The 142,403-nt window shown below is 45.7% G+C and overlaps 8 protein-coding genes across 8 annotated transcripts; 5 read left to right on the forward strand and 3 right to left on the reverse strand.

Annotated features, from left to right (window-relative positions):
• The first annotated feature begins 18,514 nt into the window (after nucleotides 1-18,514).
• Nucleotides 18,515-19,116, forward strand: LOC131288519 (uncharacterized). Its single transcript, XM_058317659.1, has 4 exons — nucleotides 18,515-18,620; nucleotides 18,680-18,741; nucleotides 18,815-18,929; nucleotides 18,998-19,116. Exons 1-4 carry the CDS (start codon nucleotides 18,586-18,588, stop codon nucleotides 19,065-19,067), a joined length of 282 nt encoding a protein of 93 aa, XP_058173642.1. The 5' UTR covers nucleotides 18,515-18,585; the 3' UTR covers nucleotides 19,068-19,116.
• Nucleotides 19,117-19,514: 398 nt separating this feature from the next.
• Nucleotides 19,515-22,626, forward strand: LOC131286606 (zinc finger protein 37-like). Its single transcript, XM_058315584.1, has 6 exons — nucleotides 19,515-19,673; nucleotides 19,825-19,978; nucleotides 20,046-20,934; nucleotides 21,019-21,438; nucleotides 21,519-21,719; nucleotides 21,781-22,626. The coding sequence occupies exons 1-6, from the start codon at nucleotides 19,548-19,550 to the stop codon at nucleotides 22,334-22,336; spliced, it is 2,346 nt and encodes a 781-aa protein (XP_058171567.1). The 5' UTR covers nucleotides 19,515-19,547; the 3' UTR covers nucleotides 22,337-22,626.
• A 1,950-nt stretch (nucleotides 22,627-24,576) lies between these two features.
• On the forward strand, nucleotides 24,577-26,477 carry LOC131286955 (zinc finger protein 616-like). The gene is made up of 4 exons (XM_058315966.1): nucleotides 24,577-25,053; nucleotides 25,120-25,539; nucleotides 25,621-25,821; nucleotides 25,881-26,477. Exons 1-4 carry the CDS (start codon nucleotides 24,755-24,757, stop codon nucleotides 26,473-26,475), a joined length of 1,515 nt encoding a protein of 504 aa, XP_058171949.1. The 5' UTR covers nucleotides 24,577-24,754; the 3' UTR covers nucleotides 26,476-26,477.
• A 2,469-nt stretch (nucleotides 26,478-28,946) lies between these two features.
• Nucleotides 28,947-34,418, reverse strand: LOC131284880 (UDP-glucose:glycoprotein glucosyltransferase). The gene is made up of 6 exons (XM_058313739.1): nucleotides 34,187-34,418; nucleotides 32,036-34,116; nucleotides 30,961-31,718; nucleotides 30,605-30,725; nucleotides 29,062-30,532; nucleotides 28,947-28,987 (listed from the first exon to the last, which is right to left on the reverse strand). The coding sequence occupies exons 1-6, from the start codon at nucleotides 34,416-34,418 to the stop codon at nucleotides 28,947-28,949; spliced, it is 4,704 nt and encodes a 1,567-aa protein (XP_058169722.1).
• Nucleotides 34,419-39,013: 4,595 nt separating this feature from the next.
• On the forward strand, nucleotides 39,014-99,474 carry LOC131284881 (glypican-4). The gene is made up of 8 exons (XM_058313740.1): nucleotides 39,014-39,317; nucleotides 85,816-85,983; nucleotides 97,012-97,246; nucleotides 97,332-97,488; nucleotides 97,592-97,858; nucleotides 98,012-98,709; nucleotides 98,778-98,950; nucleotides 99,041-99,474. Exons 1-8 carry the CDS (start codon nucleotides 39,014-39,016, stop codon nucleotides 99,472-99,474), a joined length of 2,436 nt encoding a protein of 811 aa, XP_058169723.1.
• Nucleotides 99,475-108,882: 9,408 nt separating this feature from the next.
• LOC131288019 (V-type proton ATPase subunit B) lies at nucleotides 108,883-111,874 on the reverse strand. Its single transcript, XM_058317116.1, has 4 exons — nucleotides 111,746-111,874; nucleotides 111,498-111,645; nucleotides 110,248-110,573; nucleotides 108,883-110,168 (listed from the first exon to the last, which is right to left on the reverse strand). Exons 2-4 carry the CDS (start codon nucleotides 111,592-111,594, stop codon nucleotides 109,095-109,097), a joined length of 1,497 nt encoding a protein of 498 aa, XP_058173099.1. The 5' UTR covers nucleotides 111,595-111,645; nucleotides 111,746-111,874; the 3' UTR covers nucleotides 108,883-109,094.
• Nucleotides 111,875-112,338: 464 nt separating this feature from the next.
• Nucleotides 112,339-116,086, reverse strand: LOC131286092 (centrosome-associated protein Alms1a-like). The gene is made up of 2 exons (XM_058314957.1): nucleotides 112,479-116,086; nucleotides 112,339-112,407 (listed from the first exon to the last, which is right to left on the reverse strand). Exons 1-2 carry the CDS (start codon nucleotides 115,989-115,991, stop codon nucleotides 112,339-112,341), a joined length of 3,582 nt encoding a protein of 1,193 aa, XP_058170940.1. The 5' UTR covers nucleotides 115,992-116,086.
• A 6,677-nt stretch (nucleotides 116,087-122,763) lies between these two features.
• LOC131286699 (uncharacterized) lies at nucleotides 122,764-136,140 on the forward strand. Its single transcript, XM_058315688.1, has 5 exons — nucleotides 122,764-123,785; nucleotides 130,259-130,374; nucleotides 134,542-135,349; nucleotides 135,435-135,552; nucleotides 135,649-136,140. The coding sequence occupies exons 1-5, from the start codon at nucleotides 123,701-123,703 to the stop codon at nucleotides 135,704-135,706; spliced, it is 1,185 nt and encodes a 394-aa protein (XP_058171671.1). The 5' UTR covers nucleotides 122,764-123,700; the 3' UTR covers nucleotides 135,707-136,140.
• Nucleotides 136,141-142,403: the final 6,263 nt, after the last annotated feature.

Raw genomic sequence — 142,403 nt, forward strand, 5'->3', positions numbered from 1 at the left:
ATTGCCATTGACGCGCCCCGTCGGGGACGCCCATCCATCATGCATTTTCCAAATGTTGGCTCTGAAGTGCGTGCGTGCGCCGTTGACGCGTGGAAGTGTTGGGCGGAAGTTGTGAAGCATTCAACCCACAGTCAACACCGGGGGCTCCAAGCCATCGTCAGCGCACCACGTTGTGTGAGACGTTCGGGAAATTGGCAAACTCACTTCGACTCACGAACCGTCGAGTCGAAACGGAAGTGTCAAGTCACGGGTGCGAAACGAAACCGGCGCCTTTCCGTTCCACGTCGCGCTGGGCTCTCCCATTCGTTCTACGCGTTTCCCCTCGATTTTTCCCATCGCTTTTGTTCGTCTACCAGCTCCGGGACGTCCAATTCAGGACACGATATGGTCGATGTATCGTCGACGCCGATGCAGCCCTCGTAAATGAGTATGTATTTTGTTTGCCCTGGCACCAAATCCGGTCCACGCACGGGTAGGAAAGGACGCGTGGAAAGGATAAGACACACGAGTAAATACCGAAATCCTTCAGCCAGCTCCAAGCACCCGCCCCACGCCGGTCGTCCACCGATCGAGTACTCGCCGGGGCCAAAGTACGGAGAAGATTTATTGATCAATCAAACAAATGATTAATTGTTGGTGGAAACTGTCAGTTACGGGTAAATGCGTTTTCGCTGTCACGCTTGTCCTCGTCAGCTACGACGACGAGCAAAGTTGCACCAACTGGATAAATCCTTGGACCCCCGCCATGGCATGGAAATTTAATTTATGTTAGCTAATAAGATGAGACGTCACATTCTGACCTTTCGTCCTGGGCGTCCCTTCGAAAAGAATCTGGCTCATTGGGGCACGCTGGGCGTCGGCGAAACGGAGACTTGAAGCATCGAAGAATCTCCGAACCACTACGCCGGAAGGAATATATGTATGTATGCTCGCCGGATTGCTCGCCTAGCACTCGAAAGGTTCGGGGCTCATAAAACCCGAAGTTAACTACGGCGGCATGATGTGTATAATTAATGACAAGTTTTATGGGTGTTATGATACGGACGCACGTAACGAGACGCGGCCGTCGTGTAGCATAGTTGGAATCCGGAAAAGAAAGGACCGCCATTACGTACGTTGCGTTGTACATGATCGTATTATTTATTCCTTCTCAACGGATTGCCTCCCGAACGCGACGGTGCACGTATTATTGAAATTGATTAGGAAACCTAGGATGACCTTGCTTTTGTTCACTGGTGCTTGAATGTAATAATCCTACTTTATTATAGTCCTTTGTAAGTCCGATTAAGATGGAATCTTAGGACTTCGTGTATGCTATTCAATTCGTAACGTTGTAATATAATTTCATTGTATGATCTATTTTCGACTGTAAATATTCTCGAGTGCAGTAGTTTGATGAACAACGTGAAATGTTTGTCACAATTTTACCAAATAATATTTTTCTACACTTGATTAACTTTTGTCGAAGGTTTGTGTATTTTTTATTTAAAAGCAGATTAGTTTTAGCTTTAAGGCATAAAATCCTGAGTGCCAATCTGATTTACTGCCTCATTTGGAGAAAAAGATCAACACATCTGCAATAATTTAAATTAATTTGGATGTTTCTGATTCAATCTACCATGGTGTTTTGTTCCACATAAATGAGCAACGGGATTGAAGGTACCCGAATCTGTGAAAAGATGGCCCTACTCGAGCCATAAACAAACGTGGATGGGAAAAAGGTCAAGCCAAGGATAGAAATTGATTTATCCATACGTTTAAATATGTTTAGTTTCAATACTTCATCGTTGAAAAACACACAATCAGGCTTCCAAGACCGTAACGTAGGACCGAAAATAAAGCAACTCGAACGGAACCTACTTTAATTTTCTCACCATTTACCGGTAGGTTAGGTCGAGATCAAAGAACCGCCGGAAAACCTCCGCTCTATCACATCTCCTTCGTTCGCTCTTCATCGCAAAATCAAGGGTACGAAAATACAACACCGGTGTATCAGGAAGGATTTTTTCTCAATTGACCCCTCCCTCATCTAGCCCTTCTTCCGATATTCCTTCACCCGGATCTTTGGTCCGGTAGAGCTCCGAACTCTAGCCGAGCGAAGAAGTCCAGTGGCGCACCTTCTCGGTGTGCTGGGGGTTGGAATTCGTGAGTTGATTAAGAATCAGCCGGTATTTTAATGGCGACTAAAGAATGTGACCGACAAAGACAGACTACCTTTGGTCGTTTGGCCGGCCCGGTCTAGAGTGCCATCGGTAGAGTGTTTGTCAGTGGCATGAAATATTGTGCCCTGCTATTCCCAGTCCATCCAGGCCGTTTTCCATCTCACTCCGATTGAAACCGGATTATGATTTCATCGAACGCGACGAAGGATGAGAATCCATTAAAAAAGGTACACGACACAAACATGAACCTGTGGGCCGCATGGTTCCTGGTTTGGCCATCGTGCCACCACGTTGCTATCAAAAGGGATTTTATTTTATTCGTGCGTAGCTTTGTAAAGGGCTTTCATGATAAATTTTTTCCTCCATCTTTACTTCATCCTTCTGTTGATTTTTCCTAATGGACACTGTGTCCCTAGGTCCGTGGAGTGTGAAAGCGATCAAATCATCGACCCTCCCACTCCAACCAGCAACTCCAAGCGTGAAAAAAAGAAAAAAATTGCCCGGAAACGACGCTCCTTACACCTCCGCTAATCCTTCATATACAAAATCCATCCAACGACCGTGCGACGAGCGAAGGGTTTTCCAACAAATAAAAAAAAAATCCCATTTTAACAGAATCCTTCACATCCTCCCTGCAGGGTTCGCTCTTTTGGGCTTTATTTAACCACGAAGGTTTTTTGTTCTCCCGATGTTGATAGGGAAAGCCTCAACTCCAACGTAGCGGAAAAAGTAGAACGACCCGGCTATGTCCAAGGCTCTGGCATGTCCGTTTTTTTTTTTGCCAGTCGGAAAGGCAGAGAGGAAAAAAGGGTCCCAGCTTTTTATTTCATTTTGATGTCACAAAATCGATTCTTAGCAGTGCTGTTGTATGTGTTGAGGAGATATTAAAAAATATAATCTCACATTCTTCGCTCACCATTTTGACGCCTGGCACGAGGCTCGGAGGGTTAGGATTTTTTCAAGGAAAGCAATATTTTACGTTCCCCCCCACACTGCTCGTCCCTTCATCGAGAAGTTCCAAAGCGGTGCTCATGGCATAATCCACCTACCCTGAGGTGGACCCTCGAACGAGGCATGTTTGGTGACCCCAGCTTCCAGGCGCAGAGGATATTCTAAATCTCATGAAATCTCTCGCTTTTCCCGCATGGCGGGTTGTTTTTTGTCGTCTAATATATTTCCTCCCCATTTCTGCACTTTTGGATGTCGCGTGTTTTTTTTTCTTTGTTCCCTCCGGTAGGATATTGTTTGCATGCATATTTTTACTTCCCATGATCATCCAAAATGACACTAACAGTGGCTGCCAGGGGTGAGCCTTTGTTTCTGTTTGTTTTCCCTTTCAGCTTGCAGGGGGTGAGATGTGTGTACTTTTACTTTAGCGCCTCGGATAAAAACGTCTTACTTTTATGAGGGCGTTTGATTGTTTTGTTTCCGCTACCCATTCAAGCGTTTTACAGCGCGACGAAAGAGGTCTGTCGCTATTTTGAAGGGCTTGATTTCGGTATTTTTTTATGCAAAGCGTGAACCCAGGTACTTAGATTTGAAAATAGAGACAGTCCTCCGATTGGTTGCGATCGCAGGCCAAGAGTCGCTGAAAGTACTCCAGCCGGTGTCGAGGCTTCTATTCCAGTTCCAGTTGAAGTAAGATGGGGTTGGATCAGTGAAAACATTTGTTGGGAATGACGAGGGGTTTGCACCAGGAAATTCCTGGGAAAACCATAAATCTCCTGGCAAAATATCACTTAGTCCTTTAAAATTATCATCTAGTTTTTACTATAGGTAATGCTAACCTTTTCGCTTTTTTCACACCCGACCAAAGGGCTTCGATCACCGGAGACACGAAGCGCAGGTTGCTAGTGAGCGGAGACACGTACTAAATGCCACGAAATGCTCCGATCGAATTCAGGTGGCAACCATCCAGATGCTCGACCGACATGGTGACTTTCTTGAGCATTTCTTTCTCATGATTGTTGTTGTTAATGCCTTTTCAAGATGGTGAAAATGTGGCACGGTCTCGTTATAATCAGCTGTTTTTTAGGCGCTGACTAGGTGAAACGGCATGAATTTCATCTAACGTGTGTATTTCATTGCGAGCTTGCATAGTATCACCAGACGATGCAGATTTCACGAAATTGTTCCGAACTCAATATGAAATTGGATAATCATTTTATGTCACCGTATTTCAATTATTTTTAATTGATTTTTGAACAATACGATTTCCTATTGCAATACGTTACATAATCACGACGACACACTGTTTACTGGTTTTCGACTCAATGTTATAACCTCACTTCGAACAGCTGGGAATAAATCATTTTCATTTCATTAACGGGCTAATGCACCCACCATCACATTGCACCACTAGCATGAGATGAAAGTGCATACGAAACTATGTGACGCAGCGAGAAGCCTAACGTTATATTTGCTCACGAAAAGGCAAAACACATCCATCACCATGCACTCAACCAGAAGAAAGCCCTTAATCCCGCTTTATCGTAAGTTTGATGATCAGTGCCGACAGTGATCGATTGCTATCTATTGCCTCTGGCCTGTATCCAGCAAATGCTTCCCGGTGCTATATTCAAACGATATAATCACTATTTTTCACTTTTACGACACTCGGCTAGAGATGCGAGAATTTCACCATCCACATTGAAATCGAAGCGCGCACACGAATAACAAAATTAGCCTCGGATGGAGGCGCCTAGTCTTTCACGACCGAGTACGGAAAAGCGGACGCATTTAGCGCTAGGGACCACCGCGCCATCAAACGGCCGATTAACTCCATTGAAACCCCGCCGAAAGCACACGACGAACACCGTGTTTGCTGATGATTAGTGCGTTCTGTTGTCCAGCGGGCTGCAGTTGATACCGTTTGCGTTCGATGACCAGCGATTGGCGCCGGATGATGGATGGGACGCACGAAACGACGAAACGAGCAACGACGGGAACCTTACGTCGAACGGCAAACACGGCATGGCATGGAACCGTGTTTCACTCAGCGTTGTCCGTTGTTTCAGTCTTGACTCCGACTGACCGTGGTGTGCGTGTTCCAGGCTTCCCATCGTGTGCTTCGTGCTGCGAAGGGCTTGGCCCGTCGGGTGAACGGTTAGCGCCCTCTGGTGGCCAGGGACGGAGGTAGGGTGGACGCAATGCGCATGCCAAACAGAGCACCATTCGGCTGGGACGGTGGCTTCATGAAGTCCAAGGCAGTGGTGGTGGGAACGGGGACCCTGAGTGGTTTTCAGCTGTTTGATGAGTTCAACTGTGACACAACATGCTTTTGCCATAATCGTCATGGTTGAATCCAATCCCTGAGTTTGGTTGTGTTACATAAATTCAAACTTATGTTTGACGACAATCGTGCATTCGTGTGGGTATAATAATATAAATACTAATTAGAATTAGTAATGCCGTGTATTCTACGATGTAGTATATCTGTTATTTTTTGTATTAAATAAGCTTTATGTCCCAAAATAAAGTAAAACTTCGTTAAAAATAATTCTTTTTTCAGTTTATACATCCTGTAACGTGAGCAAAACATAGTCCAATAAGTATATCTTTTCTAACCCCATTTTACTTAGTTCAACTGATTTCAGTTAACATAATATAACCTACATAATATTCCTCTTTGTATTTAAACTTTGCTACAAACTACTGGAAAGACGATGTTGCCAAATTCCATCTCCAGTTAGTAGAAGGTTTTTTTACAACATTTCGATATCGTATGAGTGCCAGACTCGATATTTTAGCGCATAAGGAAACCCTCCCTTCCCTTCTATCACATCCCTCTCCCTCCACCTCGCCACCCAGCCAATCGATAAAAAGATCACACTTTAATTTGTGTCGAATATAATTAAGCGTAGTCAAACATGCATCCATAAGCATTTCAGGGTAATCTTCTACCATTTAAATAGAATAGGTAGATTTAGGAAGATTGAAAACAGATTTTTCTTAACTAACTATTGACCAAACTTATCCTCTTGTCGTATATCGCGCTAAAAGCTTTGTTAAATTTTATGCATTTTACCACACACCAATAATGGCACAATTACGAAGCAAATTTAAAAGAATTTGGTTTATTCGTCGTCTTGGCAAAGCCACTGAGAATGATATGGGCGAACAAAGTCCATAATCCTTGCATTTTTCACCGCCTCCTTAGCACGTTTCCACCGATACGCCTGGAGCTTCCAGTCGGTGGAGGCATAATTCCAGAAATGAATTCCTACTCTCTGGTGGAACATTTTAATTTCAAAAAGTGACCCTCTCGTTTGGCAAAAAGGGAAGAGCCGCGGAGTGTGGCGGTCTCGTGGAGGTCGTAATAAAAAAAAATTGGGCAGGAAGTCAATGTTGTAAAAGTGAGAATGGATGTGAAGATTATTACAAAAAGAAGAATTTTAAACTATTTCCCCTCATTTCGTTTTACTAGCTTCCTTCCTTTTTCCACGATTATTCGTTTGGGTGAACGTCGGGTTCCCACGTCCGGGTTTTCTTCGTTCTTCCATAGAGACGGTGCTGGTCCCTCAAGTCCTCCAGGATCCATTAGAATGCTATCAAGCTTCGCATAATGGCTCCGAAGTTGGAATGGAAATCCTCTCTTTTATGTTCCCCCACCCTTTCCTCAGCAGGTCCGACAACGGGAAGGCTCGAATTACGTCCACGCTGGTGTCGGCCACGATTTCCGGTGTAGTTTGTCTTGAACGGTCGCGCCTTTGCTTAAGTCCGTAGCAGGAGCCTTGTTAGTAATCTATTTAAATAGGTTCGGTACAAAGACATTTATAAACACAATACATTATCACCATCAACATGTTTGTACCGCCTCGGGTTCGGCGGTTTCCGGCCATACACCGGCAAAGTGATACTAAACCCACCAGCAAACGTGCCCGAAACGGGCCGAAAAATTCATTTCCACAAGGTGCGAAAGACATTGTTTTTGATCGAGCCGGCCGACCGATATGATGAAATGATATCCTTGTGGTGGAACCGGTAGCGTTGACGTTGATGTAATGAAAAGGGCTCTGCCTATCACACTCTGCCCTTGGTCCGCCATTCACCGTCGTTTGTCGGTAAATTTGAGACTTTTATTCCAACCACGTCCTCGGGCGTCACACGGTGCACCTTCTCCAAGGGCTCTTACGAAATGGGATGGGTTCACCTTGCGTCCCACACAGTTTGCAGCAAACCTCTGGCGATAGCGAACGCAGTGTGCGATAATCTTTAGTGGACCGAAAACGAGGGCATCCGGAAGGAAGGCTGAGCGGTAGGAGCGGATCCCACCGGGGAACAATGAACGTCTGAAGGGTGGCACCGAGGTACAAGCACCGAAAAGCGCATGATAAGAGCAAGTACCCATTGATGGCTCAAGGAGGTCTTGTATCGGTTTCAAGAAATAACGCGACATGGAGATATTGCGAAGGCGGGGGCTCCATGATACCCGGACGGTCGGGGGAAAGCTCTACGTGGTAGGTGGAAAGTCTTTTGTTTTCGAAGCTCCAAGACTCTGGCCCACGCTCGCTACCATTGTCAATGGCGACGGTGGCTGGCGTTTGCGTATTGCCAACATGCACAATACGTGTCTGGGTTGATAACTTCATAACTCTTCGCCGGGTGCCGCTTTCAGCGAGGGTGGTTCCCTCCCGGCGACAGGTGACAGGTGTCCTCCACTCTTCCCCTTTCCATGACATCTTTGCGACAAGCAAATCTAAGAAGGTTCTTTTTTTTTCGAGTGGCAGGGTAAAAAGTAAGATACGTCGTGAATAAAGAAAGGTTGACAAAGCACTTTTGCGTGAGTTTGCATAATAAGCCGCCAAGCTTCGTGCGGAGAGAGTGGCCTGACCAGGTAGGTGGTACCATCCGCGCACCTTTCCTTTTCTCTATCGCATCAGTGCAGTAAAACTTGAACCATATTTTTAACTCTACAAGAGCTGTGTTGTTCCCTAGCTGTGAACGCACCACAAAACAACTGTTCGCAAAAGGATCAAGCTTTCACCCTTGTTTACAATGTGGTCTACGAATAATGTAGAACTTCACCAACCCGTCCAACCGTTCACCCGAGCGCGCCAAAAAACAAGCACGAGGGCGCACGGATGGGTTAAAATTTAATTTAAATGCACCAAAACTTATGGACAACTGCATCACAGTGAACCGAAGCGAACGAAAAACCTCGTAAAAAATAAAACCCACCACACAGTAACACTGTTCCAATGCAGGAGCCGGCACGGTCGGGTTCTAGGGCCCAGTCGGGTTTGGGAAAATCGGTCGCAGCGAAGTGCAAGCGGTAAGCCCCAAAATGGGGTGCACAAAACTCTGGTGACCCCGCTCGGAAAATGGACGGTTCGCGTGAGAGCTTTCCAGGGCCCGCCTGTTGGAGCTACTGCGATTGTATAATGTGAAGTCCATTTCGCGCACTCTAATGACTGCAGCGGCACTGGAGTGATTATGCTTTCGCTGTTTCTAATTGTATATTGAGTCTGCTTTAGTCGGCCACCCTGTTCAAGCTTGACTGACTCTGCTGGGAGAAATATATGGCTACCGGGAACACTCTGTTTGTAAACAGCTTACGTTATATAGCATTTTGCTCGACTATTTTTCTTCTTTAGTTAAGAGTTTTGGTTGTGTTATTTTATTGAAAAAAAGAAATAGTTTTGTAGGGAAAATTAAGCCTTCATAAAACGATGAAATATTACTATGGAAACACCATGGATTCGTCTAATCAGAACCCATTGTAGGATCTAAAACGACTAGACTTTCGCTGGTGCATTTCACACATAGACCTAAAACAACAACGCTGTTCATGAGTCAGTTAAGGGTGGAACAGTTAAGGGAACATTAACTGCAGAGCCACGGATTATGAAGCTGCGATAATAAGCGCTGCCGAATACACTACCAACTATAAACAACACTGATTATTAGCCGTTGAACTCTTTGGGATCAGAATCTGCACCTCAAAACAACGGATGCAATTCAACTATAGACTATAATGCAGCTAAATGGTTTAGCAAACCAACGGTTATCGTTCGCTCAGTTGGCCCTTTTCATTTGTTCATGCTTGGTGAGGTTAATAAGTACCTATTTTGACACAATAAACGCGTGGATGATCGAAGATTTTCTAGGTTAACTTAATTAAAAACAATGAAAAAATAAAACAAACGAGAAAGCGAGAGATTTTTTAAAATACTAATCAATTAATTTTCATAAAGATGATATCGAAAGAAATAATGTATTGAAGACTAGTCAATCAGTTCTCTGAAAAATGATATATCTAGATCAACAAAGTAATGGCATATTATTTACTTTCTAATGAACCATGGACCAACTTTCCTGGCCAGGGTGGATAGAAAAAATATGATTCAAACAAACAAACAAACAAACAAAAACAGGTGATTTGTTTCGACTGCGCCACCGACTACTCTACACCAGAATACAAATTCACAAGCAACGATATTTGCATTTACATCATGATAAATTGATTAGTTTACCATTGATGTAGTTATTATTGAAATGAATTTGTCTGAATTCGCAGTTGGCGGTTACCGTGAACTTATCTATGTACGATCGCACTGGCTCACATTACTCACTGCTGGCAACAATTACTTTCCATCCCTTGCCACCCATTAACCGCCGGCACCCGTTCCGGCTGCTTCAGGATAATCAGCACCAACCATCAATCACCTCTGCTAGCGTTTTAGCTTAAAGACTTTCTCCGGTGGTTCATTTCCTCTCCCACTCAACCACCCGAGACTAAGTCATTACCCTGACGCCGTGGTCCATCGAACTTTTACACCGTTCAAACAAAAGTTATCTAACCGATGGGATTGAAATGCTGTTGTATTTTCTTTCCGTTGTTTTTTTAATACATTGGTTCCCATTATTTTAGTCCACTTCATTTGAGGAAGGAATGTTAGTAAGCGGGTGTGTGTGCGATTTACAAAACAAAAGTAAATAAGACTCCCTTTTGCCGCACGGCAAATCATATCCAAGAGTCACCGCCATTTATCGTAACGTTCCGGTGGCACGCGATTGTAATGCGAATGTAATTTAGTGCGCTCACCCGGATGAAGATGGGCCACAAAAACAATACAAAGAAAACCTCGGCGCCGGAATGTGGTTTGGGATTGTGTTTTTCTTTTCCCTGCCACGAAGGACGGGTATTTTTGTAGTCCCATTTCGTCCTTCCGTGGCCGCAAACGGTTCCCCCGATACGCTTTGAGACAGTGGCCACCTGTAAATCTTGTCCCGTTGGGAGACGATGGTTTTTGTTTGGTATTTGTAGCCTCAATGCCAACGATAAACGCTTCGGCCACCCTCTCGACCCCGTGTGTATTTCTTCGGTGAATTGCACGTTTGTGCCGTCACAATTCAATACCTGACTAACGATGTCGATATCGTTGCGTCTTGGCAATACTGGCATGTACTCGGTTGGGCTCTAGAGCTCAAACGAAGGTTTTCTTTCCTGCCGACCACGCTCGCCCATGAATTGCCCGATTTTACTCGTATAGCAATAAACACGCCATAAGCTCGACGGAGCGCACGAAGGACAATCGTTGGCATTTTATTTAACTGCAGATCGGGCTGCCTGTCGTCACGGTTTTTTTTTCAACCCAGTGAACCCGTAATACCTGCGCTCAGGCAGGTCGAATGATTTTCTATTTTCTTTGCATATTTCCTGTATTCTTTTCCACTCGCTCGGGGTGCCAAATCTTCGCGGTGCTCCTTTGCACCGGGCACCTTCCAATGCGACAGTTTGTTTTAGCACATATTTTAGCGTACATTATTAGCCCACGGCTGGAAGGAGCTCGGCATTCCTGGAAGGACCAAACCGGGGTTTTGGCTGGTTGGCATGATAACGGGACTTTATTCACCTATCATGCGGAGGCACCATTTTCCGAACGTTACTTAGTTATCGTGGCAGTGGGAAGGATTTTTCCGACCGGGCCAAGGTAAACACGGTATATCTTGGGACCATTTCTTACTGCGGTACCTTCGGTGCGTGCTGAAACCGTGAATGAAAAACAAATCTTCCTCCGAAAGCAAACGGATAAGTTTATGGTTGAGTGAGATCGAAGCTGCTCAGGTTGCAAGAATCGACTGCTGTAATTAAGCATGCCGAAGATCAATCGCTTCAACTTTTAAATGGTAATCAACCCTTTTGAAAGGTGTTTCCATCTGGTTGCGTTCATCGAAAGCAATAGCTGGAACTAAAATCAAATAACATACATTATTGGCATTCATTGCAAACGCTGTTTTCAAATTTTGTATTTGGTCTATCATCATTCGAATTCTTTTCAAAATTTATAAAACGCGGTATTTTCTAACTAAAGATTTTAATATGATGACCCCGTGAACTCCATACTGAGGGTTTCTCATGATTCTCATGTTGTTGCTTGAGCAGAACTTATCAACTTGAAATCGATTGAAATTGTATCTCCCGTTAGGTAATGTGGGGTTTTCTGTTTTCATAAAGAGTTTGTGAGTTTTAATACGAAAGGAGGTGGAGGTTGGATTTAAAGAGTTTCATTTTACTTTACGAAGTCGTATTAAATGTCATGTGGTGAAAACTTAAACGATAAAAAATCCCTCCAACAGCTCGTTTTACACAACCTTTAAAAAGCTGTCACAACTCCGAAGAATTTTTCAACCATTAACATAATGTTTAAATTAGCCTGTGAGCATATTCGATTCCGTTACGTAAAGGTAGAACGAAAAATCTGAAAAATTATAATATGCCATACATCTTTCCTTTATTCTCACAATGCATCGAATTTATACACATTTTATGAAGTGTTAATACATTGAATGAGTCAATGTATTTCAGATTTCAGATTTGTTTTCGTAACTTCCATTTTCATATTTCCGATTGGAAAAACTATTACATTTATCATCATTCCACTTAATGGAGCTAAAGAATGATAAATCACTTCTCTACTCAGCATTGTCCTTCGATAAATTACTCAAACTACTTAACTGATTTACTATGAACTGTAAATGAAACATTATTATGTTTTCCATCATCTCGCCAATAATGGGAATGTTTTGGGCGATGAATGTTTCATGTTTATGGTCATTACTTCTTGCAGCTGCACAAATTAAACTCTTTGTTTCCATCCAGCCCATCCAATGTACTTGAGAAATACATCCGGACGAAACAAAAGTGAAAAACGATTAAATTGCTCCTTTAGTACCACTCGACACTCCTTGACATTGGATTATTGGGAAACGACAGCAGATTGCGAGCACGAAGATGGGACGAAATCAGGAACGAAACTGACGGAAAGTAATTAAGAAAGTACAAATTATCAAAGTGACGCCCGAATCGCTCGGACAACCGTGATACAAATTTATAATAAAAGAAATCCCCCTTGGCTGGATGTACGAGAGCCTCGAGGATTGGATTGAAGGCAAAAGAGCGAAAATGTATTTTTTTTTTTTTTCAAGAGAAATATTGTTGTCCGGAGGGTGCTAAAGCATTTGCGAAGAAGTTTTCGAAACGAAAATTTTTATAAATTTCCTTCGCCTCCAACAACAGCATCCACAGTGGCAATGCGCAAGGACAAAGTTGCGATTATTGCACCATTACGCCACCGGTAAGAACCTGCAACCGGAAGAAAACCACGCTCTCCTTCGACCCAACATCTTGAAGGGGTTGGAAGAACGGCGCTGCATTAAACTTCCCAACCATTTAACTCCTATCCACCCTGTCCTTTCTGCATCGGTACAGTTCGCACCGTCGGCGGTCTTCCGGAGGGGCACGTTTTCTTCCACCGCTCAGGACCACGTTAAAAAGTGCATCGACGGGAAAAAGCGGAAAATCCACGTGATGAACGCTTCAAGCGGCAATAGAAAGAAAGAAAAGCAGAGGAAATGAGACGAAAAAACAGCCACCGGTATGATTTATGGATGGCAAGTTTTCCGATCCCGTTCCTTCGAATTGTCCAGTTTTCTTCTTGAGGTTGGCGGGTTCAGAGCGACTTGCATCCACGGGCCGCGTCCGCCGAACCTGTTTTCCCTTTCCCTATCACTATTTTTCATTCTCACTCAATTGCCTCCGAACCAAAACCTGCACTCCAAGTGAGGCGAAAGCAATAAGACGAATTGTGCCGGCATAAAGTAAGAAAGTTTTGCGCTTCTGTTTTTTTTTTTTTGTGAATGTGGCCGAAAGATTTTGTACGCCATCCTGGTACACTGGTACTAATGCCACTCTTCAGTACTATCGTGGTACTTCACGGTACCAAGGATGAGGTAAGGAAGAAAATGTGCATCATAGCTGCAGGACGTCGCCACCAGTCTACGATATTTGCAAAGATTCGGTTCCTCCGTGGCAGATTCCATTTCCTTACGTTCCCAATGTGCAGTATCAGCTCTCTCGCTCTCTAGCATATTTTTTTCTTTCCTTATGTAGTCTACTAAGTGTAGTGGTGGAACAAAAACAGAACCCTCAAGAACGGAACAGCCGTTCCAGCCCGAAGTGAAATGGCTTCAACGCGCTGCACCTTGCCGAGCGAAGTGAACTCGGCAGGAAGCTCTAACCGTGCTCGAGACCGCAAATAAAACGGTCCAAACGGCGTGGAAAATCCTCACAGAAGCACGTGTGCGTACAGCGAAATTTGAGCGTCTGGAGCCAACAAAAAGACCCAGGACTCAGGCAACCAGGATCCGTGCAGGCCCTAACAAACTTAGCGGAAAACAAGTGCATCCTGGTTTTCTACACTCACACATTGAACGCGCCAGGGAAAATCCCGCAACGGGATCAGGTTGTCCCTTACACGGATGAAAAAATTTGCCAGTAGATCGATGGACGGCGAGGACGAGAGTCATCCAATCTGAGCTCCGGGAAACCGTAGAAACACAAGTCCTCGAAGCTCATTATGGGCGTTCGATCGCGATCGAAGGGAAGATGGGCTGCCCTCGAGTTGTTTTTCAACAACTCCTACCAGTCCTAGCATAACTGGCTCCTCTGGCTTGCCTAGCGAAAAGAACAGAAAACAAAAACACAACGGAAACCAGCGCTATCGCCTCCGACCTTGGGCAAAAGCACCCGTAAAAACGCAGCTCGATTGTTTGCGGGGTAGATTTTCGTGGAAAACCAGCACAGTGCAGAGGATTCAGCGCCAAAAGGTGTAACCAAATTCCATGGTCACGGCACGAAGGCTGAAGTTTAGCCTGGAGATGGACATTTAGGTAGCATTTTGCTGTGCACTTCGTGTTAACTTTAAATGAGCCGGTTATACAAACACTGCCGCTCAGTAGCAAGGATGCTGTTCGCAACTGTGATTTGTACTCAATCAACGGACGACATTACAATCATTAAAAGTTGCCCCAAGGCTTGAAGCGGTTGGGGCAATAATGTTAATATAAATAACATTATGTCCACGGTGATGAGCAACAGATTAAACTGGCTTGGATTATTACAATCTCGAAAGTTTAAAATCTGTTTTCCGTTTCATCAACGCCAACGTATTATAAAAGTCTATAAAACATATTTGTCTGTGATATTTCCATTAAATTCTTTTGAAAAACTTTTAATATGAGTAACCTACAATACAAAACTGAATATAAAAATGTTTGATTGTTCAAATTTCCTCTGAACGGATATTCATATTAAAATCAGCTAGTATCCAACGCTCTAAGGCTTTTCTATTTTCCCAAGGGTTTCTTCCACGGCTCATCTCCCCCAGGACTCACACTTAATCAAACGGTGCTTAAAACCGTTAAGCCTTACAATGTTGTAGCCGAATACATTGTTGTCCGCACTACATTGGTAGTCCGCAACGAAGCGACTGGCAGAAACCCTGGATGCATTTGGCCAACGCTCGGCGCCGGCGGTTTTTGAACCGTTTTACTCGCCGCTGGAAATTCTAATAGTACTAGGGCCATTTTCCTCAGCCGACCATCCGCCTAGCTGCATGTGTTCCTTTTCCCTAGCGCATTCCCACCAGGGAACAGGGGGCCCCTTTACAGCCCACTTTCTAACCCCCTTCTTACCCACCCCTGGCGCTTGTCCAGTTAAACCCAAGACGGTAATCCTCAGGACGTATCCTACCCGCTAACAGACGACTGTCGGGCTGACAAAGGGCCTGTCAAAACCGACAGTCTTTCCCTGGTGAATCCGGTGGATTTGGTTTGGTGCGATTCTGGCAGGCTTTCTGTGAAACGCGAGCGCGTTTTACCACCATTCGGCATGCAAATTGGGAGGGAGTAAAAAAACACTAAGGTGGAATAGAACTCCTCCCAAGGCGACTCACAGGCTCACGAAGGATAATATATTTCCCTTATTTTTTGCTTTAACTACCATGTCATAACGGAAGATCTTGTACACTACCTTCATTCTGATATATTCGTTTTCTTGCGCCATTTCGAAAAGGTCTTGCGGTTCTCGCTGCTTTACATTGTAGTGTAATGGTATAAACCGGAGCAGTCAGTCTATAGAAAAGTTAGATATATTTCATGAGAGCTCGAGGTGCATATAAAACCATATGTTCAGTTGTTAAAACCAAAATAATAAATGATAATAATTCTAAAATGCCCTAAATCTATCTCTCTCAAACCACAACTTAAATCTAAATCTCGTAAATCTCAAACTACAACTTAAAGCCACAACGGTATGGAAAGAGAAAACAACATTCTGTTAAGTAATTTCTTCCTTATCATACAATTTCAAAATCTTACAAGAAACCCTTAGATATTTAGTACAAGTTACGTTCAGGGAAATGGGTGGTAAAAATATGGTGATAAAATTTAAAAAAGTTTGTGAACGAATAGCGTAAGAATTTTCTAAGGAAACAGTGATTTACAGGCGAACAATTCCGTTTGCCAAAGCGTATAACTGTTTTGAAACATTCCTTTAAGATTATAGTCTTAAACTACTACTGTGTCCAAAAAGTAAGGTGACTTTGGTGCTCAAACTGAGCGCGTCAAAGGTATTGGTGGATTGTTATTTTTTTATTGTTGCTATATGTGTTTTTGATTTTTACAGCAAATTTCATGTAAAAATATTCATCAGGATAGGAGATATGATTTTTTTTGTGGCCTACTACACGTATGACCCTCGTTTGGCTAGTTTTTTGGTCCTGGCTTATTCCTGGCACGGTATTTATTCGATTGATTGATTGTTTTACAGTCTGGAGCATAGTTACAAGTCTCGTCTACAGTAATAATGCACTTCGTCTTGTCAATTTAGTCGGATAGCGCTGTTTCACCCACTTCAACGCAACACCTTTTTTCAAAAAAATTCAACGATTTTGGTACCAGTCGAGTTCCAGGCCCAAAACCTCCTCTAAAATGGTATTTTCTGATACTTTCGATATTTCAATATCATCGGTGAAGTCTCTAATCATCAATCGACGATTATTTAACATTGATTCCTTAAAATTTTGAACGTGAGCTTTGTCGAATGACGAATCGTTGAGGATGATGTGTCCCATGACGCCATTTTGGCCATTGTGGCCATGGCGGCCATTTTGGAATTCACTAAACCCCTCGTAAACATTTTTTTTCGACATTACTGCATCGCCAAATGCTATTTCAACGAATCCGCAGCTAAAAATTAGTTACGCATACAAAATTTTAAGCAAATTCTTTGCTCCCCAAATGTGCCCAGGGTCGGGTCAACGAGGGTCATACGTGTAGTAGGCCACAAAAAAAATCATATCTCCTATCCTGATGAATATTTTTACATGAAATTTGCTGAAGAAGTCAAAAACACATATTTCAACAATTAAAAAATAACAATCCGCCAATACCTTGGACGCGCACAGTTTGCGTACCAAAGTCACCTTACTTTTTGGACACAGTAGTATACTGTATGCTTGACAACGTTACATTCGCTCCTTTACATCCGAACATCTTGTTCCCCAAACCCATTCAAATATACTTCTAGCTAGATTCCATCTACAGACTTAAAAAAAGTGTTTCTCCGTTCAAGACAAACTACAAGGGAAATCGTGACCAACACCAACGTGAAAGTAATTCGAGGATTCGCGTAGTCCGAGAAATTGGTAAGAAGGGGAAATGTAAAAACGAGGAGTCCAACTTCGGAGCCATTATGTGAAGCTTGATAGCATTCTAATGGATCCTGGTGGACTAGAGGGACGAGCGGTCGCGGCGTCTCAATGGAATAACGAGGAAAACTCCAGACCCCCGTGCGACCGACATTCACCCAAACGAATAATCGGGGCAAAATGAAGAAAGCCAGAAAAGGGAAATGAGGGGAAATAGTTTAAAATACTTCGGTTTGTATTATTCTTTACATTCTTTCTCACTTTTATAAATACGACTTCCTGCTCTTTTTTGTTTTCTTTTACAACCCCCACGACACTGTCATACTTCGTGGCTCTTCCGTTTCCGCCAAATGTGGGGGTCGCTTTTCGAAATTAAAATGTTCCACCAGAGAGTAGGAATTCAGTTTTGAATTGTGCCTGGCACATCGGAGAAATCGTGCTAAGCAGGTGGTGAAATATGCAAGGATTATTTAGTTTGTTCGCCCATATCATTTTGCCCTTATTCCTGCATGCCAGCACGAATAATCTACCAAATTCTTTAAATTCACTCTGCCATTGTGCCAAAATTGGTCGGTAGGTAATATGCATAAAATTTAATAGAGTCTTTAACGTGACAAACAGGTTTGAATATCATTGTGACCATTTATTGTTAAGAACATTCGTTTACGAAAGGTCCTCCGGAAATCGCGTGTCGATTGTTGCTCGAACGATGACGGGGTAGTACCTTGCCCACTATTCCTCTAGCCAAAAGACATAGTTAGCTAAACTAGCCTATTTGATTAAAATGGATTCAAATAGTAAATCTGGACAGACAAGCGGAGGCGGTGGTTATAAAATCTGCACTTGAGCGCTGGAACATCCACTCGGCGGCATGAGTTCGAAAGAGCCCGGACCCTCCCCCTGAATGAAAGGATTTACATTCCATGGGTGGGGTGACCGAGAAGATTCAAACAGTAGTCGTTAAAAAGCTAATGCAAAAAGAGTTGCAAAATAAATTTACTACGAACACGTTTTTGATTCCGTTAAATTGTCTTCGGTATCAAATCTAGAGTTATTTCGAAATTCATCTACCGTTGAATATTTTATTTTCCGGAAAAATGAAATTTAATATTCTTATCGCCAGCCATAACGATTTTTTTTTGTCCAAATAGCGCACTGTAGTTATAACCAGAAAATTATTATTATTATTTTGAAAATTTAAGTTAAAAACGAGTGACATTTCAAAATCAAAATGGCAATGTAGCATAACCTGCAACTGCCTCCGGCCTTGGATAATGCAAATGTCAAAACATCTGTTTCGAAACAGATCTGTTTTTGTTGATAACATCACAAGCTTGCAGTATCAGGCATAAAATCGGTGAAGATTTTGCCCGACCTCAAAAGTTGCGTTTTAGTTTCGTACAACAGGCCAATTGTGCACACGAAGTAGAATGGAGCAACAAGTAGACGCCATTCTCGACAAAGTGTAAGAATATAATTGATGTGTGGTAATGAGATCATTACATTATGTTCAAACATTTACAGAATGGAAGTGCCTGGTAACGTTGGGTGTATCCTGGCCAACAGTCAAGGACTCTGTCTAGGCGGTATATTCTTTGTGGCTTTTATTTGTATTTAAGCTGTATCTGATAACGACAAACTTTATTTTTCTTCTACTAGCCAAAGGTAATGCATCAGAGCATTCTGCCGGAATCATCGTTGCCATTTCAGATCTAGCGTCGAAGCTAGACCCCAACAGCCCGTCACCTGTGATTTCACTGGAATCTAACGATAAGTAAGTACCGCAGAACGAACGAATACTACGCATAGTTTAATACTCCTATATATTGCTAACAATTGTAGGATTTGTATGATCCATAAAGACGGAATCACCGGAGCGATTTACAAGCAGAAAGGATCATCTGTGCACTAAAAGTTGTAAACACATCGTTTGTTCCTAAGTGTTGGTATTTAATCAAGAATAAAGATTTTGTCCAATTTTCCATACAAGTGTTTTAAAAACTGTCGTTATTTACATTTTTCTTGTTTATTTTGATTCTTCTTCACACCCTCCAGTCCTGTCAAAACATAACAGGGTTTCCTGCAGAAATCATGTTGCAATTCTTAACTTGCACAATATCGCGTACACTATTGATCAAATATAATCAAAACATCTAAGCTTATCTACATAAAATAATAATGAGGCGAAGTTCTTACCATACACACCAATAAAAATATGAAATGTTAAGAATTCATTGAAACAACACGTAGAAAATTCTAACTTTCGGAACTGGGTTCACAATTCCAATGCCTGGAACGGCCTGAACTCACAGCCAAGCTGACATTCGACATAGTGTTGATAATTTAAGAAACACAGGAATGCACTGAAAACAGGATCTTTTTGCGGACAAAAATGGTGGAATCCGAAAGTTGTGCACTCTGCCTGACCACGCAATCGAAATGGTTTCTCGAGGTGTTCTGTGAAGATAGTCAATCGAAGGATATAGCGGTGATAATATCGAAACACCTTTGGTTCGATGTACGTACTCCTTCCGATGGTCCTTCTCCCGTACCCCGTGCCATCCCATTGTGCATTGCGCGATTCTTTCGCAATCATATAATGAAGTTTTGACCAGCGAAATTCATCATATTTACCTTTTGTGCTTATTTTTTTGTTATTGTTGATACAGTTAAAACCGACTAAGCAAACGTACGTTTGTGCGGATTGTTGGAAAAGTGTGCACGATTTTCATCTTTTCTACACCAAGCTTGAACGAATACACCATCTGGAAGAAGAAATCACAGAGCCTCCTACGAATAATGCTAAAACCAACTCCGAGCCTCGTAAGTTTCACCCGGAAACCCTGGAAAGAGTTTCTACTTCGATCGCTACTAACTCGATTCCTTTCAGATGAAGACTTCGAGTTTCATCCCGTGGAAACGATTAAGCTGGAACCGCTTGAGCACGACTATGGGGACGAAACGGCGCAACCTAAGCAGGAAGAACACACAAATGAAACAGTTCAAAATGAAAGTGAAACAGATCGCAAGAAAGAGCGCCCCAGAAGATCTAATGTTGCCACGGTGAAGTACAAATCGGAGTCCTCCGATAACGAGTGGGACGTTGGGGGTAAAGATTTGCTCTCGCTGGATCTCGAGGATGACGATGTGGACGATGACGATTTTATGGATGATGAAGACGATGAGGATGACGACGATTTCATCAACTACGATGCGATAAACGATAATAAGGAACAGGTCGTTGTGAAGGAGGAGCAAAAAACTAACGATGACACGAAGGTACCACACGCGGCTGGTGACACGGGAACGCCGGATGTTCCGGTAAAACGTGGTAGAGGACGGCCACCTAAACGAAAGCTTGATGAACATGGGGCTCGCCAGCCTAGTGCGTCTTATGGGGCCTCGCTAAAGGTTCGCAAGCGGCGGGCTCGGAAAAGAATGGATTCGATCTCCTCCAGCGACTCGGAGTTGGACGATGGGTCGGACTTTGAACGTAAAGAATGGAAAAAATTGCGCGCAAAGTCGAAGAAGGACAGGGGCAAGCCGCTCGGCAGTCGGCAGATGCGGGATAAGCGAATATTTTCCTACGTCGATGAATTCTTCTGCTACTACTGCCCGGAAAAGGTTCTTTTTGAACGGTTCCACCATGCGAACCAACACTACAAGCGGGTGCATGATGAGCCGGCCTTTCTGCGGTGTCCCAAGTGTGGCAAGAAGTGTTTCACCCCCGGTGGCTTTGTGAGCCACATGGAGACACACGATGATCCGGAGAAAAATAAGTAAGTTCAACACACGGAGGCGATTTACATCGATAATTTTAAGTAAATTAAAATATCTTTCCCGTTCCTCTTGTTTATTTAAAGGTGTAAAATTTGCGGAAAAGTAACCGACCAGAAGATTACCCTAAAAAAGCACATGCGTGCGCACCAGGTGAAACTGGAAGAGAATCTCCCATACGCCTGCAGTCAGTGTCCGCGACGGTTCGAGCAGGAAAAGAAACGGGACAAACACGAGCGTCTGCACGGGCGTAAGATAGTGATCAAAAAGGAAAAAGGACGCGACCTGGAGCTGCTCGCGTTTTACAAGCGCATCTACTGTGAGGTGTGCGAGGAAGCCAAACCGGAGTCAACCTCTTTCGACAATTTTTGGGATCTGAAGGTGCACATGGGCAACGAGCATAACAAAACGCCGTACCTAAAGTGTCCGATATGCTTCAAGAAGAATGCCTGCCGCCAGCAGCTGATGGTGCATGTGGATGTGCACAATAATCCGGAGCACTATCGGTAAGAATCGTCCGATGTTCAACTAACAGCTTATTTTGTGCCAATTCTGATAGCAACCTCTTCACTATCCTTTATTGAAGATGCGAAGTTTGCAAGGAGATACATCAGAATCTTGAAAAACACATGATTAAGGCTCACTCACCGGAAACGACAATACCGGATGAAAAGAACTATAGCTGTGAGCACTGTGGAAAAATGTTTAAATTCAAAACAAATCTTCGGAGCCATATCGATCGAGTGCACGGAGTTAAGGATGTTTGCTGTAATATCTGCAATAAATAGTGAGTATTCTTAGTCTTCGTTTGGAAAGAAGAAAATTAATTCAATATTCCATCCTCTAAGCTTCAACCACAAGGCACTCAGTGCACACAAGCGATCGGCGCACACCGATGAGATGTTCATGTGCGAGCACTGCCCGAAAATGTTCAAAACACGCAGCGGACTCGAATCGCACAAAGGGGACCACGACGAGAATCAGCGCAAGTCAGTCAAGTGCACTCTGTGTGGCAAAGAAATGCGGCGCGGTGCCAGTATGGCGAAGCACATGAAAACCATCCACTCGCAGGAAGATCCGGTCAACTGCAACCTATGCGGTAAGGTGTTCCGTACGTCATTCCACATGATGCGCCACCGGGCGAACACGTGTGCGGCTACGATCAGCTCGCGGCCGTACAAGTGCGAAGTGTGCGGGAAGGGTTTTGCCATGAAGCTAACAATGACCGAGCACATGACGACGCACACGCGCACCAGTCTGTACCAGTGTGCGTTTTGCTTCAAAACGTTCGGCTACATTTCTAATCTTTATAAGCACCGCAAGAAGGCGCATCCGCTTGAGTGGCAGGAAGTGCAGGCACGACCAGACCAAGGTATCGCCACGGTGATCGAGATGCGCAACTAGGCAGTATGTGTCGTTATGCATTCGGCACTCTTTTTCATAGTAAATCAGCCATAGCCATCACTTCAGTATCCGAGGAAGCGTGGCACGTTGAACGTGCTTGATATGGAAAGGCGCCATAAAAGCTAGAAGACTGATATTATTTTCCCTTGTGCAAAAGCGATAGGATTATTTTATTCGATTTAGATTATTTCACACCTTTTAATGGAGCTTTATTTTGACTTCTTTTGCAAAGCATGTATAATTTATTTCCTTCTGCTAAGCATCTATTATTTGGTTACGTATAACAAATGGCACCTATTCACTTTCAATTTGCAACTTATTCATATATTGTATTAATATATTTTTTATCATAAGTGGTCGCTGGAGATCAACATTTTTTTTAACATATCTTACTTTCGTGAAAAGTATATCATTCATTGAGGCGTTAAGGGATAGTGTAATAACTCCTAGTGATAATACTCAGCAAATGCAACAATGTCCCGATTGTATGATTGGTCAAAATTTAATTAGTAACAATAACCCGCCAGAGAGCACACAGCGAATAAGTGGTTTTAATTTTGAGACCGCCAATTTAAATAAGAGATATGCTTTCACAATAAGCTTGTAGGTTGATATAGAATAGTGAGATTTAAGAAACAAATACAGGTGAACGTCGATTATCCGGGTGTGTCGGGACCGGGAGGTCCCCGGATAATCGAATTCCACGGATAATCGAACATATACTAAAATACGTTTATAATACCTGGTTTGAGTCTTGGCTAGTTCACTTTTGAACAGTTCCAGTTAGTTGGTTAATCATAAAACTTGTTTGAATTATTTTTTTATGGTAATTTTGAATGCTAATTTCGATCAGACAAATTTTATTTGACACTATTCCTAAAAAAATGTTGTGAACCAACCTGATATTCATGGAAACAGTTCAACCCGGTTGTGCAGTTGTCAGTTGCAAGACACCCGGATAATCCGCCCCCCGGTTAATCCGGCCCCGGATAATCGACGTCCGACTGTATTTGCATTTAGTAATAAGCATTCTAATATCAATAAATATAGAATCGAAAAATCTTTGACTTTATTTGATCTTTCCTCGCATATTTTCTTTTCTTTTTCATAGCATTTCAGTCTTCATGTAAGTCTTTTTTAAATGTTAATAATCTGTTATGAAGCTACATATTTAACAACAATTATTTGAATTCAGTATACTAACGGTTAACCGGTTAGAATTATAACCGATTCAGGAACCGTTTCAATGCAATCGTACCGGTATTTTTGCTGCCAAAACGTCAAACTAGTTTTCGCTGAATTTCGGGATGTTCAATTGAAAACAAACATCGAGCTGGTGGCGAAAAGAATGGCTCAGACTAAAAATTGTGTACTTTGTTTGTGCTACGAACAAAAATGTTTGCTAGACGTGTGCTGTGAAAATAATGAAACGCCGAACAAAACTCGCATCATAACAAAACACCTGGGGTTTGATGTATGTGCAAATCGCGTCGATGCGATGAAGGAAATTTACTTTTGTTTGAAACTGTTTTCAGCTCAAAATAACGCCACAAGCGCAGGTATGCGTGGAATGCTGGAAAAGTGTGTACGACTTTCATCTGTTCTACTGCAAGGTACAAACCATACACAATGAGGAATACACCGAATTGGATCCAGCTGGAAAGATAGCAGATGCTAATGCCAAGGACGAACTGGGTAAATATCGCGGACTGAATGTGGTCGAACGGCAAGCGAGCGTCGTATGATGCGGAATCGTTTCCGTTGCTTCTCCCCGTAGGATGCGAAGTAGAGTCCTTTTTGGGAGGTACAGTAAAGGCTGAGCCGTTGGAGGTGCATCATGACAGGGATGACACGGAAACGGAATATATCGGCAGCAGCTACACCCAGCCTAGCGGTATCGAAGATGATGCTAGCAATCGACCCAGGCGCCGAGTAAAGCCTCCGGAAAGGTTTAAACCGGACCCGAGTGACATGATGCGGTATGAAGGTAAACTACCGTTCGTGGAAGTGGATGTCATCGCTACCGACGATGACGACGGGGACCAGGCGTCCGTCGGAACGAATTATCTCGACGGTGCGCAATCAAACACCGATACCGAAGCGGTCGTGGTTGTGCCACCGAAAAAGAGGCGGGGGCGGCCACCGAAGAATCAAAAGACTGTCGTCCAGGAAGAAAAACCACCCAAAAAAAATGTAACCAGGGGTAGGCCACCGAATGCTACCGATGAGCCTCCTAAGAAAAGAAGGGGACGTCCGCCGAAAAATACACCGCTCGAGAGTGAGACCCCAGCAAAGGTGCCGAAAGCGAAAGCAACCAAAACAAGAACCCGAAAAAGTATTAACGATTTGAGCACCGACTCCGAGCAGGATGTACATTCCGATTTTGAATCTTCCGTAAGCCTGTGGCAGTGGAAGGCAATGGGTGGTAAGGAAGAAGACTTCAAAGGGAAGATGGAATCATCCAGTAATTCAGGCAAAAAACGGGTCTTCGGACCAGGCGGTCGAGACCTCAGACTGTTTGCGTACATCGATGAGTTTGTCTGCGAGTACTGTCCCGAGAAGGTCCAGTTCGATCGGTTCATCCATGCGACCCGACACTACAGGGATGTTCACATGGAACGAGCCTATTTAAAGTGTCCCAAGTGCGACAAAAAGACCTACACGTCGGGAGAATTTGTGACCCACGTGGAAACTCACAATGATCCGGATAGATGCAAGTAAGTCTACCACTAGTTGATTCACGTTTAGTTACGCTTGCCATGACCTTTTCATCTCTTCTAAAGATGCACAATCTGCGGTAAGATGACGCTATCAAAGGTGGCTCTGAAGAAACACATGCGCTGCCATCAGCTGGATTTGGAGGAGAACAATCCGTTCCCGTGCAGGCTGTGCTCCCGGCGGTTCGAGGCGGAATATAAGCGGGACAAACACGAACTGCTGCACCGACCGAAACCGATCATCCCCAAGCAATACGGTCGTGACGAAGCCATGCTAGAGTTCTACCAGCGCATCTACTGTGACCTGTGCGAAGAGGTGAAACCGGACTCGACATCGTTCGACAACTTCTGGGATCTGAAGGTGCATATGAACAAGCAGCACGAAAAGGCACCGTATCTCAAGTGTCCAATTTGTTCCAAAAAAATGGGCGTGCGGCATCAGATAATGATGCACATTGACGTGCACAAGAATCCGGAACTTTATAGGTTCGTTATTTTACTTCCGTAAGTATGCATTTTTGTGTCCAACTTTAACAACTATCGGTCTTTTGTTTCTTTTCCGCGCAGGTGTGAAGTTTGCAACGAGATTCATCAGTACCTCGATCGCCACATGATCTCAGCCCATACGCCATCAACGGCGGCACCGGAAAAGAAACGCTACAACTGTGAGCAGTGTGGAAAAGTATTTAAATTCCGCTGGAAACTGAAGTATCACATCAACGAAGCGCATGGTGTGAAGGATGTGTCCTGTGACATTTGCAAGAAATTGTAAGCATAGTTTCCAAATTAAATCCCTGTAAAACTTACATTGTATTCCTTTTCTTCAGCTTCACCCGCCCGGCGCTTGCCGCACACAAACGAAAGGCACACATCGAAGGCGAAGCCTCCTTCCTGTGCGATCATTGCCCAAAATTGTTCAACAAACAGCAAACCCTCCGGATGCACATAGCCGTTGCGCACGAGAACCGCCGAAAGCACAAGAAGTGTAACCTGTGCGGCAAGGAAGTCACCGGCATGACGAAGCACATGCAGATGGTGCACCCGTCGGAAGGCCCGGTAAGCTGCGACCTGTGCGGTAAGAACTTCCGCTCACCATTCCACATGAAGCGCCACCGGCTGAACACATGCGAGGTCACCATGAACGATCGGCCATACAAGTGTGAGGTGTGCGGGAAGGGATTCTCGCTCAAGCTGACGATGACCGAGCACATGACGACGCATACGCGCACCAACCTCTACCAGTGTGCGTTCTGTCTGAAGACGTACGGCTACCTGTCGAACCTGCAGAAACATCGTAAGAAGGCCCACCCGCAAGAGTGGCGCGAGGTGAAAGGGGACCAAAGTATTGTCACCGTCATCCCGCTCAGCGCTCCCGTTGTCGCGCCGGTCACGGAGTACGAAATTCCGATAGCAGGACAGTGAGCTTTGGTGTCCAGTTAGCACAAGACCGGCACATTTTAGCAGGTTTTACTAAACAGTTGAGTTCTTTCACTCTTTTCTAACCGGGAAGGTTGGATGAGCTAAGCTAAGGCATTCTACATGGCGTCCACACGGAGCGGATAGCAGAGTTAAGAAGTTTACTCAACCAGGCCCATTTAATCTGCTCTCCTCAGCAGGCACTGGATGCCGCTTGCAAATAGCTTCAAATCTCGAATCTTTACCCCAGGCAATTCGGAATGGGTATTGAAAATGTTTTTACTGTTCCGTTTAGGAAAAAAATCACTGAAAATGTCTCGTTGTTAAGGAGAGGTAAAACTAATTAAATTGTAGGTAAACTGAAGGACACATCAACACAGATGAACTTTACCCACAAATTTATTATGGCATCTATAGCGTACCTCAAAGAGAATTAAAAAAAAAACTATGCAACAGGTGTATTACCGAGAATAATAAACAAGAAGAAAAAGGTTCTAACATTTCTTAACACTTAAAATTGTTTTGCACTCTATTTTTCTTTCCCTTAACTATCGTCACCTAAAACAATATTTGTCCATCGTGTTGGTTTATGCCTCCAAGGCGATACACTAACACAGCGAATTTTCAAACGAACGAAGGTTCGTTCCCGAACACCACACTGAACATCTACAACCGTCGCAATAGGAATAGAAATTTCGCCCAGATCGGGTCACAGAATCGCCTCACAAGAACGCAGTGATTGCATGCACTCTCATCCTTGTGTGCACTGCAGTTGCATCGCACACTTCGACGTAGACGCCGGCGTTAAAACGTGTCTTGTAGGCGGTGCATTAAGTCATACCTCCCCGTTCCGGGTCATTTAGATAGTGAGCGAGACGGTAATCGGCTGTTGTTAAGTCGAAAATGGATAACGCAAGCAATTGATAAGCCTATCGGGGCAATGGGTTAGACCGGGTGTCTAGTGTTATTGTTTTCCTGTTTGTGCGTTAAGCTTCGCGTCCTCGGTGGGATTTCAAATAGGTGTAGTATTTCAGTGCGGTGTGGCAAATAGTAAAGCATCAATTTAAGTACAGTAAAAGTGGTTATTACAGTGAAATTTTATTGGAAGTGATCAAGTGTGTAATAGGAAACAATTTTAAGCGACTTCTGCATAAAGATCTATGGGGACCGCAATCGTGTCATCGGCAACAGTCTCCTCATCAGCTGGTGATTGGTTGAAAGTATTCCTCCACGTATGAAATGAACAACACAGCGATGCAGTGCAGCTAGCTAGTTCTTATCACTTTTGGCGTCTCCGGGCCGAGTTTATCACAGTTACCAGAAAAAATCGGAAACCTATAAACGAATCGAAAAGAAAAGGGGCTCGTTCGGAGAGTGCAACAGGAAATCTAGCGAGATGAATTTTGAACAAAGCAATCCCGCGGTTGCCAGGAGACGGTGCGACTCTTGGTTGGCATGGATGTGGGTCATGTTTCTCATGGAAGGCGGGAACATTAAAATAGTGCCAACGGTTGGCTTAAGGTGAGAAATTCTTAAAAACTTTAACCCGCACTTACTGAATTATGAATGAGCCCCACTGTATACACTCTTATTATATATTGTTCTCCTCTACAGACCTATCGGTTGTGTAATCTGCCAGCATGATATCGCTCCAAGCCAGCGGTTCCAGGCACTCTGCGGTCACACTTTTCATCGCAGCTGTTTAGCAGTCTGGATGCGTACGTACGCGTTCTGTCCCGAGTGCTCGGGGGGCAGGATGTAGCGCATTAGCTACAATTCAAATGTCTTTCTATTTATTCCAACTTAATTGTACGCATCCCGGGACGATCTTCTGCTGCGATAGAAAACATATGACTTAGATATTTACGAAGAGTTTAAGAACGCTATTACGTTTTTTAAATACTCATTTCATTTTAATCAGTGAGTACGCTTAATTCCGCCAGATATTGTTCGCTAAGAAGTATTAATTAAAATTCAAATCAAATGGTTCATAAAATATAAAATTAAAGTTTTAGGCAAACGCATAGAATCTTATTCTGTTTAAGCAGTTTATTTCGGGTTGAAATGTATGCAGGAGTTTTCATTAATTTTCGTGAGGCATGATAGATTGTCTCTCGAACGATCGTATTTGAAACATTCGCATATTGCGAAATGGTATCTTGTGTATGCCAATTTTCATATTCAGGGTGAGATTAATCGACTGATAGCGTTTAGAAATATTTTGGTTTGCCCCAACACGCGATGTGATTATTAAAAACATTCATTAAAAGATTCACAAAAAAACAATGGTAATCTTCTTTGTACCAATGTCATCCGGCTGCAAATGGAAGAGGCGAGAAGATTCTTGGCTTAAAGTTTTGTTCTTTTATTCCGCACAATTTATGGCAATTCGCCCTTCAATTTTTCTATCTTTCACATCCGGCCCCTCTTACATTAGCAACCGATTCCTATCGATCGCAGCACCAATTACCAAGCGATCACAGTTCAGTGTGTCGCGTCTCTGGATCAGATCCGTCATCTGGAGGTAGGGATAAACAAATTAGATTTGATTTTGGTTATAGAACTTTGTAAATGAAATGGGAAAACCCTTACCTTCGGAATGTACATTCGAACCATCGTCTGCCTTCGTGATGCGTTCTCCTGCCGCCGCGGCGGCTGCAGCTGCCGTCTGCTCCTCGTGCTCCTTATCGTCTACCTTCGCCTGCAGCCTTTTGATTTCCGCATCGTAGTCCTTCCACTCCGGCACGATGCGCTGGGCCGCGGTCAATTTCGCCTCCTTCGTTAGCGGATTGTTGCACAGATCGATCGTCTTGGCGTACTGGAGCGTCTCGCTGCTGCACCACGTCTCGCACCAAAGCCACTCCTGCGGCAACGACTTGATGGCCACCTGGTGGATCATATTGTTCGGCAGATCCTGATCGAGATTGGACAGACTGTTCGGATCCTGGCTGAGTGCCTGGTACTGCCCGCGGATGCGGTCTCCTGCAGCGATCTTACGGAATCGCTTCAGATCGACCACATACAGCGCCGAGATGTGGTACCGGCGGCCCTGCAGATGGTTCTTCCAGTAGCCCTGCTTCCAGAACCGGAAGCCCTCCATCTCCTGGCGCGAGTCACAGAACGGCGTGTAGCCGTACGGTGCGCCACCGAGGTCGAAATCGTTCAACTCCTTCATATCGGCCCGCACGATCTGATCGGCGTCCACAAAGATGATCTTCTTCACGTCGAGCGGGAAAAGCACGTCCAGGAACAGGATCTTGTAACCCCAGATGATGCGCTGCTTCTCCGTCTGCTGGTGCAACCAGCGGGGCCACTTGTACTGCACCAGCTCGTACTGGAACCCGTACTCTTCGGCCATATGCGGTAGGAAATCGATAAACTGCGGCGAGAGGTAGTTTTTCAGGAACCAAAATTTGACCGGCGTGTGCGTGTGCTTCAACAACGACAGCATCATGATACGCAGCAACCGCTCGTACAGGTGGCCCGACGCGACGGAGAAAATATTCAGCACCTCCGTTTCGCCCGCTCCGCCCGTTCCGCCATCGCCCGTTCCCACGATCGAACTGATCGAGTCCCAAATGCCACCACCAACGCCTCCGCCACCAGCACCATCCTTTTCGTCGCCCAGCAGATCGACCCCGGCCATGCCCGGTTTCTTCGTGACGCGCAGCTTCAGAACGTGCGAACGCAACGAGCTGATGATAACGCGCGTACTCTCCCCCGCGTGCACCGTGTTCGGCCCATCCGCGCTGGTGATGTCGTAAATATCCGCACTCTTGCCGTGACGCAGCTTGAGGATCCACGCACCGGGGTTTGCTTTCAGCTGGAAGTAACCCAAGTTTGCCATCACGATCGTGTCGACGATGATCGGACGATCTTCGGTGCCGAGCGTTATCTGAAGGCCGCGCGGCGGTGAACCCGTTGCACTATCGAAGCAGTGGCCCTCCAGCAGTAGGTACTCCAGCTCGTACTCCGAGTGGACGGGGCCATTGATTTCCGAAAGTTTTACATTGTCCAAATCGTACACGGAGCGGACCACTTCGACCAGCCAGTTTTCGGGCACCTGTGAAAAGTGTGGTTGAAAACAAAACCAAACTTTAATAAGGGTAATTTGTCACACCTTTAAGTAACTCACATTAAGACTTTGCGTCAGCAGTGGATTGGCTGGTAATCCAACGAACTTTGCTGAAGGACCAGGCGATAGACGGCCATCGCTGGTAAAGTGTAGCTCAGGCTCCACCACAAAACGATAAAATCTAAAATAAGAAAAAACGGTTCAATTAAGTGTAATAAAATTAGATCGTCTTTGAAGGAAATTCAAAATGGATTGTGATGACGCCAGAGAAACGTTTTAATTTAAAGTAAATGCTAAGTGAACTCAATAAAATATGTTATGCCCTGAATTTTTATGATCACATCTTTATGGCTTATCAAGTAAATACTAATGGTTTCATTTGTTTTTGGAGCTATTGTTATACCCCTTTTACATACGTTTTGACCGGCATATCGCTGTGCTTATCGATCGCACAGAGGTAGATCTTCATTTGACAATTGACGACGTCGCGCAACAGCAGCAACAGCGAGGACAGCTTCTGGGCTCCCCTCGAAGCCGGATCCAGTACGGCCACAACCTCAAAGAACGGCTGATCGGACCGCTTCGCCGGTAGCTTCACCACCGTGCGGCTTTCCTGCACATCGGACGGAATCGTGTACCGTGACTTGGACTGCTGGCGCGGCACCAGAATCGATACCAGGCGCATGATCGTATCGCTCGTCATTGGCGGCACCTCGGAATCGGAATCGGCTGCCGTCGCCTGTTTCATGGCAGCGCGGATTTTGTCCGTGTACTGCAATCCGTTGAAGCTCTCGAGCAAACCGAAGTCTTCCTCGTCGAAGAACTCACCGGCCTCGAACGCACCGAGAAGGCGCCCATTGGCCATGACCGTGCTGGTCGATGCCTTCAGCTTGAGCACCCGTTGGCAGTAGACGCGCAGCATTTTCAGGTGCATTTGGGTGGCGGGCAGGAATCCGAGAACCGAATCGGGTACCAAGGTGCCCGGAAAATCGGACGACCCAGAGTCGGTGTAGCGATCGAGCAGCTTCATTACCAGATCGTACGTTTCGTCCACCTCCAGCGTGTTGATACTCGCCCAAACTAATGCGTTGAGGTCCTTTTTCAGCTCGGAACGGGCCGCATCTTTGCCGTCCACGTTTGGAATGAAAGCCACTCGCGTTCCGGAGGATGATTTCTAGATGGTGGATAAAAACAAACATTGAACATTTTGCTATCACCAATTAGGAAAACTATCAATACTCCTACTTGGCCCTACTTTTGACAAAAATTGGTTTAATTCTGAATGTTGGTCTATAGTTTTCTAAGAATGTGAATGTGATACGTTAGCATTGGAAGTATGAAATAGAATAAAATGAATTACAGTCGATAAAGATGTTTGTAAAACATGCTTAACAAAGCTTTGCAATGCCTTTTGCGATGTAAATTAAATTACTTTAATCTCATTAGATGGAGCTAACGTACATTGAACTAGTAAAATTTAACTGTACATACCATAAATTTGAGTGCGTTCTTTAGCTGCTTGCGGGTCGCTTCTTCTTGCAAATCTCCCACCACCCAAACGGTGAGGAAGTGCACCCGATATCCGAGAAACTTTTCGTACGTAGACTTGCCACCGAAGTACTTCAGGTTCTTCATCAGTGTCGCCGTTAGATCGGCATTCGAAAGCTGTCCCAGTGCGGTAATATCCTCCAAATCGGGGTGCGCCCGCCCGGACATATCCAGAAACTGTGGCTCATCCTGGGAAAGGATGCGCTGATTCAACCGAGGCATTACGTGCGGTTGTTTCATCAGATAGTCGATGACCGGTTCCCCGTCGTGCATGTCACCCATGTAAACAGCCTTCTGGAGGGACGGTGTTTGCTGCATAATTTCCGTGAGAATCGTCTCCTCAAACTCCTCGCTGTTAAGGGTGGACTGGGGCAAAAGCACCCCGTTGAGCAGTGCTTGCGGGACCGTTTTCAGCCCGAGCCGATCGATAAACTCCTGCGCCAGTTGGCGGCCGTAATCGAAATCGGAATCTTCGCCCAGAATCTCATCCACTTCTTCCAGCTTTAGACGGTTGAACTTTTTCCGCAGCACAGCCCGCACGTCCGCGTACCGGATGACGTTTAGGTCGACGGTGGCCGCGAACAGGTCGGTCAGGAAGCCGAGCGCTTCGGTGGCCGATTTTTTCTGCTGCACATAGTTAAATGCACACGTGAGGGCCCGATAGTCTTCACCCTCGCCCGACTTGAACACCAGTCCGATGCGTACCGGGGCCATATGGACGACGAAACTTTCCGCCAGCTTCACGATATCACGACCCGCTCCGTCCTCCGCGATGGGGTCGACAATGAGCACCAGATTGAAGAGATTTTTACGAATGTTACGAAGCATTCCGGGGAAGGTGGGCCGGAGCAGATCCTTTAAGCTTCCGGGCCACCGACGGTACTGGGCGTCGTTTTCCAGATCATTGATCCAGGTAATCGCCGAGTCGCGGATGTCGATGGCAAACTCCTTCGAGCTGGAGGACAGATCTAACCCGAGCAGGGGTGTCGCACTACGTCCACGGATGTCGATCCGGTTCAGTCCCTCTAGCACACGCATCTCCGAGCGGAGCGTGTCGAGCAGGGTGATCGTGTCGATCGTTTCCGCATCGAAAAACAATCCGTTGAGAAACAGGGCAGAATCAGGCGGCTGGAGGTTCAAGTTCCGTCCAAATACTTCGATGTTGTGACGCATTTCTTTTTTAAAGTCTTCCGAAACCGTTTGTGACAGCAGCGACTTTGCCTGTGTCGGGAAATTCTGCGCGGTGAACTGGAGCATCTGGAGCGCTTCGTCACCCTGCATCTCGGCAATCCGCTGCGCCGCCTGTAGGCCAAGCTCTTGGAACTCCCACGCCTTCAGCGGAGCGATTTCTTCGTGCTTTTCCAGGAGCGAATTTCTAAACCGATCCAGCGAGTGGGTCAGGTGAGGGAAACGTTTCTTCAGTTGAGCAAAATCGAACCCTTCCACTTCCAACTCATCCTCCCCGGCCGCATCATCTCCGCTAGCGGCGGCTGGATCCTGTGCTCGGGGCGAATCATCCTGGCTCTTGTACTCGGTCGACTTGAGATGCAGTTCCACGCCGTACCCGGAAAGGCGCACCTTACGCGAAGACACCTTACGCACGTAGTGACGCAGCACGTACCGCACGGTACCACGATCCGTTGCCAGGCGAATCGCATCGTGAAATTCTTTGAACTCCCGGGTGCCAATCTCACCGTATAGGACCACGGTCAACGAGTTGTTTTCCGATCCGGGGTAAATATGATCGATGGCGAACGTTTCCACCGTGGACGAATCCCGACCACCTGCCTGCAGGATGCTACGAAGATCGGCCACTTCACACGCAACCTTTCCGTTAACGCTGGCAAATATCGTCGTCTCACAGTCACCCTTCGCTAGCACTTCATTGGCCACCTGGAGGTGGGCTTGAACCTTTGGAGAGAAGCTGTGCAGCGATAGGGCGAGCTTAAGGAGGCTTATCTGTCCTTCGCCAAGGATCTCCGAGGCTAGTTCGATGGATTTTTGATACCGTTTTTCTTCCGTTTCTGTATAAAATAAAAAAAAGCGCTTATTCTTTACTTTCCGGTACATGCATTTCATATTTTGTGAACTCACCTAAACGATATAGACCACCCGGAACGTTGTTTAACAGCTCCACAAAGTCCCAGAACGAGTTGCTGCTTTCCTCATCGATAAATTCGGCAATTTCCAGCTGCGCCGGTGTGATTCCCCATTTGGCCGACAGTTGCGTCGTTATGGGATGACTTTTCGATTCCCCATGAACCGATGGAAATGCCAGAAAGGTGGCCAATAGTATCACTAATATGCAAAAGTTGGACCTAATCATTCGCGTCATCGACGGTGGCAACGTCGAGCCCATCGTTACCGAGGACGCTTCCGATCCGAACGCAAATAAACAGTCGCGAATCCGTTCTTTGGCTACGTATTCTATTCTTTACCTCTCTTCTACCCCCCTGCCCGAGAACGCTAACCTATAACGTGTCGCAAAGGAACAGGACCACGTAACACTTTTGGTTTGTTCACTTTGGGGGCATACTGAAACTAGTATCTTGAGCCGTCTATGAGAATAGTACACATAACGAGCTACCCTTCGATAAGTATTCTAATCCGTTTCTATCACAAGTGCAACCGATCTGCAAAGGATCGATCTTTTCTGATAAAAGCGCATAAGCTTTGGATCAAAGCGCCGGGATTTGTTTTGACACATCAGCCAAACATTAGCGAAAATATGGATGTCATTCTGACAAATGCTCAAGATTACTATAGACCATCTATGGAGAGCTTCAAGAACCTTGAGAAGATTTGGTTTAAAATAATTCGTTAAGTATCTTCTCAAATCTAAATAAAAAATAAATGTAAAGGGGAACACAATCTACAAATATTTGCACAGCTGACAGAACAAAGATTTTCTTAAGATTCTTTAATACTATTCCGAAAGCCAAAGGAAGCGTAGTAAGGCTGGTGTCAGTCCTTTGTCGCACGATGTATTGTGGGACGACAGGTCCGCCAATTTTTCTGTAATTTTACAAATTCTAAGGCGATTAAATTAATTTAATTATTTTTTTTAGATGAAAGCCACAACTCCGAGTTTATAAAGTCCAATTTTGTTGACAGATAAAATCGGATGCGTCCATCCGATAAAATCAAATGGTTTTGATTTTATCGCACTGACACGAGGCACTGACTCCAGCCTAAGTAGTGATGAGAACTTCGGGAATCCACACCGACTCCATCTTCCTAAAACCGCATCCAAAACCGAAAGAATACTGAATTCTACTCCGGAAGAATCCAGTGAATCCGGTAAATCCGGTGAATCCGATGAATCCGATGAATCCGGTGAATCCGGTGAATCCGGTGAATCAGGATGAATCCAATTAATCCGGATGAATCTTAATGAATTTGATGAATCCAGTGAATCAGATGAATCCAGATGAATCTGAATTAATTTGATGATTCCAGTGAATCTAGATGAATCCAGGGAATCCGGTGAATCCGGTGAATCTGAATGAATCCGGTGAATCCGGTGAATCTGAATGAATCCGGTGAATTCGGTGAAACCGGATGAATCCAGTGCAACCGATGAATCCAGTGAATCTGGTGAATCCGAATGAATCCAATGGATCCGGATCTGATGAATACGATGAATCCAGTGAATCCGGTGAATTCGATGAATCCTATGAATCTCACTGCAGTGAGTCAGATGAATCCGGTTAATCCGGATGAATCCAGTGAATCCAATGAATCCGGATGAAACCAGTGAATTCGGATGAATGAGTGTTGATGATTTCGATGACTCCGGGGAATCTATTGAATCCTATGAATCATTTGAATCCGATGAATCCAGTAATTGTTGTTGAATCCGGTGATTCCCGTTGAATCCGATGAATCCGGTTGGAACAGGTTGAATCCAGTTGAGTCCGGTTGAATCCCGTTGAATCCGGTGAATCCGGTGAATCCGGTGAATCCGGTGAATCCGGTTGAAGCCGGTTGAATCCGGTTGAATCCGGTTGAATCCGGTTGAATCCGGTTGAATCCGGAGAAATCCAGTGAATCAAAAGGCAATTTGTCGAACTATTCGAATTTTAGCCGAGCGAGAAGATTTCTTTAGAAGTTCATGTACCAAGCACGAATAATGCCAGATATTGCACATAGATACAATCGGGAAGGACCGGAATTGGTGTCCAGCCTATTTCTCTAGGACTTACCAAACTGCTAGTAGTTGCTGGTAATTAGTAGGCGAAACCTCCGAATTAAGAAGTCTGATCTCAGATCTGATCTGTTGTTATTTTCAAACATAACACTCAGCTGATAATAGTTTGAATCTTCTTCTTCTTGGCGTAACAACTTCTAGGTCATGCCTGCCCGTAAAGGGCTTACGAGACTTTTTACCCTATGTGTACGTGGATAATCAGTCCTCTCGTACAAGGGAAGGTCCGGTCTTGGTTGGGATTCGAACCCACGCCATCGAGGTGGTGAGCCCCGGCGCTACCGCTCGGTTGTCCCGGACCTTCCCCCCCCCCCCCCCCCCCGCGTTTTGTTTGAATATTTTCTTTATTAAAAAAGTTTGAATATTATCGCGTATTTTTTATTCCGGGCCTCCAAAACACAAGTTCCGTGATTAACTGAAAACCCCTGTAATCTACCGCAGCTTCCTCTCGCATGACTCACGGGTTCTCTTTTTCTCCCGCTCTCCGAAGAACTATGACGCTTTCTCTGAAATGAATGAAATGGCATTCTGCCGTTTCCATTCATACCTGCAGATTAAACCTGCCCGGCAACTTCTCTCACTCTCAGGCGTTATGTTTTTCTTCGCGAAACGCATGATGCTCACGAACTCGTGCTTTCCGTTTTATGCTGCTCTCGCCGAAAACAGGAAACATTCCAGACAGTCCGCGATGCTCTCAGTTCAATTTCAGCAGTCCTCCGTTTCGGTCGTGCGTGCTTCACATCCCGAAAGGAACGAACGACGACCGGTGTGTGCCAACGTGTGTGCGTGTGTGTGTGTGTGTGCGGTGCGGTGCCGTGTGCGTCTTCTTGAATTCGCATTTAATTGGCTATTTATGTTGTTATTTGCGATTGATTTTACAAGTTTCACCTTAGTTGCGCCAGGCCAGAAGCATCAAAGTTGGCATTACCACAGTACGTTATAGTTTGTTCGAAGTGCAGAACGAAAACGGACGACACATTTCTACGGATAGATGTTTATTTACCCTTTATCCCATCGTTTTGTTTGTGGTTTAATTCTCCGTTGTCTGAAGTACAAGTGATTCAATGTCCACCATTCTCCGGAAACGCCAGCGTAGAAAATTAACCGTTAACAGTTGCGAGTTGTGAACGATAACCGAAGCATAGGCGTCTTCGAATGGCGGTGAATTCGATTCATTGATCAAAAGGTAATCGAAAATCCATTCTATCTGCCAACGGTCTCGCGGATCGAACCGTCGAGTTGTGGAGAGAAAAATAAGAAAACCAAGCCGTACTGTTTTCGTGAGAGGAACGTAATAAAAGAGTCCGACGGGCAATCTTCAGCGTACCGTAGACAGCGGGTGCTTTACATCTTCCCTACCGGGAAAAGACGGCGGAAGTTTATTCTAGCTGCCAAAGGCATATTGCTAGTGTGTTTTCGCGGTGCGTACTCTTTACTGGGAAGTAAAACAAAACAACAACAAAAAACCCACGGTAAGGTGCACAGACCGGCTGTGAAGAAACCGTTGACCCCTTCCACCGGGCACCTTCCCTCGACCGGATGGGAACCATTTTTGCGTTCCCCTGACCACACGGTGTTGAAGCGTGAATTATTATTATACCTACACTTCTCTTTTGCTCACCTTGCGACTCCTGCGAGAGACTGCTCAAGATCTGTGCGTTTCTTCGTGCGAGAGCGAGCGCAAAGGCATCCCCGCGGGAAAAGAATCGGAGAAAGCGAACGAGCGAGTAGGCCGATAAAAAGTCGGAGCACACAAAGGAAAACCCTACAGCAACGGCGGTGTTGTGTTTCGTTCGATGCGGAAGATAACCCGCGATATACCTTTGGCACGGTACGCGGCGAGCGGAGCGGCTTCTTCCACTACTAACGCGCCTAGGTCTGGACCGCGCAGAAGTCGAACGCCGACGTTAGGGAAGTGATCGGAAGGGGCCCCCGAGGGGAGGCAGGAAAGATTGTCCACACACCTGAACACCACGGGAATCCACGGACGGCGGGGCGAAGGCGATGACGGTATGGTAACACAACGGCTAGGCGCGCGGTTGTTGATGAGCATGATTGTTCCCTCTTTATGCCGCTGATGTCGTGGCTAGGAACCGTCCGTCAAAAATTGTGCCAAACGAGTGTAGCATAAAAGTCGCCATATCATTTTCCGCATTTTCAGCGCGTGCAAACTCTGCAGACGGTGAATTGTGCTAGACAAAAAATACCATCCTCCAAAGCATCACATTTCAAACTTTTGGCTTCGTTAGGTGCGGTAGATAAACAAAGTAGCCTTCGGGTTGCACAGCCGAAAGATATATCACTCGTCTTGGAAGAGGGAACGGAAATGCTGCATTTCCCGTGATGCATGGAAAGGTGATAGTCCGACGAAGTATTTTATAGTTCTCTTGTTCGCAGTAGGCGCCGATGGAAGGAATCGAATCCAAGTGACCTATTCCAGTGAAGTGTTGTTTTTTAATGTGAAAGCCATAGTTTTCGTGTGGGTGTCCCAGTGTATCATTTTGTTGTAACCAGAGAAAGAAAGAAGTTTGATTGATTAAATTCTGCTATCAGTTTTACAAAAGTGCCCCAACAAGTGCGTCTTATTGTGGGGGAGTGCCAATTCGCGGTGGTGAGTCGTCATCTGTCGCAGTGCTGATTGCGAATAGTAACACACATCACCCCCCGGTTTGAATCGCCCCAGCCGTCGGAATCACTAACGTATCGACGGCATAATGTCGATGACACACAGCGATCAGCATCACCATCACCAGGCGCGCCGGCGGACGATGAAGGTGACTGTGGCGAGGAACTTGTTGCTTCTGCTCGCCGGCTGCCTTCCCGCGCTTCTCGTCAGTCCGGCTGGAGTGGCCGCCAGTGCCATCCCGGCCGCCTCCTTTCCGTCCACCAACGGAATCGCCAACAGTGCCTCGGCCGATGGCGGCGGGCACCGGCGTGCGGCGTCCTGCGTTGCGGTCCACCCGATCCTGAAGCGCCGCGGAGTCGACCCGATCGATATGCCGATAGATCCAATACCAGGTGAGCGGGCGTACGCTAATAGTGTTAGATACGGGGGCACAGTTATGCCATCACCCACGCCAGGTTCGTGTGCTGTGTGCCGTTTTGTCTACGAGCTGACTTCCTTTATCTTATCGATACTCTCCCGGGAACTAAACGGACATCACTGTACCACACGCCACCCACCAATGTGCCGCCGTGGAGTATCCAAACTGGGTCCGGGAATGTGTAGCCCCGAAAATGTGGGACATAGAAAGACAACTTAACCCTTGGGTGAACAGTAGTGTTTTACAGTGATTTCCATTCATTTTCCTGACTACTTCACTTTTAATATTGAACTATCGTACTATAACCTGTTTATGATGATAACATACCAGTATTTGATCATTTTTTTCTCAAATTTACTCTCAAAACATACATATCAATCAATCAAAGTGAAGTACAAGTACAAAAAGGAGAATTGAATTAAAATTATTTCAATGATTACAATAATTCATCATCCATTATCCTTAGTCAGGATGCATGCATTGACACTCTTAAATACCAATAGATTGTTGAAATTGTAATGAATAATCATTGTTTAATCACGTTTATATTTTATTTTGGTTAGGAAGTAGCAATTAACACAAGCATTATCGATTTTCTTAACCAAAGCTGTAAATTAACCCATAGCGCTGTAAATAACCCTTAGAATTCTAAACCCTGATGAGAAGCTCCTCATTTTGGTTAGCTGTTTGAAATTCTCATCCCTGTAAGGGTTCGCGTGGCGTCATATGACAATCGAATATGTCAACGCGTTGTTCAGGCCCGCGATCGCATGCGCATTATCGGATCGCCGGTGCGTCCAGGTCGCCGTGTCGTACAATTATTGATGTGCAACACCGACACCACCCACCAGCCCGTCAAAGTAAGTCCCCCCGAAAGCACTGTCACCATCAATACCTGTCAAGTGATTCTGGCCGGGCTCGCCGGCCGTCCGATTGCTCAATTGGCGGCGTGATTTATTTCCTTTATCTTCCTCGCCCTGCTGATGCGCAACCGCGGGGTGAGTAAGCGCCTTTCGGTGATGCGTCTCACGTACGCACGTGGCGGTGCATTTTTTCAGTGGAAAGAAAAATCGCGCGGCGTGATTTATGCATGTTTGACATACGCCACTGTCCGACAGGTTGAAAAACCGCCCTTCGTTTCATATTCCACCCGAGCGACTTTCGGTAAAAATGTACGATGGTTTGTTGACATGTACGGTCAGTTCGATCGTTTGCAAGATTTAATTTGTTGTTTGACGGATCTGTTTCCATGCAAATCATAAACCGACAATCCGGCGGTCCGCTTGATTTGCAGTTCGTGTGCGGAATATGAAGCTACCAATGGTCGCCGTTTGCTGTGCGTGGTTCTAACATCGTCAGCTTCATTACTCGGTCTTTTCTTGCTGGCGGAACGACCGTACAGCGTTCTTCAAAGGGCCACTTTTCCGTGGCAGTTATAAAAGAAGTAAAAACATAACGTCCTAGTCATTGCGAATTCCAACGCCGAGCCCGGCAACAAGTGAGGAGAAGGCAAAACCGAACCGCAAAATGTCACAGAGAGCTAAATGACTTAGCCGGCAGCTATTTGTCCAGTCAAGTGGAACGTAACCGGAATCCTCCGCTACCATTTGAGCACCATGAATCAAGAAGTCCTTTCACCTCGCTTCTCGGGCCCGGGTGCTTCTTCGAACGCCGGGCAGCACGTTGACGTCGTTTCCTTTGGGTACGAATTCCAATCCTCCTGTTTGCATTCGAATGCTTTGTTCGTTGGAGTAAAAAATAATATAAAAACCGCCGCCGGTCCTTAAGATGGCAACGGGTTGCCGGTGCTGCTCAGGTACGTAATGAACTCGATTAACTATTAATCGCAACGAATCTCCGTAGCGGGTCACCGAGACAAGGATGTGGTGAGCCAGAACCAGAAATAAAGGCGACTAGTTTTATTAGTAATTTGAAACTTTGCAGCCAGGATCGGATGGTTTATGAAAAATGATGCCTCACCTTTTTTTTCACCTAAGAAAATTTGATCCTTTCGACTCACTTAACAGTTTCAACATTAATTTTTGCTCAACAGCATTGTACCAGCCCAGACGTTTGTTGTTTACTGTTGTTCGTGATCCTTTTGAAAACACCGTCCCAGCAGAATGTCTAATTGACTATTTTTTATTGAAAGCGAAGTAACACATAACAGAATTTTTTCTTCCCGCATTTTGTCTCCTCTCCCATCGATGTCGATCAATGTCTAAGTTCATAAACATAGTTGCTGAAAGGTAGACGGTACACGAAGGGAAAAAGTCCGTCCCTTTTTTTTCTTACGCTATGTTGCAGTTGCCTTCGGGAAAACGCAAATCGACCCGTTAAACGATATTGTCGGGAAGCCTGTCGAACGCGTCGCACCGTGAGGTTAAGGTTGGCTTAGTGGGTTCCGCTAGTGAGGATGTTATTCTCGTTAAAACTGATGTGAAATCTGATACATCGGCGATAGCGCGGGGTGAAAGCAAAAATCGATTGCAACGCGATCGGGAGTGCCCCCGGGCGACGACGAATGGGCAGACAGGAGTGGGTACTTCTACGCCAAAAACGGTTTGTTAAAAATCTGTGAACGAAAGAATGATTTTTTAAGGTAAACTTCAACTTTATCCAGCTGTGACTAATCTTGATCGATAACCTTTTTTTTAATGTGCATACCTTATTGCGAGCATTAGTTCTTGCTCTTCAAGTATTCTTAAAAGCTGTCCTTATCTAACCTGTTTTATTTTGTATATTTGAACTTTGATAAACAGTTCACTGTTCACGTAAACGAAAAGTTGATCGTTCGTTTAGGCCATTTTTACCAAGCAATCTGAATCACTTTATTGTCAAGAACTTCTCTTCGTCATTCAATCACATGGAAGATTAGGGATTAAATACTTTGGTTAGAATCCTAACTTGGGATGCCATAAAGCTGTTTCTCTGTAAACCCATTCATGTCAGATTAAAACTCATTTTCCCACAATTTGCTGGACAGTTGCGAGCCCGTAAAAGCCCACTTTCCAAATATAAAGACAAACAAAGGCGAGCGAACCCAAGCAAACTCGGGAAACGGTAAACCATTTCTGTAATATCCTCCGTACTCGTCAGGAGAGGATTATCAATTGTTCACAGAGTTTCCATCTGCATCCTTCTTATATGAGCAAGAAACACGAGTTACTTTTCACGTTTCAAGCTGTCCCATCCACTCCCGCTGCTGTCCGCTGTCGACATTCCATTTTAAAGAATGACGAGGTAGATTAGCCTAACAATCGTCGCACTCATCATCTACCAACCAATGCAAGCGGTTGAAAGCGAAAATTAGAGGCTCCTTTAATGGATGGCAAAGACCCTTGATGTTACTTGCCAATAGAATTTCATTCCTCTTTTTTTAGGTTTGTTTTTCTCACTGTGCAAAAAGGGCGTTATGGGATACAGCGACAAATTGCTCCCACTGAAGAAAGTTTCAAACTATTTTTTATTGATTTACATTCTTCAATGAGTTGATACTCTTAGGTATAAAAGATTGTTTGCTGCTATCTTCTTGCTTTATTTTCGTTAATTGTTTATTCGTACAAATTACTTCTTCGAGGCACACGATTCTTTAAACCGTTTCCACCAATCATGGGGCAGATTTTTTTCTTGCATTTGTTATATGCAAGCTGCGTAGCTTTTATCTCAAAGCTGATCGCAAAAAACTCTTTTTTCCTTCAGTGTAGAGAGCCTTTTCTGCTGATGCACTCCACAATAATAATTAAGAGATTTACCACTTCATCTGATCACAAGTTGGATGCCGCGCTGGAAGATTTTTTACCTCGAAGTCAAACAAAAGCTTGACTGAATTAAGTGTCCCTTTTTCTATGCTGCTTTATCCAGTTTTCTCCTTCACTTTTTTCTTGTCAATGACGCAAAGTATGAAATGAATGAGGTACCAAACTCGGTTGCAAGCGAGTGAGTCTCCGGAGTTTTGTTCTTTAGAATAGTAAATAAATCCGTAAATTCAGTTTTCGTCGAAATGAATTACCATAAGTTCGCAGAGCTTTCGTTATTTTATTTAAATACATCTTGCAGAAGAAACTAAAATAACCGAAAGTCTCCGACTAAGGCACATACCGCAAGTTGGGCGGCCCGTTTTTCCACAGGCCATCCTTCTACATGGTAGTTGTTGGGAAACGAACTGAACAAGCAAAGCACATTGTATGGTTCGGTGTTGCTGAACATAATAATCACAGTATAAAAATCCTTGAAACAATTAAAAAGCCCAACCGTCCTGGATGCTTGAAAGTGGGCAACGGGGAAGAGAAATAGAAGAAGGCAAGGGAGGCAAAGGAAAAGGCAGCATAGAAAATGGGCAATAGCAATTAAACACTTCCTTTGCCTACCCTGGTACCTGTTTCACAACTGATATTTTCACCTAGATTTCGAACCGGGATCTTTGAGCAAACCCTTGAAGAGGCTTACGGCCCTCGTGTCGGTGCTGCGTCGAAATGCAGCATCCCTTTGGTGTGGCTGCCAGGATGGCTGGATCCGGCTTGACTTACTTGCGCACTGGCTACCTGGTCCTGGACTTGGTCATCACGCTGCTACATACTTGTGCGCTCGGAAATGGGAATCGAAATAATCTCGCTCCGTACAAATAACGCAAGAAAAGGTAGAAAAGAAGCACAAACATCGGGCCAAAGACAAACAGCATGAAGCCGTGGAACTCGTATGAGCAAACCGATCGAGAAGAGTGGCTATAGTATATTAAAGAAAATGGTGTTCCCTGTGGAGCATCCTTCTCGTTTTAGCCGGTAGTCAGTGGAAACAGAACTAGGTTTAACGCCAGAACTGAGCACCAAGTTTTTACCTTTTTTATTCCTAGCTTAATCTACGTTTTTATACATCGCTTGGCTACCGGGTGGGTTGGTAAAGGAGGGAAAAATAGTCATCAGTGAAATAGATGAACGATCCCAGCAGAATGCATTCGGCGCGTGGAAAAGATGGGATGAAAATGCATCCAACATTTGACGGGAAAGACATTCCACCGTCGTCATCTCATGATTGGAATTCGTGTTGGGTAAGGTTCGTTGCTTTTCTTTTTTGTGTTGAAAAATGCAGCAGATAAGCTCTTGTTCCCGTGTGGGTGTTCGTTTGTATTTTCACTCACACTTTTCCCCCTATTAGCTTTGTGCTCGTATTTATGTATGTTAGTCGGTTATGATGGATTCGAGTTTTATCCAAGTGAGATTATTACTTTTCTTTGATGCTTTTAAGCTCTCCGTTTGACGCTATCGCGTCACTCTTTAAATATGCATAATTCTCCCTTCGTGTAGAATCATGAAAGGGGTTTTCTGTAGCTGTTTTGAAATATCCTGGTCCAATTCTGCAACGCGCTACGTGTTGCCATGAATGAAAAGCTATGAAAAGCCTATGATCTGCGGAATTTTACTGCATGCTCTTCAAAGTGGCTTAACATCAATGGGTTTCGACATGCAGCATTAAAATGTGTTGGATCCGTTTTCGCCAGTTCCGTGAATGCATCATAAACGTAACGTATTATAAATGTATGTTTTGAACACTTTTTTTGTTGACATATTTCTTATTTTTTTGTTCGTTTGAAAATGCGGCTTTTTCATAGTATAACTTTTTTGTAGGACTATCAAGTACTTTTTGTAGGACTATCAAGTACCCTACATAATATCTATAAATTCAAGATGTGTTCCTTTTATAGCATTTTATTTCTATACTATGGTACATCATTACTATTTAGCTGTTTCTTGTTTGTAATCTTGTTATCAAATTTTTAAGATTTTGCACTCAATCGTGCAATGAGTTGATGATTCTGACCTTTCAACTTCCCAAGGACTTCATAAATTGATTATGCTTCACTTTTGCTCTCGATGCACCAATATTTACATTTCGTTACAAATGATTTGTTGTCTAGAGAAGGAAAACAAAACAAAAACCTTCCCCAGCAGCAGCATAACATTCCCTTCTACGGTATATTTTGCGTATGGCGCCACGGAAAACCCGCCGGCACCGAGAGGACAAAACAATAACACTACCGCTTGCCGGATGAAAGGGCAGCCGATTGGGTGTAGTAAATGGATAAACGGTAGTGTCGGGAAAATAGTAAGGAAACCCATCGGCTATAGTACGTTCTCTTACGTCCAGTAGTTGCCGCTCGCCGGCCACCATCCGTGGTATATGCATTTTCTCTAATTAAGATGCTATAACTTCGATTGCATCGTGCCGCCACCGTTTGCGGTGAGATTTTTCGCACAACTTTCAACGTGCAGGGCAGCAGCTTTTCCTTCACGTTTCATCGTTTAACTTTTAAACGCCACGCGGCTACCAAACGTACCGCAAACGAATAGCATATAAGTGTTGGCATTTTCATCAACCGTTCACGAACCAGCATCGAGCATCGAAACTCTGTGGCCTGGCTGCGGGCAAAGATTTACCCCGTCCGACGGTTTCGCGTGCTCTCGACGGTTAGTGGGAAATTGTCCATCGGGTTTTCCGGAAAGAGGATGAAAGCGTTCACACATTCGCCGGGTTTTTTGGGGAAGTGATAGGCGAACATGAATCCCCGCTAGCCGGGGTTGCATAAAAGATAAAACAAGTGTGTCAATAATGGCCAGCTTCAGCACGATGCAGCATAACTGCAAAAAAATAAAAAAGAAACAACTCCCCATCCTTTCGAGTGGCTAGCTGCTGCCAATTGAGTTAGGGTACTACGGGGCGGCGATTCAAGTGCTGCTCATGGTGGAACTTCAACCTATCCCTCAACCACAAACTCGTCCGCCTTCAAATCTCGCCAGTCCAAAGCCGCTGCTCGTGACCCGACCGTGCTGACGAGGACAGAGCGCATAAACAATGAGCGCTTTGAACATAAACAAAACTCTGCCGGGATCCGCTGAATATATCCACTGGATCATCGAAGGGGTTTGCGTGTGCGGCTGAAGATCTGCCACTCGCATGTGCTCCATTTGCGCCGCACTGTTGTAAATAGTTTGTCGGATCGGTGTGGTTTCTTTTTTTTCGCTTCCAGGGGGCCCCATGGGTGGATTTCTGCGTCGGCTTGGGCTGATGGCTGATGCAAATGGTGCATTATTTTGTTATTATTATCCATTCAGCATGAGTAATATTTCTTGAAGTGATGCTACGTTTTGTGAGGCATTTAAGTTCTTACAGTGACAAAGTGGATAAAATTGATCCAAAGTACGCACCCTTGTAGAAAGTACTTATCGCAAAATTAAAGTAATTTCACCATTACGTTCACATTTTGTCTGAATATCCCAACATTTTCTGCTAGGCCAAGATGAACCCGAATGGAACCGTAACGCTCCACCGAATTCTGGACATTGCGCAAACCGAAAGACATCTTCCCGAAGGCAAGGTCCACTGGTTGGAAGGGTTGTTGGCATCATCTGAGTCGTGTTTGCGTCATCGAAGCAAATATGAATCGGTCAAAAAGGGGGAAACCGCCACGAGCTCTCGGCTGTGTACATGAAGAGTGACTGCTAGGGAAGGCAGTTAGAGAGTCAGATAACACCGCCGACCCGCCTCTCCGGGCGTTCCCGCTGTTTACACACCACGATCGGGCACTGGGCCGACGAACGCTGCTGGTGTACCATATTTTTATCCACAATATCGTAAATATCTGCGTGTCCCAACGCGTGGCCCCAAGAGTCGAATGTGGTGAGGCCGGCAAAGATAGAACGGCGGACAGCGATTTCTGCGCGTCAGCTTCATTACTACATGCCCGGGGGATAATGTGTGACAAGTGCTGCGGACTGATTAACTACTACCACCCCATCCACAAGTTGACAGGGCGGTGGCATATTAGTGGTAATTAAATGATAAGCTAATCTGTTTCTTCGGTACGAAGCTCGCAAGAAGGGTTACTTTGAGTGCTTAGGCATTAAAAAAAACCCTTGTGCTGTATCAGTCGAGTTTTCTGTACTCGGTTGACTCATGTAAGCGACTAATTATGTCCTCGGGTGATTCACGCTGCAAGCGTTTTTAAGAAAAGAAACCCAACTGTTTGGGAAGTTCTCTCTTATGTTAAGCATACTTACCGGCGCGCAGGTGGTAAGAAATTTGTGTCGAAATCGCAAAACAACCATGTGGAAGGAACTATAAATAAGTGATAAATAAAACCAGATTTGCAATAATCGGTAGACAACCGTTTTATTCCCTCGCCTGCGGCACCAAAGCCCATCGGGAGCCGGGTTTGGGTTCGCTTCGGGGACTCGCCCGGCGACGGCACCCTCGTGTTGGGTGGGCCCTCCGGGTTCCTTCGGGCGTCTGGCAGCCGTTCATAAATCTTTCACATAAATCCCTCCTGTCACATATGCGGCAATGGGGCGGCGGCCCGAAAACACTACCGTTGTATTCGCATCTGTGTACCGAGTGTCGGGGCGCGAGGAACCAGCAAGGAAGGGAAAGAAAAACGCTAGAAAAGACGCTTGGCGGAAAAGCGAAAGGCCCGCGCGTTGGCCGCGTTTATTCTTTGATTTTTTTTTGGTTTCTCCTTTTTACGTCGCGCTTGTTTGTTTGACAACGCTCCGTCGGGATTTGATTTGTGCCGATTTTATTTATTATCTTGACCCTTTGTTCGTGAGATCATCATTTGCTCTCCTCGAGCTGCTCATTTGCATCCGCGTTAATCGTTCCGTGCAAACAGAACGTAGGACGAAATTATGCTTGTCAGATGAAGCATACCACCAGTGGGTTTTGTCATTCACGTGAGCCGAAGAAAAAGGTAACCGCATTATGTTGTCGGATCATTATGTCGTTGCATGTAAGCGATCGTCTCAGCTGGCGCAAAAGACGGGTTTTCGAGCTTTTCCATTCAGTTCGAGGGAAAAAAAAAACAAAATGAAATGCCTTGGGAATCAGGACCTTACAAATTACCAAAACGGCGTCGCTGCCTCTCCACTGGGTATTATTTATTTGTCTTCCCTTGCTTGCTTGCTTGCTACCATCGTGCGTTTCCTAGTGGTTCCCTTTGAATGACCACCGTACGGCTCGACGTAGGTGCCACGATGTTGCGCGTCCATTCTTTCCCATTTTTATTACTCTATTTTGTCGCCCTGTCTAATCCTTCACTCTCGAGCCAAGTTTTGTACGGTTTTATGGACATTTCTTTTCGCTGCGATCCGGGCGCTGGTCAGGGGTGCGGAGTTTTTGACGGGGGACTGATAGACTACACGCAAGAGGTAACGGTGCGGTGCCCACCTCTTTTGTCGTCTATGGGAACTGCTACGGAGGAGCGCATTATCCAAAGCAGGACATAACTTCCAATGCTCTATGGCAGGGGTCGGCACACGTTTCCTGCAAAGGGCCAGATCAGATACCTTTAAATGCTATTTTAATATTTTCAAAGTGATATCAATCCCTTATTGAATAGAGTATCGGTTTTCTAATCTGAAAAGTAGCATAAAGATAAGATAAAATATTTTAAATTTTTTCTCTTAACCATCAGTTTTTTTTTACTTATTTTCGTTATATTTTATACTCAATAAGGGTTCGTTCGTTGTACTTCAATTTATTTTCTGTGATTATACTCAAAATACTGAACGAAATTCACGAGATAGAGACATTTTAAATCGATTAGTAATAAAACTATCAGTAGAAAAACTTATAATAAAAGTATACGGGAAAGTCTCCTAGTATTGAAACACGTCGTTGGACAGTTTCAACACACGTTAGAAGTTTCTTTCTTATATTAAGTGTCATATTTTGATCAAATCCGATAAGGCTTTAGAAAAATTATGACTTGTGTGTCGTTCTAAAATTTTCATTCGGGACGGATAAAATCATTTGGCGGCCAGACTTTGCCGACCCCTGCTCTATGGTGTGTTTCGTAGCCCCGCTAGATCTTCGTGGGAGTACCGATTTTTACGGAAGGGACAAAGAAAGGGCTCCTGCGTGAAAGTCGCCGCTGAGAAATGAGATCACATTAGATCGATCGACGGCCGGAAAAGGCAACTGAAATGCGGTAGCCAGCATTGTCTTTGGATTCGTTAAGCTCGCTTTTCGGATTTAAATTTAATACTTTCGCTAGTGAAAGCCTCCTCCCGTATGCTAATCCCAGTCGTACGACAGCTTACCAAAGGATTAAGAGAGGTATATTTTAGTAACCTAGATAAGGTTTGTGGTTTTAGAGTACCTACTTCATGATCGTGTCTCCTCCCGACTTCCTTACCACCAGCGAATGTCGGAGAACAGTTCATAAGTTTTATTGTTAATTTGAATCGAAACAAAGATATCTTCATTTCTGGACTCACGTTCCACATCGAAATGCGTAAACTTCGAGCTGGCAAGTCCGGTGCAGCATCTTCCCTCCCGCGCGTTCGCTACCTGCCCGCCTCGGCATGAATGAACACGTTTTTGGTGGGTTTCCGAAGACTCTGAGATCCTCCGCGTCTTTGCCTTCGACTTTCCCCGAAACGGGCCTGCACCCATTGTGCAATGCCCCGGAGCATCGACTGGTCGGCTCTCTTAATTTTCACCTCTTCCGGGCCAATGTTTGCTCGCCTCTTATGCCCTGCGTTCCTCGCTCCCTTTTACGGCTGGTTTCCCTTTGTTGGCCGATCCGGTTGGCGCTTTGCTAAACACCAAAATTGACCGAAAACATGAGAAACACACACACACGCACACACCCGAAAAGCGAGGCGGCAAAACAGATAGTTCAACATTTAGACACAAAAAAAAAAGATGCAGACAAACCTTCTGCTTTCTCGCGGGACTTTGGGAAGAAAAAATATGGGAGGAAAAACAGAACTGGATATGAGAAATGGGGAAACAAAAGTACGGGGAAAGGAGGATTCGTCGAATCACGGAGAAGAATCTGCGGTCCGGCTTTTTTCTCGGGTTTGGATGTTTCTGGTTTTATTTTTTGCGTGTGCATGATGAGCTGCATTTGTGTTCCATCGTTGTCCATTTCGACATTCCGCACATTCACTCACATCCAATTCTGCTCACTTTTTTTCATTCCTCCCCTATCGGTGTGTGCGTGCATGTGATCTTCGACTCCGTACTCCGGTGTGTTCTGCGCTGGCGTTTGTCGGGAAGTCGCGTTCCCGAAGGATCGATCCTCGGTTCTTGGCCACCAACCCCCGCTTGCGTCCTGTTGGTCCCTTCGGCATCGGGATCGATGTTACGTTCCCTTTCCCTTTGTGCGCCCTTTACCCCTTGTGTGCATCGGCATCTCTCCCGTTGGGTTCCGGTGATTTTTCCCCGGGCCAACCTGAATCCTTCGCGGGGTCCTATCTGCACTCTTCATCTCGTCTGCTCACTTTTGCTTGCGCCGCCGGTTCTTCACTTCGCGTCCTTTCGTTATCTTGGATGCCCGAAGCAATACTCCACCGCTGGGAATAAGATCGCTCTCGAACCGGGAGTGAATGGAGAGTAGATCATTGTCCTCTCCCCCCTGTGGGTGATTTTGTGACGGAAGAAGGTTTAATGTTTTATTTACACAACCTTACAAGAGAACCCAATGAACGAACGTTTAATGATCGGAAACGACGATACAATTCCGTTGATTTTCTTGTGAAACTTGAATTAACGCTTCCTTATCCTACCCTCGAGGATTTTCAAGTAATGTTCTGTAATCGACATTTAATAATGATCCGAAAATGTATCATTCCTCTTTTTCCTTCCACCACTACCGGGAACCATTAATTAACTGGTACATGAAAGAGTCCGTGCTCGTAGCTGGGGCAGCATTCGATTCATTCAGAAAAACGATCATTGCATCGAAGGGACCACAATAGAAAAACCGGTGAAATCCGTCTTAGTTTATTGTCCAACCATTCTCTCTAGCCCGGTAAAAGAAGCAAACATCTCAAGGATCTCCGGAGCCGGGCACACCGAGACATCTGTTTCCCTTTCCCTCGCTCGGCTGCCCAGTTCGCTCCTTTGTAGGATGGTCCCGAAATTCCGATGGAATCGATTCGACCCTTCCTTTGTCCTGTCTTGCATTGGTCCTGCGCCGGTCAACTACTTTGGTGTTGTTCGTGTGTTGTTTTTTTTTCTATTCACCTTCATTTGTCAAGTTTTTTTTTCTGTACTTCTCCATTATTTTCCTCCAAAACATCTCCCTTCGAAACGGCTTCAACGGTGGTGCATATTTTCCATCCGTCGGAAAGTTCGGTTTTCATAAGCTGCCGTTGTGTTTTTAGTTTATTTTAATTTTCTTCTTCCCGAGGCTCCGAGCTAAACGCGGGTGGCAGGTGCATCCTACCTTCATGTACGGACTTCATCTCTGGCATTTGCTTTTTTTTGCCAGAGCCCTATAAGGCAGGTTAGCTACAGGTTGTTGATTTTCCCTTCGACTTTGTGTATCTTTCCTCTCTGTTGCTCGTCTTTTATGGGCCAGTTTTGGGAATTTACATGCCTGCGTTAAACTTCTCACACCGTCTTCGCACTCCGACCGGGCGGCAGGATGACCCGCTGCGTGGCTCGTTGGCGGAGGAGGAAAGGCCGGCGATAGGGTAGCAGGAAGGAAACATCGTCCAACGTCCGTTCCGTCAGCCGGCCGACCGACTGGGTGGACGGCGATGCGAAGGGAATTAGTCAAGGCAAACAAGGACATAAAACCGAGACCCTTCGAGAGTTATAAAAAAAAAAATAAATAACCCCCGCGGGTCAGCTTTATCCGTGTTGGTCTGTTGTGTATTTTTACGTTTTTTTCTTCTCCAGTGTGTTGCTCCTTTCCCTAATTATTACGTTCAGCCCCGATTGCCGCTCCGGCACGGTGTGAAGAGGATAATTTCACCGGGCGGAGACGAGATGAGTTGTTTACGGTTCAGCCTGCCAGGAAGATTGAGAGTCGAAAAACACAAAAAAAAACCAACAGCCCGTGTTTGTGTTAAAAAACACGATGGCATTTAATTTCCCAAGATGCTGAATGTAATTAAACGAGCCAAAGTAGTATTGCACATGGCAAGGAAACGTTCTGCCAGTGATAAATGAACAGCTTACGATCAGGTAAAACCGTTGGCTTTTCCCCCATCGAAAAACTCCTCCTCCGCCCCTTTGACCCACCGCTAAGTGAACGTTGGGCAGCGGCAGGAAAAGGTCATTTCGCAAGACTTGTAAAATGGCCCTAAGTGCCAACACTGATTGGAGAAGGAGAGAGAGAGAGTAAAAAAAAGGGAGGAAAATAGCGGCGATTTTGAAAGGAAATCCCTTGAAGGGATGCGCCACCAGACGATGATGTGTGCATGTTCAAACATGTAAAAAAAAAGCGACAACAAAAACAACAACAAAAGCAACCGAAATCGGCCCAGGACAACAAAGGCGAAGTAATGGACACATGATGGGAAAGCTATGCTCCTCCGGCACGGTGCGAAACCGTGAATGCGACGCTGACGCCACGATGGCCGATTATGCTCCGAGGTTCGGTTCGAATGTTGCGCCTTGGCCGCAATTCACTCGCGGATCGGGCATTTGTGGATGTGTTGGTCCGCTTGTAAGTGCTCCGACGCCAACCAATATCGGATGCGCATCGGGTCGGTGCAGCGTCGTATCCCGGTTCTCGTGTCCTTTTGCTTTCGGCAGTATCGCACCCACTCTGCTGGGTACCACCACCACCACCACCAAGATAGCCACAGGCACCAGTCTGTATCACACCATCATTACACCACCATTATCGCGCATTCCCGCCAGCGAAGAGGAGAGGAGGCACCATGTTGGGCACCCATTCATCCGCGTTGTCCGTCGGGCTCGCAGGGTTTTCTCACGCACCTCACTTATTATTGCACACACAGATATCAGCCCCGAAGGAAGCAGTGTTTGGCTGGACGGGCAGGGCCGGGCAAGAAGCAGCTCGCGCAGATTTCATTCAAGCTCGAGCATTTTCGAGCGGCCCGCTTCGAACTCGTTCGGAGTGGAATGCGCACGCCTGCACAACAATCTTGACCGGGGCAATAAGAATGGCGATCCAAGGTATGGAAAACTGGAAAACTGGACGGAGCAAGAAAGTAGCCAGTAGGCGCTTGGGGTGTTCGGGGGTTGTGGGATGCGAAGGGGAGAACTTTTTTTCCTCCTTCACGTTTGAAAAACCGAAAAATCAATCGCGATGGAAAAAAGAAAAACCTACTGTGCAGGTTGCTCTCGGGCGGATGCATTACTCAAACCCGGCCGGAGTCGTTTTTCTCGTCATCCTTGGTCCTTTCTTTTAGGCCCCGACTTCCATGGGGAAGCAAAATTCTCACCCACCCAAAATCTTATCGCGTCCGGGTGCTCGCTCGGTCCCATTCGGGAGGCCCTTTCTGGCCGGAAGCGGTGCAAGAGTTTCTCCTAAATCGTCCATTTCCGTTTGGTGGGAGAAAATCGGGAAAATTGGATAATAAGTCATTCACTTAGTTCCGCTACCGCCGTGGCCGAGAGGTGCCAATGTTCTCCGGTTCTCTCTAGCGTTTGTTGGCTACTTGAGTATTCAATTAGCTAGCTAGTTTTGTATGTTTTTTTTTCATTTTTTTTGTTTGTTTGTGGGAACCAAAGCCCAATCGCTCTCAACAGGATTAAGTTGTGCGGCTGAGTCATACAAGTTAATGAGGTTTGTAAATTGGTTAACTATAATTATTTTGTTGAACAAAAAGTTAGACTTTCAAACAACATTTGATAAGCCAGATCAAATTAAGAACTGAAGGTAAAACAAAGAAATGTCGAAGAGAAACAAGCATTGTGTTGATCTTACATGAAAATCACTCTTAAAGCTTAACGCACCTTTTTAATTTTTAAAACAACCTTACCCATGAATTAGTGTTCTTGAATAAAAATACATTGGTTGAATTTTGTTTCTGTTTATGTACAAGTTGTGTATATTTCTTCCATACATATTTCTTTTCGTTAGCTTTTGGTAATTGTTTTGCGGTAATTTTCATTTACCAGCTTAAACAGCCTTTATTATTTACAAAAGTATGCATGAATCATCCGCAATCGAATGCGTGAAATTGTAATCTGAGGCAGCCTCTTAGTTTTTGCATCTAATGACCACATTAGCTGCGAATAAAATGGATCATGAGAGGATGAGTGAACAATCAAAGGAGCGCCCTTGGGTTTACAAAAAAAAACCCAAGAAAGAAATGGAAGAAAAAAGGAAATGTGTTTTGGCCTCCAGCTCTCGATGGTCCTTTTTTTTCCTTTCAACGGTGCACCCTTTTGATTTGGCAACTCATCGAGGGTTGTTGTTTTTTTTTGTCTTTGTTTGCTTCAATTCAAGCAGGACCTGAAAAAGGAAGAGCACGGTGCCCGTTTTTCCGTTCCCCTTTTCCACGGAGGAAGCGCAAAGGAATGCTGTTCTCACCCGGCAGCTTCAAAACCGCACGGATGTGTGAGTGTGTGGCATTTGGGTTTGTTTTTCTGCCCTATCGTGTATCCCGGAGACCAAGATTGGCCAACCTCGGCAAACGTCGACGCCGCCGCAAATCTGGTGTTGCTGAAATTTGACACCCGAAGCCGAAGTGCGGAGAGATTGCAAAGATGCGGCACAAAGCGGAGGTCGAAGAAAAATTCGCAACTTCCCGCTGCCGGGAGGATGGGACATGCACGCTGGTCATGCGGCCATCCGCAAGGCGGTCGGCAAAGGGGAAGCGAAGGGTGAGCGAAATTCCTTCGCTTACCTTCTTTTGCCTTTTATTCTCTCGTCATTAGCTTCCTTCGCTTCTACGCTTCGTTCGCCGTGGCTGACCCTCGGCGTGGGCAACCAGGCCTGCCCACCGTCCACCGTGGCTTAACCCCCCGAGGTTTTCGCACCCTCCTCCCGATGATCACCCGCCGCACGACTCCCACGGGCCCAGGGTTGGGACCCGGGACCGGCTTGCGAAATGTCCGCTTGGAATTCGGGTACCGCTTTCGCGACCGAGACCCGGTTTTCCGTGCGCAAAACGCACATGAGGCGCTCGGCCATTCACCAGCAGCGGAGGGTCAGTTCGATCGATTCGATTGCCACCACCGGTGTGCGGAAGGAAGCGAAGAGGAGAACGGAATCGCAGCGGCTCTCTTAACGAATGGTCGGACCAAAGTTCATTCGCGTCAGTGGCGGCAGCATTCCGCCGATGGGAAGGAATCGCGAGCCGACTAATCTTAATTCTCGTATCACTTCTTAACGCCCGTTCAATTATCAATCGCGTATCAACGATGTCGGTTTTGTTGCTTACCTACCTCCCCTGTGACTGGGTTTTTTTCAGGTACGTTAAGAATGCCAAGAGGAAATAAATCCTACTTGTCACACTGCTTTACAACAGCGGTGCTTGTAGATTTCGCATTCCTTATTGGTGTGCAAGGTATGTCAAGCTAACAATGAATCGTTTTTCCACTAAAATTATTTTTTAAATCAATGCACATTCTACCTGAAGCCAATAACATTTAAATTCATAATAAAAACCTTTTAAAACTACTTAAATGATTTATACATTGAAAAAGCACACTTGAATGGGCAAGTTATACTTCTCGATGCAATTGCACGACGAATTATTTAGAATTTAATTGGGTGAAAATTGCGTTAGAAAAATTATCTTAGTCTGAAACAGACTATGCTGTGGTTTTGAATATTTAAAATTGTGATTTTCTATTTAACACTAGAACCCAAATAGGGGGTAATTTTGCCCTCAACGCCATTTTAGATTTTAATATCTTAAAAACGGCTGAATATTTTTACAAAAAAAGGCTTTTCTTAAAATCCAAAGCTTAAAATCTAAAACAAAAAATCAGATTTTTCTGTTCTACCAGTTCTGCGAACCAACTTGACTATCCCTAGAATGCTGTTAATGGGTCATTTTGACCCCTATTGCTTTACACCGAGCTAGCGGAATGATGACGTGGTACATGAAAAAACAAAAGATGACAATATATAGTCAACAAATATACCAAAATGTAACAGTTTACAGATTTGCAATATCTTCAAAAACAGTGAAGTTATTTAAAATAAGTTTTAAAAATAGGGGTCAAAATTACCCCTAAAAAGCATTCGGGCAAGATTCAAAAGCAATGTATTCTAGTATTACAAAATAGAATTGTTTGATTTTCTATTTAATTTTTAAATTAAAAAATACTGCTCCATAACTGAACAAAATATTTTCAAATCAAATTATCGAAAATTCTCATTTTTATAAAAATTAAAAGTACTACATCTACAAGAACGCTATCTGAATAGAATTTGACCATTGAGGATTAAAGTTTATTTGATACAGGAAAACTTCCTGAAATGGAAAGAACGTAATTTAATCAATTTTGTAAGTGATGAACACGTTTGAGAGAGAGTGGTTTTCCGCGTCCATTTTGGCCACGAACCGAACTGCAGTAATACACCGACATAATTTTTCCTGTAAATTAGGTTTCGGGTGCCTCCCCGTCGGTGTCATTTGCGGTTAATGGCGTCTCATCAATCTGGACGCCGTTTTTCACCATTTTGTGCAGCTTTATGTATATCGGCACCATCGATAGCACTAATAAACTACCTTCCAACGATGCACGCACTCATTGAGACTTTCGTGCGGATAAATTGCTTCATTCGTTCGTTTGCGTTCCTCCCTGCTGCTCCTCGTTCGGTTCATCGATCATGCTCGGGCGGGTGGCGTCTCCCGTTTTGCGGGTCCCCCGCCACGTCCCATCGGACCGGAAAGGGTGGATCCTGCTGTTGTTTGCTAGGTGGGGTGAGCACGAGGAGAGCAGGGGGGTAAAACAAATCTCAGGTTACCATCGCAACCCCCGGGTTCAGTTCGAACTGTCGGTTCGCTCGGGATCCGTGCTCGGATTTCTCACATTAGTCAGCGCGTTTTACTTGCCGCTCGCTAAATATCTTGGGATCCTGACCCTGGGTAGCTGGTGAGGGAGCGGAGAAGGGGGGGGGGGGGGGGTGGGGGGGGGGATTGAGGAAGGAAGTGAACTCCGAAAACTGCTGGACCAACCATCGGGCGCAAGAAGCAGCACAACTACAGCCATATCGTATCGCCCCGCTCGCTGTTGGATCTCTTCCATGATGCTCCTTTGCTTTGCATTGATAGTGCCTCGAATTCGGTCGGGTTCCTCTGCAGCCAGCACATTCCAATCCCATTGCGTTTTGGGCTTCGGTGAACCACGGGCTTCGAGCGAAGCTGACCAGTGGACCAACGTTTTCTTTGTGTTTTCTGCCTGCAGATTGTTTTGGTGTTCTTGCCTTTTCGTGCCTTGCCAACTCCGTTCGCCAAATTCCATTCGGATGACTAAGAACATTTTGGTTCCGCCCGCACCGTCTTTAGCCCCCTGTTCTCTTCCTGTTACTAGTCGGACTCCGATTTCGGAGTTTGAATCCCGAGTTGATGGGAGTGATTTTGTTTCCCTCCCTTCTGATGAAGTTCAGCCCAAAGTACTCCTGTCCTTCGGAGGTTCGGGGAGGGCCGCGAAATAGAACGATATAATTATAGCCTGTTAACTACACACCCGCCGTACGGAGCGATCGGCGTTGAGCTGTTCGCGAAACCTTCTCGGACGGTGCGAACTTGACGGCGTCTTATCTTCAGCCTTATAGCCTCAGCTTGGTTGATCTGTTCACGTGTTTTAATTTCACCTTCGAGCACTTCCCAAATTTGCTGCTTCCCCCCATTTGGAATGGGAATATAGCTGGGAACCGAGTGGAATGCGCCCGTGGAGGAAGCCTCCAGAAGGAGCCCGAACCGAGGCAAGCGTGGCGAACTTTTGTTGAATTAAGTAATTATACCTCCTGTCAGTTTCAGGCCATCCTCTGGAGGTTGCGCTGTGGCCACATTGGCCACGTTTCGGCGGGCCCCAAAACAAATTCAAATGTTGCCTATGGTAATTGAATCTCGATTCAAAATTGGTTCGATCATTATCTCATCACCGGAGCTTTTCGGTTTGTTCCGCTCCCCCCCTTCCCGCGGGAAGCCCAAACAAAATTGCGCGGTGGTCTAAATTACGATGTAAAATGGTTGTACGTTTTGTTTCACTGGCTGAAAAGGATTTTTTTTCGGGGAGGAAAACCGAACCAGCGATCACCCGGCCCGATTATGTCCGGTCGATCTTCTAACATCTTCCAGCGAGCCTCTTCCAGCGTTCTGCTGCTCGCGAAGGTAGTGTTAACACAGATTTGATGCTTTTATCGTAATTGAAATATAACAAAACACGACTACAGTTAGCTTTTGGCGGGCGGTTTTCCGCCCAAGCGCAGTTTTGCCGTGCCTCTTCGGCCTTTTTCTTATTTTGTATTGGTTCCACACTCCGTCCCGGCAAAAAAAAAAAAAACGATTCCAGTTCAAAGCAACCGACCCGCGCCGTCTATTTACGTTTCTATTTGAATACTTCCTGTTTCTCGGGGGGCCTTTCCCAATTTCTATCCGTGTGATGAGGTTTTCACGGCGTTTTCTCTGCCGGCGGGGGAAATCGAATCGGCGCGGAAATCGGCGGAGAACTGTGCGAGCTGAAAACCTCCGAAGCTCGGGAAGCGAGTGTCGAAGCTGATGATGCTACTGCCTCATGATGAAGTCATGAAGATAGAGAAAGAGAGGGGAGGGGGGGGGAGAGTGGGAAGGATCGTCATGCTGCATGCAAACCGATCGATGCGTTACGCGGGCATTTCAATCGCACGTCGACGGCTAACGCTGGGTGAAGGGAAGAAGCTTCTAAAATTAATTCTAAACCAAACAACTTAAACCTACAGGTACACACACACACGGACACGCACGGCTCACCTATCCGCACCTGAAGGAGCGAGGTTGGGGGGTAATCAAGAAAAAGGTATAAAATGACGGTGTGATGTGGTGGTGGTAGTGGCCAGCAAGAACGAACTTTGGGAAACGAAACTCGTTCTGCTGACCGGCCTTTGCCTTTTTTCCAGCGGTTCTGCTCGGGCTCGCACACCAACGCAACGCAAGCTCGAAAACAACGAATTCGATTCGAATTTGAATGAGTCATTTGGGACGTGTGGAAGGAAGGCTGGGTTGTAGGGGGGGAGGCTGAGGGGCAAAGACTTACTGCTTCCATCCCCGTTCTCGATCTTCGCCCGCGATCCCTTCCGCCAATCCCTCACGGTGGGAAAAGGCAGTTCAAAATAAAAAAAAATGGAACGAATTAAGACATTCCTTCCAGCGCACGCAAAAAGGATCGCAATCGCCACGTCGATCTACGCAGCACACACACAAACTATCGCCCGGTTGATGGGAGATCGATTCGCATGCCACCGTGGGGGTCGTTTCGGCCGCTGGGCAGGAAGTTGGATTTTTTTTTTTCGCGATCTCTCTCTCACTTCACGCAACCCCCCCTGGTCGTACCAGGCCAGTTCGTTTCCAAGTGTTTTGTAGGCATCGTAAAGTAGGATAGGTTATGCGTTTTGCACACACCAAAACCGGAGAACACACCAGAACCCCCGGCGCATTGAGGATCCCGCAGATGCTTTTCGCTTGTTCACTCGTTCGATAAATAAACCACCGCTGTCTTGTGCGAATTGCATTATTTCTAGTGGGCAGATTTGAAGTGAAAAAAAAAAATGCTAAAATGAAATGCCAAACCGGGTGGTTCGTGTACCATCCTTCCCCGCACGAAAGCCATCCTGTTGCCATGCCAAATCTAAACATGCGATTCCGGTCGTGCAAAAATCTCTCCAACGCGCTCCATTATCGCTGACGTCAGCTGATCGCGAAGCATCGAATCGAATATTCGCTCATAATAACAAAAACAACAACAACAACTCACAACCCCAACACCGAAACGAATCATACGGTGTGGGGTCTGTTCCGATGGCGAACTCTTCGGTGTTTCCTTTGTTCTCGTAAAATCTGCAAACCAATTTCGCGAAACGGCCAAGGTCCGAACGGTTTCGCGTATCGGCGCTACGCAGAAACCCCCTCCACCCCTCCTCTCCCTCCCCTAAAACACTGCCCAGCTGTTCCCGCAGCATCCGAGGCTGAAATGGATGTGTTAATTTATCGCGCAAACCTTTTCGCCCAGCCGGTGTTTCTTGAGTTCTTTGCCTACGTCTCGCTACGGTGTACGCCCGAGAAGAATCGGTACCGGGGTGGTGGGGAAGAAGACAGGTGGGGGGGAGAGGTCTGTCGAAAAGCATCGACCATTTTGTTTACACGCTCGTATCAAATAATTTATCGTGCGCCCTCGGGGCAGTATCAATAAATAAATGTGAGGAAAAAAATAAATAACCCCCAAAATGAACATATATCGCCGATCCTCCCGCGGGACGAGAGGCGTGGTGCGGGTTGGATTGGGCGGGGGGGTGAAGGGAGCGAATCTAATGCGATGTCTAATTCGGCGCTAATGGGTAGGACGGCGACCGAGCCAATCCTCGAATATACGAATCGAAATGATTTAGTGGTTGCCAGGAAATCAAATTCATTTTATGTTTCGGTCAAATAATTTGTAAAATTTTGATAGGACATTAAACACATCGAGGGAAGTGGGTGACAACGACCTGAAACTGGAAGATGGGACGGAAAACCAGGCGGAGCTTCCGTTCCCCGTCATCGAGATCAGACGGAAGCGCGTGTGCGGAAGATGACAGTTTAATTGATAAGAGACGCCGCTCGGCGTGCATTCGTGAAAAGATGGCGTGTCGGTAATGGTTCCCGGAACGATGCGCCAGAAGTGTTTGCGGCGCACTCGCGGTACATCCGATGATTCGGCCCTCCCCCCGGTGCGAGGTTATGATTGATAACCTTTCCGGCACGCCGGGTGCCCCAAATATGTGCTGCTCCCAGAACGCCACCCATCGGAGTCCAATGCGGTGTAATGAGCGATTGATGATAAATTGGCGCACCGTCGTCAGCGTCGTCGTCGTCGTCGTCATCGCGCTCTAGATAAGCGGGGTGTATCAGGGTCAGCCCGTGTTTCCCAACTCACACAGAAGCATTCCACCACTCAGCTAGCTTCAACTTCTTCCAAGCCCTGGTCAGCACTGTTTGTTTATTTAGATTTTCATTTTAGTTTTTTTTTTCCTTTCCTACTTCAACTAATGGCTTCAGTGGGGCGTTCTTTTGGACCCGCTTGGTAAAATGTTTGTACCCCGCGCGGCTTTCGATTAGTCAAACGCCTTGACACATGCAGTCCTTTCCGTCCCCTCCCCCTCCTTAGCGTACTGTCGATCAATATACGTTGTTATCGGGCAAAATGAAAACGAACGCTTTTCCGGCGCCGCGCGCCCCACCAAGTATGACGAGTTCCTTCCCTACCGGAAGCGGTGGCGATGATCGATGGGTTTTTTTTTGCTTTCAATTTTATTTTCGGTAACACATGACCTAAGCAAACAATTAATTCCATCCCCGAATGGAAGTAATTTCAAACGGCACTAATTTCGTTATCACTTATTGAGATTACGTTTTTCTTTCCTTTCTCTCGTTCCAGGTGAGCTTCGTCTGGGAAATTCATTGGAGTGAACTTTGCAGGATTGGCTAAGCAAATGCCGTTAGAGCTAGCACCTACGCCAGGTATTCCCTATCCCATCTCGTGTGACATAATTACGGTGCCATCCTTTTGAGAACAACTCATTTTAGATGGAGATGCAGATGCTCTATTTTCCAGAAATCTGGGTCACATCTAGTTGGTAGATGTTTTTAGGTAAAAAAACAGAATTCTTCACAAGCTTCGTGCCTAACGTTTATTCTTCTTCTTAGTCAAACCATGAAGGCCATAGTGTCATGCAGATTCCGAACGAGCGCATCCCTCCTCCAGAAGAGTGCCTTCATCGCGTCCGTCTGTTCTGATTTGCACCTGAATCTGTTTTCCCGCGAGGTGTGGATGGGTTGGAAATTTCTGACACCACGCTTTCTATGTTGGCGAGCGGTTTATGTTGGCACACGTGCAATTTTTGACAAACAAGTGCCACCCGGGTGGGTGGGTGAGTCCAAGACGAAACCCAGGGAGTGTCGGAGGGAATTTATGCTCCTTCATGCGCATACTGCTTCACGCTCTCCCATGCTGCGTCGTGTCGTGTATGGAAAGCGAGGCTTGTTTTCTTTTCCAAGCTGCAGCAAAGTAGTTTTGCAGAACAAATCCGGTTGCATCACCGCGACGACCAACGAGGAAAAGCATTTTATTCGCCGTCTTGCGCTGCTTGGGGTTTTTTTTATCTTTCTTTCTTTTTGTTTTGTTGTTGTTCCCATCGTCTACCTTCCAGGCGCGCAATCCCACATCCCAGTTCCCATGGGGTGGCTCGCACGGAGACGAGCCGAAAATATTGCATTCCTCGACGAAACTGGTTCAGGTGGTTGTGTTGTGTGCAGCAAAATGGAAAGAGCGAATCAAAAGCAGCGCTAAGGAAGCAGCGGGACGAGTTCCAGCACGGGGAAAAAGGAACGTACACCACTCCAAACTATCCAGAACCAGTATGGAATGCAGCTTTAGTTGTGGGCTTTGTTTTTCGCTTACTGGCAGAGGCTCCAGAACCGTGCATCATGGATGTTTGGTGCATTGATTCAGCTGGCGGAGTTGGTGCATTCGTTTCGAATGAAACGCGGCTACTGCGGACGAAATGAGCCGAGTGTGTGGGTCTCGAAATGCTCGCTGCAACTGCAACCCGTATGTGGACAAATGTAATTACACACACATGCGTTCATTCAATTGCTTGCCTCCCTAGGAGCTGCCATGCAGTGCCTCAAGCAGTCTCACGAGATATTGACCGTGGGCAATACGCAAACGTTCTTTCACCTGACGGGACGGAGGCTGGGGGGGTCCTTTCCCAGCGGGTTTGGTCTCAGTAGAATAAACACTACATGGAGGAAAGGGAACGGGAATAAAACTCAAACAGAACAACTCGCTCGCGTATCGCGTTTTAAAAGGAAAAACATGAAATGAATAATACCTACACAAGCCGGTCTGAGTGCGCGGTAGGAGGGGATGGGATTGCATTCTTTGCAATTGTCGTTCCGTCCCCATCGGATGCATTTCTTTTCCTCTCGGCTGCAGCGGACAGACGACCCGGGGGACTGGACGGGGCGGCCCACGGATGGAACGTGGTGAAGGAATGCTTGTCCTTTTCAGGGACCTGAGTTCGAGTTGCTCTGCCAGCGATTCGTGGTCGACAACTGCACTCGCCGTCGTTGGGGCAGAAATCAGTTCCGATGCGTCCGGAGAATGAGTGAAAAATGCACAATGAGAAACAGAAATTATGTGGGAAATGCGCGGTATTTTCCTGAACCACGGGCGCTTGGCGCAGGTAGAAGGGAAAGAAAGTCTGGCGTGTTCTTAATGGCGCGTACAGTGACGAATCCTTTTTCCCAATTTTTGCCTTGCATTTATTGGTATGAATTGTGAGCGATGAAATGGGAATTTATTGAAAAGATAGTAAAGAAATTTCAACAATAGTTTTCCCTGTTGGGTAACTAATTCTTATGGAACGAAATCCTCCACTAACAATGCCTATATTATTTCCATCTTGATTGGATTACTTTATAAATGTTTTAAGCATTGTAGCTATATTTTAATAAATTTTAAGCATTCCAATACTATTTTGCTTCTTTTTAACAACATTTATGTTCAAAATCCAGTTAAAATGGGGAACCGACTGTACACGAAATTCTTTCCCAGGCTTGGCTGTTATCAACGCTACCAACTTCCGTGCATGTATTCGTGATTTTCTGCATCCCTTAGCGTAGTATGCGTAAACCGTACAATTCGCGGACTTCTTCACTGCAAAGGGACTTGCTTATGGAATATGGAGGTCGAAAAAAGGGGGGAAGGATCCTTCGGTTTGCCTTAGCATTATTATTGGGTCACTCAATTAGGCAGGTATGGGATGGACCGAAATGATGCAGTTGGTTAAGTGGCTTCATTTTGCCGGGTTGTTATTACTGCCATTGTCGCCACCGCCATGTTTTTATTGTTAATGTTAAAATTTCATTGAAACATTTCAACACACGCATTCGCAAGTGCATGCGGGGGAAATATCAAGAAACGCCTAAAGAAAAAAAAAATGCAATGCTTCTCAAAACGGGAATGCGAGAAAGGAGACTGCTGTAAAATATGCCCATAGTTCTTTGGCTTTGGGATTCGTTGGCCGCGCAAAGGATCTCGATAAACTTGAAGCGTAAGGTGAAAGAGATAAAGAAAAAAGCTTTGAGGAAAAAAGCCCGCAGTTAGCTTTTTCTCGCTGGCCGCCGGAAATGCTGTTTCGATTTTAATTATGCTGCAACTCCGCGAGCGGGTCAATGTCCCTGTGGCGGGCTGTTCGTACAAATGTCGCTCAAAAAAGTACATTCTCTTTTCCGTTCCTCTACCAGCTGGGTTCGTTTTTCTATCACTCTTGTCCGGAATTCAGAAGGGTCAACTTTCGAGAAAGGACTGACAAAATGTTGCATTTTCACAACGTTGGCGATGCTCAGCGAACACAAGGACGAAAAGAAAAGAGGGATGATTTAACCTCGATGTTTGGTATTTTAGGTAGGTTTTTATACGTTCGCGAGCTATAACTGGTGAAGATTGGTGGTGCTAACATTTTATGTTGGCAATAATATTTTATTGAGGCACCTTCTCTTCATCGGACTAATCTTGGGTGCGAGATGAATGACACTGACCCATCTTACAAGTGAACCTCGTTGTGGTTTTTTAATGTCTTAATTTTGCGAAATATTTCGTATCATATCCGGTATGCTCCCCTTGGACATAAAGTTAGGTTTTTTAGTGGAAATATTTGGTGCAATTCAAGCATCCCTAACCAACTTAAGTGATAGCCCCTATGACAGATATGAAAAAATATTTAAAAAATAAAATAAATTTAACAAATATTTTTCAGATTAAAGCTTATTTTTTCCACACATAAATATTTAATTATGTTGGAAAAGAAAACAATTACATTAATTAAGGGGTGGTAATGGAGTTATCTATCGTTCTGTGAATAATTTATTATATTCCAATTAAAATTTTAACTTTGATTCATGTTTCTGCAAATTTGCTGTATCAATCCTTATTCGCGAATTTGGATTAATTAGATCCTTGCCATATTCATCCCAATCCCACAAGGTCTACGAAACAGCCAACGGTGATTTCGGAATCGGAATCTACTGTGGAACGCAACGGAATTTGGTAAAACCTAAAAAGAGGACGCTCCATCCATCCGAGCAAAATTATAATAATAAACCTGGTTCGATCAATTTGCGGAACATATCGGAACAATTAAGAAGATGTATCGAAATTGATATGATCTCATCGGGTGGATTTCTTCTTCCTTTTGGCGCGGTTTCGGCAACTGGCGCACCTCATTATCGGCCGCCCAAACTAAACCGAGAGGGGCCGAAACAAAACGCAGACGATCTCGAATGCGAACATCTTCGGCATACCACGGCTGTCGGATTTATGCAAATAAACAAAGATCGCCAGCAGAATGTGCGGACCAGGCAGCACACATGGAAGAATGTAGAGTTAGGCTGCTCGATCACTCGATCGCGTTGCGAAGCGGAAGAAAACGATGGCGAAAAAATATGCAAATGATGAAGGTGCCTGCGAGGGTGTTTCCGAGCAGAGCAGCAGGGCTGCTGCTCAATTTGTCCAATTATCAAATATATATTCCCTAAAAGCTATTTCACCGGCAGACCGTCACATTTGTCCACGAAAGTGGCTGATCGTTTGCCATTTGGTTGGTTTGTGTTCTTACTTCTTTTTACTTTCAATTTGAATTCGTGCACTCGTTCGCGCAACTTCTTTAATTATTTTATTTTTACTCACTTTTTGTTTTCGTGCTTTCTTGCAATGTTTAAAAATTAGAATATAAAATTAATTTTATCGGCCTTTGTCACATATTTCCCCCGAGGATGCGACAGCGCCGATAGGGGGCCAGATGGATTGATTTACTAATCTGTAATCCTCAGAGCTCTGCGCATCTCGTTATTCTTCACTCCTTGCGTCGCCATCGTTCGTTTGCTGAAATCGGCGTTAATAAGCAACATGATTTCTTCCCTCCTCCTTCACCACGATCGGATCGTGGCGACATCGAGACGATGGAGCAGAAACGGCAAAAGAACGTAGCCTAATTAAGATAGTACGCGATCGCGCGAGTTTGATAACGATTGAAGACGAGAGGAAAGCAAATAGCGCAAGATATTCGCCGGGATTTGAAGCGCGCTGGGAGGTTGCTACATCGCGAATGTTGTGTGAAGGTTGGTTGCCCAAAGGGAAGAGTGAGGTGGAAAGATTTAGCCAAATTTGATCCGGTGAAAGGCGACCCTTTTGAAAGTCCGTGGTCGATCGTCCACCGGAATCAGCTTTCCCACCGCCGGTCGCCTTTGTGCGAGCGCGCGTGCTTCGTTTTTCGTTTGATGTTTTTAAAGTTTATTAAATTATAAAATTATGCAAAACGTTTCGCCTCTTTTTCCGTTTCGCTACCACGAAACAAAGGCCCGGAGACGGAGGGAAACGGGGCTTGGAATAAAGGCAAACCTCGGCAGCCGGTTGGAGAAAAATCAACAGAAATGGAAATAGAAGCAAAAAACGGCCTCCGGAATGCCGAAAGTTGTTGATGGCGCAAAATGGGGTGATTTGGGTTTCGGAGTTCATTTCTTTTTTGTCTTCGCTTTGACGATCGCAAACTGAGCTTGGAAAAAACCCAATTCAGTGCTTGGACGCGATGAGTGTTCATCATTAGTGCAAGATTAAAATTTTATGTAAATTTCATTGACACGCAGCGCATGCATTCTTGTGATCTATGTTAAAGCACTTTTGTTATTTTAACCGCGTCCACATTCATTTGGGTGTTTCCTTTACTTGCGCACTTTTTTTTTCACTTCCTTGATGGCTAACGAGTTCAACGCAAAGGTTTTCCAAACAAATCAAAGCGACATGTTTAATCTATCGCCATTTTTATCAGTGAGAATCAACATTGACAGGAACGCACATTAATACAACGAGTAGCACCGTGAGATAGAAAACTGGAAATTAATCTTGCAAATGGTGGGCGACGGGATAAAAAACGTGATATTAAAAATTCACTCCCTTTTGCCGTATTGGGGCTTAGGCCGCAAATGGGATTACACCGTTACATCCCGTATCGTTTGGAGGTTGACGACTTGTTCAGTCCTCCGTTGGAAGCTGCTAATCGGATCGACGACCAACGAAAAAACAAAAAAAACATACCGACACACGGCTCGAAAGCCGACCGATATCTTTGTGGATGGGGATTTATTGCGGTATTATTTAAATTTACCATGTATTGGTTTCATTTGGAAAACTGATATGTATATGATTGACGTACCTGCAGATGAGGGATTCTACTCAGTTAAGTTTGTCCAGATGTTAGCATGTGCCAGATCATAGGATGAAGATACTTTACTTTGGTCGCAGGCGGAAACAGCTTCCGTTTAGCACTTCACGAGTGAAGTACGGCCAGTTTTCCAACGGAAGAGGAAAAGAAAATAAGCAAAGTGTAACCGAGTGTTTTGGCGATTGAAGCGAACCTCTTTTATCATCACGCTGAAAATGGATGGCCACAATCTGAAACAATAAATGCAACGTTCGAGCCTTTCCGCTCCCGTTCTTGATGTTATTCCATCTGTGAGGGTGGACAATAACACCTCCCGATCATTGGTTGGACCTCAGGAAATCCAACCGGTCCACTGCCAACATCCGGCCCGAATGTTCCGGTTTGTGTTCTATGTCACAGTGTGTTTGGCCAAGTTGAAGAACGAATCGTGCGTTCTAGAGATGGGTAGGTTGGAAAAACGTCGATCACACATCAACGGTAAAGACTCAAGCCGTCATCAGTTGCCACGGTTCGGGGCTCGCCGTTTGTTTACGTCTCGGGCGAAACAAAACCAAATAAATACACGCCAGCCGCACTCCGGCCGCCGGAACGGATGTGTGTGTCAAATGTGTAAAAAAAAACGTTCCCGTGCGTTTGTGTCTTCTTTTGCCCCACGGAACCGCCCAGCAGACGGCGACCACTTCAAAGACCTAGACGCTGCCCTGCTACACTTTCCCCGATGGACGAGTGACGCACTTTCCGGGGCGTTCCCGACCCAGCGTGACGGCTTTTCTTTCATTTTTTTTCCTTCTTTGGTCCTCGGTCGTTTTGCACGAGCCGGGAGAACCGAGAGTTTCCGGTGGAAGAGATGCGGGCGTTCAATTCCATCACACATCACCGCCATGCGCATGTGCGTGTGTGTGTGTGTTGCCAGGGGTTTGTCTTTGTAGACGGAAACCCAAACGACACAAGAAAGGGAGGAAAATGTTGAACCAACCATCGTTTCCGTGCCGGGCTCGACAAGGGGACGACGGGTGCGGGAACCGCAACCGGAAGGGGAACCGGAAAATGGTACAAATTGCCACCGAAAGCTGTTGACAGTTTTTCCATTCCTTTCTCGACAATGATGAAGGCGAAGCGAATCGAGATTCGATCATGTACGGGGTTTTTTTTTTCGTTCGTGTGTAAAAGGATTTTGTGTCCCTTTTTAAGATAAACGGAACAAAAAAAGAATGGCAACTTTATCCGGAACAGCTGTAGCGGAAGGAAGCTGGCAGGCTGTCGATATTTTTACGTCCAATGTATCGATACTGATGGATATATTGATTTCTGTTCTTTTTCTCGACAACGCAATCTTGGCTTATGCCATATTGGACGAAAGATAAAAATGTCTTTACTTCATTTTTACGACAAGCGTCCGGTTTTTTTTTATCTCTTAAAGCGTCAGTTTTTGTTCGATGAGTCGTTGATTTATTCGCCTCATGTCCGCATACCCATTAGGGGTTATCCATATCGATGGAATTACGCCCAGATGGAGCGGTTGTAACATGATCCGACGGACGCTCAATTCGAACCCACGCGCACTCGATGATGAAATTTAAATATTATGTTATCCGCATCTAATCTCCACACAGAGACCCCCGCAACGAAACGCCAACACTACGCGAGCGTGCGTGCCATTAGGCGGGCGACAATCTGCGCCATTCTGGCGTGGGGCTGATCTACGATTACGATGGAGCCGCGCCCGGGAGGTGGCGCTAATGAGAGGAAATCATTGTAAATCTGCAACCAATCGTCGTACGGAATGAAATCATTAGGCACCGCGACCGCCAGGTTTCAGCCGCCTACGGCCATACACGACCCTTCAAAGGGGAACCTTCGAGGCCGGAGATGAAGGAGAAGAAGAAGATAGGGTTCCACGGACGACGGCAGTGAGAGAGGGAGTCCACGCACGTTAGTCACACTGGATTGGGCCTGTTAGAGGGGGTTTGGTTTGGGAGCTTCGAGATGAAGGCTTTATTTCTGTCTGGCCTTAATCTAGATTAACACCTCCCCCAACACTCCTCGCTCCTCGCACCAAAACCCCCCCACGGATGAAGCGAGTTGACTCCCCGCCGTATCGCGATCAATATTAATCACTGTCGTTTTTCGGTGTCCGAAGATTCTTGCACGGGAAACTTGCAAGGTGGGATGGGGAAGCATCGCGGTGGTTTCTTAACATTCTTTCATCCATCCCCCGTCCCCACACACTCACACTCCCCACAGACCATGGGGCTGACTCCGCGGGACGGCGATCTTCGAAAGTTTAGAAGGAACGCAGGAATTCCGTGACCACACACGACCGCCGGCCCCGATCGGAGCTGGTGATGATCACGCTGGCCTGTGTATGTGTGTGTTAGTGCGTGACGGTCATAGTGTGTTTAAATAAAAAAAAAAACTCCCGGCCGAATCGAAACGAATCGGTGGAAGCAAACGGCCGAAATGTAAAGACACGGTATGCACACGGACGGACCGAGGAACCACACATCCCTCTGGGGATGCATTCTTTGAGGAGCGCTGGACCGAGCGGTTAAAGGGTGTGGTCCCTTAAAGCAGCAGGAGTAGCCGGAGAAGCATGATTTATTGGGCCCGGAGACTCCCGGAGCAAAGACCAGCACCATCATCCACACTCTTCACGGCGCTCGCGTACCACTCCTAAATCACTCGAACCCCGGGTTCATTATTTAGAGATTAAGGCACAACACACACACTCCGGGTCACGGGGAATAGCCTCTGGTACGATCGGAAGGAGATCGGTCGGGACTGTCGACTGGTCTGGTGTATGTTTTTGTGTGTGTGTTTACTTGTCCGGTTTCGATGCGGTAGAATAAAACCCCCAATTCTTATCCTTCGATAAAACAAGAAACCTCTTTTTTAGGATAAAACAGTTTTCCTAATCAGCCTAAACCTCCAAGAAGCATAGCATGGAAAGTACACCTATGTAGAAGAACGTAAAATGATACACTTTCTGGGAAAAAAAAACTTCCAGCCAGGTGCATCTAAAATATACCAAGGGTGACTAAAGAGAGAGAGAGAAAGAGGGACATAAACGAACCCATTGGAACGAGCGTAAAAAACGGGCGAACCGGTACAAACCGAACCGATTGGGGCAGGGAAAATGGGGAAATAAAAAACACCTTCGATGGCGCCAACGAAATTATCACCCGGTCTCGTTTCGTGACATATTTTACTTTTCCTCACCCAACCCCCCCACGACCGACCGCTGGTGTTGCGTGCCAACTTAAGTGCAGCCTCCGAAGGGAGAAAATTAAAAGAAGAAGAAAAAAAAACATAACAAGTGGAAAAGGAGATCGTTCTTATCTTAATGAATGGGGAGTGGTTGGAAGAGAGAAAATTGTGATGGGGAGCTGTGTGAAAATGGGTGCATCCACTCGGCGGCGCTGGCGCCGAACGTTTAGCTGGCTGCGGTGGAAAATTGCTCGGACAATCGGGAGGCTTTTTGAATTTTTGTTTTTTGTTATTTTTGGTTTTGTGATCTCTTCCACTTGTGTTGGGATGCTGGCTGCAGGTGGAGCTAATGTGTTGGAAAAATTGCATGCTGTTGAGAGGGCCGATTGTTTGCAGTTTCCCTTTGGCAGTCCTTCTTTTCTTCTGCTCGGGGGCAAAAGGTGCTTCGGGCTCGAGGAAAACGTATTAATAAATGGAATAATTGTGAACTGGAAGAGTGCAATTCCACTGACCGGAAGTGTGTGGAATTATTTAAGAAACAAGTTATATTTTCCAAAAATGCAATAATCGAGGTACGTACAAGTGCAATGCATTGTTAAATTATAGTAGTGATCGTGGAATGCAATTATCGATTCAATGAACATCAATTTACATAAATTACAAATCACCAAACGTGTCTGTTGCGTGGTCTCTTATTAAACGATTTGGATGTAATATTCATTATTCATTGGTTGAATCGAGTTTTGTTTTCCGCTTCTACATTGCATTATTCTATGCAGCTTCTTCCAGTTGTCAGCCTCTCGGTTACTTTCTTGCCTTACAAAACACAAGAGATCCTCAGCAAGAGCACTCACGGAACAATTTCTCCGATCGGGCCACGAGCTGGTGGTCAGTTCCAGTGATCGATCCGAAGATGTACGGTTGCCAGCGGAAAGAAAGAGATGAGCTAACGCTTCAGCGCTATCTTAAGAAAACAAAGTTTGAAGGAGCAGAGGGAACAAAAAACCACGACCCGGGAATGAAGGAAACGCCGAAAATCGATTGAACGAGGATGCCAGAGGGAAAGGGTACAAACCAAAGGCGCGACGAAGGGGGGCGAAGAAAAAACGGGTTTTCGGTTGGAATTTTCACCTTTCTTCGTGGCGCATCACGACGGTGCAACAGTGGCCAACAGAATAGAAGCGGTGCACGATGTGTGGAGTCAAACTAAATCTCGGGCTTAAATTATACCTCAATGTAAACATATTGGGTGGTGTTCCCATGGAATCTTCCCCGGATTTAATCTTGCACCAATTCGGTTGCAGTATCAGCAGCTCACTCTTTTTTGCGGAGCGCACTGTAACGGAAGCTTGTGTAGTGTGCTCTCCTCGGAGATAGAGACTGATTCACGCCGCGCACACGCAACCATGTACGCCCAGTCCAGTGCAGTTGATGGGTTTAAAGCATGTTTTACCGGCTTGTACTGACAGGGGCAGGCAGCAGGAACAGTGCTTAGCTTTGACTGTCGCCGCCTCGCATGCGCAAACGATTTATCTTCCGGCGGAGGGCGCAGGCAACGGGCGTTCGAACCGGGTCGGAAACGAAACCCGACGGCACCGGGTGGTTTTGGAGGACCTTTTTTCTCCCCTTTACCTCTGATTGCTGTACTCCACGGAGTAAGTTATTTGGAGGTTGGAACCGTGTCCACCGGATAGGAAGGAGAGTAACCCGAACACTCGGGGGAGCGCTCAGTGCAAAATGATGGAGGAGATTGGAGGGTGCAGATAAAAGGAGGGAAGTGGAACACCGTGAATTGAGGCAAGCTAGAAAAGTCAAAAATCAATTGCAGTGCATTGGAAATTGGATCTTCTCTCGCGAACCTAGATCAAACAAAATTCAAAGATCACTCACTCGAAGACTTTGCAGGAAACTGGGAACATTTGAATTTCAAAGGAAAGTAAAGAAATCAACAATCATCGATGGTAACGAAAGAGTAATCGAAAAGAGAGCGAACAAGTGATGATGAAGTGTGAGGAATACTCGGTCATTGTTGATTAAACTGGTCGTGTATGACAGTGGGTTGGGGTTTTTGCGCCCAACTCGGTTGTAATCGGAATCTCACGAGCAAAACAAATCCATCCCACAATCAGGTCACGGCCGACGGAGGACGAGGTCGCAAGAAAAGATGGTAAGGAACCAACCTTAACGAGCCGATCCACGATTAAAATTACTCAAAAGTGCATTTGTTCTACAGTATTACACAAAACAAAGCATAACAATACTAAACTATGTAAGAGAAAGGTAATGTACTTCTCAAACTTTATACAAGTGGCGCTTGCTTGAGAAAGTGTGTGCACCATCCGCGGTTTACATTCCACCATCGCATTCTGAGCCGAAAAGCAGCCGAATGCTATCATTATTCACGCTTCTCACATCTCCAACATTCGTGGAAATTGACACACACACATGCAGTGGGGCGGGGGGAAATACCAGCGGGATGCACGAAATGAGGGTAGTAAATTAAATTTGCGGATTGCGTGGAGTATTCGCAAATATTTGCACACTGATTGGTGGCAGCGGCGGTTAACTCATCCAACATTAAAATGATGCAATTACGTCGGCCCGGTCATCCCACTCAAATACGGTAGAAAAACAGGCCCGACAGCCATAGCGGACAGTTTTCGAGTTTATATTTATTGCATTATTACTCTAAGTTGACCTTCCGTTTGATCCACTGTTTATCTGGACAGTGAATTAACATGTTTGTTGTACAAATTGTTTAACAGCGAGTTTGCTCCGTTATTAAATTGAGCTTTATTGAGCCGAAACAATTCAACTTAATTGACGGTGTTGTGGTTGAAGGGAAAAATGTGCTCATATTTAATTAAACCAAAACGACACATTTATGCTCGGTAACGACTCGCATTAATAACTTATCATTTCTTTCCAATGCTTCAGGAATGATAATTTATTCCATTGTTATTACTATGTGTTGCTCGTAGTTTTACATTTATTTTAAAACTGCTGACGCTTTTCCTACTACTGCCCATTATTTATTCCATTGTTATTACTATGTGTTGCTCGTAGTTTTACATTTATTTTAAAACTGCTGACGCTTTTCCTACTACTCTCCTGCTTGGTCCAGCTCAAAAAACCATTACCCAAATAGTGCCTTTCCTTCTTCCACCGGTTTGTGGACAAAGGAATTCTCGCCCGCCGTAATGCCCAAAACTGGTGCACAACAAAAGGATCGATGAAAGCATCTTACAAGACCAATGAACGGCTAACGGCGCCTAGGGCAGGAAGAAGAGGGTGGCCGAATAATAATAAAACTCAAAATAATGAATGAATGCCGCGAGCGCTCTTGGTGGTGTTCTATTCAGGATTTCGGTGGAAGCAGGAGGAAAGAAGAAAAGCCGAACAATACGGGCGGGAGTTTTGGGTGTATCATCGCGCTGAACCATCAATGATGATGACGATCATCATAACACGCCCGAAGAACGTAACGTAACCGCCAGCAAACATCGGAAGAAAAAATAACCCTCGCTCGAGCTTTTCTGTTGCGATCGCGAGATGGTAGAGGGATAATGGGAAGAAAATCTGAAAAATTAAAGCGAAAAAAATACCCCACATAAACATGCACACACACACACACACACACTTACCAAAAGTGCCACGATCATCTCCATTGCTCCAAACAGATACCGCGGCTATTTCGTACGCACCCCGCTTGTGCCCCCCTCCGTCATAAGCCCCGTGAGTGGTTTTACGGTCGTCAGTTCATATATGTAGAGTGCTTCTCGATGAACATTTCGAATCGTTTATCCCAACATCCATATTCTCTGGAAAGGAAAAAAAAACGAGAAGAAAATGGGTGGCACATCAACGCAGGAGGCCGGCAGAGGCCGCATGGAAAAGGGATCAAAAGGATGATGAAAGAATTTTTATTTCCCATGGTTGCCTTCCTTCCATCCCCGCCGGGTTCTCCGGAGGGGCCCGGGTCTTCCCGGTCAGCCCGGGCGATGGGCGGCATTGGCGGTTTGCTGTTCCCATCTCACCGAAACACACACGCGCGCGCGGGGGTTCGCGTTGATCAGTGCGATGATCCGCGCGATCCTGTGGCTGCGATCGATTGCGCCATTCTCTCGCTTCTTGGGCTGTGCCCGGCCCGGATTTTCGTGGTCCCGGGGCTCTTCGTTGGCGGAATGTAGACGGAACAAAGAAAGAGTAAATAGAAACCAACGGACACAGGCACGCACACACACACGCCAGTGTTCGTCCCGCGATTAGCGAAAACATTCACCACTAAAACACGCCCGGACGCGACTTTGCGCATGTTCGAACGGGATCGGACGTGTCCGACACTTAATGTTACCGGACTCTCGATTCTTGGACGCGCGTGGAGTCTTTTGGACAGGCCTGGAACCATATTTTCAGATGAAACAAAAACGAAGGATCTTTAAAATGGGAATTGCATTTTTTTTTTCAGAAAGCGAACCGACCCTTATGGGCTGAATGTGATCGGAAGTTCTTTTCTTTTATAGTGCTCCTTATTTTATTTATGTTGGTACAATAGGTTAGTTCTTGTGATTTTACAATAGTTTTAATTTTTTTTTAAATATTTCTACGGTCAGATCATATGTCCGTGTCCGTACTTGATGTATCAAAAACTTTACATTAGTTTTTAATTTTATTAAAGTATTTTGATTGAATTTTACCCAGACATAATAAATTGTTTTAAATTAATCAAACCAAATTTTCGGATGAAACATAAAACAAGGATCTTTAAAATGGGGATGGCATGTTTTTTTTTCAAAACGGGAACTGACCCTTATGGGCTGAATGTGATCGGAAGTTCTTTCGTTTTTTTTTTGTTGTACTCATTAGTTTATTTATGTTGGTACAATAGGTTTGTTCTGTTGATTTTTAATAGTTTTTTAAGGTGATTTTGAATAGTTACAATAAACTGTTTTAAATTAATATTACTTCACTACCTATATGATGTTTGGAAGATTTAATTACTATATTTGTTTGTCTATTCAATCTGAGACACAACTTTTCCTATCGCGAGAGTCTTTTGAACATGCAACAAAATTCAGAATGAGCGCATCATCATCCTGGTCGGGGGAGACGAAACCGTCCAGGAACGCGCACCTCGTGGAGGAATGATGAACGAGCCCGAAAAAGAAACGTATATTAACGTCGGAAGGGAAGACATAAGGGATGATAATAAAGAAGCCATACTAGCCGGGAAGAATGCACGCGCAGGATAGGGCAGCGATGTAAAAGGAGGGGATGATAGCGCGAGAAGGTGTAAGTAACACAATCGAAGGAATTTATGAACCAGAAAAAGTGGCCCATAAGAAAGGCGGAGTGATGGCGGGGGCCCGAAAACCACCAAACCGAAACACACAACCACCACAAATAGAGCCATACTAAATGGAGCGAATAACAGCTGCGTCCGCGTAGGAGCTAAGCGAGCTGACCTGTTGCACTTGGTGTGTGGCTTTCTTTCTAGCTGAGCAGCGAGTTTTCCCGATAATTTTTAAACAAACTTAATCTTAGTGGCTTTTCAAAAGCTCCAGGATCTTCAATCATATGGGAATATTAAATTCCACAATAAAAAGATCAACGATCTAAGTATGAAGAACCCACTAAATATACGAATAAACATATGGACACATCCTTTCGTGACGATAACCAACCAACTTCTATAAGGTGTTTATTATGCATCCCCCCCAGGTAAGACATTTCCTACACAAATCAAATGTGGCGGGGAAAAGTGCACTTAAAAAGTATGTCGAAGAGTTAAAGCCAGTTGTAAAAGATGTTTCCACGCTTCGAAACGCAAAGGCCCCCGGGCTGCACTATATTTTTGCTTACATTTTTACGGTTTTATTAGTTGTTGCTGCTCGTTTCTGGTACTTAGCTACCTTAATAAAACAATTTCGAGCATCGCCCGCTAGCGGAGCCACTCTTCCGGCAGCAACCAAAGGATGAAGAGCACTAGCGCGTTTGGAGAAGAACCGAAGACTGGAGGGTGGAAAAAAAAAGTGGGTGAACAAAATGCCCGAGAAGCCCGAACGACACTCGAAACGTTTGTTATCTTTATTACCGTGCGCAAAGTGGACGTGGAAATGGGCCGACGTTGGCCACGCCGTATCCATCGCCCGGAGCATAAGGTCAATCTTTTATCCCGAAGAGTGTGTTTCCCGCCATCAGCCACCCCTCCGACCTACCCCTCCCAGCCGGACGGGTTTGATAGACGCCTATTTCTTTTCCTTCCGCCCCCTTTGTGCGTTCCAACCTACCAACAGCAACCTACACTTAAACACACTCTCGCCCGAACTCGATTATGAGTTGCATATTTCCTAGCATTAATTCGATCGGAAGATGATTTCGACAGGCCGCCGGCATCCAACACTCCACAACCCCAAACCTCCCGCCCCATCGCCCGCTTCGCGTTTTTCGGTGGGAACCCGGTGGGATAGAAATCTCTCTTCCTTCGATCCGAACCGCGGCCTTTCTCTCCCCATCAAATTCATTTATTCTCCATCGTGGCTGGATTTTTCTTTTTGTTAAACACATTTTCCCCAACGTTACTGGTTCTGGTTTCAAGTTTTATTTTTGTTTGCTTTTTTTCTAACTCCTAGCCATATGTCTGTGCGCTCAAATGTGTTTGTGACTTATTACGCTCATAATTGAACTCCCAACGGGGTGGTTGCTACTCATCCACTTCCAACGGATCGTTTCGGAAGGCTTTGGTAAAATATTTAATATCTTCATTACTTGGCGAACAGTTAAGATGAAGGGTGGATGTGGTGAGTGTGAGAATCTTTTTTTTTTAGTACTGACTGACGTCATTACGCCGATGGAACAGCCGCCCGAACTTTGTTAGCGAAATGTTCACCCAGTTTGATTATCCAATCAAAGTTCAATCCACTCTCCGCCTAACCTTGAGGGGCTCAAATGGATTGGAAAATGGAAAAATCATCTACACACACACACAAACTTATTGATCGTATTTAGATAGGGTGAATTTTAATATTCCCTGCTGCGCGAAAGTGATTTTCCGCAACGGTCACTTTTATATTGGCAGCAGCGCACTCCTATAAAGGAGTTTTCCACGGGGAGGCGATGTTTATTGATAAAAAAATTGTATAGCACGCCCTTCTAATAAAACATTGGAACCTTGTTCATCTTCGTTCTCAACTAAATACAATCGCAATTATTAAGTGTTTATCGACACTTCACAAAAGTGTCCGTCCGTTTTTTTTATTTCGGACTCTCCACAGGAGGGCGGAAAATGATTTTTGTAATTTGGGGTGTTTCAAGGACTTAACCTTTTTCTCATTGGATTTAATATATTAACTTATGAATTCAGTTTTCGATGGAAGGTAAAATCGAACAACTTAATTTTGTTCCAAATTACAGTTTTATCTGATTATTGGCCTCATGTTGGGCGCGCGGATAGAAATGTGTATTTTTTACCTATATGTGTTAAAAATATTGCGTTTGATCAAAATGATTGAATTACGAGTTATCTGGAAATCTATTGAATGTCCACAACGTGCTGCGCAGAGTAGAACGTAATGTACAGGAACCGGTTGACTTTCACCTCCCCAAGCGCGCGACCATATCGCGAGCAACAGATCGCCAAAGGTGGCAAACCATAATTGCTGCCTAAACGCCGCGTTTTTCCTCTAAATTTAACAATCAATTGTAGATGAGTAACGCTCTTTCGTCGCGGACGGCCGTCGTCGTCGCCTCGCCGTCGTCTTCGAGGAGGGTAAACGCGTCTCAGGTGCGAAAGACGGTGGCGGGAAAAGTGGCGGTGGAAACATAAGTAATGCTACAGGCCACAGGCCACGCATTCGCTCGCCAGCCGAATTGCCTGCGCACACGAAAAAACCGCACACCGAGCGTGTCCAATTAAGATTTGTAGCCAGTTTTATTATTATTTCCCATTGTGACCGATTCGTTTCCCTCTTTTCCGCCGCCTCCGCCGCCCGTAGCTACCCATGATCGTACCTTCGGGCCCTTGCTCGAGCCTATCTCCCCGGGGGTTCCCTGCCCTGCCCTACGCCACACCGAGTTTCCGACACTTCCCGATTTTCCAACATTCGAAGATCGATTCTTTGGAATCCGTATGCGTTTCCATTGCGTATGTGTGTGTGTGTGTTTTTTTCTTCTCCTTTCCGGCAGTTTTCCATTCCAAAAGGTTGGCCCATTCCCTTTAATTGTAGCTTTTCGGTTGGCTTTCCCCGGCGACCACCCACCCACGATGCATTGCGATGAGGTGCGATGGAATTAGGGAATGACTTCCGATTTCGGACAGCTTTTGCTTCTTGCCTGCCCTTTCCGCTTCATTCGGTCCGATGTCACACTTTACGCGTGAAAAATTGACGCCTCTCCTGCACCCTCCTCTCAGCTAGGCGTCGGTATTCTCTACGGACCGGTTTCGCTTCACACTTCGCGCCCACCTTAGCGGTGATTTTGGGAAATCTTAATTATTGGTGCCCATTTCCCTTCAAATCAACGCTAATTATAACTTCCCCAGGTCCACCGAACGGGCCGAAGAGGACTTACTTTCTCCCGGGATTCGGGATCAGCATTTCCGACGTGTCAAGTGACGCGCCCCCGGAATGCACGATAAATCATTTGTTTAACTTTTTTTTTCTCCTCCTGTCCATAATTTTCGATGATTCACAACACCTTGCCGCCTACCCGCATAATGGTTCTGAAATGAATTGTGGGAAATTAATACATCCTTCCTTCGCGCCGGTGACTCAGCGTGGGCGACTCGAGAGGAGAAGAAAACCGGCTGGAAAAGCAGAACCATTCTCTGCTCCGGTGGGCCCCCGGGTCGATGCACAAGTGTCAGCTGGAGTGTGTGTGTGCTGTCGTCCAGCTCGCTGCCCCTTCCATCACCATCAGACGGCGGTGGCGGTGGCGGCGGCGAGTAAGAAGTCGTTTAGACGACCGGAACGGCATCTTCGGCGATCCGTTGCGAACGCTCCGGGTTGCGCTTTACTCACCTTGAAATTTTTCCTCCACCACGAAGTTTCGTGGAAATTACTTCAAACGCAGGACTAATTGCTCACACGATGATTGGCCTCACCGGTGGTGCTATTAGGTTGCGCGTGCGCTCGTGCGTTTTAAAGGGTAGCTTGAAGCATCGAAATGAGTTTCTATGGAGGGTGGTTTATTTTTGAGAAAAGAAAAAATTTTCAAACTAAATAAATGTAGCACTGGAACAAATTAAAACATATTAAATAGGAAATCTATTTGCAATCCACAAATTCATAAAAAAGATTATTAATCCCATTAAAAAAACATTCCAAATTTTAAAAATGCCATAACAAATATTTTATTTAGAATTAGTATTTTTACACGTTCTTGTTTGGTGGGTTTATATTTCTTACCCCATTGGCGTTTCCGCATACCAGTTCCATCTGTATCGGTAATCATGTAATGATTCTTCTTAGACTGCGCTTCCCATTTTATCGCGGTGTAAGCATTCCATCGTTTCCTGCATCCGCCAAACGCCATTGAACGCAAATGGAAATTTATTAACAACCCCCAAATTTTCGGTGAATGAAGCCGGGAAACGTTGGCGAAACGTCGAAGTAGATGACCGAATTTCCACCCGGGAAGGCGGCGGGAAGGTACGACGAAAATCGATCAATCGATCTGAATCGGTGATGGTTGTTTAAAAAAAACACAAAACTAAAACGAAACAGGTAATCCTGCATTCCTTCGCTTTCGGTCGTGAGCTTTGGTGGAGGGAAATAATAATAAGGCCCGGCCGCAGCATTAATTTTCCCACCGAACGCAGCCGTTCAGTGGTGGAGAAGGGAACCGGGTTCGCGGGGGGAAAAGTCGTGAACCATCGCTGGAACAATTTTCGCCCTCGTGGAAAGTAATAGCCCCTCGGCCGGTCCTTCGAACGGGCGGGAATCAGCTGCGCGCGCATATACCGACCTTTGGCCATACGTTGTCCATGCGAGAGTGGCCGCATCTGGCCGCGGAATTCATCATTGGTGCGGTCGAGATAATTTATTACAGAAGAAGATACCCGCGCGCTAATCGATGCACCCTTTGCCCGGCGTGAGCACTTTGGTCTGCTCGGGAAACCGCCGAACAGGTGAGAGAAGATATCCCGAGCGAGCGCCATCTGCTGGCGGTGGTCGAGAACATCCCATCCTGGACCACCGTGGCGGATCGCCAATGGTGAGGTCAAATCCGTTGGACTACCTAGTATGTCTTCGAGACGAAAAGGTTACAGGACTGGCGTCCCAGAAAATGGCTGCCCCCACGAGTGGCCTCGCGCTTGGCCGTTGTTTGCTCTGAGGAATGTTTTAGCTCGTTCAACTTTCGCCGCATACCTGTGGCCACATTGGCACGTTTTTGTTGGCGGTTAGTGCAATTCAATAAAATTCAATCGATATCGGCGTTGAAATTGCGGCTAATGGAATTGATTCATTATTGCCGTTGAATCGGCCGTCTGGCGCTCATCACGACTTCGTGCGGTTGCGGTTTTGTGTCTGCCAGAGAGAGATAGAGAGGGAGAGAGCACGTGGTTCGTGTTTGCGAATTGACGGAAATGGTTTGAATTGAAAAGTTGATGTTAGAACGTTTCCTAAAATTTACACTTTTTATAGCCAAAACAACGTAACTTTACGATTTGAGCAGTTTTCATTTACTTTTTCTCATTTTTTCCCACTTGATAATGCCTCAAAGCTTACAAAGTATGCACAGTTTCTTGTTGATTTTTCTCTTGTTTTATGAACGATAATTTTAGTTTAGTTTCTCACTTTTTTCATTATTTGACGATTTGGAGTATATTTTAGTATTACAATGTTTTCAATTTTACAATTCAAAATAAAACAATGCGTTCTAGTTGAACTTTTTTGCTCCGTTTAATTTATTGTTCTGTATCTTAGTATGAATTCTTGTCCACATTTATGACCTGCATTTAAACGTGCAGATTGTATTTTATGAGTTTTTACACGATTGTGAATGGAGTTTATTGTTGTATTTTAGTAAAAGGAAAATCATTTCTCCATACTTCAGTGGTAAGAAGAAAAGATTCACTTGATTCAATGCACCTATCAACCCAAACTATCAATTCACCCTTTTAAAATGGAAACCAAATGCTTCCTTTCGCTCTTGGCCAAACCTTCCCGACGTTCGTGTATCTCCGTATTTCTGGTCCTAAAAATAGTCCTAATCACCTCGTTCGTTCGCCGTTTGGGCTGCGCTCCCTTCGATCGAGCCTGGAGGGGGGAATGCGGAAAATATTACGCACAGCGCGACAGATCGGCTATCGAGGCGCGCCGGGAGCGGAATCTCAAACCGATGAATCCACCAAACCGCACCACTGTTTGTCGGTTTTGGCTCATTGACCCAAAATTACTGCACTTCCTCATCCGAAAATAGTTTCGGTTCGGTTCTTCGGTGTCGGGTTGCCGCGCGATGCTGCCGAGCATTAGTGAAAGGGAAATGCACTTCAATGGGAGCATAGCGAACGTTCTGCTAAAAGGAGGTTTTTTTGTTTTAGCAAATAAGAAGGAAAAAGGATTTGATGCACCTTTTACTAGGACACTACCTTAAATGTACTCTATCACCGGAAAATGCCAATTGTATGTTTCCATTTTGATGCGATTCTATGCAGTTGAATGAAGTTGGGAATGCTTAAGTTGTAAAGAATGCTTTACGTTATTAAAAATAAAACGTCTGCGTCTCAAGAATAAATAAACGCGCAACTCCAACCAAACACGTGCGTTCCAAATTATCTCGTGCAACGCGTGGCACAAGATTAATGACGTGTAGGAGGTGGCCAGAAGCAGAGCCACGACCCCGGAACCACACGTTGGGAGTAAATGGGTAATATGAGTTTTTTCCCCCTCGCTCCCGTTTACTACCGAATAATATCAACAAGACAGTTTATTTAGTTCATCGTCTCCGGCAGAAAAAAAAACTCGATCTCGACCGGGAGAGTATCGGTTAGACATTGCTTTGTTTGTTTAAAACGACCAAACTATCTGGCACCAGCTCGCGGAGGAACGGGGCCACCTTCTAGCTGCTTGTTCTCCACGTTCCAGCCTCATTTCACCATCACCATTTTGTTTAATTTAAATTCCCGGAAATTAGTTCCTTCCCTCGATCGCTCGCAGCTTCAGCACCACTTTTTTTTTCTCCTCCCCATACACCCCAGTGCGCTTTCTTCGCCGTTCGTTAAATATCATGATAATCATTCCTCTAAAGAAAGCATCTCAAGGGTGGTTTCGAGCACCGAACATATGTTCCATTTCCCTCCGAAGCGGGGCTGCGGATATTCTTTCGGACCGCTCGCGAGAAACATAAGACAGGTGCGCACCTTCCACCGACCCAACCAAAACTCCGCTCGGAACCGGTGCGTGGTCTCCCCGATCGGCCGTCATCATTAATCCGTAAAACTTCTCTCCCTCCGGGCGTTTTTCTTCGCGGCCGATCCGGTAATTTTGCCTTCCGACGTTGTGCGCGGTTCAAGCTTAAGTATGAATTATTAAAAGCTCATTTTGGAGGAAAGCCAGCTCGATCGTTCCCGCTCCGGCGATCCCGGTCCAATTCCAGGAGTTTGGGATTAAGTGAGATAGATTTGTAACCGTGCCTCCGTTAATTTGTCATACAGCTGATTTCGAAGGCAATCGCATTGTACCTGGCGCCACCCTCAGTCTCAGCCGATCGTCCAAATTGAGTTCCACCGTGGGCCGATCCGTTCCAGGGATTAAGTAGCATTTTATAAGCTTACGGTGAATCATCGCATGTATGCGATAGGCAGAGTAGAAATCGAGGTTTATAGTATTTTACTCTCGAAAATCCCTCACTGCGGGATAAAGTTATTTTATTGTAGCATCGCTCCGTCGTGAAGAACCCGATTCGATTCGACATCTCTGTTCCACGAACCCATCGCTGCTGGCTCTGAGATACGCGCCCTACGAACTAATCAATCGTGCGACCTGTTGCTACCCTCCGGTTGGGGTATCATAAAACCAACGCTCTCGTAGGACACTATCGGTCTTTGGTTGCAACCGGGGTGGAATATATCCCCACGCTCTGGAGCCTGGGAATGTGTTGGAAGAATGACTCTCGCCAACGGTTGAGCGAGTCTTTTTACTTCGCTTTCGGAAGCATTCCACCACGCCGGTCCACTCGTCAGCCAGGTGTTAATAGGGATTGACTTTATTAGGACCAATCGTCCGAAGCCGTCCCGAAGGCACTCCGCAACTCCGGCTCCCTCCGGGGGTTTGCGGAACCTCACAGGAGACATCTGCGGCGTGCCGGAGGGGAACCCTCTTCGATACTCGGCAATTATAACCACTTAATGGGACAATGGGACACGGACCCCGATGTAGGGAAGGAGCCTGCGATGGCGCTTGCCCTCTTCACTGGCCCGGTCCTAAGAGAGTTGTGATGCCAGGGGGGACACGTCCGTTTCGCCCACAGGGCTGCGTGCTTGGACCACCGTTCCAGCCCATCTTTAATGCGTCCAGTGTTCTCTCTTCGCACGCCACAAGGAAGGAATCCGAGGTACCACGCATCATCGTTCAGTCACCAAACTGGAGAAGCCCGTTATCTTGACGATACAAGGCAGAGCATTTAATGGGAGTGTGTATGTCTGTGGGAGTTTCTTTGGTTTTTGTTTTTTTTGTACGCTTGTGTGCATGCGTGCGTAGGGCAGCTTTTTTCCTCACGTCTGCCAACTCGTCCGGTTTTCAATCGATGACGAGATCGGGCAACGTCTGTGCGCGCCCACCCTAGTGTTCGCTGTGGGAATTTCGTTCATTAGGAAGCTCATAAACACACATTAGACACCGAGCGTAATCTATGTGGCTGTCTGCCTATCGCTGCCTTTCCATCTCCCAAGCTCGAAGATGCTCCTTCCATGGCTCCAACTCCTTTTTGCGCGATGCTAGGTTCTCTTCTGTTGGGGCGAAAAAGCCACAAGAGTTGAGCATTTGAATTGCGGCAACGATCGACGGAAGCGATAAGCGAACGTTCGAGTCCCTTCCGTTAGTTTCTTCGTAGGTTCCTTCCCCCCCATCGGGCGGTGAGACGCTTTCTTAGCTCAGAACCTTTGCCGCCCGGAAGCGCGTTCGTTTGCTTCTGTTGGAGCTTTTTGTTTTCGTAATTCTACCGGCGGCTTACACCACTCTTACGGAAGCGGTACGCACGCACTCACGCACCAAGTGTAAACACTCGCCTAAACAGCTCCGCAACAATCGGGCCGACCGAAAGGGAGGAGGGCTCAACTCACTGTGGACTCAGGCCCGGAGTAAACCCGCGAGCTTTGGTGGTAGTGGTGGTGGTGGTGGAAAAGTTAAAACATTAATGCCATATTATGTATGCGGTGAAAACTGCCGTCTAATCGGTCGGTGGACCGGCATTTTTCTAGCCCTCCAGACGGGAGACACTTCACCGAGCAAATAACACCCACCCCCGGAGTTGGAGTTCCTCCTCCCGAGAATATGGTAGGGAACCAGTTGACTGGTGTAGAACCCGAAACGAACAACGTGTTAGACAATCGAGCGGAGCGGAAAGACGCGCTCGCCGGTGACTAATCTAGGGTGAGCACCTTCTCAAACAACCCGTCCTGTTTCTTTCCCGCCCGAAGCTTCGTCGGTGGCCTTTTGATGGTCCGAATCCGGTTGGCGGCCGAACACCCGAGTATAGCGTCACCCGAGCCGCTGTTTGCCTTCACACGTAGGCCATCGTGCGGCGAAGGGAAAAAAGGGAAATTCCTTTTCGGAATGCAATATTTATTCACTCATTATAAAACCCGCTGTTCTGAGCACGTGCAATGTGTGCCATTTCATTGTAGATGCCGCCGTGCGGGGAGATGTTGAGCGAGCTCTCTTATCGCCTATGTGCTTTTTTCCAGATTGTTTTTTTTTTTGTATCCGATGACAGTGCGCCGTTGTGACCGCCGCGACTTCTTAAGAAGGTGCGGCTTTATGTGAAAAAAGAAATAATTAGAACTAGAACAAATTCCGACTTCCAAACACACATTCTTCCGGCTTGGAATGCTGTTAAACTAACACATCTGCTTCTTCCTTCTTTCCAGATCTTACCCTGCGCCACTGTGAGGTGCCGCCCGGCGGTGGAACCTGCTGCACGCAGATGACCGAGCACAAGCTGGCCCTGCACGCCAAGACGACGCTCGAGCGCAACACCAAAGACAACATCTCCAAGCTTTCGTCGGTGCTCGGTGCGCGGGCTCAGCGCTTCAACGGTAGGTAGTCAGCCGGCTAGAGTTGTGTAACTTCGATTCATGATTCTGAATGACTCTTTACTTCGTGAGGAATGAGCTGTTCATCAATTCCAAAGATTTATAAATGTTAAAAGAAAGGAAAAGTAAAGCGAATAAATGGGAAGAGGCTCTCCCTTTTTTCTGGTCGCTCAATCTACGCGAATGAATGAATTATGAAGATTCGTGAAAGATTCATGTCAGATTAAGTTCTCGAAGGATTCATCATTAGGTTTGGGTTAGGTTCATCAATGTTTTTTTGTCAAAGATTTGTATCCTAAAAGATCCATGAATCAATCAGAATGAATCTTAGGTAAAAGATTCATATGACTCTAGCCTAAAGATTTATAAGGCACAACACTACCGCAGAAGAATCGTGAAAGATTCATGCAAGATTAAGAAATCGAAGGGTTCATTCATGTTTTAAGATTCGTATCCCAACAGTTGCATGAATCAGTCATCAGTATATAGGTAAAAGATTCATATGAATGATTCTCGCCTAAAGATTCATAAGGTACAACACTACACCAGAGCCATAGCTGCGGCCGGACCTTCGCGCTAAAAGGCCGTACCTACTTATGCACGCACGCAAAACCCATGCAACTTCCCGGGAGTGTGTGCAAGTGTTAACTTACCTCCTCTAAGCGAAACAACATTCCGCACGGCATAAATGGTGCCCCGTTTTGGTACTCTCCAGTCCGGTCCAGTCCATTTCCCGGCCCCGGGAATATCGATATACGGCAGGGTGGCGAACGTCGACGGCTCGCCGGTTTAAACAATTAGTGTCAGCTAAATTTGTACGCACGAAAACTACAACCAAACCCACCGACAGTTGTTGACCACCGACGTTACTACTGATGTTACCGCGCCCGGCCAACTCCGGGTTGGCAAGCTCGACTATAAAATGCCCGTTTTTGGATCGACCCACCCAAACACACGCACGGAATTGACGTTGAGAGCTGCCCGGAGAGGGGAAAAAACTCTTTTCCTTTTCCTGCGACGTCGTTGTCTAGCCTATGCCAACTGTTTCCTTTTTTGAAGCTAATGGCTAAATTAGTGAGCGAACGATTTTACAGGATTTACAGTCCCCCGGCTCCGAACCCGCTCATTCCTTCCCAACGCCGCAAAACCTGCTCCTGTCGCTCAACCGGCGACACGTTAGCGTAACGGCTGCAATTTTCGTGTCACCGGGTGCTGTCAAGTGTTCCACCCGGTACCTGGTACCAGTTCCCAACGACTTCTCCTCGGTCTAGCTGCCCGAAGTCCGTCCAATCGGAGATGATAGAAATGGGGTGTGTGAAAAAGAACCGGAGTCCATCTCAATCTGGACCTACGTTTTGTGCCTGCTGCTGCATCGTTCCGAATCGGGTACCAGCTCGCCTGGCCCCGGGTGGATTGTCGCTCGCCAGCATCTCGCTCCAAGCGGGCAGATATCCCGCCGAAAGGAAGCGAAGATCGCCCGAAGACGTAATCCATGTTGACACGTTCACGCCAAGTCGGACCTGACGCAAATTTGCCTGTCAGACTCGACACCTCGAGACCGGGCACGGATTGAGGACCCACTGTTTTCCATTTATTGTTGTTGTTTTCGCTTCCCTTCCGGTGCAGGTTAGCTGTTGATCTACAGAAGTAATGATCGTTGTTTTCCAAACACGAACCGATCAAGAGATCTTCAACTAAAATCAATCTGTTTCGGGGAGGGAGGGGAATGGATTAGCGTACGGTTGGGTTCTAAAACCAATTGAAACTCCAATGATTTGATCCTCTCTTTTCGTTTCGGTTAATAACACTGATCGGCAACTCACCGCCTCACCATGTTTTACCTCCGTACAACTTTATTCTCGATGCAGAAGGAACGTGTTTCTCGGCCCTTTTTCGATCGCCACGACGCCATTCGTGTGGCGACTTGTACGATCGTCTTGCCTTTTTTTAATGCTTTCTCTGCCCCTCCTCCCCCTCAACTCCATCCGGTTGGTATTTGTCATCGAACCTCTCGAAGCGCATCCGCTTGCACGGTTCTCGTTCTCGGGCGTTGTTTGCCCAAGTGGTAAAACTGCACCGAGGAATCTGTTCGTGTTGTAATGTTTGACATTCTAGGTGGCGTTGTAAATTCCAAACCCGGCAACCATTATCGCCTTCCGCTACCCTTTGCCCCCAATCGATGACAGTTTAACGCGACCACCAACCGCCAAGTGCGTAAGCGAATCCTCCCTACTGCTGGTCGGAGGACCGCACCCTGGGCGTCTCAGGGCTCGAAAGTTTCCAAGTGGGATACCAAGTTTGTTTAACTAACCGGTCGTTGTCGTTGCATGGTACTGATGATCGGTTCTTGCTATCCTCTGCCTCTTTCTCGTAAGGGCTCATAGAAAAGAAGATCTGTCATTCGTGTTTGTCACACACGCCACACACTCATATGTGAGAGCACAAGAACATCCATAACCGATTGAGGGCCTTAAAGGGGCTCCAGAAGCAGGAATTAGATATCTCGCAGACTAGAGTCCTCTGGTCCGAATTCTACCTTTTCTACCGAAGCTAATCCAGCTCAACACATCCACTGGAAAGGCAGCAGTTCCTGGCGCATGGAGGTTCCTGCTGGTTTAAGGCAGACCGAAGCAATGTTTACACGCTGTGGTGTGAAAATGGAATGTCCCTGACGTAGACCGACCCTACCAGGATCGTGTGTTGAGAAATTCCAAATCACTACCCCCTTCGTGTGCCTGCGTCTCAAACACCGTATTTTCTCAAAATTTAACGTAAGAAAGAATCCGAGAGTTAAAGCCATCGTAGTGACGGAAGTTGTACGATCCGTAGATGGACCAGGGTGGCGGGTGGGGTGAATTTATTTGTATTTGGGTGCGGCCCAGAACCAAGCCGAACCTTGGCCTCGCACGTTCCCCTTCTCGACCGGCCGGTCACCAAACTCTCGCTCCATCGATCCTGACGAAAGATTTATCATTTACTTTCGCCCGGGGGAGGGCACCAGGAGGGAGGAAGAGATTGGTCCGAACGCTTTCCAGTTTTCCCGAAGCCCGGAGAGCTTGCCGGGGGTTTTTGTTTGTACATACTGTCCTCTGGATTTCTTGTTCTCCAAGCGGTTTCACAACATTCTACGATCATGTTCAACTTCATCTTTAGACTACCTTTTCCAGTTCCCTGGCGTTCTGTAGGTAGTCACGGGGAAAGCGAACCATCTCGGATCGTTTAGAGCTCCCCTATGACCTCTTTTGCGAGCCAACTCCCTGTTAACTCCGAAGAAACGCACTTGCCCCGACCGATCGAGACGTTCGGCGACCACCAGCAGAAGAAGAGCCACCAACCGTCTCCGATGCTCACGTGGTTTCGGGAACGCTGGGAAACTTTGTTTACTTTAGCGAATCGCCCAGCGTTAGTTTCCTCCCTTTGCCTTCGTCCCTTCGAACCGTTCGGTTGTGTAAATGCATATCCAGTAGTTGCCCGCTCGACGGTTAGCTCGACCCACGTTGATCATCGTGTCGTTAAACGACGACGGCCAACGACGGGAGCAGTCGCTGGTTGACGACCGGAACGCAAGACGACCGTTCCCAACTTCCTTCACATTTCGAACCTCCCCAGGAGTGTCTCACCCTCCGTTCCCCGCGGGAGTGCGGCCAACGGTGGAGAAACAACGACGGGCCGACGAACTGGCGACACTCGGGTCGGTCGGGTTTCTCTCCACCCCGCCGCACGTTGTCTACCTTCTTGACGACGGAACTCTACCCTGCAAATCGAAAACCGGTAGAGTGTTTGGTCGGGTTCAGGTTCAGACTTCCAGTTTACCCACCTTTCCACCCGATACTTTTTTATGGCTTCGGCGCTGAGGATGGGCAGGACCTCCGCCGTAGCGCATCCGGACTCGAGAAGGACAGGTTTTAGGTCGGTTTAGATTTATGTGCATGAAGATGATTTAATTCCGTCTGGGTGCGCAACGATTTGGACGATAGCTCAAACCAGGCGACGGTAAGGTTCGTGTGTGCTTTGGTTTATTCTCCATGTTTGCCAACTTTATATGCGAATCAATGTTTGTATTATTTACCTTACTAATTGTTAAAGGCTTAGAGGTGTTAAATATTGTAAACCGACTCGTTTTAGAAGACCTCAAATTGTATTTCAATTATTCTACACCTTACTATCATTAAATAACAATAATCTGTAGGGCGTTAACAATGTTCGTAACATGTGTAAATTCTAGTCACAAAAAAAACGGCCAGTAATAAACTATTTATTGCCCATAAAAATTGAAATTAGTTGGAATCATAAAACATGCAAATTATTACCATTGTCTCAAAGGTTGTAAAATGTATCGGGACAATTGCATAACCCATTGTTGCCTACCTCGGCTTCGGAAAGTAACTCGGAACGAACGGGGGAAAAAAAAACATTATTGAGAGGCACACGACTCGACCAGACGAAAAAACAAAAAACCGCCCGTCAAGAAGAGCTATAAAAATGCCATTAATGACATCGAAAAAACTATGTCACCGATACCTTTAAGCTGCCGGGGAGCCTCGGCGTGGTTCGCGGTGCCAGTGAGGTGTATCATTGAAATTATGATATCCTGTGTCCCGCCTGCGTTCAATTTATTCATAGCCCGGTTTTTTTTTTTTTTGCTGCCTTTCCTACCGGCACCACCGGTTTAATGACACTTCGATCGCGGGAGCGTTATTAACCTCATGCAGAGCTCGTCCCGTTCCGAGGGCGTCCCACTCGTCGCATCGCTCGTCAACGGATGTGTGATTTTATTATCTACACTCGCCTTCTGTCATCGTCCTTCACTCACACACACGCACACACACACACACACACTAACAAACACACGCTCTCCGCTCGGCTGGCAGACTGGAAAATCTAGTAGAGAGGGGTCAGCCACGCGCACGTCTCCGTTATGCTCGACCGGTGCACCGGTGCATCGAGGTGAGGCCTACACTTTATGTGCCTACACCTTGACTGTGTGTCGCTATGCCTCGTGCAATGCATGCACATCATTTGCATGGGATGAGATTGCCCTGGCCTGGGCTGGTGGGAGGCAAACCGGTGCGGCAGAATTTCTCGATTCGTCCGTGTATAGGGTTTCGTTTATGCTTGCAGCCACTTTTTTCTGCTTCTCTCTTATAATCCACCCCTTCAACTCCCCCCCCCCCCCCCCCCCCCCCCTACTCATGACTTCTTGGGCCCTTCCGCTCGGTTGAGTTGCCCTTTAATATACCAACGGTGTGGCAGGATTCCCACTCCTATAGACCAGGGCATGAAAGCACGAAACAAGGTGTAGACTCCAATCTCTCCGAGGCTCATCGTCTGTGTGAATATTTTATAGGCAATGAATATCAATGATTTAACGATAATGACCTACCTGCCGTGTCGGTGTGCACAGATACCGGGGAAGGATGTAAGGAAAGTTAAATGAATTGACCATCGTGGGGGAGAAGGGCAGAAAATTTAATTTGCACATACCAGACCTTCTTGCAGTTGTGCCTTGTTAGGAAAAACGAGCTGGAGGAGTGTAGTTTGTAGTTAAACTCGGCTCTCGCTGGAGTTCCCGATTAAGACGCGCAGTTTGGTTAAATGCTAAACAAAGTTACTATAAACCAAAAATCATGATGCAGTCGTGGCAGCGGGGAAAAACCATTTCCATGCTAGTTAAACGTACGCATTCGAACGCCGGATATGGTCCCGGATTTAGCCTGCCGGACGTTGGCGGGTGGCGTAGAAATTCCATAATGTAACGTAATAAACCAGTATCAGATTCCAGCCGCCAGTCGCACCCAAACCTTGGGGGAGCTGTACCTTGCGGTTTCGGGTTTACCGGGGGAAACAACTGGGCATCATTCAACGTACCACAACACCCGCACCGGCACGTCCGGACGACAGACAAGGCAATTAATGTCGGGGCCGGGAACATTAAAAAACAAAGGTCCCCTAACCCTTGGACAATTCGGGTGCGGAGTTCTTAACCGGTGGCGCCTAGACGCCCACCACCTCCACCGGTCGGTAGCAGATGGTCGTGAGTGAGATCTTTTAACGACCGGTAGGTTATGCCTACCTCCAAGGGTAAAGAAGTACATTCACTCTCTCGCCCGGGCAGGCCTACGTGACGTTCCGGTGCGACACGGCGGACTGTTGATCTGCGTGTCGATCTGGTACCCGGAAGCTGCTTTAAGGTAGTCTGCGTATTAAACGTCCTCTTTCCTCCAGCTCACAAAGCGAGTGTCCGGAATATTAGGCAGGTACAACGCGGCCCCATCCGTGCGCCCTCAGCCAGCTCTAATCTACTGCAAATCAACCCAGAAGGTGTGGCAACAAAGCAGCACAAAAGACCATCCAAAAATTCCTCAATGATGACAGTTCCCAGGCATCACCAGAAGAAGAGTGAAATATCCGCCAGAAACTGTCGGTCATCAGTGTGCAATACTCTCTACTCTACCTGCTCGTCGGTACCTGTCAAACCTGTTTTGCTTTCCTGGCCGCAACAGGTGCCGCAGGAGGTCGGTGGCGAAGAGTGAAGCAGGACTTCGGAGCCTGCCATTTTTTTCCCCAAAAGTCGAACCGAAAGAAACCTTACCCCTTAAAACAAAAGCCGGCAAGTGGCCGTGGTCGAAGCTGGCAGTGAAGAAGCCAACATTAATGTCTAATCTGCCCACACCAGGCTCGTTCACGGAGTTCGGGGTGCGTTGAATTTGCCTGATCATTCCACCATCCCTCGCCCCAATCCCTTCGACCAGTGCCGGCGTTCGTCGAAGCTGTTTGCATATTTCATCCGGATAATTGAAATAATATGTTAATTTGGTTGCTAATAATGACAAACGATGGGAACGGACGTGAACCAACCCCCCGGACCCCGGTGCGTTCGAACTCACCTCACTCAAAAAAGCCAAAAGAGGAGGCATCCATTCGGTTGTCCTTTGGGTGGTTTTTTTTGTGTGTGCAGCGATTTCCTTCCCCTAAAGTCGGTAGGTAGTGAACTCGCGCTCAAGTTTGCTCTTGGATCTTGTATCGGGCAAAGTTTTTGTGTGCATTTACCCTGACTCTGTCCACGCGTTCTGTGTGTGTCGCGTTGGTTTGAAGTGGATGGATCTCGTGTGGTTTGTTTGCTCCCTCCATCAGGCCTGTATGTGGCAGTTCGTTCATCCACTGGACTATCGTGCGTCCGCTCATCAGCATCCAACGTCGAGTGGGAAGCACTTTAAATTGGCCTAAGACGCCAAAGATGTGCGTTGACCAATGTTCAGATTAAACTGATTGTTAGACAACTGTTTCGTTCGTCGGGAAACGTATATGATAAACATATTGTTTTCAAATTATTGCTTTGAAATTTGCTTCTTGACTCCGTTATGTTGTTTCCTTACCTTACCTTCTGTTTATCTAAATCACTTTACGCAAAATGCATAGTTTCAATTTTTGTCCATCGCTGGCCCCGCTCGTTAAGATGAGTTAAGCCGGATCCCCGCGGAATGGGCAATTTCAGTTGATAAAGAGCCAATTTAAAGCAATCACGAAATATTCGGGCAATTCGTGCACCTAAAATACACGATGCGCTTGTCGAATCCCGAAAGATCCGATCACTGGTTCGTCGGAGTCGATCAAGTGTAACGCAGCAGTCGAAGCGATCAACCAGTTCGATCAATTTCAATCAACTGTCTGGCACCTCCGCAGACGCAACTTGACTTGAAAGCACGCCAACATCAAAGGATCGTACGAGACGTTTCGTTACGATGACGTCAGGCGACCAGTTTCAAGAGCGCCATTTTCGGACGTCCAGCAAGAGTTGCATTCGGTGTGACACGCCACTGTTCGCCAGTGTCCAGAGTTGTTGTTTGTTTTTTTGTGGCCCTCGTTGTCCACGGTGTGGGAGAACTTGTTCCGACTCCGAAGTGCTGGATGTCACTTTTCCTTCTCCATTCTCCGGTGCTTTGCCGTGCGCGTTTCTCGCTGCGATACACAACATTCTTTTCGATTTGTCATCGAAAAATGTCTGAATGTCATATCAATTTATTGTCGACGGGTTCTTTGAGTTTCCAAATGGAAAAAAGAACGCCGAAGAAGTGAAACCAAAGCCCAAAAAGCAGCAACGTTTCTGAACGATCCCTTAATTTCTGCGTCATTCCGATCGGGTTGAATAATGATCGCTGTGCGCGGGCGTCTTGTCGGTAGCCGATTGAAGTCGTCAAGAATACGCGAAAAAGTTATCCCGAAGACGCTGAAGACGATGAAAACGTGTGACCGCTGCGTTCTTCTGCGACGAATGGCCAATTACTTTTACCCTCTCCATCGGCGGACAAAAGAGACGCAATAAAAAGACTCCCACGGCGTGTTCATAGATGTGCTACTAATGTATCCACCTTTTCCCCCCTTTTAGAATCCCGTTAAGATCCCTAATGCGCTAACTAATTGCAGCGCCGTGGTGCAAAGACCGCCAGAGGGCCATTTGTTGGTTTTCCGAAGAATTTTTCCTGCCAACTTTTTCCCGGCCCGCAAAGATTAGAGAAACAACGGAGTCGAAAACAGAATCCACCACCCAACATGATCATCATGATGGTGCACCGATCGGGGTCATCGATATGCGCAACACCCATACGAGCGTACGATTATGTTTTTCTTTCGTTTCTCCACTGGATGGCCGCAGTTCCTCGCACCCCCCCCCCCCCCTCCCCCCCCCACCCAACCCCCGGGCGCTCGTTCAACAACATGCATAGACATGTTTTCCTTTACGACTCTCCGTGAGGCAGCATTGATCCGCGAGCAGATGTTTTAGTGACTCCTCCACCGTGTTGGTGGAGTGCCATGTTTCAACACGATCCCACCCCACTGCCCCTCCTGCGCGAATCGCCGCAGGAAGTGCATTTTTATTACCCCGTGTCTATTTATCGACTCGTTTCATGATCCCATAAAAGCGAAGCCTTCGATCATCCTAAGCCACCGTTCACCGATGCATGTATTAATATCTGGCAGCGGGAAATAATCCGGTGCACTCTGGGAGGAGATATTGATACTCGATGAACATAATTCCGGTATAATAAGCTCGTTAAGTAGCGCCCGTTGCTTAAGTCGCCGGTTCGATATCAGCGAAAGGCAAAAACGAAAAAAAAAAACTATACAAGAAGGAAAAGATCTTTTAAATCCGTTAACGATCTAGCGATCGTGCCACTTGCCACATTTGTGTCCTAAAAGGTTCTCCCGGGGGTGTGTGGGGGGGGTTTAAACATTTCGCACTGAGCGATGGCGAGCTGGCGCAAACCGTGGCGTTTCCATTCGTGGCCGATGAATGGACGGCGATAAATCAGAACTCCATCAGATCGGGAGAAAGATACTATCGCCATCCAGCGCTCCCCCTCCATGGCAGCCTGTGTGCTGGGCGGGTGGCCGACCGGAAAAAGGGCGGGTGAAAAAAAAATCCCAACCCGCGTGTGACAGATGGTGCCGCGCGCGCGTTGTAATTAATTAAATCTTGATATGAAGATTTGAGGTTTCCCCTTTTGGCCGCGGGGTGGGAGGGGGTAAGAAAAAGACGGGCTGAAGAAATGGAACGCAACGGCGGCGTCACGCCAACACATCGCCCGCGCGTCTCGTGATTTTCATATCGGTCCAGCGGATCGTTGTGGTTCCTAGGATTACACCTCCACAGTTCCTAGCTCCCTCCGTAGCCCGCCCGATCGGCCCAGGCTCTGGCATGACAATTTATTTCTTTATTTTATCTAATAAATCCCTCGCTCCCACAACGTCCCCTTGCCCTCCCCCCAAGGGGCCGGGTTCCAGCCGGGTCGATGTCCAATCGGGGGTCGATCGGGCACCGCTAAATGCTTCTAAAAAGCCCATCTTCCCTTTCATCTTGCGACCCCTTGGGTCCGGATCGCCCCGCCGGAGCCGATGCCGCCGACTCCCGATCATCAGAGCGATAAACGGGAGATCTTTTCTGTTCGCGCCTCTCGACCTCCCGCGAATCCGAGATGAGATCATTCCGTCCGGAGCTGGAACCAAGGCGGGTTTAGTTTTTTTTTTTTTTCGCACATCTGTAATAAAAATGGCAAATCGTGGGGGGGGGGGGGGGGGAACTGAAACGAAAAAAAAGGCGACGATGGAAAATAAAGAATGTGGTGATAGATATTGTTATTTCGATCAATTCTCGGGTAGTCGGAGCACCAAATCCGATAGCATTGGGGCCAGTCTCGCACCTTAAAAGGGAGGACAGATTGTGGAGATAAAAAAAAAACCGACGCAGTTCGCAGACAGTCGAAGCTGGATAATGTAGCATCGAAAAGGTCCGAATTTTATCCTTTGTTTTTTCAGGATTTTACTTCGGATTTTTCGATCATTTTTAACCACTTTTCCACTTTTGTAGCGTGTACATTTGTGAGAAAGAATTGTAGTAATATTAAAGAACCGAGGAAACATCTTGTGTATTATCGTGAGATACTGAATTTTAATTACACCCGCCAGAACAGGTTGACAGCTCAAGTCGACCAGTCCTAGATGGCGACAATCAAATGAATCCATGGTACATCCTTTTTTTATTCTAAATTAAATAAGTATCCTACTTCAAGTACAATTCAAGTACAAAAAAAAGTTATATGTTTTTAACCATTATAACAAAACCATCTAATGATCATTTGAGTATACGAAGGAACGTATCGGCAATTTAGGGCGAGTGAAACATCAGCCTAAAGTCCTGCCAAAAACCAAGAACGACTTTGCGGGAAGTTAACTTAATTATAATGCCATTTGGGACCGCGGTAAACAAAAACCGCCATTTAGGTTGAGCACCGGTCAAACCTCGTCCGGCCGGTGCCGGGGTTGATTAGGAGTCCGATTGAGTCCCCTGTGTTTCGTTTTATTTATGTGTGTTTTCTGCCATTTGCGGCGGACAGCTTGTGCATGTTAAATTCCGCTCGCGAAGCGGGAAGAGCGATTCGCTAACGAATTTAAATATATTTAAAGTGGATAAGCCGGCAAGCGAAGTGTGGCCAGCGTGTAATGTGCTTTCGGTTTCCATTCCTTTCGTTGCAGAATTCTTCGAGCAGCTGCTGGGCGAATCGAAGCACGAATTTCACGCCATGTTCAAGCGCACGTACGGCACGATCTACGAGCAGAACTCGTACGTCTTCGCCGATCTGTTCGCCGAGCTGGAGCGCTACTACGCGCACGGCAAGGTGGACCTGTCCGAGACGATGGATCACTTCTTCAACATACTGTTCCAGAAGATGTTCACCGTGCTGAACGCGCAGTACACGTTCGATACCAAGTGAGTGTGGGCACGCCGCTGCGCCGTGGTAATCAGTTTACTAATTTACTACATTCTTTTCGGTTTTTTTCTTTTGCCTGTGTAGATACCTTGGCTGCGTTAGCGAACACATGAAGGAGCTGAAACCGTTCGGGGACGTGCCGGACAAGCTGTCGGTGCAGATCAAGCGATCGTTCGTCGCGACACGAACGTACGCCCAGGCGCTAGCGTCGGCGGCCGAGGCGGCCAAGAACATGATCAACGTACGTTTGCCTGGCGAGCAAAACCGTCACCGTCACCGCCACCGCCAGCTTCCTGTCGACCCGGTAGCTAATCTTCCCGCGCTTCTCCCAACCCCATTTACAGGTCCGCTTATCGGCCGAATGTACGGCCGCCCTCACCCGGATGAGCACGTGCAACGTTTGCGCGGGGCAGACGAAGAAACCGTGCGCCCCGTACTGTGTCAACGTGATGAGGGGCTGCCTGCAGGGCTACGACGAGGTCAGCACCGAGTGGGACACGTTCGTCGGCAAGATGGAGCGCATCTCCGAGCGGCTGCTCGGTCCGTTCAATATCGTCATGGTGGTGGAACCGATCGATATAAAAATCTCCGAGGCGATCATGAACTTCCAGGTACGTGTTTTTTTAATTGTTAAGCCCTCGATTGGATTATTTTTCTTTTTAAAAAATGTATTTTGTTTGTGTTCCTCAATTATCGTCTAATTTAATATGACAAACTGTAAAATCCAACCGTGTGCTATAATAAATTATCTTGTTCAATTGTAGGAGAACGGCAAAGACATATCGGATCGCATTTTCCAGGGCTGTGGTCAGCCGGCCCTTGGCCGTATGCGACGCTCGCTCGAGGAAGGCCTACCGAACGGATCCCCACAGCTGATCACCACGATGAGTGGCCAACAGCAGCAGCAGCAGCTTCAGCCACAGCAGCTAACACTGGTCGACCGGGCTACGATGACGCTGCCCACCGGCAGCGACTCCTTCGAAACCGACGCTCAGTTCACGTTCGAGGGTGACGAGGGTGAAGTACAGGACGACGGTGCCGTCGATCAGAAGCATATCAGCAAACGGGCGGCCAGCAACGGTGGCAGCAGTACCGCCGACTCCACCAGCAAGGAGCTCAAGTACGAACCGATGCAGTTCTCCGACGGTGACGTACAGTTTACGAACAGCAACGGACCGCCGGTGTCCGGTTCGTCGTCCCACCATGGAAGCGCGGGCGGTGGAGGCGGTGGCGGTGGACGGGCGAACCGTCGCAAGAACAAAAACGGCCGCAAGCAGACGGCGGACGACGAGCAGGAAAATCAGGAACCGATGCTGGACCGCCTGGTGAAGGACATTCGGCAGAAGGTGCGCGATTCGAAACGGTTCTGGGCGCAGTTGCCGTACATGCTGTGTAACAACGAGGAAATCGCAGAGCAGCCCCCGAACGATGTCAGCTGCTGGAATGGGACGACGGTCGACCGGTAGGTCCCCAAAACCATGTGGGCTTTGATAAACCTGTTTTGACATTCGCTGTTTATCGTTGTTTCAGATACCAACCAACGATAGTTTCCGGTGAAGCGGAGAGCAATCCGGAATTCCCGACTAAACCCCTCCAGGCGCGCCCGAGTACGATCGTGCAGCAGCAGCTGTACGTCCTGCGTACGGCCATTAGCCACCTTGGCAACGCGTACATTGGACACGACGTCGAGTGGACCGATCAGGGTAAGTTAAAAATAGGCGATCTGTTGTAAAAGTTTTGTACTTTCGTATTTCCTCCCAAATAATTTGCAAATTTCTTTCTTCCCTTTGCAGAGGATGGCTACTATGGCAGCGGTTCCGGCCATGGCGGTGGCATCGACTACGACGACGTCGAAGGTTCCGGCGTGGGGCTCTGGGAGATTGACGTCCGAAACGCTGGCCGCCCACCCGGCGTGATCGATGGGGTCCCGCCAAAGATCAGTCACGACGGTGGCGCGAACTTTGGTGGCAGCAGTGCCGGTTTCCCTACCGATGGTAACGTCGGCCACGGTTCGACTACGAACGAGCTCGACTACACGGAGGGCGGGTCCCATTCCGGGCTGCCGGGTGGTGGCTCCAGTACGGGTGCTTCGGGCGGGGCAGGTGGCACGAGTTCTGCCGGCGGTTCGCACAACATGCCCGTCATGTCGATCGAGCGGGCCCTGCTACAGTTCTTCCTGCCGATCGTGATGGCATGGTTCGGCGGACTGTTCGCCGATTTACTGTGATTCGTTTCTCCACTCCACTCTGCAAATGGCAAGGAACTGAAATGCTAGTTGTTTGTTTTACTTAAGCAGACAGGTTATGTTTAGTTCTATTTCTCTTCCTAAGCACCGTAATGCTAGAAAGGACAATCGTGTGGATCCTTTTTCCTTTCGCCACGCTAACACTAGTTGAAAAATGTAACCAGTTTTATTTTCTGTGTCGACCTTACATGTACCGTTTATTTTATGGTACCATCAGACAAGACTTTTCCGTACATTACATAAAAGCTTGTTCTATCTCGGGCGATTAATTTACACCTTCACCTAATACCGTCCTCATCTGTAAGTTTTGTTTTTTTTATGATCCGATTGCAAAGCAAACGGACTGGAATCGACATTGTACGATCGTCCACGATCTTCGTTTCACTCCTCAGCTTCGAGGTCCTTTTTCTATGGCCGGCAGAGAATGAATCTTGGAGGATGATTTTGCTTTTAGTGTAGGTTCTCACTCGGTACTTGTTTTAGTGTAGTATACGAAACGAAAGGGCTTTGTATGTGATTGTCATTGGGAGGCACATTTATTCGTTTAGGAACGGTATCGGTTTTTTCCCACTAGAAGGAAGGTGTACCACATGAGGGAGAAATCATTCAAGTCTTCCCTCCAATAAAGCCACCCAAGAGGAACGCGATCGAAGTTGTGAAGTGTAGTAGACGATCAGCACAAAGCATATTGGAACTTTCTCCCCGGTATAAGCAATGAAGAACAGTAGCGCAGTGTTAGTGAGAAAAAAAAAGTCGTTATCTGACGGACGGCCAGCGTGACCTGGTGTTTTTTTATTTTTCTCTCTTGAACCACGTTTTAATCGATTACACACATGCCCGGGACGCAGCAGCACAGCAGCCGGTGGACAGACAAAATCGATTTCATTACTAATATGCGTTTAGGCCTTATACGTTTTCCCATCTCTAGTCAAATTGAATAGTTTAAATGTCCCCCGATCCTGCTGCCGGCTTCACGGCTCCGCGACCCGGCTGCGTTCGATTTGAGAACGATGTGTTTGATAAGAGTTCTTTGCTTTTGTGTGTTGTCTGCAAAAATGCATTTCAAAAAAACGTGAGACGTGGTAGGTCACACGGATCCCCAGAGCAAGAGGTGGGGAAAAATCCCAATAAGCAATCCCGAAAGCCAGATGAAAAGGTTCGATCTGGCTTGTGCGGCATAATGATAGGCATCGCGGTTTCGGGGGAGGAAGGACCGCATGGTTAAGGCTTATCGTGCGCCTCAATGTGATTAGTTAAAATTAAACTTTTGTGTTTCGTCGTTTTCCTTTTTTTTAAATTGTACATAGACAGTATCTAGAACTACTTAAATAAGTGATACTCTAGCTAGGACTGAATAAGGGATAGTAACAACAGGCATATATGAATATTAAATATCATTTATTGAAAGTAGCACAGGCAAACGAGGAAGGAAGGGGAGGGAATAACAAAACAAGAATGTAAAGTAAAGTATAAGTGTAATAAGCGTTAAAAAGGAAAAGATAGCGGAAGATACAACAAATGTACTACCAACACGCAACCATCCGTTAGAAAAAGAAAAAAACACAAACAACTGTAATTTAACCGTTTTGCGTTAAGTGTACAAACGATTTAAACCACGAACGAAGGAAAGTGAAACGAATGGAAATATTTATCATTATATTATTTTATCTTATTGTATCTTATCGTATTAACATCGGGGTTTGATAAATTATACGTTCGGAAAGATTAAAGAACGAACCGTTTCTTTCGTCGCAGCATCGTAGCGTTCCATTGGAACACGCACGTCGTAACAAAACACACAAAAAGGAACTGTACGATTTGTTGATCAGTTTTCCATCAATGCCGAGTTGAGTAACGGATAGGTCAAAGCTGTGATTCATTTTGACCCGACGCAAAAATGCGATACCTTTCCATTTTTCGTAACCTTAGATGCTTATGTTTCGTGTACCGAAGAAAACGAACACAATCAAGAAATGTTACGAACTGTAACAATAAGGGAAAAAAATCACTACACCCCCTAAACGATTCCGTTGGTGCACAAAGCATGCTTTTACTCACAAGATGGGCCAAAAACCCGCGTGTAAATAGTAGTAAACGGCGGGACATTGTGGTTTGGACCCCCGTGCGGCTACGGGCATAGGGCAGACTCTCCCTCCGCACCAAACTAGAGTAGAGCGTTCGCCAGTTTGTTGTTGCCCTGTGGCCAACAAATCGCTTAGATCCGAGACTGAAGGAAGTGTAGGCAGGCAGGTTGCAATCTAGCCATCCGTAGCATGTCCGATCGCTGGCCTTTCCAAGTATACTTAAAATAAAATTATATTTCAATCAGAGAGACAAACGTGGTGGCTACAGCAAAGGTGGAAGCCGCCGAATATGGTCGAGAAAATGGAAAATAAAAATCCTTTTTATAAAAAAAAACCAAACTTCGTTGTAGTGTATTTATCCCTATCCAGTGGCATTACTGCATTGAGGAACTGTATTACTGTATTAAATGCCACAAGGATCATATTTTCGTATGCTCAAAATATTTTGGAAACGATTCAACTTGGAACGCTTCAACACAACGGCCCACGTGTGGCAATTTTGAAATATTTTAAAAATTTAAATATTTAATACATAATGTAAAGACTTCTGTTATGTATCTTTTAATTAAAATGGGAGGTTTATGATGGTTTTCAGTAAATTTCAATTGCAGTAGAACGTTAATGATTCGGGGTGTTCGGGACCGGGCGATGCACTATGGAACGACAAGAGCAGAATACCGAAATAAAATTCAAAATAAAAAATTTCGTCATTTTTTGGTTGAAATATTGTGTAACAGTATTATGCATGTTTTTTAAATGATAGTATTACAGTAGCAGTATTATTTCTAACTGCAGCAAATTTTAAAAATTTAAATACTTAATACATAATGTAAATGTATCTGTTAATTAAAATGGGAGGTTTATGATGATTTTCAGTAAATTTCAATTACAGTAGAACGTTGATGGGGTGTTCTGGACCGGGCGATGCACTATGGAACGACAAGAGCAAAATACCGAGATAAAATTCAAAATTAAATATTTCGGATTTTTTACGTTGAAATATCGTGTAACAGTATTATGCATGTTTTTTTAAATGATAGTATTACAGTAGCAGTATTATTTCTAACTGCAGCACATGATATTCCTGTAGCATCAGTTGATTTTATAACCCGATCATGTTTATTAAAGCGTTGTCAGTTGAATTGATAATCGCAGCGGTTTTAGTACAGAAATAGAATAAACAGAAAACTTCTTTTACAAAGATCATTAGATTTGTTGGTAACAACATGTTTTACTAATCTGTCTGAAAGTGCAAACCGTTCGATTACAAAAATAGCAGTTTTTGCAATGCTGCCGCAAAAACAACATTTTAGATTCGTCTGGTCACGTGTCGAATTCAATGAAATAAAAGAAAAAGGGCCACACGAAATTAAAGAAAAAGAGGCAAATCCAAACTTTCTCCTTCATAAACTAAAGTTCTATTATTTAACTATAAAAAAACCGCATTTCTTATCAAACCCCGTCGGTAACGTTTTCCGAACTTTCTGTGGGACAGCGCAAATTGGAAGCATGACGAAATGCTGCAAGTCCCATCAGTACAGATGTGTCAAGCTGTGATAAGTCAAATCGGTCTACTTCGCACAACCTGGAAATGCGCGAGCCTTGGGTTTCCTTAAGCTTCGTCGAAGCTGCACTTGTTTGTTGACATAACGACGATACTTTGTGATTAGATTTCGCACATAAAAACATTTCCGCAAGTGCTACGAAAAAATAAGGCACTTTAGTACATTCAACGTAAAATGTTTCTCCAAAGCATTGTAGGAGTTATGAGTGGCGTGGGCATCGCAGCGGTTGTTGCCGTCGGTGTCTTATTTTATTTGAGCCGACAATCTGAACCAACTCGTACTCGTAACGTCTACCGCAAACCTAGCCCTAATTGTGTCGCGTACCCGGGAGCGGATGCAGAGTAAGGATTCGCATAGCAGCACGAATACGTGATAATATTACATCGTTTAAAGCCTGTCCGCTGCCAACGACACAGACGAAGAATTCCGATGTAATAAAAGTGTTTACTTTTTGTTATTTTTACAGCGCCACTTGTTCCATCTGCCTGGAGATGCCGGAGGGATTTCAGCGAATGCAGGTTCGGTGTGGACATGTGTTCCATCGAACTTGCATTGGTAGGTGGCAGGAAACGGATGTGAGGTGCCCGAATTGTCGAGAACGATTGTAACCCTCTTCGACACCCCCCGTCCATGTGCGTCGTAGTTAACGAGTTCCACAAAATGAATTGTCAAATACAATATTTCCGCGGGCATCTAGATCGAATATTGCAGATAAGGATTTTTAGCAAGCAGTAAGAAGCAATAATAAAACTAAAATCAGCTGGATGCCTTATCATCACAATACTGGAGAACATTTCAACGATCATTCGGCACAATGTAAATCAAATAAGTACTGTCGATAATTATGTAGTCAATCATTCTTTTGCTTTTAATTAATAAGAAAATTGTAGTTTTACACTCATAGATGGTAATAAAGTAAGCTTAAGAAGAATTTGTATACTTCTAAAAAATACTTTTATTTACTTCTCCAAATAATTGAACATGTCACGGGATATGTGTGCGCCGCGCTTTACTCGTCAGCTGGAATGTGTAAAGTGGTGGCAAAAGGGCCCGAATCCGTTTACTAATTTGTTCACTGTGTTGCTTAATGCATAACACGCATGAAACGTAGAAAGTATCGGCTAAAACTGAACGGCTGGTCAGCACGATGTAATTGGTGCTTTAACTTATCTTGCGCTAATAAAATGTAACAGTTTGTTTATTGTTTTTTTTTTACATCCGGCGTCAAATCGACACCGGAGATAGCTACGACCAGCAAGATTTGCGCTAAGTGGGAAAATGGTAATAATAAAAGACAAACCGTAAAAACACACTGAAATTGGTTGTTAACTTAAAAAACACTTGAGGTAGTTAGTATGCTCTATTCATTTTTCTAATTCAATATCAAGAAAAATTTTACAACAGTTCCAGAGTCACATACGTTCAAGATGTTTCTAGTTTCGGTTTGGTTTAAATACGAAGTATGTCTTATTTCCCACCTCACAAATGAACGCTAATAAAAATAGGCCAGCGTATCGGGTCAGTCAGTTGAGCACGCATTGATTTAAACGATGTCCAGTCCAGGCAAAACGAGGAAGAGTAAACTCTTCCTAAACCTGGCAAAAGAAAAGCAAAGTGTCATTACAGGAGACATGAATTATAGTAGTTCATACATACGTGCGATCTTAGCCCGGATAATACCTTAGCGTGAATTATCTACAAGAAAATATCACAAATGTCTCACTTCCATCTGGTTTTCTGGATCCTGCAGAGCCTACTTTTTCCGGAACCGTCTCGTCGCGATTAATCCGGGTCATTAGTCATTTGACCATTAGTTGTTATGGCATTGACAACGTCTGTCCGCAAACGCATTAATACACGCCGTATGGACAGTATGGCCACAGGTTGGGAGAGTTTGTCCTCTTTCATGAGGCACGCGAGTATGGCAGATGTAACATAGATCCGGATAATAAGTGCTGAATACAAAACAAACAAGAAAACCGGACAAGATTTGTAAAATCCTCATCTCTAAATTCTAAGGAACGTGTGATCTTTGGTGCGCAGATCTTACTATGTGGTTCCATGGGGGCGATTACTGTAAACAACAGAACGGCATAAGAGATTAATAAACAATCTAGATTGCAAAAGATTCGCCTGCCTACAGAAATATATTACCGTTGCATTGTTTTAATGCCCTGAATAACCGCAACGGCAGCAGCAACCACCATCACCCCTATTGATATTACTGATGCATACGACATTGTACTTTCACTGCGTTCAATCGATCAACAAACAAAACCACGAAACAGAATGTGATCGAACAATCCGATTATAGCTTTTAGACCTGCAGCACGCTTGACAACAAGAGTCTTCGAGATTTGATTGGTTTTTCTTCACCGTTTAGTTTCGGTTGCGCACACACATCATCTATTCGAGCCGATTCTATACTCCGCAATGCAAGTGGTTCAGATGATGGTGCATGCCTATGTATGTATGTGGAAATGCACTTCTATCAACAATCAGCCTCAGCACGGACTTCGAATCAAGACAGCTAGGCTGAACGTCAAAGTACAGTAAAGCGTCGATTGTAAAGAGGTGTTCTGGAAACCATTCCATCAAACGGTGTATGTCACACTTACGTTTATAATGCAAGGTTATACTTAAGAAGGAATGTCAACAAAATTACATACATGTTTACCTTTTTTATGTGGCACGACAGCCCATAGTGGGACAAGGCCTCTGTCCGATAAAAGTTTCTGTGGCCGAAAGGTATATTATAATAGATCGGTAGTTAGCCGCTCGTAATACCGGAGGGTGCCAGACTCGAGATTCGCGATCCCACACCTGTGGCGTGGTGTTTCCTCGCGCTACCGCTGCGCCATGGTCACTCCCATATTTTTACCTACTTTTATTTAAATTTCACAATTCAATATATTAGGGGTCCGCCACAGCCTAGCAATTACTTTGGCCCATAGGCGCCTGTACGTGAAGACAATTTTCACGTACACAAAGTGAAGCAACCCTTTAATGCGGCCGGTATGAACGCATACGGTCGTAACACCAAAAAAGAAGGTCACTCATCATTAAGGTTTCAAGATGTCGTACCCTTTATTGCGAACTCCCTTGTACTCAAACCTATTTCTACCAATCTGGCGTACGTTAAAAAACTTACGACATGGGTAAGGCTGTTTCAGTGGACTGATGGATCCGATTTTATCGCAAAACCCGATTTTCAGGCTTCGAAATATCCATACTCCATACCGAAATCACGTTCTTCCAACCCAGAAAAATTATCATTGCCTTTAACTTTTAGATGTTCTCTTATTTTAACAGTATGATTTGATTTTACTTGCTTATGAAAAACGTCGAGATCCAAAAATGACTACTAAAGGCGACTTGAGTCAATTCTGGTTTCATTCCACTAGAACATGACACAAATGATCATCTCAAATTACTACATCATACAATTTTCCCAATTTTATGTACACAGTTTAGCTCTAAACGATCGATCGTGTAGATGCAGGTGGTACCTACCTTAAAAATAAACCAACAACGAATTAAGGTTTTACACTTTATTGTATTCATTCTCCAACGATGGACCTTAGAAGTATGACATCATTTTTGCACACTTATTCCAGCACAGATGTTTTGTCGATTTATTTCGGCTTTTGTCGTGTAGTACTAATACGGCAATAATATTGATTTCATGCAATGGGTGGATGGTTTACGGTTTCAACTAGTTTGCTGGTACAGTAACAAATGATTCCTACACCCGGACGAGCCAGTGGCAGCCGCAGAGTTTTGCATTTCGGTTTCGTTTATTCGCTCATAACCATTCCAGCTACCCATCTACCAATTTCCTCTCTACATCAAAGCGAATATAACTACGGTACTAAATATTTTTCCCCGCAGCGTCGACGATTCTAAAAGTTTTCCATTGGGTATGGCGGATAATAATATAATGTCGCAAAACGTACCGGCGGATCTTGCTCTTTTTTTTTCCTAACTCAGGATGAGCCTTAACTTATTGGACAGTAGTAACGATAAGTAACATTGCATACGCTCACCTGGACGACACGTGGACTGACGAATGCGCTGGACCAAGCGGGATCATATATGATCGTAAGTGAATCCTTCATTTCCGCGTCCTGGTAAACGGAAACCACCACCCAACGCCGCCACCAATTTGCCACCCGTTCAACAACGTCGTGGTCTCTTTTTGTGTGTGTGTGTGTGTGAACAAGGGGGTTGTTGATTAACTTTTTTTTTCTTTGATCTTCTTTTAAGGATGGCAATATCCATGGACAGCATGGTGACGGCGTGGTTAACGGTGAGATTCGTCTGTTGCTGCGGATCTGAAATCCCCACATCATCTAAGCCCCGGAACGATCCAGCAGCATAAAGAAAGCCAAATTAGCCGTTTCGAGCTCGCAATATGCAAGGAAAAAAAACAAACATTATAGTGTACGAAACATTCCTTGTGGAAAATAAGCATAAAAATAAATGTCATATAAGACAAATACAGTATCTATGTATGTATGTATACGATAAGAAATATGTAAAAAGGAAACGCCTTAGTTGTACTCTTAATCAACACTAACGAAGAAATTGGGTAAATATTAAAACATGGATTGTCCGGCGAACCATGGTTCCTCTTCCGGCCGCAAACTCGATAACGAAACAAGGATTATATAATAATAATAATTTGCGTAAAATAGAGCACGATACTTGAAGTAGTTTTTTTTGTGTTTTCCTACCCGGCATGCAAAAATGTCCTGCGTGTGTTCGCTCCCGAACCAATTTTCCAGCGTTGTTATGTTGCGTTTGTTTTATGCAATTGTTGCTGCTTTTCCTGCCCATTCTTAGGATGGCCGAAAATATCTGCTACGTCAGTGTGGTGTTAAGTTTCCATCTTCACATCCGAACGATGGCGATTGAGGAAACTTTTGACCCGGATGGCACCATCAACAAAATCCTGTCTCTCGCACGAGTTCCCGTGTGACCCCACGGAACTGATGTTTGCTTTCACAAGATGTTGGCCCGAAAGCGATGTCGTTCCGTTTCGGCACACTCAAGCATTTTGAGGTCGGTGCTCGATGTCATCTTCCGACGACACCCGCAGATCGGATGCTGTTTGCGATCTGCGCGCATCCGCCGGTTCATACATTACGAGACGCACACCCCAAACGATTCGACCACGTGTCCGTCAGGCTCAGGGGGTTCCGTTGCGTTTTGAAGACTTTTCTCTTCCTTCGTCGTATAGCGATCGTTGTCATCGTCGTGTCGTGTCGTGTTTAGATGTTGGTTGTTTTCCCTTCCGTTGGCTTGGCTTGGATTTGGATGGTTCTGTATCCCTCCCGTGCGCGCAAGAGGGAACCCCGAGACCCCCACGGGGTGGCCGAATCTTCTGCGAGGGCGATCACACGCGATTCGTGTGGGAGACTTTTTCAACTAAGAAAGAGGATTGTGTTTCAAGGTGCACATGGCCGATATACCAAAATTTCGTCAAGCCCATCGAAATGGAAGTGTTTTTAAAAAGTATTATCTCGTGTCGCAATCTCTAGCAGTATTTTCGATTACCAAAGCCCATTCCTAGGAGCATAGACACACACACACACGTAGCTTTCTTTTTTAAGATTTAATCCGCACCAAACGGTCACACGCTGAGCTGTTCACAATATTAAGGTGGCAAATTTGCTAAGAAACGTAACCCACCGTTTAGACAAGAAACGATCCATTGGATGATCGTAAAGTCACAAAAGGAATGCTTTAAATGGATATTACATTAATTTTTAATTTGTGTTTCTTCTCGATTCCCAATCCACTATTTACACAACAGACAAGATAAAAAGGGACGCAAACAAACCGAAAGGATGTTTGTAGTAATATCTACCTTACAGAAGAAGTGCTAGCAAACGACGAACGAACATCATCCATCTCCACCCACCGGCAAAGGGGAGCGGGGGGTCGCGGTTTAGTGACGAGAGTCGCGCGGGTAGAACTCGGCCAGGATCGAGGCCGGGATACGCTTGAGCATCTCCTTGGGGAAGATACGCAGCAGCTGCCAGCCGATGTCCAGCGACTCGAATACGGTGCGGTTCTCGTAGTTACCCTGCGAGATGAAGTTCTTCTCGAACTTGGTCAGGAACTCCAGGTAGAGCAGATCGTCCGGCGTAAGGGCCTCCTCGCCGACGACGGCCTTCATGGCCTGCACGTCCTTGCCGATGGCGTAGCAAGCGTACAGCTGGTTGGACACGTCCGAGTGGTCCTTGCGCGTCATGCCCTCACCAATGGCGGACTTCATCAAACGCGACAGCGACGGCAACACGTTGACCGGCGGGTAGATCTGTCGGTTGTGCAGCTGACGGTCGACGTAGATCTGACCCTCGGTAATGTAACCGGTCAAATCGGGAATGGGATGAGTAATGTCGTCGTTCGGCATAGTAAGAATGGGGATCTGGGTAATCGAACCGTTGCGGCCTTCGACACGTCCAGCACGCTCGTAGATGGTGGCCAAATCGGTGTACATGTAACCAGGGAAACCACGACGTCCGGGCACCTCCTCACGGGCAGCGGACACCTCACGCAGAGCCTCGGCGTACGAGGACATGTCGGTAAGGATGACGAGCACGTGCTTCTCGCACTGGTAGGCGAGGAACTCGGCGGCGGTAAGGGCCAGACGGGGCGTAATGATACGCTCGATGGTGGGATCGTTGGCCAGATTGAGGAAGAGACACACGTTCTCCATGGAGCCGTTCTCCTCGAAGTCCTGCTTGAAGAAACGGGCCGTCTCCATGTTCACACCCATGGCGGCGAACACGATGGCAAAGTTGTCCTCGTGCTCGTCCAGCACCGACTTGCCACTCTGCTTGACCAGACCGGCCTGACGACAAATTTGAGCGGCAATTTCATTGTGCGGCAGACCAGCAGCCGAGAAGATCGGAATCTTCTGTCCACGGGCAATCGAGTTCATCACGTCGATGGCGGAGATACCGGTTTGGATCATTTCCTCCGGGTAAATACGAGACCACGGATTGATGGGTTGACCCTGCAGGACGAAACCGACGGCAAAGAATACACATTAGTTCACATCGTTTCATGAATGCCAGTTTCCTAGTCACACGTACCTGAATGTCAAGGAAATCTTCGGCCAGAATTGGCGGACCCTTGTCGATCGGCTTGCCGGATCCGTTGAATACACGACCCAACATGTCTTCCGACACTGGGGTGCGCAGAATATCGCCGGTGAACTCGCACACGGTGTTCTTCGCATCGATACCGGACGTACCCTCGAACACCTGGACGACGGCCTTGGAGCCGCTCACTTCCAGCACCTGACCGGAGCGGATGGTGCCATCGGCCAACCGCAGCTGGACGATTTCGGCAAACTTCGGGAACTTCACCTCATCAAGGATGACCAGCGGTCCGTTGACACCGGAGACGGTTTTGTAGACTGCACGAAAGCAAACAAACAAGAAAAGTGAGTAATGAAGAGGACAGATAGATGCTTCATATCAATGTTTTAAAACATTGAACAATATAAAACGATTTACATGCACCATTCAATCAATGAAATTGCTTCACCCGGCCATATCTTTCCATTTCGTTTACGTAACATCAACATGTGATAAATGGAGTTCATTGGAACAGCAGTTGCAGTATACTCTCATGTGGACGGACAAGCAACATCGTGTACCACCAACTGCATTAAAATCACAGGAATTTAATTTTTACGAAGCATAACAGAACATCCAAAGGGTGCTTTAATTTTTGCATCAAATAGCCTGGCGGCCATTGCGCTATCGCACACTTTGTGTAAACACTGCGAAGGAAAGAAAGAGAGATCCGTCCAGCAACCAGCTGACTGTAGTAGTAAGCGGCGCTATTATCAACGCCATTGCGCGAGCGTGTGTATGTTCGGTCGTAGTAGTCAGGTGTTTTGACAGTCATGTGACATCAAAACAGAATTTCCAAAATGGCATAGAAATTTATTTACGTTTTTACTAAAATACCACCATTTCCCAAACCCCAAATGGTTCAGCAAATGGATGAATTTAAAGGGACTATATTTTCGCTAGGGGTAAAACGCTTGAAGTCAGAACAGTAAGTTTTTCACATCACTTGTGACCAGGAATTTAAAAATAAAAAAATAATAATAAAATCGATTTCTAGTATCGATTTCAGCCTCGTGTAGTTAATTATAACAAATTCAATCGAGTTTACACATGTTTAACGTGCATAACGTTTGCAAAAAAACACTTCTTTTCCCACAACACAGTGCCGTCACATGACCGACATTTGAGCCCAATGGCGATCAGAGTAACCCGCAATTTTACATCCTGCGGGTATTTCAACGAATTAAAATTACTCTACTCACTCAAACGTGGCTGGGAGATGAAATCGCGCGACACGGCCAGGACGTGCTCCTTGTGGGCCTGGTGGGCCGATAGGGTTTTATTGTACATCGTCGACATCGTTACTGCTTCCTCCTTGCTGGGGCGGCTGCTGTGTGTACGGTACTGCTACTAAAAAAGAAAAACGAGACACAATGTTCCAAGCGTTAGCCCGACAAAAATGATAATGGGCGGAAAAGCTGTCGGCCTAAAGATGGTAGACTTTGCTCACCAATGAACTCTGGTTAATACTGCCAACACCGTAGCACGGTCGCTTACCAAGTACGGCCACACGGAGTTGTACGATAAACGAAGAACGACGGCACACAAGTGACTGCGAGCTGGCTCGGAATATTTTTTCTTTCGCTACTTCTTTTTCGCGTATCTGTCATGTGACTTTTCAAGTATCGGAAGGTTGTTGAAGCGAAGGTGTAATGACCATAAAGACCTTGTTTTTTTAAACGACGATTATTTTAGTTTATCTGGCAGAATTTTGTTACAATTATACTCTTACTGTAAATGTTTATGCTTAATTAAACTTTACATAAAATTGGGGAAAATATGTGTGGTATCTTATCAAACCTTTTACATTAACGGTTCGAACCGGTTAATTTCAGTTCAGTTTTCGTGAAATATTTCAGTTAAAAATCAAACGAAGTTTAGCATATGTCCTGTGAAAAAAAGGGAACGTTACGAGGATAAAATATTTTGTAAAAACGCTATTTTATTCAACCATTTTATTTAAGATATCATTTTATTGGAGTGTAAATGCATGTATGTAACTTATATACTATCGCCAATATTTCGGGCTCCGGTTTCAGCTACCTAATCTTGAATCACTCGAACGCTGTTGGATAGATCAACTTGACCGCGCAGCACTTTCCGTTGTAAGTTCTGAAGCAAAAGTAAAAAGTGTTCATTAGACGTTATGTTGCCTTTTCGAAATCGTTCTGGTGTTCTCATACCTTATTGTAAACATCCTTCATAATCCGATTTTTACGTTTTAGGTTGTTAAATCGCTCGATCTCCTTTTTTCTTTGAACCTCGGGAAGATTCCGTACCTTTTGTCGCGTGCTTTCCCGCATGGCACGGGTCGAGGCAAAGACACGTCGCTGGCTCAACGGAGGTGGTGGTAGTTTTCCTCGTCCCATTGAACTCGTTTTGCGTAGCGAATCGTCCGAAGTCAGCAGCAACAGGCGCTGCCGCTGCTGGTTCCGCTTACTACGCAGCTTGTTCAGCTCATTGATGCACTGGCGCCGCTGCTCGATCTTGCTCAGAGTGGCCGGGCACGAACGACGAAACTGTTCACGCAATGTTAACATCTTTTCTGAATCCTTATCTTTCCCATTCTCTGGATCGCTTTCATCGTTGCTGCTTACACTGGAAGATCGTGGCGATGGCGTAGGTGTTGGAGCAGCGGCTGACGGTTTGCGCTGCATGCCACCTTCAAATGTTATGACGTACGCAATGGACGAGGGTTGCGTTTGGGCCTGTTTGTCTTGCCGCCCTCCCCCAGTTCCGTCGATTATTTCCGTTCTACGGCGCACGCCACTATTGTTATCCATTTCCGTTCGCACTCCAATGCTTGCTCTTTGCTGAAGTTGCCCGCAAGGGCAATGGCATTGGGTCACTGGATACGCATGGTCCTTTATCGGCCTTACATCGATAGTTGAGGGAACCTGGACGGCAGCCGTTGCTGAGTTCGTTTTCGGTTTCGGTTCTCCAAATATTGGCTTCGTACGCAGAATGGAATCAGTCGTTTGAGTACCCGCCGTACGCCCGGTGGCAATCGGAGGCGATGGCCGTCTGGATTTGATATCGTAATGGTGCGTGGTCGTTGTGTTGGTCAATGTCGTCACGACCGGGATGGAGATGGAATCCGACGAAATGAATTGCGGTGACATGATGGAATTGTTCGAAGACGATGGAGCTCTTCTGTCGTTACCCGTGCCTTTGGACAGCTTGCTCAACACGTATTTATCCTTTCCGAAGTTGTGGTTTTCCTTCTCCTGCGGCCGACGTTTAGCACCATTCCTTTGGCCGCTACTGCTGTACGGGCGGGTATAAATGTGGTTCTGTTCCTCGAACGCTCTGCGCTGACGCACCTGATCGTAATTTTCGACAAACTTTTCCTTCTTCTGCTTGATGAACGTCGGAATACTGACGTCGGATGCCGGGCTAGGAGTGTCCGCCGTCGGTGTTTCCAGCTTAGACCGGTTTTTCAATGCTTTTGCCATATGATAGTGGGAATTCCAGCCGGAACTACTCTCTTTTGCGGTACTGTTTACCGAAATGGCCTCATGAACAGATGTGTAATCCGATGTCCCGCTACGTTCACTAGGCAATTGCTTGGGCAAGAGCTCTACTCGGACGGGATCTTTTACCGGTACCGCCGGTGCAGATTCCCCTGTATTAAGAAGTAACATCTTCTTCACCAGCAACTGCTCAATGGCCCGATCGATTTGCGCCAGCTGTGGTTCATTCGATCGCTGTTGGTTAAGTCGCTTTAGATCGCGTAAATTTTCATATTCAACCTCGGAATGTGTCATCGGTTTTAAGTACTCCTGCATCGCTTTTCTAACCCGCCGGTCTCGCGCCTCGGGGGCCGAGAGCTTCCTAGGAATATTCTCTTTCGTCGTACCGATCGATTCCACCAATGACGATCCCGTTTGGTGGGAGGAAATCTCCATTGAACCATGTTCGCGGACCGTAGAATCATGACGTACATTTTTGGCCTCATTTGAACCGCTAGACGATCCTTTCACTGAACCGACCGATACATCTACACTTCCAGCAATTGCTTCAGGGCTTTTAGTTTCCTCAATGACCTCTACCTCCGCACCGCAACTTCGATCCTGCTGAACACTTTCCTCGCTCTTTTCGGCCTTATCTCCGGAAGTTCCCACATCATCATACACATTTTCCTCCACCTGTCCCCGTTTGCTGGCCTCCTTTTCATAGCGCTTCCGGACGGATTCAGCATAGTCGTGCAGTAGTTGCTCGCGTGTCCTCTTTTTCGGATCGTGGCGCGAAAGTTTACGAAATATTTTATCGATCAAACTTTCCTTCACACCTGTTGGCATGCTTTGAAGTTCACAGATGGAATTATACAGTGTCAGTCCGAGCTTTACCTCGTCGTCAAAGGTTGGCCGTTGGGAGCGGTTACCAACATCCAGCGGGGCACTGTTATTCCCCGTCGAGGACGAAGCCGTCGATGATGAATGTACTGGAGTTGAAACGGAAGCGGCACCGGATGGGGTGTTATTCTCTGTCGCCGGAACCGAAGGTGAAAAGAACTCAAAACTTTCAGCCGCATCAACTGACGCAAGGGTATAGCTTTCCGCCGTCCCCACGGCTTTGTCCTCTCTATATGGGTGGTGGTCGCTTCTTTCGCTTTCGGTATTACAATCAGACGCTTGAATTCCCCGCGATTCAACAACGCGCGCACGAAGGGAAGTTTGAGTAGATTTTTGTGCCTCCTCACGGCTCTTGGCCAAAGGCTGTAGAGGCTTCGGGGTACTCTGTGCGCCAGGTTTTTGAAGCATAATTGACCCATCATCTTCTGGACGCGATTTCTTATCCTTTTCCTCGCGCTGACGAACGACAACAACGCTCCGATCGAAGTTGAGACCCTTGCGGGCAAAGTATCGTTGCAAGCAACGTTTCTCCGTTTCATTGAGATCGGCCGCACCGCAGAGCTGCAAACGCTCGCTCGAATCGTATCCGATGTCACCGAGGGAATCCCATTCCAGTTTCTGTTTGTTTGAAGCAATGCTGCTAACGGGAGATATATCCTTCAGGCTATCCAGTGTTTCCTCACCAGTCGCCGGAGCTTGTGCTTTGACAACCGGCCGTATTGGGTCATCTTCAGTAGTAGCCGTCTGGGTACTGTTTTCGTGCACGACAATTCGCGCCGGTTCTTCTTTTCCAATGGATGGCATCTGAGGCGGCAATGCTGCTGGTTGCATATACATAATAGGTGGAATCGCGGAGGTCATCGCTGGTGTCGTCATCGTGATGTTTGATGGAGGTGGAAGATTTATTTCAATAACTGATTCCAGATTGAAATTAAAGTTTCTTCCACTCTTCTGCTCGGTCTTCTTTTCCTTAACAGTCACTCCCTTAGCGTCCGAAGCAGGGCCTCCTTTGTCGCCGGGCTGCTCCGTTGATTTGTTAGCAACCTTCGCGCTTTCGGCGGACGCGTTCCGTAGCGACTTTTCGCCCTCAATTAGCTCCTGCTGCTCTGCTTTCTTTCGGAGCGTTGACAGGTTTTCCATCGATTTTCCCAATCCGGAACGGTTCGAGCCTCCTGCTACCTTCCGCTGCAATTCGTCCAGCCCCGGAAGGCTTCCGTCGCTGGAAGAACGCGTCGCATTCGACATACGCCGCAAGCGTAGGTACTTTTCCAAATCCCGATTGCGGCCATGTTCCATGTAGTAATGCATGATTAAATCCGTTACACGATCACTTTGCGACATGTTGCACAACTAGAAGTCAAAAAGGTTAATTTTGTACGAATGAAACAGAATGGATTCTACCACTCAACGACGAGCATAATCGCCAAAGCGCGCTCGAAAAATTCCGTTGGAAAACTGCAGTTGGCACAGCGTACGAAGATTTAACATTGTTTGACAACCAAAACATAGCAACGCGTGCCAAGGATGTGTAAAATAGGTAGTGTTGTCTTAGGAATAGCATACTTTCGAATGTAGAAATTGTAACTTCAAACATGAAAATATTTGAAAATATTTGTCCAAAACGAGTAAAAGATAACACACTGTAGAGTCTGGGTGCGGTGAACAATTTATAACGAGTCAATCCGAAGCCGAAGGTTTAACAAATAGAACAGTTATAATAATAATAAGCCGAAGGTCCGAAGTACGTCTCTCTTGTTCGAAGGCACACTCAAGAGTGTTCAGTTTATTCCTCCACGTTTGTTTGACAGTTTCATCGCTGGTGGTGGACGCAGCCACTTATATGACAGGTGCATGACAGCTGGTGGTCGCAGCCACCATCATGACAGATAACTTATAAGAACCTTATGATAACGGTCGGACGTTACAGCTCGGCTATCCTGACAAAATTCGAAATTGTCCTCAATTTCCTAAGAAGGAGATTCAGTCCAGCGTTTAAGTTTAGACGCTTCTAATACCCCATCGTAGGGCAGCTGTGTAAGTTGACATCCGTCAACATCACGAACGACATACCTATCATGTGGCAAAACTTTATGAATAGTATATGGTCCTCGGTACTTGGCTTGCAGTTTCTTGTTGCCGCCTTCACTTGTGTCAACATAACGGACAGCCACCAAATCACCCGGTTCATAACGTAGGGGAGGCTTATGGGTTTTGTTGAAGTATTCCTCATTCTTCCGCTGGGACTCCTCTATGTTAACTAACGCTTCGGCTCGCGTGGTCTCTAAATCTCTAGGGGTTTGATCTGATTTGCTTTCCAAATATTCTGATAATTCGTCTGGGACTTCACCTCTTTGTTCGGTACCGAATAATAATGCGGAGGGACAGAAGTTCGTAGATGCGTGGACTGTATTGTTAAGGGCGTATTCTGCCAACCGTAGTTGTGATACCCAATTGTTGTGATCAGGAGCATTGCTCAATTTACTCAGGATGGGACGTAATACTCTATTGACACGTTCCACTTGCCCATTAGCTTGAGGGGAACTTGTCGCGTTTAGAACGTGATTTATGCAATGCGATTCAAGGAAATCTTCGAAAAGGGAGGAAGTGAAACAAGTGGCCCTATCGCTTATGATTCGTTTAGGACGGCTATAGTATGACATATATTGTGTAAGAGCAGAACAAACTTCCTGGGAGTTGGTGGTAGCGGTAGGGTATAATTTCGTGAATTTCGTAAATGCATCTATGACGACCAGAATATAACGTTTCCGTTTGTGGGATAGGGGAAGGGGACCAAGATGATCGATATGTAGGGTATCGAAAGGCACGGGTGCCTTGGGGATGCTATATAATTTACGGTTACTGGTTTTAGAAGGAGCAGAATAAACTATACACTTCAAACAGTTTTTTAAGAATCGTTCTACCGTAGGTTTCATATGAGGGAACCAGTAATGCTGCCTTAATTTGCTGAAGGTTTTGTTAACACCGAGGTGTCCTATACGCTCGTGAGTGCATCTAACAACGTTGTCCGCCAGGTCAACAGGAACATACAATTGATGGGTTCCGTCAGGCGATTGACGGAAAACTAGCCCATCCTGCAGCACGAACCCCTCCACCTCTTCATGTTCTAAACGATGTTTGAGAGATTTGATAGTAGGGTCACGAGATTGGACAACCTGAAGCTGAAAGTCAAGATCGTTTTCACTGATAGCACAAATAGCGTCAGTGCGACTGAGAGCGTCCACATGAGGCATGGAGGTACCGGGCCGATGACAAATGGTGTAGTCGTAATCCTCTAAAAATAGTGACCACCTGGCGATCTTGGCAGATGCATTCCGGTTTTTTAGGGTCTCCACCAAGGAGTTGCAATCAGTGACGATTTTTATAGGCAAGCCATGGACATACGTATGGAAGCGTTTGAGAGCGTAAATGATGGCAAGGGTCTCAAGTTCGTAGCTGTGCAATTTGGATTCATCTTTCGAGGTAGTTTTGGAAAAGAAAGCAATCGGGTGGAGCTGGTTATCATCCTGTTTTTGAAAGAGTACGGCACCAAAACCGTACGAACTAGCATCACAGTGCAGTTCCGTTTCCCGTTTTGGGTCAAAAATAGCAAGGACCGGAGAACAGACAAGTTTGTTACGTATCGTTTCAAAAGCGGTGACACATGCTGAGTCGAAATTGAAAGGCTCATCCTTCTGAAGCAATTTAGTCATGGGCTTAGCTATACACGAGAAGGAGGCAACAAATCGTCTAAAGTACGAGAAGAGACCCAGACATCGTCTAAGCTGTTTGAGATTCGTAGGCATCGGGTAATTGGTTAAGGACCTAATGTGTCGCTCACTAGGTTGGATACCTGACGAATTAGCTTTGTAACCCAAATATTCAATTTCCTCGTGCGCGAATCGACATTTATCTAATCTGAGCTCTAAGTTATGTTCCTTAATCTTCCGTAAAACTGCTTGGAGTGTGTCAAGGTGTGATTCCAAATCCGGGGTGGCGATGATAATATCATCAAGATAAACTGTAATTTTACCAGAATCTATAAACTCCCTCAGAACAGAATTAATGAAACGCTGAAATTCCGATGGAGCATTTCGGAGTCCGAAGGGCATCTTAAGATATTCAAACTGTCCGTCTGGGGTAACAAATGAAGTATAAGGAATAGATTCTTCACTCATAGGGACCTGGTGAAAGCCGCTCTTGAGGTCAAGGAGGCTGAAAATTCTTTTACCAGATAGATGTTCTAAACACGTTTCGATTAGGGGTAAGGGGTAGTTATCCCTTACAGTGATTTTGTTGAGGGGCCTGTAGTCCACGCACATGCGAACCTCACCACTCTTCTTCCGGACCAAAACAAGAGCCGAAGCGTAAGGAGAATGACTGGGCCTGATGATCTTTTCGGCTAACAATTTGTCGACAATTTCCCTGATCTGCTGCCTTTCACCGTAAGAGAGCCGACGGGGTTTCGTGAATATGGGTGTGTTATGCGTAAGGTTAATTTTCATAAAGTGCTGTGCCGGTTGCTTATTTGGATGAAATTCGAGATAAGAATGGGTGATAATTGAAGAAACTAGGGCACGACTTGCCTTAGAAAGGGTGTTCCCTAGATCAAATTCATTTTTAAGGTCGTCAACCTGAATCGCACATATGCTTCGAATAACATCTTCTAACTTATCAGGAAGCTGAAGGGGTACACAAGTGGGCTCGGAATTCGTAATCATAAGAGAAGGAGAATGTATAAGCGAAACATTAAGACGTTTAAGTAAATCCCTGCCTATTATCATTGGCCACGCGATGTTGGGTAAGACGTCAAAAATATGTGAAAGAGTATGGTTCCGAAACTGAAGAGTACAATTGATTTTTCCGCGAGAGTAAAGCGACCCTTTCACTAGAGTGCGATAATCAGAAATAACATAAGGTCCTAGCATGCTAGGTGGCACTATGGTATCTTTGATGAAGCTCACAGGGCTCCCTGTATCGAAAAGGGAGCGTACATAAGTTGTTTGCGCCGACTGAAGAGAAGGATGGTTAAACGTCACACTTACCCCCTGATCAGGGTCGATTTGGCCATCTCGTATCAGATCGTGGATCGTATCAGACGTCGTAGGGGGATGTTCGACAGCGTTGGATACAGCATCAGGGCATTCACGATATTGATGTCCCGTTTTGAAGCAACGGAAGCATCCACCCGGAGGACGCTTGGGACGGTCACAGTTGTCCTGATAATGGCCATATCTCGAGCAATTGTGGCACCGGACTGATTCCGGTGGCTTGTTCTGACTCGCCGGACGACGAGGGGCAGTCACTTGTGGGGCAGCGGAAACAGCCTTTGTGGTCTTCTGGAGTCGAGCAGCCTCAAAACACTTGAGCTGTCGGCGCAGGTCATCCATGGTAGGAGTCACATAGCGCAAGCCTGCAGTCAGTGAAGGGTCTCCCAATCCATCAATAATAATGTTGATTAGCTCCTGCTCGGACACGACTATTTGTTTGGCAATCCTTTGCATGTCCAACATGTAATGAATTGCGGACTCCTGGGGTCGCAACTGTCGTGCACGAAGTTGACGATATACGGACTCAACCGTCGGGGCGACATGGAGGCTCTGGATCAATTCCATCTTTAGTGCCTCGTACGACGAAACCCCTGATAGTTTGGCGATCGCGGAAGCCGCACCGGTGAGAAGCTGGTAAGTTATCAGGAACTTGTCGGCGTCACGTACGCCAAGAATGACGAATACTCGTTCCAAATCAGTGAACCACTCGGTGACATCCCTATTCCTGTCTCCATCGAAAGGTTCGATTAGTCTCTCGCAGTCCTTTACCTTTACAGTGGTCACCCGAGGCGGCTCAAGAAGAGCGATCTTCTGCCGAAGCTCCGCAAGCTGTAGCTGCTGTTGGAGCAGCCGGAGTTGATTTTCCATTTCAGTGGTTCCATTAGAAACCATAACAGCAGGAGCGGTGGTCTGTGCGTTAGTAGTAGGTTGCGGGGAGGTAGGAGCACCCGCAGGGTGGTAGGCGTGAGAGGAGCACGGAAGGTTGGAAGCAGCGAGTGTTACTAGGTGGTCTGCATCATCATCCTTCATTTCGGTGGTGACACGCGCCACGTGGTTTTCAGTGTACAAAATGGTGCTGGCGCCATCGCTCGGAATGGAGTCAGTCAAAATGGCGGTCTCACCTCTAGCCTCCTGGGATGTTGTACCGGGCTCAGGGATCGAAAAAGATGCATGTTCCTCTCCTACTAGTGAGTCATACAACTGCCGGAGTTGCGAAATGGTAGCCGTTGCGGGGATGTCGATGCCGCAATCGGTCAAACGGCGTACCAGGTCTTCTTTGCTGAGCATGATGGACAATGCCTCAGGGCGCAACATACGACACGTTTAAGCGCTGGAAGGCGAGTTTTTTGGGCAATCCCACTTCTGAAGTTGTAGAGTCTGGGTGCGGTGAACAATTTATAACGAGTCAATCCGAAGCCGAAGGTTTAACAAATAGAACAGTTATAATAATAATAAGCCGAAGGTCCGAAGTACGTCTCTCTTGTTCGAAGGCACACTCAAGAGTGTTCAGTTTATTCCTCCACGTTTGTTTGACAGTTTCATCGCTGGTGGTGGACGCAGCCACTTATATGACAGGTGCATGACAGCTGGTGGTCGCAGCCACCATCATGACAGATAACTTATAAGAACCTTATGATAACGGTCGGACGTTACAACACTTTAATTATGTTTCGACGGAAATGGTTTAACAGGGTAAAAGAGTAAATGAGGCCCCGGGCTAGATTCTCCTCTTCCTGCTGGTTCACATTTAGCGCCTGAAGCTATGCAAAGCGCGACACATGCATTCGTTTGGAATTTTTGAACGCTAACGGTTCGCTTAAAAGAACATAACGGTTTAAACTAATCACCCAGTGGAGGTTGAATGCGGGTTAATATACTTTTACATGTTAAGTTACTAGTAAGCAAACTATACCACACATGGTGGACAGCATGAAACAATGAGTTTAGCCGAAGGAATGATTTGGAAACAGCGGCGCGCCCGCAGCGAGCGCAGCGAGCGGACTGCGCTAGGTCTACCGAAAAAGAGAGTTTGTTATAGTTTTGAGAAATAAGGGGGGCCCGTGGGCCCCTCTCATACCGCACCCCTAGGTTGATTGCGTTGCCGAAATTAACGGTACACACTACGGTTCAAATACTCGGAGGTTGAATTTAACGAATTAATGTATCACCAATTGCATACATTCAGTTTAAACGTCCACAAGAGGTGTAGCCACGATCAAAAACATGGCGGCCGGGGCCTCATTTACTCTTTTACCTTTAACAGAAATAAATCAACATTAGGAAGCCACAATCTAGTACTGAGAGACAGAATTTAGCTTAAATACACTGTATCTATATGAAAGAGAAAGACCAACGAAGCCTCGAAGCTGTGTTGTGTGAAAGAGACCGATAGTTTCCAACTGATCAAAGGAATATGTCAAAGTACTATTTATTTTGTTTGTTTTTGATTTGCTTCGCAGGCAACTGTTAAAAAACGTGTAATTTAACTGAATTTGCAATAAAAGAGGCGTTTCTTTTTTGTTGTTTACCTTTTGGAGTAATTCAACTTCGCACTTACATCAAGAACGATGTCGTGAAAGGTGTGATTTAAAATAAAAAACAACTGTAAAACAAATGAGAGAAGAAAAACTGATGCCAAACAGATGGATGTTCGATGCGTGGCGGATGATCCTTTGGTTGTGTGTGTGGAAAGCGCATGTTAAAATACCGTTTCCATGCGAAATCGTGTTACCATCAAGGGCATGGACCATCGCGATCGATGGTTAGGGATCGCAGTTCTTCAACAGCCGTCGGATCGCTTGATCGCATTCAAAACTGACGCGTCAGTGCAACTTTGCCAACACACACAACGAAGGATGTGGGCTCTGTGAATGAACTTCCCAACAGTGATTGAAATCAGCGATGCAGTAATAGCGCTGCAGGCACAGTGCAACGTGTCGTGGGTGAAACTATACGCTCGGTGCATCGTGACGGATGTAGTAAGAACGTTTACTACATGTTTCAGAAGATCTAAAGCAGACGGGACGGTCCAGTCACTTCCGTTGGGGACATAAAGCTTTACGGTTAGCGCAGTTTTATCGAGGCATACTTATCAGCAGTGCCGCGGCGGCCAAAAAGTGTCCGACCTACTACACATAACGCTGCGTGCGGACTTTGCGACGGGGACCGGTGCGGGACACATTCATCTGTATCCGCGGCACGATTTCATAGAACCGATTAGCAGGGCGCGTAGGGTGTTTGGGGTGGTGTTCGCATGTGCATTCGTCATATGACGCCCCGGCCACGACCGCAAAGGCGTAAAATTGTCATCTACGCGAAGGCGTGCGGTCAGTAACTAGCCCGAGGCCAGCGCGAACAGTCACGCCACGGCCGGATTTGTAGTCACCGCTTGACGCAGTCGCGAGTGAAGTGAATCCGCGTGTTTCCGTTATTTTTTTTTCTGCGAGTCGCCTCCTACGTCTGCGCACCATCGTGATCGAGCTCTCTCCGCGTTCACGTACTCCAATCGCTTGCGGAACGAGGAAATTGCAGCTAGTGAAGTGGTCTACAAGACGGTTTTAGGCAGAAGAGGCCTATTGTTTTGCTAGCCTTCTTTTTTACAAAAGCGCGTGCACCCAGAAGTGTTATTTCCGCAAGTTTCATTAAGCTGAAAGCAAACCACAGTCAGTTCCCGGGTAGACTGAGGAAACGGTTCGTGTAAAAACCTACATAAACTGGCCCTTGGTTTTCGGTGTTCAGCATACTGTTGAAAAAGTGAAATTGCACCGCACACGGTCTCGCGAACCTAAAGCATATTATGTATTGGTGGTAAAAACAAAACAAAAAAAAATACCCCCACACACCAACACACCCATGCACAAGAAAAAACAGGTTGTGAACGATCACAGGAAGCCTTGGGACGGGACAGCGAAAAGCATTAGACAAACGCACACATCGCTCGGATCGTGTTTGAGAAGCTAGAAATAACATAGCAGACCCGAGAACAAGAAACATTTAAGCATAATGTTGAAGAACAAAGCCACCGAAGAAAAGGTCGACACACTGCTGTCCAAGAGTCAAATTCCGATCATCGATCTTGCGCACTGTGGTAAGTAAAAATCAGCTCCCCAGTATGCACTAGTACCCCCGAGCGGTTGCTAAGCAACTGCGATAGCATTTTAAACGGAAACAACTTTTCCGAGTCATACTTTCATTCATTCGTTTTACACTCTCTCCCCCTGTTGACCTCGGCACATGACATCTATCGTCCCCAATGTGGTGACAAGAGATGACTCGCCGGCTCAGAGTCAAAGGGAAACCCCGGCTTATGTGACAGCGAGCCATTTATCGGTCCTATGCAACCGTATGCGCAGTCCTCGGCTCGGTTCGTTCCCGTTTATCGCGGGTTCCATTGCGTCAAGTGGGACCAATTAACGGATCGCGATCGATTGAGAGGTCACCACCTCATTTGCAAATGAATTGTAATTCGATTGGCACGAATGCCGCCGGGTTGATGGATCCTCCGTTCGAACTTGACGCTCGCGCTGTTCATCTCGTCGAGAAATGCTTGATGGAGGATGCGCGGCCACGAAATCGTGAACGCGATCATTCATCTCATACGTCGATCGTTAGCGCAAACAAAGCGTGGCATTCATTTTGTACCACTATACCGCCCATGACTGAGCCAAACGGAAACAAGGCCGGTGGCCTCGCGTTGCTTTGTGCTGGATAATGGTTCTTGTGTACCTTGAGTGGGACTTTCAACAAGGTTTCTACCCCCTACACACACACACAGTGGGACGGGTTGGGATTATTTCATGTTTATAAAATAAAATATTATCGCAATCGCCGATGCAAAAACATAAATAAACACAATTACGTAAATTTTAAAACCGGTTAAGCAATCGTACGATCGCCGCCTTCACAATGGGACAGGCAAATCGGTCGTAACATTGTGCTGTCATTCTGATTGCACACGATCGTTTGCGATCGTCTCGAATAAGCACATGAATGACGAATCTTCCCCTAGTTGGCGCGTGTTCGAAAGTCCAATTGCCAAGCCCCGTCGTATACTAAATGTAAACGATCCCGTTTACGATCGCTTCGCATGCGCGATTGTGGGTTTCCACAATACGTAGTTTTCATTTTTTTATATCACGAATGGCGTTGATTGTTTTTCACATCGATTTGTTGTAGTTAATATACGCGTATGAAAATAACTGCTAATAATATTTTTTACTAAATCATCAAACCGGGGTTTTACCCATCCCACCCCATTCCCAGTACATGGATTCCATAAACAACATGGTACCTGAACCGAACAACGTCTGTAGAGGTTTCCATCGCCAGACGCACGATAAGTGAGATGATAGTCTAAACAATCATTCATGCTAATGGCAGCAAGTCTCGTCCGACACACTCGACTAAATCAACAAAAATGGGTGATGTATGTGGTTTAAATGTGCTGAAAGAGACATAAAAAAGCAGTGTAGCTGATTAATTTTTTCCTCGTTTTAAAAAACACCATCCCGTACCGTGTTGTACAATAAACACGCGGTTGTACGGGCACGCGTATCTTTCGCGGCAAATGTAAAGATTAGTCACTAAATTACTCACCAAGGTGCATGCGGTATCGCCATATCGCGTTATTCAGGTGGCTTGAATACGAATACTAGCGTGGGGCTTGTTCAAACTTCCTGCAGCTAGTCATGTTGTGGAAACAGGTTTTTTTTCTTCTACGTACGCCTGCTATATAGCTCAGGATTGGTCAAGTGCTTCATGTACACATGTGAAACGCTTTATGATATGCCATCCATGTCTATGAATTGTGTTCGTAGACCAACCTTTCATGCTTTTTTTGCAGGCAGACCTTTTCCCCCAATAGGGCTAAATAGGACACATTTAAAAAATGTTTATGCACATTAGTCCGATAAATTACATGAAAATTTGATGTAAGAAGTTAGCCATTCCCTTGTAATTTTACGATATTAACTCTCCTTTAATGAAATAGTTTCTCTTGAAAGAGATAGGAATGAACTCTAGCTTAATTTTAGTGTCTTAGGTCTGTTTGCTTTAGAACGATTGAGCAAATACTAGTGTTGTGCCTCATGATTCATAAATCATTCACGAACCTTCATGGTTCTTGCATTGGGGTAGATTAAGCGACCTCAAAAAAGGGTGTATCTTTTTTTTGGGCTTTACTTTTCTGTTCTTTTAAAATTGATGAATCTTTATTTATTAGAGTACTAGGATTCATGAATCTCTCATTGAGAGTTTAAATAATAAATACACAAATAAATCTGTATTTCTTGAAAAAAACATGCAGTGAAATTAGCAAAAAAAATTCTGTAACTAGTTAATAGTTATGTAATTCCTTGAAATATTATTTGACATCAGACAATCATCAAAACATCCCCTGATTGTGCTATCACGATCGCTGCTCCAGCTAATGAGCATCATGTGATGTGAGCCGGGGCAAAGTGTGCACGTATATTTTTTATCCGTGCTATCAAAACGTACCCGCTGAATTACGCTCAATGGAGAATTTTTGTATAATTTCAAGGCGCTATAAGTAAATTTGAACAAATCTGGCATCTTAACCACCGTTCCTGTTAGGCGAATTGTTGGACGACTTGTCAGACGAAATGTTTAGTTAAATAATTGACGTGGTTCGATTGTTTTTTTTTTACCGCGTGCTAGTCAATTCTTGTTTGTGTTCGCACGCTTCGGTTGACGTTTTGATTTCCTCTGCGTCCTGCCCCGCGTGCAGCGTGATGTTTGAGGAAGATTTTTCAAATGAATAAAAGAAAAATGTTTACGATCCTTTCTTACAACCTTATTATCAATACTTCGATAACATTTTAGCAACATAAAACCAGTAGCGCAATTTCGCAGCGAATTTGTCTTATCAGCCAGTTTGTTGTGAGAAACGATCGCTCACTTCAAAAAAAGCCGATCCATTGCAAATCATAAATCCCACCCAATAAACCAACAAAAATGGCAGCTGGTCGGATGGTGTCAGTGTTGATCGGCCGCAACAACCCCTGGGGACCGGTCCAAAGGGTGTGCGTTTGCTTATCGCGGCAACGGTCACCATTAAAAATCAATATCCCTCAAGTGGGCCCTTGTGGTGGTGCTCTCTTTTATGCCGGTTATAAAAGATCCCAAATCGCTCCACAAATCCTTGCCCTTTCGCTAACTGTCAACGCTATTTTTGGTCCCCAGAGTTTTGAACCACCTTCGGACCAATGCGCTGCAAAAAGGTTGCTAATCGATTGCTTGCCAAAACAAGACCAGGAAAATGGACATTGGAAAACCACAGGCCCAACCACCCTCAGGGTGTTCCCACCACTAATCAGCGGCACCTTGCGTGAAGATTTGCGATACGATTTTATCGCGCTTTATGGTGGCCTGGGAATCCTACTCTTTCCGCTTGTAAATCATTTCCTTCCGATGTCATTTTGGAGCACCGTGGTTCCCCCTCGGTGGTGCTCCAGATTAATGAGCCTCGCTTATATCCGTTGAGGTACTAGAGATCACTACTCCACCATACACAACTCATCCTTTACTTCCGCCCCACCGAAATGCCCTTGCTTGGCCCATGAAACCCTCACTTCTAGCGAATAGTATCCAACCGTGTCGGTACCCGGATTGCGATTTACTAAAAATAAATTTTATCAAAATGCGCCCTCGACGGATGAACCAGTTCCCGCTCTTTATCAGATTACAGAGGATTCCGCTTCGCTAAAATTGTGTCTGATGATCGCTGTGTGTGTGTGCGTGTGTTTCCTAAACCCCTTATCAACCGGGACGAACTTAACCTCCCACCGTATCGCGGTTAACCCTGAAGCGCACATTCCTCCCGCGATTCTCGCCGATGATAAGAATCTCTAAATCCCTCGTGATAATGAGAAGTTGCCTTTGGTGGTGGCGGGACTAAGATCCCAAGCCTTTATTACCAGTCCATCCCGTGCCGGCTCGATAACGGGTTCTGTCGGTAAATTGATAATTCGTTTCGAATAGATATGATAGTTTCCGCACTACACACGCTGTTGGGGGATTTGCTGCCGGCAATTGGAGTTCTGTCTGCCCACCGTTTTGTTAGAGTTGCTGTCCATCAAACAGTCCTACCATAAAGTTTTTCCACATCATCATCACCATGTCTATCATGCCGATTTCCCGGCAATCTGTGGGGTGATGACGGATGCTTATGGGGCGTTGTGGGACGATAATACTGATGATGGGCGCGATAAAGCAATGTTTTTCGGCGATGGTGGCCCAGATAATTGTAGAACGACCTAGACCAGCCCAGTCTCACAACAACAAAGCGTCGTGACAGCCCATCTGCTGTGCCGCGTCGTCTGCCTTTTAGCCATTGTGGAAGTTGTTCTTCCGGTGGCGGTAGGGGGGGGAGGGTCAAAAGGCTGAGCCGTTTACCAGTGCCCCGAAAACATTCCCCACGCCGATAAGTGATGTGGAGGGCACGTTTCGATACCGCCCTGCCGGTTTCCTTTTACTACCTCAATGGGGTAGGGGGGACGGGTAGAGTGGGGGGAGAGGGAGGATAGATATTGGTTGGGAATTAATATTTTCTCCCAAGTATCGTCCCCACGATGCTGAGTCCTATTCGGCTCTGGTCGTTTTCTTCATTCATCCGTTCCGCTTGCCGGGGATGGTGGTGTGCCCGTTCTGTTTGTGGTTCTTTAATGGAGTAGTAAAAAAGGTGCATGAAATGCGAATTTTTGCTTTCGGCTCGTTTTAATAACGTTCTCTGGCGTTCGGTGGCCAGCAAAGTGGACAACTTGTCGTAAATCATCTGCGTTCGCCGAGCGGAAGTTGATCTTTCGTTTTTATTCATTTCCCGCTATCACGCGGTGGTGTTTCATTTTTCAGTTTTTCCTGCAGCTCTAGGACGTAAGTCTGTTTCCGATGTTAGATCCACGGCCAGAGTGTTCGGTCACGGTGTTTGGGGGGATCCAAAGTTGTCGTTCCATTGTGGTGGTTGTGTCTGTTTTTCACCCAATGTTTCCGTTTCACAATCCTCCCGTGTGGGTCCTGACGGTACCAGGATTTTTAAAGTCATAAAGACCCTGACCTCGGCCAGTGCGCGATCCCCTACTTCCGGTAAGATTCATTCCCATTCGATTTCTTATCAGCCGCGTATCGGCGCTATAAAATGTACACCAGTCCTAGGGTTTTCTGTCCCTTTCCTAGGTTCACGGTTTACTGCTTCCGGCGGAAATGGAAGAGCGCATGAATGGATTTTTTAAACCATTCCGCGTTCCGTTTGCGACGTTGCTTTGGCGTGTGCAATCACACCGCGGATGAGTGATCTCCGGTGGCAGCAACTTGTCAGTGTGTCAGCAGCAAGATGGTTCGGTGGAGAAATGTAGACCACCAACGCAAAGAGCCTGTTTTGTTTCATCTCCCACAAAGCGGGATGGCAACATTAAATCCTCCAGAGCGAAGGCCGGCGGGTGGTCGCGCTAATGTTGGTGACAGGCTTCGGGTAAACGTTTGATTGAGAAGCCGGGGAAAGTTGATGAAAAGACCCGTGGACTAATAAAGCGCCACATAAAAACGATGGATGTTGGGAGGGAAGGGGGGCGGGGTAAACGACATAAAAATCTCGTCAAAATAATGATTGAATGAAGATTGACGTACTCATGCATGGAAACATACACACATCAAATAAAGTGTAGTCATGTTTTGAATGCTCACTTGGGGCAACATATTCTTTAACTTTTTCTTAACACGCGATCCCGCGCGACGGAAGATTATTCTGAAAGGACTTTTAAAATGCAATAACAAATAGGCACGTGCGAGCTTACTTGTTTTCCTTCTTGTTTTCCTCACACTTAGTATCTATTTGGAATTTTCTGTTTGGATTGGTATCATGTTGTCATTTTGATTAATTTGTTTTCACTTAAAAAATATTATGTACATAAATGGCCTTTCAAAACTTTATTATTTAATGTTGTAAAGTGTTTTTTAGTTTTGGTTTTTTTTCTGCCATACTTTTCATATGTTTTTTCAAATTATTATAACAGATAATTTTGTTTTTAATGCGCTATAAACTGATTCTATAGTTCTTATTTATACAATAATCTTTCCTCCCAACAGAAAAAAAAAACTGGATAAAATCCACATTGGCAAGGCATTAATCATTCATCGAAGCGCTTTATTTCACAACCAAGTTGCGTAAAAAAATTCTCATGCATCCGACACGCGCGCCTATATAATTTGAAATTCCACTCAAATGCACTACCGATATCACGATCTAGTGAACGCTTCTGTCGCATATATTGTCCCGACGGGCGATGCGAGAATCATTGTAATTAAAGCTGAAAATCTAAATTACATCTGCTACTCCCTTCTGACTTTGCTCGTTTAATTTCCCATTAGCACTAGGTACGATTCCTTCCTCGTCGTACGTCGCCCACTCCCCCATTAGATTTTGTCTCCATCTCTCGGGGGTGGAGAAGTTGGTAATGCTTTAATTCAACCTCCTCCCCTGCTGCTTCCCAGAGTAATCTTCTCATTTTCCACTTCTATTTCGAATGCGTCTCACTTCTCGCACAGGAACGGAAGAGTGTCCCATCCGGTCGGTGGTGAATCGTGTCGGACATCAGCTTCACAAAGCGCTTAGCGAAAAAGGCATCGCACTACTGGTCAACCATGGGATCTCCGAGGATAAGGTAAGTAAATTTTCGTGCATAGGTCACTTTTCATTGCTTCAGGATTGCTAACTACGTTACATAATATTGCGGATGTTTATGAATTACCATCAAGGGTAATGGGTCAGGATTATTTTTTTATTTCTTCCACATATTGCATATCGAAAGCTCTACAACGTTTAAAATGGTACGTGAGCTGTAAAAGTGTTTCTTTTTTTAAGTCCGATCCCTTTACATGGTTTCCTAGAACGTTCCAAATTAGTTGCCCACTAAAAGGAAAGCAAACTTTGTCGTGGAAACTGTTGTCTGTTGTTGAGATAGGCCTAGTTTTTGCTTCGAAGCTGCGGTAGGTTTATGTCGAAGTCACGATCGGAACAACACCTGGCCACCTGCTCTCGACAGCTCGGACGTGGTGTAAGTGCACGTGATCTTACATTGTTCTATTTTTTTCGTTTCGATAAGACAAGACGTCAACTGGCGTTAAACCCGAAGCAACGTAAAAAAAAGGTTTATCCACCCTTGAGAAATAAAAAGGGTAACCATTTCCAAGAGGCCACCTCGTAGCTTAGCCTCTGAACGGGATTAGCCAAGCCCCTGCCCCTTTTTGATGGTAGCTTCCGGTATCTTAAGCCAACCCGACTTGGGCAGGATTACCTCCGAATGGCGCATTTATTTTGTGTGCGTTGTCCGTGCGTTCAAGACGGTTCGTGCCGCCACAGTCGATTGACGTCTCCGTTTTCAATTAACACAATTTTCTGTGCCACCCCGCTAATCATAAGGCGGCAAAAGCTGCTTGGCCTTCCAGCGAACCGGTGAAGACATGCAGTGGCGGTGCGACGTGCAAATTTGGAAGGAAATGCGCTCACCATCGGTCCGCGGTTTGTTTTGACGTCTTGCGATAGCGTGTGCGCGCCGTCACCATCTTTTTTTGTTCATTTCGAACGTCTTCCCGGTATTAACGGGGTTCGAATGGCATTGGAAGGGTGCTTGGCCGTGTTGTTTTTACCGACCGAGGACCCAATAAAACTTTCCATCAAACCCTTCCGACGTGGACATTCCGTTGTGGGTGAGGGTAGAGCTAAAGGGGGTGTTGCTTCCGGGCAGAAAGAAGCAGACTTGGTTGAACTAAAAACATTAAAAAAAAGGTAGAGATCATAATTCATCATAACGACAACCGTCCGTTCGACGGCAAACAGTCTCCGGGACGATGAGCCACCCACCTACCCCGCCAGCCCCCCTTTCGATGACGCAGAAATCCTTCCCTTCCACCGTGCCGCCATCAAAACGGGTTCAGATGAGCTTGTCCAGCTGCTCGTGCCCAGGAAAAAGGATGTTTTCGCTTTGTTTATGCGCCACCGGTCTAGACGATAAACACCGAGTAGCGTAGCCTCCACCACCGTTCCAAACCCCCCCCTGCCCGCCACCACCGTGTCTACGTCTGCTAAAGGTCTGGCCGGGAAAATACTACACTATACTACTACGCGTCCCAGGTTGTGATTCCGGAATCACTTTCTTTATTTGTTTGGATTTGGAAAACCGGTGGCGACGACAGCGGCGCGTCGACATTGAACTTGTGGTGGACCGTGGGGTAATTTATCCATCATGAAGGTGACCGGGAGCTTGCGTAGCGGGCAAAAGGGAGAGCGTGGGGTTTGTTTGGTGGATTTTTGTAGATAACGATCAGCTTTTAGACGGCTTACCGTTTACGAGCTGGTAATGCGCCTTTAAACTGAACCCCTGCAACTGTCACGCTGCTGGTCGTAAACGGTATGGAAGGAGGTATATGACTTAATTGCATATGATTTTCATTTGCCGGTTAATGCAGTCAAATGGTTGCGAGTGTTGACTGACTTACGATAATTTTTGTACAAACATATCTAAAAACGCAGAAGTGCACTTGTCTGTTCCCGGAAATAGTAATAGAAGGAAGCAATCAAAATTAGCATTACAGTTATATGTTTACATTGTTTTTGTATTGATATATTTTATTGCAATTTTTATTTCAGATGTTTCTAATGAGTTCGATGTTATGACACGTTTAGTGTTTTTTTTTTATTTCTGTGCAGGGAAAAACGACATAAAATGGCCGAAATGGAAAATTATTTCCTTTGTTCCAAAATATTAAATGGAAGCATGAATGCTTTTAAGATTTTTTATCGAATTTTCTTTATTCAAGACAATGTATAATTTTCGTTTTTAACAGTAGAATCATGACATGTGAAATAAAATAGAAATCAAAATATGGTTGGAATAAATGCTTTTCCAGATTGAAAATTAAATGAGAGGCCGCATCATGTAAGTTTTGAGTAAATATTAGAAAAGGAATGATGATCATAATAAAATGCCTTTATGTTTAATATCATTTTTTTCTAAATTAGCTAAAATATTCGTAAATTCGGGCTTCATAATTTCGAAACGAATCCAATTTACGCTACAGTCATCCGATACCAGAAAAATGATGCGTTGGCTTTTCAACACTAAATTGCTAGAACGAATATTTGTCGGCTGTCGTTTTCCTATTAGATTTAATGGTCTTTGATCTTGCCGGGATTTTCGAAGTTCACATAAACTCACTTGTTCTTGAATAATGGGTTTGTGGTTTCAAATGTCGGTGCCGAACACCGAAACACCGTGAAACATCACCAGCATTATTTAACCTTAAACTTCACGATTGTGACGACACATTTGACGTTGGATTTGACTCTTTGCACGCTTATCCCTTGCTCCACGACATTTCGTTGGTTAGGGTAACCGACGGGGTCGGGATTTTGGTGTGATTCCTAAAGCCGCGAGAGTTTTATGATGAACTCTCGCTGCTAGATCAACGCCCAGCCAGTGCGGATCTTTCCGAACCCCTGGAAAATGCTAATTTCAAAACAATCCCCCACCGTTTCACCGGTGATTTTGTGTTCGTTCGAACGCTGAAATCCCCTCGAATCACGCGAAACAGCAGACCGTATGCACGCGGAGTTGCTGCGTATTTCCCTGAAAATGCTGGCAGTCCGGAGATATCACCCGTGGCAGGCATGGTCAGGGTAAGGTGTCTGACGTGCCTCCCGATGTTAACCGATGTCAGCTTGACACGTGCAACAGCCAAAGAGGACGTGTGAGGGGACAGTTTTTAGTTATCACTCTTCACCCTGTAAGGTTTGCGTCTCGGCACTCGTTTTCCTAACCATCGATCTAAAAGTCAGGTGGATTAATATTGGAATAAAACGGAGAGGGACAGAGAGAGAACTGAAACGAGGATGATCAAGGTAGATGATCAAGGTAGTAAAGCGTGTCGTACCTTGTCGCGAGTTGAAGCCATTTGTTTGACAACAAACCAGCGAAGCGCGAAGGATTACCGCAGGACCGGCTGACGTTCCCCAGGCACGAGAGACATCCCGAGACTTCAGTCACTCCAAATACGTGTCATTTACCCGCGAGTGAATGGTAGACAAAATGATAGACGATGACGACGATGGCCAGGGTTGCCAGGACTAGGAGCGAAGTTCACCGTCCCTTTCAGTTTGTTGAGGGCGGTTGGTAAAGTTTTTCGTTTACGATCGCCCAAATTATGGCCAGCATCATTTACCGGTCTATATCACAAACAAGTAAACGGTAGTCAAACGTTTCCTTCGACCGATTGGTTAGGTTTTTTTTGTTTTTGTTTTCTGTCATAAACAACGCAAGGGACAGTAATTCGCGAGTGCATGGAGTGTTGCCCAACGGCAGGGCAACTAGCGCCAGGGATACCGTCGTTTAACGACGTCCTGTCTCACGAGTTAGCGCTCGCGTTGTTTACACTGCGCCATTGTTGACCGGCTTTTATGGTGTTTTAGTTCCCCCCGGCCCGTGGTAGTCCTAGCTATGAATGATTTAAATACCGTCCCGAAGATGAAAGCGTGGCGCAAAAGGATGGGTAGTTCGCGGGTTCGATGAACTTATAGTGAGGATACTATATTTATTCCAATGCTTCCACGTCGGAGGTCAGAACTAAACTTAATTGTTATAAGCTGGCCTTTTCCGCAATATGCTAAGCTCAGCTTACTTTGATTTAACAATATATGATCTAAGCCTACTTCAAACTTTTGCGAAAGCTCCATAGGATGATGGGCTGAGGGTGTGGCTACTTAAAAGATAATCTTCCTCAGTTTGCTTCTGATCGATCGTTAATTTCGTGTCCGTATTTCCTATTTCCGGCAGATGAAACAAGTGTACGGCCACCTGGATGACTTCTGCAAGCTAGCCGATGGTACGAAGGAGACGTACCTGCGCAAGGGGGAGGCAAACCATGGCTACATTAAACCGGGCCAGGAGCGCTTCGACGGCAAATCGAAGGACTTGCGTCACACGTACAACATCTGCACGCTCAAGCCTCAGGACGGTCCGCTGCCGGATGAACCACTGCCCGGCTTCCGGGAACACGTATCGGATCTGGCGACGGACTTCAAGCGCCTATCGTCACTCCTGCTGCAGGCGCTGGCCGCCGGTATGGAGCTTCCGTACGGGTACTTTCTCGAGAAGCACCGTCACATCCTCGACGGGGAGGGAGAAAACCAGTCCACCTTCCGGCTGCTCTACTATCCGCCGCTCATCGAGGACGATGGCAAGAACGAGCTGCTTCGGGGTACGTGCAAGTACAGCCAGCAGCGCTGTACGAAGGATGAGATCGATCTGTCGCTGCCCGAGGACTACCGCGCGAAGGCCCGTGAACTGGCGGAGCAGGAGCACGAAAACCAGCAGATCACACGCTGCGGGGCCCACTGCGACTACGGGACGTTTACACTGTTGGCCCAGGACTCGGAGGGTGGGTTGGAGGTGAAGCTACCTGGAACCGATCGGTGGAAGCGCGTCGGCCACCTGCCCGGTGCCATCCTGATCAATGCCGGTGAACTGTTGTCTACCTGGACGGGTGACAAAATTTCTGCCCTCGAGCACCGTGTCATTATCCCGCAGGAGGAAACGATCCGCACACGTGGCCGCCATTCGTTGGCCTTTTTCGTTCATCCTGGTAAGTGTAGTCGGTTTTCCTCAACACTCTCGATCATGGTTCAAATTTTCTTTGTTATTTTTATTTTTATTCCCTCTTCCACTAGACAACTGCATCTCGATTGCCCCGATCGATCTGCCCACGTCCAGTTCCTCGAACTCGCTCGATTCGGACGAGAAGAAAACCAAGGGACGCAAGAAGTCCTTCAAAACGGCCAAGAGCAAGTACGTTTGCGATACGTGTGAAACGCGCAACACCTGCGGAAGCGATAAGATAATCAATTATTAACGTTAATCCTCGCTTTGTCCGTTATTTTTCAGGATCTACAATGCATACCAGCACGTGCAGCGTCGCTTTAAGGAAACGTACGCGTCGTAGTCTCTCGTTTCGATGGGAAGGATGGACATACGTCCTCTGGGCAGCAATAGGACGTGATTTGCGTGTGTCTCTTTGAGCGTTCGAGTGTGTATGTGTGCGTGTGTGTGTGTGTGTGTGTGTGTTCGATCGTGTGCGTGCGTTTGTGTTGCAGTTTTCCTTGCGTCAATACACAGGAACGTCAACTAGCCATTATTATTATTATCATCATCATCATCGACTTGATCCTTGCCATCGCTTAGTGCAAGGAGAGAGATAGTGATAGGAAAAAAGAGAAAGCAAACAAAGGGAAACAAGCAGCCAGTGGGAGTGATTTTTGTCGGTGCTGTATTTATGAGACTTTAGCCACAATTTATTCCACCACTTTCTTCCATCCTTTTGGTGTACTTTTTTTTAACTAAATAATATAAACCCGTGTAGAAAAAAAAAGAAAAACAATCTTTGCTACCCCACTGTATACTGTCCTTTCTTTCCTGAATGTGTGTGTGTGTATGTCCTGCCGGTGTTCCTGCTACCGATGGTTGGCGCTTTGTTTATTTTGGTCGTACTTCTTGCCATCGCGAACAATAACATCTACAGCTATCGCCAGCCGACGGACAAACTTGTGGCGCTAATTTCGGGTGAGGGCTATTAAATTCTCCGTAGGAATATATTTTAAATAATTAAAATAAATTTATGTCCGCCTGGATGCCGCGGGTCGACGCAGAGAAGGAGAGAGGAGCGGGGTTAGTTGATTGGGTTAACATGTTTCGTCGCGTCTAAGGAAACTCATTTTCGGTGGCAGGATAATTAACATGCCGCGGTGGAACGACATTCTGACTGACAGACGCGATGAAGCCGGTGGGCTGGTGAGGAAAGATAAATTTTCACTCCATTGAGAAAACAATCCGGTTTGGGTTTGCTTACACGAAGGCTTTGCGTGCCATTACGATGTCTGGGCAGATACGGGTCAATGAAAATGCATGATTCGATGGTCCTTTGAAAGGAGACATGTTTAAGCTAGGGTTTCGATAAAGTCAAGTGCTAAAATATGCTCAAAAAATCACAAACTTACAATGGAACTATAAGCTTAAAAGCTTAAATCTCGGTTGGCTTCAAAGAATTAAATTTGTTTTGATAATTTGTACTAGTAATCACTAGTAGGTATGGATTTTGCAATTAACTTATTTGTTTCATCAGCTCAAACAAACTATGGTACGATACTGGATCATTTTCGTGTTCGTATGTTTTGCTGATACGTAATACAGAATTCTAAAAGTATACAATTTGAATTACATTCGTCGCACATAAGGCCAAACGATACATTTTTATGCAATGCTAGATTATATGTAATGGCCTTAACAAGACAATTTTTGTTTATCTGCAAATTAGAAGACATTTATGAAATATGGTACATGCGCTGGTCTGTTTCGTACTGCATTCGCCAAATTAGTAGCCCGAAGTTATTTTACCAACTTATATCTTTCCAAGGAATTCATATATCTTTCCAAGAAAAACAATACTTGAATATTTTCTTTCATTTAATTCCTTCTATGACGATCTACGACAAACCTGGTTTTCTTCAATGAACTTTCAGCTAATTTCGATCGAATAAAAAACCCTCTCCCACAGTTCGTAGTGTGTATCGTTAAACATGGTTTTATTTTGGACAAATTTTACACTTAAAACTCCACATCGTTCTTCACCTTTGGTTTTGTATGCTGTGTATAAATAGTTTAAAATGTACAACGGGAATACTTGGTATCCACTCACTTTGCGAACTCTTTAACTTTTCCTTATCCTTTCAACTACTATTTAGTTTCATTCTCTCGTAACAAACACACTTAGACGGCTGTTGCCAAATTGCACCCAAAAGTAAAGCCACTCGACGTTCATAACGCCCTGTTTTTTTTTTCTTGCTACCCAACGAAATGTATTGCCAAATACGTTAGCCCTCCCCATTGCAGTTTAAAACTGACTCCCATTCCTTTTCCAGCCTTTACATTCTATTGGACGCGTCCTCCGTGTTCTTCCGCCCCTTGCCTTGCCTTGCTAGATATCACATTCCATCGCGGAACCATCGTACGACACGCGCTCGTGTGACAGAGCCCTCGCGTACGCCGGTTCCTTTCCACCGTCACCGGGCGTACCGTTTGCAATCGGTTGCGCGGAACTGGATCGCTGCAGCACCAGATGTCTCACCGTCGAACGACGGTTGGGGTTTCCATCGGCCGTGTTCGGCTCGATGGATGCGCTGGCCACGATCACCACCACCGTGGCACCGGCCGCCGGGGTAGCCGTCGCGAGTGTTGTTGAGGCTGCCCGAAGCAGCGAGAATCGATTATTGTCATTGCCATGAGGATGTGCTTGGAGCGAACTCCTAATGATACCGGGGGTGTTCGACGAGCCTTCCACCGGACAGCCGCTGTCCGGATGAGAAGACGGTTGATCGTCTGTGGACTCTTCCTCGGTTGTGATGATGTCGCCAGTGGCATGCCCCGGACCAACCCAGTTACTACGGTGACGGTGGAAGTGCGTTCTCTTTCGGTGAGACTGATGATGACCGTTAAACCTAACTCTATCCTTAACCCTATGGAAACCGTTACTGTTTGGCAGTGGTTGTTGTTGTTGTTGCTGTTGCTGTTGCTGTTGATGGTTGTTGATACTGTTGCTACTGTTATTACTTTCACTCTCTTCCATTTTTTGTTGCTCTTCGATGATTTTTCCCTGAATCTCTCCGATTTCCGAAACCGGATCTGGCAGTGATTGTGGTTTTTCGGTTAACGAACCTGCTCGAATGGATATGATACTTCCCCCACGGCGTGACGGCCCATATGGACCACTGACCGGTGGCTGCTGAAACTGGACCGTCGGTCTCCGTGTACTGCTGCCCCCGATACTGTCGTCCCGACTCTTCCGCTGACTCGACCCGGTCCCATGCGAGCTGCTCAGATTTGTCGAAGCAGTATGAAACGTGCCACCACCTTTGCGTGCGCCACTCGAGATGCTGTCCGAGCGCACGATCTTCCCGCAGCCGAGCAGCTGCAGGAACCCGTTGCGGAACTTCGACGACATCAGGTTGTACAGGATCGGATTGATGGCCGAGTTCATGTACAGCATGATGCGGCAGAAGTACAGCAGTATATAGAACCGCTCGATACCGATCGACACGATCGCCTCGCTCGGCACGACGATAATCCAGAGCGTGAGCGCACGGAAGGGCAGCAGGCAGACGAAGAAGCTCACCACGACCGCACCGAGCATGAATATGACCTGCTTCCGGTACTTGTACACGTTACCCCGGTGGACGCCACTCGACGCGTTCGACATGATGATGCTCGGGTTGTCCATCAGGTTCTTTGCGATCACCGAGTACAGCACGACCAGGATGAGCAGTGGCACGATGAAGAACAGCACGATGCTGCCGACGAAGAACGACGCCGGCCAGAAGCTGTCCACTGGCGAGAGGCATGCGGCCACCATCGTGCCATCGACGTACTCCACGTACTCGTACGACGAGATCATCAGGATGGGGCTGGGAAACCGGTGGAAATGCAAGTTAAAAAAAACATTAGCGTTTAATCATCATTGAAATGGTGAGAAATTCTCTATCAAACTGAAAAAAGCTATCTTTACACTTGGCGAAAATCATTCATGAACGACCGTGATTTCAGCAGCTAAGTAATATTTGTATCTACAAAGTTATCTTGTGTGTCACATGTGAGCAGAGTGCTTGAATTCTACTTCCTACACACTTACCTCCCGTGCTGGATGCCCTTTCACCGAGCCTATTTCTTACCCCTTAACCTTCCTCTACTAATGACTCCATCTGGTATTGAAAGAAGAAATCGGGGCTCCAATGCAGATGAATTTGAAATGTGCACAAGCTATTTTCATTACTATGATGAACGGTGAGAAACTATACACCTGAAAAAAATGTGGATTACTTACCAACCTTTTCTCTTCTGGTTTATTTGTTACACGTTAGTTTTTGGTTGATTGTCATTTTTCAGTTAAAATATTCATTATGTGTGCATTTATGCGTTTTTAACCATGTAATGTTTGTATCGATTTTCTTTTCAAATTTGTGTCTTGATAGCTTCTTAAGTAAAATAATAGTGTAATTTCTGTCCAGTTTTTCTTGTTTTTTCTCCATCTTTTGAATGGGAAATATTATGAGTTAGTTTTTTTCAGGTCGCCAAAAATATCCTGCACGGACAAGATTATACTAGGAGAGATTTTTTTTTGGTAGTTTTTAATACATGTTTTTTTACATATCATCCATTTCCTCCGTTAGTTACGCTGTTTAAATAAAAACACTTAATTCTTTCCGTTGGCGCAACGAAGCAGGCGTAAAACATATTAAATTTAATTTCGAAAAATATGAACCTCTCGCTTCACTCAACACATACTCCTAGACGCTTCTTAAACCACTTCAATTCATAAATGTAATTGTGGCCCTTCCAAGTGACGTCATGGACAGCTTAACGTCCCACCCCGCGCACTAGTCACCGTAAAACTTTCGACACACTCCTCTCCTTCGCATTAGCGATCTTAAATTAATTTCGAGTGAAAAGAAAAGATTCAATTAATCCAGCGACATGTTTTTGGCCATTACTTTCGTGGCGGATGTGCAGAACAAAACGCAGGCTGGGAAGAACCCGGACGAGAAGCGCGAAACGCGGCTCGAGTACTACACACAGTCCATTTCGTCTCCGTGTGCAATTAAGCTTCACGTAAAAAGGACACCGTCTCGCTCGGAGGGACCAACTAAATGAAGGTAATTGGACGTGACTGGAGTAACGAACATGGTGGACATCCAGTGCAGGGTCGGTGTGAAAGTTCTGATGTTTTACTTTAGTTTTATTTTGGGTTAAGAGTGGGAAAGTATTTATGCTACTTGCATGGTGTCTATCTTTCTTACACGTTACAATAATTTAGATTAATCTTATTCAATTTCAATCGATTATATATTTCAGTTTCCGAAATGTAAAAGTAAAAATACCTACACATGTTTTTACCATTAGACGTTTGATAAGAGTTTTCTGTATCGAACTTTGATGAAGGATTATTGCCCATGAATTAAATGTCGCGCCACCGAAACCACCCCCGGGATGGCACAAAACACTTCGACAGCAGCACTCCGATTATTTGGTCATTCTTTTCGTTCACTTGACTGCGTTGCGTGAACCAGCGAATCGTTGCTCCTGTTGCCACCCAGACGCATAATGTATTCATTGCTCTTTTACGGCTTTTCCGCAGACAGTTTCCTATTCCACCCGAAGCCCCGACTAAGTCTGGCCGCGTGCGGACCCGTAACCAAAGCCGAGACCGAGACCCCGAAAATCGCTCCATAACGTCTTCATTGTAATGTAGTTTCTCATTAGATTGGAATCCCGATCGTTCAAGTTTTGGGGAAACTTTCGTTCTTGTGCTCGTTGCGCGTTGGTGGTTTTTAACACGCACTCCACGCGCCATCCAATACTGGCACATGCTGGGCGAAAGGAACAAAAATCCTCCGGGAAAGTAACACCACGTGTTCCTTTTCCTTCGCCGTGGTGATGACGGGATTGATAAAAGTGAAACCGCTTGTGCAAGGCATACTACACTGGGCTTCCCGGAATCCCGCTTAAGTCCTAGCGAGAAGTCTCGCCTTGCCAAGAAGTTTTTTTTTTCTTGGAGTAAATTTCCGAATGCCAACAAAACCTTTCTCCGGCGGAATATCGGTTTACATTTACGTGTAGGAAATGTTGTGGAGGCACATGTTTTGGAGTTCGAAATTGTAAACCAGACCCGAGCAGCATGATCTCGGATGGGAGCTTTGAAAGAAGGAAGGAAAACTTTCTAATCTTAACGCAAAAGTTGTTGGTAAAATTGAGTCTCGAGTGTCGTTATTGTTGGAGAGCTAACACGTATGAGTGAAAACGGAAACGTGTATGAATCGTGTGAATAAAGGGACGGAAGACACCATGGGTTGTGAAACGATAATTGCATTTGGTTCGAATTTGAAATTTCTGGTTTGGTGTTGAACTTTTCAGTCACTGTTTATAAACATTTTGTTGCATTAGTTAATATATTTACTTAAGCTATTCATCGCTGTATAGAATAATTGAAGGACATATGCGTAATTAATTAAACTTGCGCTTAGATTTTTTTTACCCCAAACTATCATACAAAAACGAATACTTTTTCGGACACCTTTTATAATTTTTTTCACAATTAAGAAAGATTTCAAAACATTACACATGGACAAAAATAGCACAATTTAGGGATTTCAAATGTTGATGATGAAGTTAATAGTTTTTCTTTGTCGTCATAAAATTCAAATGACCATATTTGACATAAATTCCACTTTTAATGAGTTAAATACCGAACATTCCAAGTCGTTGTGAAGTTTTACATGCGTCACAGTGACCACAGTGTCGGAAAACCAAATAAATAATAATAATAATCTACCCCCATGCAGCGGAATAACTGAACATTCGCTGAAACTGTGTGCCCTGCAGCAAGACGGCCAAGTGGTTTACGAGTGAAAAGTTTTATCGAAAAGTCGAGCGAAAACTTTCCTCACACAACCCGATGGAGGCGCATGGTACGCCGTAACCGCCGTACATTCTGTAGCCGATTAGTTAGCATTCTTTACACATAACCCGCATCCAAATCTAGTACGTAGGGCGTATGGTTGAACGGACAGTTTATGGGAGTGGGCTGAAGTGTCGAC

The sequence above is a fragment of the Anopheles ziemanni genome, chromosome 3 (assembly GCF_943734765.1).
Source record: "Anopheles ziemanni chromosome 3, idAnoZiCoDA_A2_x.2, whole genome shotgun sequence".
Lineage (NCBI taxonomy): Eukaryota > Metazoa > Arthropoda > Insecta > Diptera > Culicidae > Anopheles > Anopheles ziemanni.

What these genes read in the sequence shown, in the direction of transcription:
- LOC131286955 (XM_058315966.1), top strand. Translation starts at nt 24,755, where the DNA reads ATGGGTGGTAAGGAAGAAGACTTCAAAGGGAAGATGGAATCATCCAGT. An exon ending in AATGATCCGGATAGATGCAA is followed by an intron (nt 25,054 to 25,119) that starts GTAAGTCTACCA and finishes TCTCTTCTAAAG; the next exon opens with ATGCACAATCTGCGGTAAGA. An exon ending in TGTGACATTTGCAAGAAATT is followed by an intron (nt 25,822 to 25,880) that starts GTAAGCATAGTT and finishes CCTTTTCTTCAG; the next exon opens with CTTCACCCGCCCGGCGCTTG.
- LOC131286699 (XM_058315688.1), top strand. Translation starts at nt 123,701, where the DNA reads ATGTTGAAGAACAAAGCCACCGAAGAAAAGGTCGACACACTGCTGTCC. An exon ending in CATCGATCTTGCGCACTGTG is followed by an intron (nt 123,786 to 130,258) that starts GTAAGTAAAAAT and finishes CTTCTCGCACAG; the next exon opens with GAACGGAAGAGTGTCCCATC. An exon ending in TTCAAAACGGCCAAGAGCAA is followed by an intron (nt 135,553 to 135,648) that starts GTACGTTTGCGA and finishes GTTATTTTTCAG; the next exon opens with GATCTACAATGCATACCAGC.
- LOC131286606 (XM_058315584.1), top strand. Translation starts at nt 19,548, where the DNA reads ATGGTGGAATCCGAAAGTTGTGCACTCTGCCTGACCACGCAATCGAAA. An exon ending in CGAAACACCTTTGGTTCGAT is followed by an intron (nt 19,674 to 19,824) that starts GTACGTACTCCT and finishes TTGTTGATACAG; the next exon opens with TTAAAACCGACTAAGCAAAC. An exon ending in TAAAACCAACTCCGAGCCTC is followed by an intron (nt 19,979 to 20,045) that starts GTAAGTTTCACC and finishes GATTCCTTTCAG; the next exon opens with ATGAAGACTTCGAGTTTCAT.
- LOC131284881 (XM_058313740.1), top strand. Translation starts at nt 39,014, where the DNA reads ATGTCGATGACACACAGCGATCAGCATCACCATCACCAGGCGCGCCGG. An exon ending in GCGGGCTCAGCGCTTCAACG is followed by an intron (nt 85,984 to 97,011) that starts GTAGGTAGTCAG and finishes CTTTCGTTGCAG; the next exon opens with AATTCTTCGAGCAGCTGCTG. An exon ending in CGTCGAGTGGACCGATCAGG is followed by an intron (nt 98,951 to 99,040) that starts GTAAGTTAAAAA and finishes TTCCCTTTGCAG; the next exon opens with AGGATGGCTACTATGGCAGC.
- LOC131288019 (XM_058317116.1), bottom strand. Translation starts at nt 111,594, where the DNA reads ATGTCGACGATGTACAATAAAACCCTATCGGCCCACCAGGCCCACAAG. An exon ending in CATCTCCCAGCCACGTTTGA is followed by an intron (nt 110,574 to 111,497) that starts GTGAGTAGAGTA and finishes GCTTTCGTGCAG; the next exon opens with TCTACAAAACCGTCTCCGGT. An exon ending in AAGATTTCCTTGACATTCAG is followed by an intron (nt 110,169 to 110,247) that starts GTACGTGTGACT and finishes TTCGTCCTGCAG; the next exon opens with GGTCAACCCATCAATCCGTG.
- LOC131286092 (XM_058314957.1), bottom strand. Translation starts at nt 115,991, where the DNA reads ATGTCGCAAAGTGATCGTGTAACGGATTTAATCATGCATTACTACATG. An exon ending in TGAAGGATGTTTACAATAAG is followed by an intron (nt 112,408 to 112,478) that starts GTATGAGAACAC and finishes CTTTTGCTTCAG; the next exon opens with AACTTACAACGGAAAGTGCT.
- LOC131288519 (XM_058317659.1), top strand. Translation starts at nt 18,586, where the DNA reads ATGGAGCAACAAGTAGACGCCATTCTCGACAAAGT. An exon ending in TCAAGGACTCTGTCTAGGCG is followed by an intron (nt 18,742 to 18,814) that starts GTATATTCTTTG and finishes TTCTTCTACTAG; the next exon opens with CCAAAGGTAATGCATCAGAG. An exon ending in TCACTGGAATCTAACGATAA is followed by an intron (nt 18,930 to 18,997) that starts GTAAGTACCGCA and finishes TAACAATTGTAG; the next exon opens with GATTTGTATGATCCATAAAG.
- LOC131284880 (XM_058313739.1), bottom strand. Translation starts at nt 34,418, where the DNA reads ATGATTAGGTCCAACTTTTGCATATTAGTGATACTATTGGCCACCTTT. An exon ending in AGAACGCACTCAAATTTATG is followed by an intron (nt 31,719 to 32,035) that starts GTATGTACAGTT and finishes TCCACCATCTAG; the next exon opens with AAATCATCCTCCGGAACGCG. An exon ending in TGCTGACGCAAAGTCTTAAT is followed by an intron (nt 30,533 to 30,604) that starts GTGAGTTACTTA and finishes CACTTTTCACAG; the next exon opens with GTGCCCGAAAACTGGCTGGT.